Below are 122,289 nucleotides of genomic sequence, written 5' to 3'. Positions count from 1 at the left end.
AAGTGCAAGAAACTCTGTAGTGGGCAAATATGGGATAATCTGAATTATATCTCAATGTAACAGTTAAAAGTTGGGTTAAGTCTGTAGCTGTTTACTATTTTAACTCTGGGTATTTCTGCTATTTCCACTCAAATTTCACTTCTATCTTCAGACCTTTCTGGCTTCTTGGCATTGTCAATGCATTGTTGAAATGGGAAACACAAATTAACCAGGTACTATGTGTGAAGTGGATTTTGTCTCATTTGAATTTGCCTACTTATGGTTTCATTAACTGATGAGATGTTTTAAATGATGATAGAGGAAGGAAGGCATGAACTGATCCCAATTCTTAATACTAGTTGTGATTTTTTTAACACCTTTAGCTATCCTTTGCTATTTCTGTGGGGGTTTTGTTTGTTTATATTGGGTTATTTTCCCACACCAGATTTGAGGAAATACATCCCATTTGCTTCCTGAAGTAAACATTTTCCATTTTTAAATCAGTCCTTGGATGTTTTCCATACTTTTGCACAGCATCTTTTGAAATCTGGTAAGCAAACTTTGATATATTCTCATTAGAATTCTATATTGCTTTCCTTCCCACTATTTATTTGCTTCAACTTACTGACTTTGGATCAACAAATTATCTGTAACAATGACCAGGTTTGTCTTCAGTTGATTTAGTCAGTTAAGAACTTCTTAGTGAGGGGAAGCAGCTCAGTGTTTTTGCTCTTATCTTGTGGAGTTTCTTTATGAGCGTACAATTTCTCTTGCTATCACATTCCCCATTCACCCAGCTGAGGAGAAATTTCTGCATCCCCTCATAATCCTTTTTTAATTGGAATAAATAAATGGTGTTATTTGCAAGTTTTGCCGCCCCACACTTGTCTGCATTCCCTGATCATTTATGAACACATTAAGCACAAACCATATTACAGAACTTTCGTAACACCCCCACTGACTTGGTTTTGCCACAAGAAAGAAAACTTGCTCTTCATCTTTTCCCCCCATGATTTGATTCTTGGAGATATTTTGCTCCTTTATAGATACTCTATATATCCTCTTCAGTTCCTGTGTGACAGTTTTTCAGCAGTTTGCAAAATATGACCCTTGTGTTAATGTGTTAGAACTCGTTTTTTTCAGCTACAACAATAACTTACTTGAAACCTAATTTCTTTTCCATTATGTTTTCTATCATGAATCTTTCAATTATTATTTCTGTTGATGCCGTGGTTTACTAGGTTGTATTTTCTGAATCACTGTAAGATCCCCTATTTAAACTTGATAAAATGGCAGCCATTTCTAAAGCATTAAGCACAGTTTCTGTGATTAATTAGGAATACTGTGATTTTAGAGTGGCAAAATGATTTAACTTAATATTTCAACTTTAGCTTTCGACCCAAAAAAGTCTGAAAATTATTCATTTTGTCCACGTACACAGATGTAATCAGTGGAGCGGAACAAGCTTATAGATTGTGCATTATCAAAATTGGCATTTAAAATCAACGATGAATGGCTTATTAATTCAGCTTCATTTTGCTGTTATTCAAGTACAGTCTGAAATTAACCAGAAAGTCAGGAAGTCATCAGCAAAACTCATTCATCTTTCACCAGTCCAGTGTGGCCTGTGCGAAAGCAGAACGGAGACTGGCGTCTGACAGTCGACTTCCGAGCCCTGAATGAAGTAACACCGCCTATGAGTGCAGCAGTACCAGACATGATGGAACTCCAGTATGAGCTGGAATCCAAAGAGGCCAAATGGTATGCTACCATAGACATTGCTAATGCCTTCTTCTCTATTCCCATAGCAGAGGAATGCAGGCCTCAGTTTGCTTTCACCTGGAGAGGAATCCAGTACACTTTCAACAGACTGCCGATGGGCTGTATCCACAGCTCCAGCATCTGTCATGCAGTAATCCACGATGCTCTGGAGGAAGGTGGTGCTCCAGAACACATCCAGTTCATCGATGATATCATCGTCTGGGGTAAAACTGCTGAGGAAGTCTTCGAGAAAGGTAGCAAAGTCATTGACATTCTCCTGAACGCAGGTTTCACCATCAAGCGAGACAAAGTGAAAGGTCCTACCACAGAGATCCAGTTTCTGGGAGTGCAGTGGCAGGATGGACGCCGACACATTCCAGTGGATGTGGTAAACAGAGTCTCTACCATGGCAAATCCCACGAACAAGCAAGAAACTCTACGTTTCTTGGGGATAGTGGGATTTTGGAGACCACACATTCCTGGATACAGTCAGATTGTGAAACCTCTGTATGATGTGACTCGAAAGAGCAACAGTTTCCACTGGGGACCTGAACAAGAAGCAGCCTTTGACCAGATAAAGCAAGAGGCAGTCCAAGCAATGGGTCTGGGACCTGTCCGAGATGGTCCAGACATTAAGAACATTTTGTACACGGCTGCAGGTGACAATGGTCCAACCTGGTGCTTGTGGCCAAAAGCTCCAGGTGAGACACATGGACGACCTCTTGGTTTCTGGAGTTGAGGTTACAGAGGTTCAGAGGCAAATTATACTCCAACAGAGAGATTCTAGCTCCCTGTGAAGGAGTAAAAGCTGCTTCTGAAGTAATTGGAACTGAGTCACAACTTCTCTTAGCTCCCAGATTGCCAGTTTTGAATTGGATGTTTAAAGGCAAGGGTTCCACACCACATCATGCCACAGATTCCACCTGGTCCAAGTGGATGGCTCTGACAACACAGAGAGCTCGAATGGGAAATCTTGAAAGACCTGGTCTGGTGGAGGTGATCTCAAGTTGGCCTGAAGATGCCAACTGTGCTAAACCTCCAGAGGGGAGAGTAACTCATGCTGAGGAAGCTCCTCCTTACAATGACCTTTCTGATGATGAGAAGAAATATGCTTTGTTCCCAGACGGTTCCTGTCGTCTCGTTGGGAACAAGCGAAGGTGGAAGTCTGCAGTGTGGAGTCCAACACGCCGAGTTGCAGAGGCGAAGGATGGAGAAGGAGAATCCAGTCAGTTTGCAGAGGTAAAAGCTGTCCAGCTAGCTCTCGACGTAGCTGAACGTGAGAGATGGCCAAAGCTTTATCTCTACACCGACTCATGGATGGTAGCCAATGCTCTATGGGGTTGGCTAAAGAACTGGAAAAAGAATGGTTGGCAGAGGAAAGGAAAAACCATCTGGGCAGCCGACCTGTGGCAAGACATTGCCGATCGAATCAAGAGAATTCCAGTGAAGGTGAGACACATTGATGCTCACATTCCTAAGGGCAAAGCTACTGAGGAACAGCAACACAACCATCAGGCAGATTTAGCTGCAAGAGTTTCTCAAGCAGACAAGGACTCTGAACTTGATCTCGACTGGAAGAACCAAGGTGAGATATTCTTAGCTCGGTGGGCTCACGATGCATCAGGACATCAAGGCAGAGATGCAACATACCAGTGGGCTCGTGACATATCCATAGACATTTCCATGGATGCTATCACACAAGTCATCCATGACTGTGACATTTGTGCTGCTATTAAGGAGGCAAAGCGAATTAAGCCCTTGTGGTATGGTGGCAGATGGTCCAAGTACAGGTATGGTGAAGCTTGGCAGATTGACTACATCACTCTACCACGTTCTCGTTCTGGTAAGCAATACGTGCTTACTATGGTAGAGGCAAACACCGGATGGCTGGAAACTTATGCAGTTCCACACGCAACTGCACGCAACACCATTCTCGGTCTGGAGAGACAGATCCTGTGGAGACACGGAACTCCACAGAGGATTGAGGCAGACAACAGAACTCACTTCAGAAACAATCTTGTGAAGAACTGGGCCACAGAGCAGGCATGGAGTGGATATTCCACATCCCCTACTGTGCACCAGCTGCAGGGAAGATTGAACACTACAATGGTTTGCTGAAGACCACTCTTAAAGCCATGGGGGGTGGGTCTGTGAAAAACTGGGAGAGACACCTAGCTCAAGCAACCTGGCAGGTAAATAGTAGAGGTTCAGTGAATCGAGCTGGGCCTGCACACTCAGATCTGCTACAGAAAGTAGAAGGTGATAGAGTTCCTGTTGTTAGAGAAAAGAACCTGTTAGGTAAAACTGTTTGGGTATTTTCTCCCTCAGGAGAGGCTAAACCTTTCCGAGGGGTGGTCTCAGCTGAAGGTCCTGGTCACACTTATTGGGTAATGCAAGAGAATGGAGAAATTCAGTGTGTTCCACAAAGAAATCTAACTTTAGCTGAGAGAGTTTAATTTCAGAGTGTTGTACAGATACATTGCACTCAAAGGAAGAATCCCTGAGGAATCTACGGTGCACGAACCCTGAGAGCCCTGAGAGCCCTGAGTCAACTGAGAGTCCCTGATCCCTTTCTTCACTTCGTCTGCGAGGACAGAAACTGTTTTCTGTTTCCTTGTTTCCTGATTTTCTTGCACTTCTGAATCATCTACAGCTGAGGATAGCCAGGATGGACTGTGAACTTTACCTACAAACTGTAGATATTGTTCTAGATCGAATGGACGGTACGAACAGCCAATGACATTGGTTAGAAGGGGTGGATTGTGATCGGTTTAGGCTGTGCCTTTAACAAAAGGCACAGAATTCTCTAGCTGAATGTTTTGGTGCAAAAAGGAAAACAAAAGGAGATAATTCTAAACTAATTTCATTGGTACATCAGTAGAATGTAGCTTTAAGAACCTACAGTCTGTCTTCAGTCTTTCTTTCTGTTCTTGGCCAGTGAGCATGCAACTGACCCTGGGCTGGAACTGATAAGATAAGAAGCTAACTTCTCTAACTAAGGTTTGAACGAACAAATTCCCTTAATATCCTTTTCTTTCTTTTTCTCCTTTTTCACCTAATTAACTGCTAGGGGAAAGGGAGAGAGGTTTGGGAGGAGCCCAAGGGGGGATTCTCCTTGGGAGGATCTGCATTTGTGTTCTTTCCTGTAAATTCTTGTATAATATTGTAAATACTGTATATTTTGTATATATTCATTGCATTTCATTATTGCTTGTAAAATACAGCTTTCCATTCACTTCTCTGGCTAAGTTTAGCTGTGCTTTATGTGGGTGTGGGTGGATTGAACCATCACACCACTACACTAATGAATTTTTCAGACATTAACATCAAGGTTTTTTGTACTGTGGTGAGTGGATCCTGAAGTTTCATCTTCATTCTCAGCCTTCACAGGCAGTTCTCTTTATTCACTTTGGTTCCAAACCATCATCACTGCTGTATAGTTATTAGAGAAATGAGTGGCTTTCCTGGCCTTGTGCATGTCTGCTGTTTTCAGGGTGTGCCTGATAGGTTCCTATTGCACAAATGAATATTCAGAGCCTTAGAGAGCTCAGTGGATTTGATTTCAAATCTATTTCCAGAAAAACAAGATGAAGCTTTTATGAGAATTATTTCCTTATGTGGTTTTTTATAATAGTTTCTTTTTGTTACAAAATGTACTTATTCAGATTGGGAATACTTGTATGAAATGAAAAGTTTTAGTGCTGTGAAAATAATATAAAGCGTTATCAATGGCATGCTGGGGTGCATTAGAAGGGCTGTAAATTAGTAGTTTCTCCTCCCCCTCAACTCTGCCCTGGTGAGGCCACATCTGGAATATGGCATATAGTTCTGGGCCCCTGTGGTGAAGAGGGAGGTTATTGCTTTATTACTTATGACTTATGATTTATGAAAATTATTTTTTAATTATTATTATAAAATTGTCAATAACCGATGAATCACCAACTTATATACATGTTCTAGTGCACGTTCGTGAAATATATCCCATAACTGGCTTAGTATTATGATTAGAACTTATTTGAGCTAATTACAAGCTATTTCTAGATTTATATGCAAGAAGGGTGCAGTTCCGCCGCTTGGCCACTAGATGGCGACTCGACGGGACGTGCGCAACTTCTGGTCGAGCTCAGACGGAGCTTTGTCCTGTGTGCCGCCGGTTCGAAACTGGGGTCTCGCAGAGCTGGCGTGCACGAGAGGACGGGCTGGTAGGGCTGGTCCGGAGACGAGCTGGTCCTCAGAGTTGATCCGCACCACACGGCGGGACGGCGATCGCCGGCAGACTTGCCTGGGGGACGCGGCGGTACGCGGATCTGCAGGGGCGGCCCCGGGAACGAGGAATATCGGCGGGGCGGACCCGGCTCGGCAAGTTCTCTCAGGCAGCAGCTTCTCGTTTGCTGGGCTCAAAGCAACAGCAGGATACCCGGAGCGGTCCGGGGGGAGGAGTTCAGTGCAGTGTAGGCACGAATGCTGCTGAGTAATCCCTGGAGTTAACAGGGCTCGGAGCGGCACGTGGCGCTCTTCTCTCCACTATGGTGGGGTTAAGCAATTACGCGGGGACCTGGCACGGTCAAGTCCCTTCTCCCCGATAATTAGGCAGATCTTACCCTCGGGGGTTGATCCAGTCCACGCAGTAGCGACGGGGGGGTTCCTCTCCCGGTCGTGTGACTGGCTGTGACGCTAGCTTCTCAGCTCAGCGTGGTATCCTTCCTCTATGGAAATAATTCCTCCAGTCGCTTCTCACATGCAGATGCCTTGATGTGCGTGCATGTGTGTAACAGAAGCTAAACAATAAACTCAGTTGCAGAGGCAGCGGCTCGGACTTAACTCTCGAGCTAGCACAGAGACAGAAATGGAGGAGGAAGGCAGGAAGGCAGGAAAAGAGCACTTGTTTACTCACTGGGGTAATACTTATAGAAGATCTCGAGGCTGGGTTTGACCAATGGGCATTCTCATAAACAACTGGCTTCAGCCTAAGGGAAAGCATGAAGCTAGAATTCTTCCATATTTGGAGAATGCACGAGCACACCATGCACCAGCAGCGTGCTAGCCTGGCTTTTGTCTTCCTCCTGAGGGAGGGGGAGCTTGCCCACATGCTGGGGCAAGATTCAATGTCTCGGCACAATGTGCCTTCACCACAGCCCCTCAGTTCAAGAAGGACCTCAGGGAACTGATTGAAAGAGTATAGCACAGAGCCACAAAGCTGCTGCAGGCAGTGGAACATCTCCCTGTGAGGACAGCTGAGGGAGCTGGGGCTTGGAGCTTGAAGCACAGGAGCCTGAGGGCTACCCTCATTGCTGGGGATAAAGATAAAGATAAACATAATAATGATAATAATAATAATAATAAACCAGGTTGGAAGAGACCCTTCAAGATCATCGCGTCCAACCCCTCAACCAATCTAACCCACCTAATCAACTAACCCATGGCACCAAGCACCCCATCAAATCTCCTCCTGGAACACCTCCAATGATGATGACTACAGCCTCCCTTCAGGGAGTTGTAGAGAGCATTGCCCCTGAGTCTTCTCCTCTCCAGGCTAAGCAACCCCAGCTCCCTCTGCCTCTCCTCATACGGTTTGTATTCCAAGCCCCTCACCAACTTTGTTGCCCTTCTCTGGACACGCTCCAGCAAGTCAACCTCCTTCCTAAACTGAGGGGCCCAGAACTGGACACAGGACTCGAGGTGTGGCCTAACCAGTGCAGTGTACAGGGGCAGAATGACCTCCCTGCTCCTGCTGGCCACACTGTTCCTGATGCAGGCCAGGATGCCATTGGCCCTCTTGGCTGCCTGGGCACACTGCAGGCTCATGTTCAGCCTACCATCGACCAGCACCCCCAGGTCCCTCTCTGCCTGGCTGCTCTCAGCCACTCTGACCCCAGCCTGTAGCTCTGCATGGGGTTGCTGTGGCCAATGTGCAGAACCCGGCACTTGGATGTGTTCAATCTCCTGCCCTTGGACTCTGCCCATCTGTCCAGCCTGTCGAGGTCCCTCTGCAGAGTCTCTCTACCCTCCAGCAGATCAACTCCTGCCCCCAGCTTGGTGTCGTCAGCAAATTTACTGATGATGGACTCAATGCCCTTGTCCAGATCATCAATAAAGATGTTAAAGAGCATGGGGCCCAGCACTGATCCCTGGGGCACACCACTGGTGCCCGGCTGCCAGCTGGATGTGGCACCATTCACCACCACTCTCTGGGCTCAGCCTCCAGCCAGTTCTTGACCCAATGCAGTGTGCTCCCATCCAAGCCAGGGGCTGACAGCTTGGCCAGGAGTCTGCCATGGGGGACAGTGTCAAAGGCCTTGCTGAGGTCCAGGTAGACCACATCCACAGCCTGCCCCACATCCACCAGGCAGTCACCTGATCATAGAAGGAGATCAGGTTGGTCAGACAGGACCTGCCCTTCCTAAATCCATGCTGGCTGGGCCTGATCCCTTGGCCATACTCTAAGTTCTGTGTGACTGCACTCAAGATGACCTGTTCCATAATCTTGCCTGGCACTGAGGTCAGGCTGACAGGCCTGGAATTCCCTGGCTCATCCAACCGGCCCTTCTTGTGGATGGGCACCACGTTAGCCATCTTCCAGTCTTCTGGGACCTCTCCAGTGAGCCAGGACTGCTGGAAAATGATGGAGAGTGGCTTGGCAGCTCATCTGCCAGCTCTCTCAGCACCCTAGGATGGATCCCATCTGGTCCCATGGAGTTGTGGGGCTCCAAGCTGCTGAGGAGAGTTCCAATCACCTGCTCATGGAACACAGGGAAACTATGCAGCTCTCTGGCTCCTTCTGCCAGCTCTGCAGGCCAGCTGTCTGGAAGACATTCTGTCCTGCTAGTAAAAATTGAGGCAAAGAAGTTGTTAAGTACCTCTGCCTTTTCCTCATCCTTTGTTACAACGTTCCCCTCCATGTCCACCAAGGAGATGTGCAGGGCTGGAGCCAGGCTCTGCTCAGGGATGTCCAAGGACAGCACAAGGGGCACTGGGGGCAAGCAGGAGCAGCGGAGGTGCCATGATGTGGTGGTGAGAGAAAGTTCAGTTCTCCCATACACACAAAGAAACCAAGGCTAACTCAGTCAGAGAAGCAGAAATGATATAAGAGCAGGATGTAATGCAGTGAATATATACACAATATGCAGTATTTACAATATATACATAAATATACAGCAAAGAACGTAATACAGAACAAAACTCCCTCCTCCAGCCAGGTGGCTCCCCCCCCTGTACCCCCTCTCTCCCCCTACCTCCCTTTTTTCCCAAAAAGGGTTAAAGAGAGAGAAAAGGGAATTATTAAGGAGGAAATTCTGTTAGCTCAAAGCGTATGCAAGGATTAGTTTTCTTATCTGCCTCAACCTGTCACACAGGGCAAAACTAATTGCTTTATAAAGCTCATTATTTGAATACTTATCTAGTTCCAACCTCGATTTGAGGAAGTCCAGCTCTGTGTTTCCTATAATCCTGAATACTTCATAAATGTTAAGGCCCAAAAGGGCAATTAAATAATTTTAGCTGACTATCTGTATAACATAAGACACCAGGCTTAAGGTACCATATAGTCTTTTTGTAGAAGGAAATAGACAAGAATACCTTAAGCAACTTGGGACACTTGTAAAATATTCAGACATGTACAATAAGATTGCATATGGGAAGTAAATCACTGTGATCCAGCACTTAGAACACTCTCCTGTGGCCTGAGACTGGAATGAGTTTTGCCTTTGCCCCATCATCGCATTGCTGTGCAGTACATCTTGTATGCCATCCAAAATAATCTTGTACTTGCCCTGTCAAAGGCAAAAGCTGTGATTAAATGGCCTGATGCCACTTCCTCTGTTCTGTACCTTCCTCTTTTCCTTTGAGTTTCTTTTCAGCCCAGCTTCCAGTTCTGTAAGCAATGCAGATAATAGACTCTGATGAAAAGAGTTAAAACAGAGGTCCATGTGACCGATCCCTGAGAAAACCGGCTCTTCCTATCTCTGTCCTTGCTAAAAGGGTACTGGCCTGTTTCCTGGAATTCCACACCTTATCTTCACAGTGCAGCAGCTAGCAAGCTAGTATGTTCTAAAATAAATAGTGATGCCAAGTCTAATTTTCCTCCAGGAAACTGGAACCGCTGTGGACTTCCCCTCCATGGCCATAATGTTATTGTCTTCCTCTAAAAAATACACCTGTCTAATGTGGATATGTGTCAGCTGAGTGACTGCAAAAGCTACCAGAAATTCTCTAGCAGGTTGTCATTTGTAAGTTTGGTGCTGGAAGAATGTAGTTAAAAACTTTTAGGCAGAATAAGCTGATAATGAACTATTCTGAAACCAGGATAGCAAGAATGGAAAACCTTTAAGACTAAAGGACAGGAAGACTTCCAAGGTTAAAGTAACCAGACAAAAAGACACAGCAGGTAAAATCAGTATCTAAAGACAGTAAAACCTCTCTGGGCAGTCTGCTCCAGGGCTCCAGCACCCTCACATCAAAGAAGTTTTCCTTTATGTTTCAGTGAAACTTCCTAGGTTCCAGTTTGTGCCCATTGCTCCTTGTCCTATCACTGGGTACCACTGAAAAGTGCCCTGGCCCCATCCTCTTGGCCTCCACCCTTTAGCTGTTGGTCATCACTCAGGCTGCTCTTCTCCAGGCTGAAGAGCCCAGGTCTCTCAGCCTTTCCTCCTCACAGAGATGCTCCAGTCACTTCAGCATCTTTGTGGCTCTCCATTGAATTATCTCCAATAGTTCCCTGTCTCTCTTGGAACTGGGGAACCCAGAACTCAACACAATACTCCAGGTGTGTCCTCACTAAGGCAAAGCAGAGGGGGAGGAGAACCTCCCTGGACCTGCTGGCCACAGTCTTCTTAATACACCCCAGGAGACCATTGGCATTCGTGGACACAAAGTTACATTGCCAGCTCATGGGGAACTTGTTATAAGGTGCTGTTGTTTGAGCATATGGTGGGTTAGCTTTGTGGAACTACCCTCAGCACTCTTTCTTCTGTGCAGAACCAGGATAAATAACCTCCCTCTGCTCTGAGTATATTGGCTGTTCCACAGCAGGTAAATGACCCTGCTTGTGGGATAACAATTTGCTGCTCCTAAGTAGCTTCTCCTACCAGAAGACTATAGGGAAATGATTCACTGTGTATCATCACAATCTGAAACTGACCTTGGTATGGATAAACCCTTGCCATAATTTTAAAAATAAGTAATAAATCATCTCAACAAGCAAACAAATGAAACAGTTGCTTGGTCAGTCTTTAAAATGCAGGAGAGGAGTTGCCCTGGCAGTCAGCCAAACACATGCCTTTATCTCTTAGTGGTCTGCAAGGCAAGAGGGGTAGTGTGGTAGGTTGAGAGAGGGCTTAGCTCTCTCTCCTCCACAGAGTAAGAAACCACAGCTAACTCAGTCAAAAGAGCAAGCTATATATTTACAAGCATATATGGAAAGCAGGTTATATATAACACAATATATAGAGGTATTTACAATATATACACAGAAATACACAGCAGAGAGAAATAACACAACAAAAATCCCTCCCCGAGGGAGGGATCCCCTCCTTGGAACCCCCTCTCTCCCCCACTACCTCCCTTTTTCCCCAAACAGGGGTTAGAGAGAGAAAGAAAGGCAAGTTACTAAGGAAAAGAGTTGTTAGTAAGCTTCAAAAGCCCATGCAGGATTAGTGTTTGCTTATCTGAAGGCCAACTCCAGCAGTTCGCAGAGAAGCAGGCAGGGAGAACAGGCTGAAACTCCAATTCCCCCAACTCCCAAACGAAACTGAACTGAGGAAAAAAAAATTTCCAACTGCTTCACAATCTAAAGCTGCATTTTTGTTTATCAACCAATGAAATTCGTTTAGAATATCAGAATGTTTTGGTTCTAGTACCGAAAACATTTAGCCAGTGTCTCAGCACTGTTTGTCCTTAAAGGCACAGCCTCAAACGACCACAGGTAGTTAAGTTCTAAGTCTGCTGTCGGGTTAGATGAGCTCCTCTGTGAAATCAGTAGAGTCAGATGGCTGCAGAGACCAAGTCAGAATGAGGCCTGAACTAGAACAGATGAATAATCCCCCGGACATGCCTGGTTTTCAGGACCCAGTCTGGTGAAGTACAGTCCCCAGTTGTGTCTTCTCACTTCTTCCCTTTCCTGGGGTCTAATTGTGAGGTGAGTCAGATGAATGGCATGATCCACCAGGGAACTTCTGCCATGATGTATTGTTAGAATCATAGAATGGTTCAGGCCAGAAGGGACCTCCAAAGGTCCTGCACTCAGCAGGGACATCCTCCACTAGATCAGGTTGCCCAGAGCCCTGTTATGCCTCACCTTGAATATCTCCAGGGATGGCGCTTCAGCCACCTCCCTGAGCAACCTGTTCTAGTGGTTCCACCACCCTCATAGCAAAGAACTTGTTCCTCACATCCAATCTAAATCTGCTCTTGTGGTAGTTTTAGGCTGTACCTTCAAAATTTTCCACAGATCTTGAACAGAAAGTGGTAAAATGTAAATAAATCACCCTTGGGTGTAAAAAGGAAAATAATGGTAAGTTCTAAGCAAGCCATTGGAGAGATAAGGGACTTAAACTAGTTGTACAAAACCAATCTCTCTTTTAGCTTCTTCGGCTCTGGCTGATGCTGCTCCTGGCTTTACTGACCTTGACTGCACTGCTGTTGTATTAACAACAGTTAATTAACAACCTCTCTGCTCTGTCTCCTCTCCCTTTTGTGTACAGGGGGGTGAGGAGGGGAGCAGGGGAGGGAGAAGCTATTAGCTCCCCTGGTTTTGGCCAGGGGTATCCTGTGCTGTTTATCAATTGTAAATACCTGTAAATAGTGTAAATATTGTATATCTGTACACGTTCACTGCATTCCATTGTAGATTGTAGTTGTGCTTGTAATTACAGCTTCATTTGCTTCCAACTCAGCTGGGCTGGCAAATTTTATGTGGGAGAAATTTTCAACCCACCACAGCTCTGCTCCAGTTTGAAGCCTTTGTCCCTCATCCTGTCACTGCAGGCCTTTGTGAACAGTCTCTCTCCATCCTTCATGTAGCCCTCTTCAGGTACTGGAAGGCTGCTATTAGGTCTCCCTGGAGTCTTCTCTTCTTCAGGCTTAACACCCCCAGCTCCCTCAGTCTGAGATGCCCCAACCCCCTGATCATTTTTATGGCCTCCTCTGAACCCTCTCCATCAGCTTCATGTCCTTCCTTGTGTTGAGGGCTCCAGACTTGTGCACAGTTCTCCAGGTGAGGTCTCCCCAGAGCAACGTGGCAGAACCACTTCTCTGGATATGCTGGCAATGCATCTTTTGATGCAGCTCCAGCTGCCATTGGTCTTCTGGGCTGAAAGTTCACACTGTCTGCTCATGTCCAGCTTCTTGTCCCTTGCCACCCCCAAGTCCTTTTCTATGGGGCTGCATTTTGTCATCTCCTCTCCCAGTTTGTATTGATAGTGAAGATTGTTCTGGCACAGGTGCAGGACCCTTCAGCCTGTCCAGGTCCCTCTGGATGGCAATCCTGTCCCTCTGGTGTATTGACATCACCACACAGTTTGGTGCCATCTGCACACTGCTGATAGTGCCCTTGACCCTGCTGTCTATATCACTGATAAAAATATTAAACAGCACAGGTCCCAGTATAATGGGACAGAGATTGGAGTCAATACAGCTGACCAATATGATCAAGTATTGATCCTTTATTGTTCCAGTATTGTAGGACTATAGTGCGAGCATAGTGAGTACAGCATAGTAGTGTAAAGCAAAGAAGACGAGGGGATAGGAAAGGCTGAAGTGCCTAGCAAGGGAACTGCTACAACTTACATAAACTCAGAGAGCCTTGTTGGCATGGCCTCATTGGTTCCCTATGAGTGACCACACATCACATTATTATAGATTATTGGTCCAACTACTGCTGACACATGAGGTTTGTTGATGCAGGTGCATGTCCTGCTGTCCCAAGAGAACTTGCTGTGTTTATAGCTACTAGTGTCCTGCTTTAGTTACATGCTGCAGGCACAGCACTGTTTTGGTACACTGCTAGCTGGCTCTGCACTTACGCTGAGCATGGCCTACCACCATGTCAGGCTCTAGGCCTGCACTGCCAGATTGCTCACACTGCTCGTTGCTGGCATTGCCACACCAGTAGAGACCCCTGAAGGACACCACATGTCACTGCTCTTCAGCTGGACTTCAAGCCATTGAGCTCTACCCTCTGGATGTGACCATCCAGTCAATTCCTTATCCACTGAACAGTCCACCCATCAAATCCACATCTCTCCAACTTGGCCAGCAGGAAGTTGTGAGGGACAGTGTTAAAGGCCTTGCAGAAGTCCAGGTAGATCATATCCATAGATCGTCCCTTATCCTCTGCCATAGTCACTCTATCGTAGAAAGACACAAGGTTAGTCAGGCAGGACCTGTCCCTAGCAAAGCCCTGCTGGCTGTCTTGAATCACCTCCATGTCTTCTGTGTGCCTCAGCCTGGCATCTATTCAATGATTGGAGGGCCGAGCCCAGAGAGTGGTGGTGAATGGTGCCACATCCGGCTGGCGGCCAGTCACCAGTGGCGTCCCCCAGGGATCAGTGCTGGGCCCCATCCTCTTCAACATCTTCATTGATGATATGGATGAGGGGGTTGAGTCAGTCATCAGCAAGTTTGCAGATGACACCAAGTTGGGAACGGATGTTAGTCAGTTAGAAGGTAGAAAGGCTCTGCAGAGGGACCTTGACCGACTGGACAGATGGGCAGAGTCTAATGGCATGGCATTTAACAAGTCCAAGTGCCAGGTGCTGCACTTTGGCCACAGCAACCCCATGCAGAGCTAAAGGCTGGGGTCAGAGTGGCTGAGAGCAGCCAGGCAGAGAGGGACCTGGGGGTGCTGATTGACAGCCGCCTAAACATGAGCCAGCAGTGTGCCCAGGTGGCCAAGAGGGCCAATGGTATCCTGGCCTGTATTAGGAATAGTGTGGCCAGCAGGAGCAGGGAGGTCATTGTGCCCCTGGACTCTGCATTGGTTAGGCCACACCTTGAGTACTGTGTCCAGTTCTGGGCCCCTCAGTTTAGGAAGGACATCGAGACACTTGAACGTGTTCAGAGAAGGGCAACAAGGCTGGGGAGAGGCCTTGAGCACAAGCCCTATGAGGAGAGGCTGAGGGAGCTGGGATTGTTTAGCCTGGAGAAGAGAAGGATCAGGGGTGACCTCATTGCCCTCTACAACTACCTGAAAGGTGGTTGTAGACAGGAAGGGGTTGGTCTCTTCTCCCGGGGCAACCAGCACCAGAACAAGGGGACACAGTCTCAAGCTGTGCCAGGGGAGGTTTAGACTCGAGGTGAGGAAAAAGTTCTTCACTGAGCGAGTCATTCGTCATTGCAATGGGCTGCCCAGGGAGGTGGTGGAGTCGCCGTCCCTGGAGGTGTTCAAGGGGAGATTGGACGTGGCACTTGACCACAACGTGGTCTAGTTGTGGGGTCTGTTGGGACAGGTTGGACTTGATGATCCTTGGGGTCTCTTCCAACCTTGGTTATACTGTGATGATCTGCCCAGGCACAGAGGTGGGGCTGTGTAATGGGTTGGGGCAAACCCCCTCCCCACCACAGGCAGAAATAACGACTCAGACAAAGGGATTGCAAAAGTGATGGAAAGCTTAAATGGGAAAAAATAAAAAAACCACCAATGAAAGTTTTACAGAGAGCCAAAGGCACCGTGACAAAAGAGAGAGATATCTCAGAACATACCTAAGAATGTCCCATCCCCACCTGGGGGTACACCCAACCCCCCCCCAGGGCTCTTTCTCCCCCCCCCAGCCCAGCCTTGGGCCTGGGCAGGCCCAGGGGAGGCGGCTCATGCCATTGTACCTAGGCAGCAGCAGGGGACGAAGGAGGAAGTGAAGACTCCTTGTGGATGTTTTATAGGGGAGCAGAGGATTGTAGGTGAAATAACCTGGTTTGCTGTGACCACCCAGTGGGCTGGACCCTTTTGGGACCTCCCAGGTGTGGTCTGTGCAGTGGCATCTGGGCCAGCACCCAGCCTAAACCACCACAGGCTGACAGGTTGGTCCTCCTTTCTACCCTTTTCAACACTGTCTGTGATGCTTCCCTTCTTCCAGTCTCCAGGGGCTGCACCTGACTGTCAGGGCTATTCAAATGTCATGGAGAGTGGCTTGGCGACTCCATCAGCTAACTCTCTCAGGACTCTGGGATGCATTTCTCAGGTCCTATGGACTTGTCTATCTTCGGGTGTCTTCACGTACAATGGGAGGAACCAACTTGTGGCCCCTCAACATGAGAGCAATGAGGAGAGGGTTTGCCAGTGAAGACTGAGGCAAAAAAGTTGTTGGGAATCTCAGGCTTCTCCTTGTCTGTTGACACAAGTTCCCCACTGTTGCTCATCAGGGGGAATGGATGCTTTCTTTAACCTTCCTTTTCTAGTTGCTGCACCTGTAGAAGCCTTTCTTGGTTTTCTTTACATTCCTTGTTAAATTCAGTGCCAGCTGTGCCTTGGCCTTCCTGACCTCATTCCTACACAGCTGGGCAATGTCCCCATACTCTTCTCAGGATCCCTGTCCCTCCATTTTCTGTGTAGCTTCAACTTGTCCTTTGATCAGCAGGTGACAGCTCAACCATGGTGGTCTCTTGCCCTCCTTGTCCAATTTCTTACACGTGGGGATTGAGATCTTCTGTGCTCTATAGAGAGCATCCTTAAAGATCTGCCATCTCTGTTCTGCTCCCCTCTCCCTGAGGGCTGTTTCCCATGGGGTCCAATTTACTAACTCCTTGAAGAGCTGGAATTTTGCTTTCCTAAACTTCAGAGTCCTAACTGTCTCAAGATCGCCTGACATTGTCCTCATGGGCGACTTCAACCTGCCTGACATCTGCTGGGATCTCAACACAGCAGAGAGGAGACAGTCCAGGAGGTTCTTAGAGTGCATGGAGGAGAGATTCTTATCCCAGGTGCTGCATGACCCTACCAGGGGCAAGACTATGCTTGACCTCCTCTTCACCAAAAGGGCAGGGCTGGTGGGGATGTGGTAGTCGGAGGCTGTTCAGGGGCCAGCGACCAGGAGAGAATTGAATTCTCGGTATTCGGTCAAGCTAAGAGGGGCAGCAAGAAGACCTCCACTCTGGACTGCCGGAGGGCAGACTTCAGGTTACTCAGAAGGTTCCTTGGAAAACAGCCCTTAGAATAGAATAGAATAGAATAGAATAGAATAGAATAGAATAGAATAGACCAGGTTGGAAGAGACCTTCAAGATCATGGTGTCCAACTTATCATCCAACACCACCTAATCAACTAAACCATGCGACCAAGCATCCTGTCAGGCCTCACCCTGAACACCCCCAGCGACGGCGACCCCACCACCTCCCCGGGCAGCCCATCCCAATGGGCAATCACTCTCTCTGTGTAAAACTTCCTCCTAACCTCCAGCCTAAACCTCCCCTGACGAAGCCTGAGATTGTGTGCTCTTGTTCTGGTACTGGTTGCCTGGGAGAAGAGACCAACTTCTGCCTGACTACAGCCTCCCTTCAGGGAGTTGTAGAGAGCATTGCCCCTGAGTCTTCTCCTCTCCAGGCTAAGCAACCCCAGCTCCCTCTGCCTCTCCTCATACGGTTTGTATTCCAAGCCCCTCACCAACTTTGTTGCCCTTCTCTGGACACGCTCCAGCAAGTCAACCTCCTTCCTAAACTGAGGGGCCCAGAACTGGACACAGGACTCGAGGTGTGGCCTAACCAGTGCAGTGTACAGGGGCAGAATGACCTCCCTGCTCCTGCTGGCCACACTGTTCCTGATGCAGGCCAGGATGCCATTGGCCCTCTTGGCTGCCTGGGCACACTGCAGGCTCATGTTCAGCCTACCATCGACCAGCACCCCCAGGTCCCTCTCTGCCTGGCTGCTCTCAGCCACTCTGACCCCAGCCTGTAGCTCTGCATGGGGTTGCTGTGGCCAATGTGCAGAACCCGGCACTTGGATGTGTTCAATCTCCTGCCCTTGGACTCTGCCCATCTGTCCAGCCTGTCGAGGTCCCTCTGCAGAGTCTCTCTACCCTCCAGCAGATCAACTCCTGCCCCCAGCTTGGTGTCGTCAGCAAATTTACTGATGATGGACTCAATGCCCTTGTCCAGATCATCAATAAAGATGTTAAAGAGCATGGGGCCCAGCACTGATCCCTGGGGCACACCACTGGTGCCCGGCTGCCAGCTGGATGTGGCACCATTCACCACCACTCTATGGGCTCGGCCCTCCAGCCAGTTCCTGACCCAATGCAGTGTGCTCCCATCCAAGCCAGGGGCTGACAGCTTGGCCAGGAGTCTGCCATGGGGGACAGTGTCAAAGGCCTTGCTGAGGTCCAGGTAGACCACATCCACAGCCTGCCCCACATCCACCAGGCAGTCACCTGATCATAGAAGGAGATCAGGTTGGTCAGACAGGACCTGCCCTTCCTAAATCCATGCTGGCTGGGCCTGATCCCTTGGCCATACTCTAAGTTCTGTGTGACTGCACTCAAGATGACCTGTTCCATAATCTTGCCTGGCACTGAGGTCAGGCTGACAGGCCTGGAATTCCCTGGCTCATCCAACCGGCCCTTCTTGTGGATGGGCACCACGTTAGCCATCTTCCAGTCTTCTGGGACCTCTCCAGTGAGCCAGGACTGCTGGAAAATGATGGCGAGTGGCTTGGCAGCTCATCTGCCAGCTCTCTCAGCACCCTAGGATGGATCCCATCTGGTCCCATGGAGTTGTGGGGCTCCAAGCTGCTGAGGAGAGTTCCAATCACCTGCTCATGGAACACAGGGAAACTATGCAGCTCTCTGGCTCCTTCTGCCAGCTCTGCAGGCCAGCTGTCTGGAAGACATTCTGTCCTGCTAGTAAAAATTGAGGCAAAGAAGTTGTTAAGTACCTCTGCCTTTTCCTCATCCTTTGTTACAACGTTCCCCTCCATGTCCACCAAGGAGTGGAGGTTGTCCCTGCCCTTCCTCTTGCTATTAATGTATTTATAGAAGGACTTTTTGTTGTCCTTCACAGCAGAGGCCAGTCTAAGCTCCAAATGTGCTTTTGCCTCCCTAATTTTCTTCCTACAAGACCTAGCAACATCCTTAAACTTTTCATGGGTTGCTTCTCCTTTCTTCCAAAGATGATACACCCTCTGTTTTTCCCTTAGTTCTTTTAGAAGCTCATCACCCATCCAGGCTGGCCATCTGCCCCGGCGGCTCATCTTCCGGCGCATTGGGACAGCCTGTTCCTGTGCTTTCAAGAGTTCCTCCTTGAAGCGGGCCCAGCTCTCCTGGACCCCTTTGTTTCTAAGGGCTGTTTCCCAAGGAACCTTCTGAGTTAGTTCCTTGAGTAACCTGAAGTCTGCCCTCTGGCAGTCCGGAGTGGAGGTCTTCTTGCTGCCCCTCTTAGTTTGACCGAATACTGAGAATTCAATTCTCTCGTGGTCGCTGGCCCCTAAACAGCCTCCAACCACCACATCACCCACCAGCCCTGCCCTGCTGGTGAAGAGGAGGTCAAGCATAGTCTTGCCCCTGGTAGGCTCACGCAGCACCTGGGATAAGAATCTGTCCTCCATGCACTCTAAGAACCTCCTGCACTGTCTCCTCTCTGCTCACCCAGGGTGCTCCTCAGAAATATGCTCCCACATTAGGAGGGATACTCCTGACTGGACAGGATGGAAGTCCTCAAACTGTCTGTGAGTTTGCCAGTGATTTAAGGGAATATGAGGACAGCGTAAATCAGAAACCCCTGATCTCAGCCATAGAAACTATGGCTAAAGACATTGTCAAAGAGATCAAGACCTCCATGTCTGAACTGAAGAAGGGGAGCGATGCCTCCTTTGCCCCTTCTCCTTCAGAATGGGTCCAGGTTTTGGCAATCAGGAACAGGCGACGTTCCCCTAGGAGATCACCCCAAGCCAATCAGGGGATGTCAAGGGTGTCTCTGTGGAGGTTCCTCTATGACCATGGAGAGGACATGGACACCTGGCATGGCCAACCCACCTCTGCCCTCTGGAACAGAGTGTGGGAACTGCAAGGTGGGCACCACAGGGATAACTCACCCAGGAGAAGGGCTGCCCCAGGTTCCCGGAGTGGTCCGTCTCGCTCAAGAGACCCTTCCCCTAGCAACACAGGACCCTGTGACAAGTGTGGACATCGCCGCCAGCATTAGAGGTGCCCTACCTCCAGCCAGGTGGAGGCCAGGGACAACAGAGTATACTGGGATGTGTTTGTGAAATGGCCTGGCACTTCAGAAGTCCTGAAGTACCAAGCTCTGGTGGACACAGGGGCCCAATGATACTATCGAGGCCCATAAGAATTCAGGGAGTCACAGGGGGCTCACGAGACCTGACTATACTGCAAGCTGAGATAAGCCTGACCAGGAATGAATGGGGAAAGCACAACATAGTGACTGGTCCAGATGCACCTTGCATTCTTGGCATTGACTTTCTGCAGGAGGGATGCTTCAAGGACCCTAGGGGACACAAGTGGGCGTTTGGGGTGGCAGCTGTGGAGACTGCAGGCAAAGAACAGCTGTCTACCATGCCCGAGCTGTCGGATGAGCCCTCCGTAGTGGGCAGCCATAAGGTGCAGGATTTGAAGTCACCTCTTGCCTCTCACATAGTACATGGGAGGCAATACAGGACCAACAGAGACTCTCTGCACCCCATACACCAACTGATTCGACAACTGGAGAGCCAGAAGGTAATCAGCAAGGTTCACTCCCCCTTCAACAGCCCGATATGGCCAGTGCAGAAGGCAAATGGGGAATGGAGACTGACCGTGGACTACCGTGGCCTGAATGAAGTGACTCCTCCGATCAGTGCTGCCGTGCCAGACATGCTGGAGCTGCAGTATGAGCTGGAATCGAAGGCAGCCAAGTGGTATGCCACAAGTGACATTGCTAATGCCTTTTGCTCCATTCCCATTGCAGAAGAATGCACACCACAGTTTTCTTTCACCTGGAGGGGAGTACAGTACCAATGGAATTGGTTGCCTCAGGGCTGGGTCCATAGCTCAACCATCTGCCATGAAGTGATCCAGACTGCCTTAGAGAAAGGTGGAGCCCCTGAGCACCTGCAGTTCATCGATGACATCATTGTATGGGGTGAGACAGCAGAGGAAGTCTACCAGAAGGGTAAAAGGATAATCAATATCCTGCTGGAGGCTGGCTTTGCCATCAAGAGAAGTAAGGTAAAAGGGCCTGCCAGGGAGATCCAGTTCCTGGGTGTTCAGTGGCAGGATGGCTGTCGCCACATCCCTCAGGAGGTGGTGAGCAGGGTAGCCACTATGGTGCAGCCCACGAACAAGAGAGAGACACAGTCCTTTTTGGGGCTTGTGGGCTTCTGGAAAAGGCACATTCCCGGGTACAGCCAAATTGTGAAGCCTCTCTTCCATGTAACAAGGAAGAGAAATGATTTTGTGTGGGGACCTGAGCAGCAGGTGGCATTTGAGCAGATCAAACGAGAGGTGGTCCAGGCTATGGCTCTGGGACCTGTTCAGACTGCACCAGAGATCAAGAATGTGCTGTACACTGCGGCCGGTGAGAATGATCCTACGTGGAGCTTGTGGCAGAAGGCTCCTGGTGAAGCCAGGGGCAGGCCCCTAGGTTTCTGGAGTAAGGGGTACAAAGGCTCTGAGGCCAACTACACCGCGACAGAGAAGGAAATCCTAGCTGCCTGTGAGGGTGTCCGGGCTGCCTCTGAGGTAACTGGGACTGAGTCACCTCTATTTCTAGCTCCAAGGCTTCCAGTCCTGACCTGGATGTTCCAAGGGAGAGGCTCAACATGCCACAGATGCCACCTGGAGTAAGTGGATGGCCCTTATAACTCAGCGAGCTCGGATGGGGAGCTTCAAACACCCTGGCATAGTGGAAGTGATCACCAAGTGGCCAGAGGGTGCTGACTTGGGAATGCCACCAGAGCAGACAGTGACCCGTGCTGAGGAGGCTCCCCCATACAATGATCTCCCTGACAATGAGAAGGGCTATGCTCTATTTACAGATGGGTCCTGCCAGCTTGTAGGCAGCAAGCAGAGATGGAAGGCAGCTGTCTGGAGCCCGACAAGGCAAGTGGCAGAAGCAAGGGATGGAGAAGGTGAATCCAGTCAGTACGCAGAGGGAAAAGCTGTCCAGCTGGCCCTGGATATAGCAGAACGAGAGAACTGGCCAGGGCTGTACCTCCACACTGACTCCTGGATGGCAGCCAATGCCTTGTGGGGGTGGCTGAAGGAATGGAGGAGGAACGGGTGGCAGAGAAAAGGGGAAGCCTCTTTGGGCCACTGACCTGTGGCAAGACATCGCTGCCCGCCTGGACAGGCTGGCAACCAAGGTACAGCACATGGATGCACACACCCCCAAGAGCAGAGCCACAGAGGAGCACAAGCACAGCCACCAAGCAGATCTGGCTGCTAAGATCTCCCAAACACACTAGGGCTGGGAACACAAGGGTGAGCTGTTCTTAGCTTGCTGGGCCCAGGACACTTCTGGCCACCAAGGGAGAGATGCCACATACTGGTGGGCTCGGGACAGATCCATGGACATCTCTATGGAGGCCATCTCACAGGTCACCCATGAGTGTGACATCTGTGCTGCCAGCAAGCAGGCCAAGTGCATGAAGCCTCTGTGGGATGGGGGGAGATGGTCGAAATGTAAGTACAGAGAGGCCTGGCAGATCGACTCCATCACCCTGCCTCGGTCTCACAGTGGCAAACAGCACCTACTGACCATGGTGGAGGCAAGTACAGGGTGGCTGGAAACCTACCCAGTACCTCATGCCACTGCTCGCAACACCATCCTGGGCCTAGAGAGACATGTCCTGTGGAGACACGGCACCCCCGGGAGGATTGAATCAGACAAGGGAACCCACTTCAAGAGCCATCTCCTAAGGGACTGGGCAAAGGAACATGAGACTGAGTGGATTTACCACATCCCATACCATGCACCAGCTGTGGGGAAGGTCGAGCTCTACAATGGCTTGCTAAAGACCACCCTAAAAGCCATGGGGGGTGGGACCTTCAGGAACTGGGAAAGACACCCAGCTCAAGCCACTTGGTTAGTGACCAGCAGAGGAGCTGTGAACCAGTCTGGTCCTGCCCAGTCCAACCTGCTGCCAACAGGGGATGGAGATGGAGTTCCTGTGATTGCTGAGAAGAACCTGCTGGGGAAGGCGGTGTGGGTTTTTCCTGCTGCTGGTGGGGGCAAACCAACCCAAGGAGCAGTCTCGGCTGAGGGTCCTGGTCACACCTACTGGGTCATGCTAGAAACTGGGGACATTCAGTGCATCCCACAGCAGAACGTGACTCTGGCTGAGAGAGGATGAACTCGGAGGGGGCAACACACATCAATGTATTACAGTCACTGTGTGAATAGTTATAAGTTGTTCTAAGTTTCTCCCTCCTAGCTTGATACCAGCCTAGCATCCAGGACTCAACATACACATCGCACACCAACCCAGAGAGCTCCTGGGTCATCTCACCTGCACCTGTTCCTGCTTCCCTACAGCAACGGACTGTTCCTGATGTCCCTACAGCAATGGACTGTTTCTGATTGTTCTGCTTCCCTTTCAAAGACAGACTGATTCCTGATTTTTCTCCACATCCCTGCCCAGTTCAAGCACCACCTACACTGACCAGCACCAGAGAGAGACTGCCCTGAGAGAGAGCGAGCCAGGACAACGAGGGACTTGCATCGAGGATTTGAATACCAGGTGTCAAGATTGCACGACGAGGCTGTGGCAGGAGAGTGGAAGTGGAACAGAGGGGTGGATTGTGGTGGGTTAACACCCATCCTGAAAAAAAAACAGGGTGGAGGGCTTGTGAGTGCTTTGCCTTCCCTGCAGGGTGTTTTCCCCCCTGGGAAACTGAGTCTGTTCCACTCCCCCCTCCCTGCCCAGCTAGGGTATAAAAAGCAGGACATTGCAGCCATTAGCTCTTCTTTTGGCTCCTGCCTCTCCTAGATGAGAGCTACTGCAGCTGCCCTCCTGCTCCTCTGCCACATGGTCAGGCCTGATCCTTCTCCCTGCTGCCTCCGTGTCTCTTCAGAGAGACTGGGTTTGTATTCTTCTTCTTTGTCCCCCTCCCATCCATCCTTGTTGCTTGCCCTTGTAAACCTTACCTGTTATACAGGCCAACTCCAAATTATTGGTTGGTGGATTTGCTCCTTCCTTTTTTTTTTTCCCTCTCTGTTGGGAGGGAGGAGGGGGGAGCAGGGGAGGGATTCTCAGCCTTGCCCCCATCTGAGCTCTTAACTCCCAGTTAAGGCTTAAACCACAACAGCTCCTCTACAGTGTACCTGGTTTTAACTCCCTCCCCCTCTGAGCCTAGTTTAAAGCCCTGCCAATTCGTCTGCCAGGATCTTTTCACCCCTGTGAGACAGATATACTCCATCTGTTGCTAGCAGACCTGGTGCCATACAAAGTTCCCCAAAATCAAAAACCCCAAACTTCTGTTGGTGGCACCAGCCTCTGAGCCACTTGTTAATCATACCTGACTTCCTGTTCCTTTCAGTATCCTTCCTGCCACTGAGGCTATTGATGAAAAAATTACCTGTGACCCTGATCCCTCAACCAGTTTTCCCAGTCCCTTTTGATTGCTTTTGGACTTCTGTTTTTGACCTCATCACTTCCCACCTCCATAACTAGTAAGGGATAGTAATCAGAGGGCTCTTCCTCGCTAGGCAGCCTTCTAGTAATATCTCTGACCCAGGGAGACAGTAGATGTCCATGTGGGAAGGATCTGGCTGACATATGGGGCCCTCTGTTCCCCTTAGAAGGGAATCACCAATTACTATCACCCTTCTCTTTTTTTGAGGGTACAAGTCCTGATGCGAGGTAGGGACTGATTTGCTTTAGTCAAGCCCCCAGATGAGATGGGATGGTGTCTCTTCTGGCTTCAAATTTGCCTCACCTTCAACTTCCAGGGCCCCATACTTGTTGTGCAAGGGCAGCTGGGAAGATGAGGGGGCCCATGAGGGGTTTCCCTTGCCTCTCCTGACAAGGACCTGTAGCCATTCCCCCCTGCTTGGGTCACTTCCCTCTGGTAGGGGTGTCTGCAGAGCCTGGTACCACAAATCTACCTCCCTTTCACATTCCTTTATAGTCCTTAGTCTTATCACCTCTTCCTTCTGTTCAGCCACCAGGTTAAGCAGATCATTGACCTGCTCACACCTAAGACAGGTGTCATCTTCACCACCCTCTGTTTCAAGTGCCAGGCTCTGCAGCCAGTTGTCTGGACATCTGCATGTCTGTGTGCGGCCTCTGTTTGGGTACCCACAATTTTTCTAACAGCCTTTGGCTGAGTTGTAACCATGGCTGGATCTCTTTGAGCAACCAACTTTTTAGCCTAACTGCTGTCTATGTTTTATTCACCCTGCCACCTGGCCCCGCATGCTGCTCACACCTCACTCCCTCCAAGGCCTTGCTGCTGCTTACCACAAGGGCTAGCTGTGCTCCACGTCACAGTCGCGCTGGTTGCTGTTTCTCGGTGTTTGAAGCTCGGGCAGTTCCCGTGGCACCCCTGCCTCGCCTCACTCTCCCACACAAGCCTGTGAAGGAGCCTAGCCTGCTGTCCCCCGCAACGCGGAGTCTGGATCAAAATCCAAACCTTCTGTGAGAAATGTGGTGGCAGCACGTTGCTGTGGGTGCAGGGAGTGCAGTGCTGCTACATTCTCTGCCAGCTGTAGTCATCCTGAATTAGATGCAATTTGAACTAAATTCCTTACTTTTAGATATCTAACTTAGGCAGCAGAAGTCCTGTTTCAAATGCAGTGGGAAATAATACGAACACTCTGAACTACCTCCAGCAAAGGAAGCTTAACACACCTTTTTTAAACAGATTACTCATTACGGAGTAATGGGCCAGCCCAGATGGGGATGGAAGCAAATCACAGAATCACCAAGGTTGGAAGAGACCTCAAAGATCATCAAGTCCAACCTGTCACCACAGACTACATGACTAAACCATGGCACCAAGTGCCATGTCCAATCCCCTCTTAAACACCTCTAGGGGCGGTGACTCCACCACCTCCCTGGGCAGCACATCCCAATGACGAATGACTCTCTCAGTGAAGAACTTTCTCCTCACCTCCAGCCGAAACTTCCCCTGGCAAAGCTTGAGACTGTGTCCTCTTGTTCTGGTGCTGGTTGCCTGGGAGAAGAGACCAACCCCTTCCTGGCTACAACCTCCCTTCAGGGAGTTGGAGAGAGCAAGAAGGTCTCCCCTGAGCCTCCTCTTCTCCAGGCTAAGCAACCCCAGCTCCTTCAGCCTCTCCTCACAGGGCTGTGCTCCAGACCCCTCCCCAGCCTCGTTGCCCTTCTCTGGACATGTTCAAGTGTCTCAATGTCCTCCTTAGACTGAGGGGCCCAGAACTGGACACAGGACTCAAGGTGTGGCCTAACCAGTGCTGAGCACAGGGCACAATGACTTCCCTGCTCCTGCTGGCCACAATGTTCCTGATACAGGCCAGAATGCCATTGGCCTTCTTGGTCACCTGGGCACACTGCAGGCTCATGTTCAGCTGGCTGTCAAACAGTACCCCCATTTCCCATTCTGTTTGGCAGCTCTCAGCCACTCTGACCCCAGGCTGTAGCACTGCCTGGGGTTGCTGTGGCCAAAGTGCAGCACCCAGCACTTGGATTTGTTGAATGCCATCCTGTTGGCCTCTGCCCATCTGTCCAGTCAGTCGAGGTCCCTCTGCAGATCCCTTCTGCCCTCCAGCAGATCAACTCCTGCTCCCAACTTGGTGTCGTCTGCAAATTTGCTGATGACTGACTCAATCTCCTCATCCAGATCTGCTGGCTTATTTTAGTAAAATAAGGAAGTGCTTTGTGGAGTCTGCTTTTCTGGAGACTTTCAAAACTTGCTTGGATGTCTTCCTGTGTGGCCTGATCTAGGTGATCCTACTTTTGCAAGGGGGTTGGACTTGGTGATCCCCAGAGGTCCCTCCAAACCCCTAACATTTTGTGATTCTGTGACTCTAAATCCCTGTGGGAAGAGGCTTGGTGTGCAGTTCTCTGGTGTCAGAAGCCTGTCCGATGCAGGCAATTACATTCATTATTCATCCTGCTTAGTGCTATTGGATGCATCTGCTGTCTCTGCACAGCAGGAGCATCTTTTTCATTTCTTGTTTGGTCTTGTGAGGTGCCCACATTGCTCCTTTAGGTCTTTGTGACCTGTCTCATGCATGTGCTCTTTTGATTATTTTCTGCTTGTGATCCAGCAGGTTCAGAGGAATAACACAGCACTAGAAGTCTTTAGGAAAGTTATTCTAGTTGTATGTGACAGCAGGCAGGGGCAGAACGCATCACATCCTCTGAGTCGAATTGTTTTCATGGGATACACCGCAGCAATGCCAACAACGCCACCTGTACAAAGGGAAGCAGCAAGAGGCGATTGTGCAACCAGAGGTCACAGGACATGCAGCATCCTGCCAACAACCACTGAGCTCAGCAGGATCGAAACCACGCCATGCTGTGAGCCATTGCTGTGACCAGGCCAGCACTTCAGAAACAGCATGGTGGCACCAGCAACGGAAGACCAGGGGCAGCCCACTGCGTAGGGAAGCTCTGTGTGTTTTCTACAAGGAGCACACAGGTCTGGGCAGGGACCAGACCGACCTCCTAGAGAGGGGGGTATGGCAGGGCTCCGCAGCACCAAGTGTAACACCCACGCCAGCTCGGAGTGGACCTGAGGCGCTCGGCTGCCTGGCTGGGGGCACAGGGGCAGGTGAGAGACAAAGATGCTGAGCCCAGGGCGCCCACATGCTGGGCCCGGGCAGCCAAGTGCAAAGCCCGGGGCGCCAACCTGCTGCGCTTGGGGCGCCCTCCTGCCGTGCTTGGGGCACCCTCCTGCCGTGCTTGGGGCGCCCTCCTGCTGTGCTTGGGATGCCCTCCTGCCGTGCTTGGGGCGCTCACCTGCCGTGCTTGCGGCGTCCTCCTGCCGTGCTTGGGGCGCTCACCTGCCATGCTTGGGTTGCCCTCCCGCCGTGCTAGGGGCGCTCACCTACCGTGCCTGGGGTACCCTCCCGCCATGGTTGCGGCGCTCACCTGCCGCGCTTGGAGTGCCCTCCTGCCGTGCTTGGGGCGCCCTCCTGCCATGCTTGGGGCGAACTCCTGCCGTGATTGGGGCGCTCACGAGCTGTGCTAGTGGCGCCCACCTGCTGAGCTTGGGGTGCTCACCTGCTGTGTTTGGGGTGCCCTCCTGCCGTGCTTGTGGCGCTCTCCTGCAGTGCTTGTGGCGCCCAATGGCCGTGCTTGGGGCGCTCACCTGCCATGCTTGGGGCGCTCACCTGCCGTGCTTGGGGTGCCCACCTGCCGTGCTTGGGGCGCCCACCTGCCGTGCTTGGGGCGCCCTCCTGCAGTGCTTGGGGTGCCCTGCTGCCGTGCTTGGGGCGCCCTCCTGCCGTAGTTGCGGCGCTAACCGGCCGTGCTTTGGGCGCCCTCCTGCTGTGCTTTGGGCGCCCTCCTGCCGTGCTCGGGGCGCCCTCCTGCCGTGCTCGAGGCGCCCTCCTGCCGTGCTTGGGGAGCCCACCTGCCGTGCTTGGGGTGCTCACCTGCCGTGCTTGGGGCTCTCACCTGCTGTGCTTGGGGCGACCTGCTGTGCTTGGGGCGCCTTCCTGCCCTCCTGCAGTGCTTGGGGCAAGCTCCTGCCGTGCTTGGGGCGCCCACCTGCCGTGCTTGTGGCGCTCACCTGCCATGCTTGGGGTGCCCTCCTGCCATGCCTGGGGTGCCCTCCTGCCATGCCTGGGGTGCCCTCCTGCCGTGCTTGCGGCGCTCACCTACCGTGCTTGAGGTGCCCTCCTGCCGTGCTTGCGGCCTTCACCTGCCGTGCTTGGGGTGCCCTCCTGCCGTGCTTGGGGCGCCCTCCTGCCATGCTTGGGGCGCCCTCCTGCAGTGCTTGGGGTGCCCTCCTGCCGTGCTTGGGGCGCCCTCCTGCCTTGCTTGGGGTGCCCTCCTGCCGTGCTTGGGGCCCTCACCTGCTGTGCTTGCTGTGCCCTCCTGCCGTGCTTGGGGCGCTCACCTGCCGTGCTTGGGGCGCTCACCTGCCGTGCAAGAACGGCGCTCACGTGCCGTTCTTGGTGCGCCCTCATGCTGTGCTTGGGGCGCTCACCTGCCATGCTTGGGTTGCCCTCCTCCCGTGCTTGGGGCGCTCACATGCCGTGCTTGGGGTGCCCTCCTGCCGTGCTTGGGGCGCTCACCTGACATTCTTGGGGTGCCCTCCTGCTGTGCTTGTGGCGCCCAGTTGCCGTGCTGGGGGCACCCTCCTGCCATGCGTGTGGTGCTCCCCTGCCGTGCTTGCGGCGCCCAGTTGCCGTGCTGGGGGCACCCTCCTGCCGTGCTGGGGGCGCCCTCCTCCTGTGCTTGGGGCGCTCACCTGCCATGCTTGGGGTGCCCTTCTGCCGTGCTTGAGGCGCTCACCTGCCGTGCTTGGGGCTCTCACCTGCCGTGCTTGGTGCGCTCACCTGATGTTCTTGGGGTGCCCTCTTGCTCTGCTTGTGGCGCCCTCCTGCCGTGCTTGGGGCGCCCTTCTGCGGTGCTTGGGGCGCTCAGCTGCTGTGCTTGGGGCGCCCTCCTACCGTGATTGTGGCTGTCTCCTGCCGTGCTTGTGGCGCCCAACTGCCGTGTTTGCGGCGCAGAGCTGATGTTCTTGGGGTGCCCTCCTGCCGTGCTTGTGCCGCTCACCTGCCGTGCTTTCGGCGCCCACTTGCTGTGCTTGGGGCACCCTCCTGCCGTGCTTGGGGCTCACTCCTGCCGTGCTTGGTGCGCTCACCTGATGTTCTTGGGGTGCCCTCTTGCTATGCTTGTGGCGCCCTCCTGCCGTGCTTGCGGCGCCCAACTGCCGTGCTCGGGGCGCTAACCTGCTGTGCTTGCGGGGCTCACCGACCCTGCTAGGGGTGCCCTCCTGCTGTGCTTGGGGCGCCAACCTGCAGTGCTTGGGGTGCCCTCCTGCCGTGCTTGGGGCGCCAACCTGCCGTGCTTGGGGTGCCCTCCTGCCATGCTTTGGGCACCCTCCTGCCGTGCTTCGGGGGCCCTCCTGCCATGCTAGGTGCACTCACCTGCCGTGCTTGGGTTGCCCTCCTGCCGTGCTTGCAGCGCTCACCTGCCGTGCTTGTGGCGCCCTCCTGCCGTGCTTGGGGCGGTCACCTGCCATGTTTGGGTTGCCCTCCCCCCGTGCTAGTGGCGCTCACCTCCTGTGCTTGGGGTACCCTCCTGCCATGCTTGAGGCGCTCACCTGCCGTGCTTGGAGTGCCCTCCTGCCGTGCTTGGGGCGATCACCTGCTGTGCTTGGGGAGCCCTCCTGCCGTGCTTGGGGCACCCACCTGCCGTGCTTGGGGCACCCACCTGCCGTGCTTGGGGCGCTCACCTGCGGTGTTTGCGGTGCTCACCTGCCATGCTTGGGGCGCTCACCTGCCGTGCTTGCGGCGCTCACCTGCCGTGCTTGGGGCGCTCACCTGCCGTGCTGGGGGCGCCATTCTGCCGTACTTAGAGCGCCCTTCCGCCGTGCTTGGGGCACTCACCTGCTGCGCTTTGGGCGCTCACCTGCCGTGTTTGGGGTGCCCTCCAGCCGTGCTTGCAGCACTCTACTCCCGTGCTTGCAGCGCTCACCTGCCATGCGTGGGGTGCCCACCTGCCGTGCTTGGGGCTCTCACCAGCCATGCTTGGGGCGCCCTTCTGCCGTGCTTGGGGCGCTCACCTGCCGTGCATGCGGCGCTCACCTGCCGTGCTTGGGGTGCTCACCTGCCATGCTTGGGGCGCTCACCTGCCGTGCTTGGGGCGCTCACCTGCCATCTTTGGGTTGCCCTCCCGCCGTGCTAGTGGCACTCACCTCCTGTGCTTGGGTTACCCTCCTGCCATGCTTGTGGCGCTCACCTGCCATGCTTGGAGTGCCCTTCTGCCGTGCTTGTGGCTCTCTCCTGCTGTGCTTGGGGCGCCCACCTGCCGTGCTTGGGGCGCCATTCTGCCGTGCATGCGGCGACGTCCTGCCGTGCTTGGGGTGCCCTCCTGCCGTGGTTGGGGCGCTCACCTGCCGTGCTTGGGGCTCTCACCAGCCGTGCTTGGGGCGCCCTTCTGCCGTGCTTGGGGCGCTCACCTGCCGTGCTTGGGTTGCCCTCCTCCCGTGCTTGGGGCGCTCACCTGCCGTGCTTGGGGTGCCCTCCTGCCGTGCTTGCAGCGCTCACCTGCTGTGCTTGTGGTGCTCTCCTGCCGTGCTTGGGGCGGTCACCTGCCATGTTTGGGTTGCCCTCCCCCCGTGCTAGTGGCGCTCACCTCCTGTGCTTGGGGTACCCTCCTGCCATGCTTGAGGCGCTCACCTGCCGTGCTTGGAGTGCCCTCCTGCCGTGCTTGGGACGATCACCTGCTGTGCTTGGGGCACCGTCCTGCCGTGCTTGGGGCACCCACCTGCCGTGCTTGGGGCACCCTCCTGCCGTGCTGGGGGCGCCATTCTGCCGTACTTAGAGCGCCCTTCTGCCGTGCTTGGGGCACTCACCTGCGGTGTTTGCGGTGCTCACCTGCCATGCTTGGGGCGCTCACCTGCCGTGCTTGCGGCGCTCACCTGCCGTGCTTGGGGCGCTCACCTGCCGTGCTGGGGGCGCCATTCTGCCGTACTTAGAGCGCCCTTCTGCCGTGCTTGGGGCACTCACCTGCTGGCCTTTGGGCGCTCACCTGCCGTGTTTGGGGTGCCCTCCAGCCGTGCTTGCAGCACTCTACTCCCGTGCTTGCGGCGCTCACCTGCCGTGCTTAGGGCGCCCTCCTGCCGTGCTTGGGACGCTGACCTGCCGTGCGTGGGGTGCCCACCTGCCGTGCTTGGGGCTCTCACCAGCCGTGCTTGGGGCGCCCTTCTGCCGTGCTTGTGGCGCTCACCTGCCATGCTTGGGGTGCCCTCCTGCCGTGATTCCAGCGCTCACCTGCCGTGCTTGCGGCGCCCTCCTGCCGTGCCTGGGGTGCCCTCCTGCCATGCCTGGGGTGCCCTCCTGCCGTGCTTGCGGCGCTCACCTACCGTGCTTGAGGTGCCCTCCTGCAGTGCTTGCGGCCTTCACCTGCCGTGCTTGGGGTGCCCTCCTGCCGTGCTTGGGGCGCCCTCCTGCCGTGCTTGGGGTGCCCTCCTGCAGTGCTTGGGGTGCCCTCCTGCAGTGCTTGGGGCCCTCACTTGCTGTGCTTGCTGTGCCCTCCTGCCGTGCTTGGGGCGCTCTCCTGCCGTACTTGGGGTGTCCTCCTCCCGTGCTTGGGGCGCCCTCCTGCCTTGCTTGGGGTGCCCTCCTGCAGTGCTTGGGGTGCCCTCCTGCCGTACTTGGGGCCCTCACTTGCTGTGCTTGCTGTGCCCTCCTGCCGTGCTTGGGGCGCTCACCTGCCGTGCTTGGGTTGCCCTCCTCCCATGCTTGGGGCGCTCACATGCCGTGCTTGGGGTGCCCTCCTGCCGTGCTTGGGGCGCTCACCTGACGTTCTTGGGGTGCCCTCCTGCCGTGCTTGGGGCGCTCACCTGCCGTGCTTGCGGCGCTCACGTGCCGTTCTTGGTGCGCCCTCATGCTGTGCTTGGGGCGCTCACCTGCCGTGCTTGGGTTGCCCTCCTCCCATGCTTGGGGCGCTCACATGCCGTGCTTGGGGTGCCCTCCTGCCGTGCTTGTGGCGCTCACCTGCCATGCTTGGGGTGCCCTCCTGCCGTGATTCCAGCGCTCACCTGCCGTGCTTGGGGCGCCCTCCTGCCGTGCCTGGGGTGCCCTCCTGCCATGCCTGGGGTGCCCTCCTGCCGTGCTTGTGGCGCTCACCTACCGTGCTTGAGGTGCCCTCCTGCCGTGCTTGCGGCTTTCACCTGCCGTGCTTGGTTGCCCTCCTGCCGTGCTTGGGGCGCCCTCCTGCCTTGCTTGGGGTGCCCTCCTGCCGTGCTTGGGGTGCCCTCCTGCCGTGCTTGGGGCGCTCTCCTGCCGTACTTGGTGTGCCCTCCTGCCGTGCTTGGGGCGCTCACCTGCCGTGCTTGCGGTGCTCACGTGCCATTCTTGGTGCGCCCTCATGCTGTGCTTGGGGCGCTCACCTGCCGTGCTTGGGTTGCCCTCCTCCCGTGCTTGGGGCGCTCACATGCCGTGCTTGGGGTGCCCTCCTGCCGTGCTTGGGGCGCTCACCTGACGTTCTTGGGGTGCTCTCCTGCTGTGCTTGTGGCGCCCTCCTGCCATGCGTGTGGTGCTCTCCTGCCGTGCTTGCGGCGCCCAGTTGCCGTGCTGGGGGCACCCTCCTGCCGTGCTGGGGGCGCCCTCCTGCCGTGCTGGGGGTGCTCACCTGTGGTGCTTGCGGTGCTCACCTGCCGGGCTTGGGGCGCTCACCTGCCGTGCTTGGAGTGCCCTCCTGCCGTGCTTGGGGCGATCACCTGCTGTGCTTGGGGCGCCCTCCTGCCATGCTTGGGGCACCCACCTGCCGTGCTTGGGGCACCCACCAGCCGTGCTTGGGTCACCCACCAGCTGTGCTTGGGGCGCTCACCTGCGGTGTTTGCGGTGCTCACCTGCCATGCTTGGGGCGCTCACCTGCCTTGCTTGTGGCGCTCACCTGCCGTGCTTGTGGCGCTCACCTGCCGTGCTGGGGGCACCCTCCTGCCGTGCTGGGGGCGCCATTCTGCCGTACTTAGGGCGCCCTTCTGCCGTGCTTGGGGCACTCACCTGCCGTGCTTAGGGTGCCCTCCTGCCGTGCTTGGGACGCTGACCTGCCGTGCGTGGGGCGCCCACCTGCCGTGCTTGGGGCTATCACCAGCCGTGCTTGGGGCTCTCACCAGCCGTGCTTGGGGCGCCCTTCTGCCGTGCTTGGGGCGCTCACCTGCCGTGCTTCCGGTGCTTACCTGCCGTTCTTGGGGTGCCCTCCTGCTGTGCTTGGGGTGCTTACCTGCCGTGCATGGGGTGCCCTGCTGCTGTGCTTGGGGCGCTCACCTGCCGTGCTTGGGGCGCTCACCTGCCATGTTTGGGTTGCCCTCCCGCCGTGCTAGTGGCGCTCACCTCCTGTGCTTGGGTTACCCTCCAGCCATGCTTGCGGCGCTCACCTGCCGTGCTTGGAGTGCCCTCCTGCCGTGCTTGTGGCTCTCTCCTGCTGTGCTTGGGGCGCCCACCTGCCGTGCTTGGGGCGCCATTCTGCCGTGCATGCGGCGACGTCCTGCCGTGCTTGGGGTGCCCTCCTGCCATGGTTGGGGCGCTCACCTGCCGTGCTTGGGGCTCCATTCTGCCTTGCTTGGGGCGCCGTCCTGCCGTGCTTGGGGTGCCCTCCTGCCGTGCTTGGGGCCCTCACCTGCTGTGCTTGCTGTGCCCTCCTGCCGTGCTTGGGGCGCTCTCCTGCCATACTTGGTGCGCCCTCATGCTGTGCTTGGGGCGCTCACCTGCCGTGCTTGGGTTGCCATCCTCCCGTGCTTGGGGCTCTCACATGCCGTGCTTGGGGTGCCCTCCTGCCGTGCTTGGGGCGCTCACCTGATGTTCTTGGGGTGCTCTCCTGCTGTGCTTGTGGCGCCCTCCTGCCATGCGTGTGGTGCTCTCCTGCCGTGCTTGCGGCGCCCAGTTCCCGTGCTGGGGGCACCCTCCAGCCGTGCCTGGGGCTCTCACCAGCTGTGCTTGGGGCGCCCTTCTGCCATGCTTGGGTGCTCACCTGCCGTGCTTGGGGCGCTCACCTGCCGTGCTTCCGGTGCTTACCTGCCGTTCTTGGGGTGCCCTCCTGCTGTGCTTGGGGTGCTTACCTGCCGTGCATGGGGTGCCCTGCTGCTGTGCTTGGGGCGCTCACGTGCCGTGCTTGGGGCGCTCACCTGCCGTGCTTGGGGCGGTCACCTGCCATGTTTGGGTTGCCCTCCCGCCGTGCTAGTGGCGCTCACCTCCTGTGCTTGCGTTACCCTCCTGCCATGCTTGTGGCGCTCACCTGCCGTGCTTGGAGTGCCCTCCTGCCGTGCTTGTGGCTCTCTCCTGCTGTGCTTGGGGCGCCCACCTGCCGTGCTTGGGGCGCCCTCCTGCCATGCTTGGGGTGCCCTTCTGCCGTGCGTGTGGCGCTCACCTGACGTGCTTGGGGCGCCATTCTGCCGTGCATGGAGCGACATCCTGCCGTGCTTGGGGTGCCCTCCTGCTGTGGTTGGGGCACTCACCTGCCATGCTTGGGGCTCCATTCTGCCTTGCTTGGGGCGCCGTCCTGCCGTGCTTGGGGTGCCCTCCTGCCGTGCTTGGGGCCCTCACCTGCTGTGCTTGCTGTGCCCTCCTGACGTGCTTGGGGCGCTCTCCTGCTGTACTTGGGGTGCCCTCCTGCCGTGCTTGCTGCGTTCACCTGCCGTTCTTGGTGCGCCCTCATGCTGTGCTTGGAGCGCTCACCTGATGTTCTTGGGGTGCCCTCTTGCTCTGCTTGTGGCGCCCTCCTGCAGTGCTTGCGGCGCCCAACTGCTGTGCTCGGGGTGCTAACCTGCCGTGCTTGCAGGGCTAACCGGCCGTGCTAGGGGTGCCCTCCTGCTGTGCTTGAGGTGCCAACCTGCCGTGCTTGAGGTGCCCTCCTGCCGTGCTTTGGGCACACTCCTGCCATGCTTGAGGCGCCAACCTGCCGTGCTAGGGGTGCCCACCTGCCGTGCTAGGTGCGCCAACCTGCCGTGCTTGGGGTGCCCTCCTGCCGTGCTTGGGGCGCCAACCTGCCGTGCTTGGGGTGCCCTCCTGCCATGCTTTGGGCACCCTCCTGCCGTGCTTTGGGCACACTCCTGCCGTGCTTGAGGCGCCAACCTGCCGTGCTAGGGGTGCCCACCTGCCGTGCTAGGTGCGCCAACCTGCCGTGCTTGGGGTGCCCTCCTGCCGTGCTTGGGGCGCCAACCTGCCGTGCTTGAGGTGCCCTCCTGCCGTGCTTGGGGCACACTCCTGCCGTGCTTGAGGCGCCAACCTGCCGTGCTAGGGGTGCCCACCTGCCATGCTAGGTGCGCTCACCTGCCGTGCTTGGGGTGCCCTCCTGCCGTGCTTGCAGCGCTTACCTGCCGTGCTTGTGGCGCCCTCCTGCCGTGCTTGGGGCGGTCACCTGCCATGTTTGGGTTGCCCTCCCCCCGTGCTAGTGGCGCTCACCTCCTGTGCTTGGGGTACCCTCCTGCCATGCTTGAGGCGCTCACCTGCCGTGCTTGCGGCGCCCTCCTGCCGTGCTTGGGGCACCCACCAGCCGTGCTTGGGGCACCCACCAGCTGTGCTTGGGGCGCTCACCTGCGGTGTTTGCGGTGCTCACCTGCCATGCTTGGGGCGCTCACCTGCTGTGCTTGCGGCGCTCACCTGCCATGCTTGGGGCGCTCACCTGCCTTGCTTGTGGCGCTCACCTGCCGTGCTTGTGGCGCTCACCTGCCGTGCTGGGGGCACCCTCCTGCCGTGCTGGGGGCACCCTCCTGCCGTACTTAGGGCGCCCTTCTGCCGTGCTTGGGGCACTCACCTGCTGCGCTTTGGGCGCTCACCTGCCGTGCTTGGGGTGCCCTCCAGCTGTGCTTGCAGCACTCTACTCCCGTGCTTGCGGCGCTCACCTGCCGTGCTTAGGGTGCCCTCCTGCCGTGCTTGGGACGCTGACCTGCCGTGCTTGAGATGCCCTCCAGCCATGCTTGCGGCACTCTCCTGCCGTGCTTGCGGCGCTCACCGGCCGTGCTTGGGGCGCCATTCTGCCGTGCTTGCGTCTCCCACCTGTCGTGCTTGGGGTGCCCTCCTGCCGTGCTTGCGGCGCTCACCTGCCGTGCTTGGGATGCCCTCCTGCCGTGCTTGGGGCGCTCACCTGCCGTGCGTGGGGCGCCCACCTGCCGTCCTTGGGGCTCTCACTAGCCGTGCTCGGGGCGCCCTTCTGCCGTGCTTCGGGCGCTCACCTGCCGTGCTTCCGGTGCTCACCTGCCGTTCTTGGGGTGCCCTCCTGCCGTGCTTGTGGCGCTCTCCTGCCATGCTGGGGGCACCCTCCTGCCGTGCTTGGGGCGCCCACCTGCCGTGCTGGGGGCGCCCTTCTGATGTGCTTGGGGAGCTCACCTGATGTCCTTCGGGTGCCCTCCTGCTGTGCTTGCGGCGCTCACCTGACGTGCTTGGGGCACCCTCCCGCCATGCTTGGGGCGCTCACCTGCCATGCTTGGGGTGCCCTCCTGCCGTGCTTGTGGCGCCCTCCTGCTGTGCTGGGGGCGCCATTCTGCCGTACTTGGGGCGCCCTTCTGCCGTGCTTGGGGCACTCACCTGCTGCGCTTTGGGCGCTCACCTGCCGTGCTTGGGGTGCCCTCCAGCCGTGCTTGCGGCGCTCACCGGCCGTGCTTGGGGTGCCATTCTGCCGTGCTTGTGGCGTTCTCCTGCCGTGCTTGTGGCTCCCACCTGTCGTGCTTGGGGTGCCCTCCTGCCGTGCTTGCGACGCTCACCTGCCGGGCTTGGGGTGCCCTCCTGCCGTGCTTGCGGTGCTCACCTGCTGTGCTTGGGGTCCCCTCCTGCCATGCTTACTGCGCTCACCTGACGTGCTTGGGGCATCCTCCTGCCATGCTTGGGGAGCCCTCCTGCTTGCTTGGGGTGCCCTTCTGCCGTGCGTGTGGCGCTCACCTGACGTGCTTGGGGCTCCATTCTGCCGTGCATGGGGCGACGTCCTGCCGTGCTTGGGGTGCCCTCATGCTGTGCTTGGGGCGCTCACCTGCCATGCTTGGGTTGCCCTCCTCCCGTGTTTGGGGCGCTCACATGATGTGCTTGGGGTCCCCTCCTGCTGTGCTTACTGCGCTCACCTGACGTGCTTGGGGCACCCACCTGTCGTGCTTGGGGTGCCCTCCTGCTGTGCTTGGGGAGCCCTCCTGGTTGCTTGGGGTGCCCTTCTGCCGTGCTTGTGGCGCTCACCTGACGTGCTTGGGGCTCCATTCTGCCGTGCATGGTGCGACGTCCTGCCGTGCTTGGGATGCCCTCATGCTGTGCTTGGGGCGCTCACCTGCCATGCTTGGGTTGCCCTCCTCCCGTGCTTGGGGCGCTCACATGATGTGCTTGGGGTGCCCTCCTGACGTGCTTGTGGCGCCCTCCTGCCATGCGTGTGGTGCTCTCCTGCTGTGCTTGCAGCGCCCAGTTGCCGTGCTCGGGGTGCCCTCCTGCCGTGCTGGGGGCACCCTCCTGCCGTGCTGGGGGCGCTCACCTGCGGTGCTTGCTGCGCTCACCTGCCATGCTTGCGGCGCTCACCTGCCGTGTTTGGGGCGCTCACCTGCCGTGCTTGGGGCGCCCTGCTGCCGTGCTTGGGGCGCCCACCTGCTGTGCTTGGGGCGCCCACCTGCCGTGCTTGGGGCGCTCACCTGCTGTGCTTGGGTTGCCCTGCTGCTGTGCTTGCGGCGCTCACCTGGTGTGCTTGGGGTGCCCTCCTGCCGTGCTTGGGGCGCCCTTCTGCCGTGCTTGGGGCGCCCTTCTGCCGTGCTTGGGGCGCTCAGCTGCCGTGCTTGGGGCGCCCTCCTACCGTGATTGTGGGTCTCTCCTGCCGTGCTTGTGGTGCCCAACTGCCGTGCTTGCGGCGCTGACCTGACGTTCTTGGGGTGCCATCCTGCTGTACCTGTGGTGCCCTCCTGCCGTGCTTGTGCCGCTCTCCTGCCGTGCTTTCGGCGCCCACTTGCAGAGCTTGGGGCGCCCTCCTGCTGTGCTTGTGGCGCCCTCCTGCCATGCGTGTGGTGCTCTCCTGCCGTGCTTGCGGCGCCCAGCTCCCGTGCTGGGGGCACCCTCCTGCCATGCTGGGGGCGCCCTCCTGCCGTGCTTGGGGCGCTCACCTGCGGTGCTTGCGTCGCTCACCTGCCGTGCTTGCGGCGGTAACCAGCCGTGCTTGTGGCGCTCACCTGCCGTGTTTGGGGTGCTCACCTGCCGTGCTTGGGGCGCCCACCTGCTGTGCTTGGGGCGCCCACCTGCCGTGCTTGGGGCGCTCACCTGCGGTGTTTGCAGTGCTCACCTGCCGTGCTTGGGGTGCTCACCTGCCTTGCTTGGGGTGCCCTTCTGCCATGCTTGAGGCCCTCACCTGCCGTGCTTGGGCCGCCCTCCTGCCGTGCTTGGGGCTCTCACCTGCCGTGCTTGGTGTGCTCACCTGATGTTCTTGGGGTGCCCTCTTGCTCTGCTTGTGGCGCCCTCCTGCCGTGCTTGGGGCGCCCTTCTGCCGTGCTGGGGGCGCTCAGCTGCCGTGCTTGGGGCGCCCTCCTACCGTGATTGTGGCTGTCTCCTGCCGTGCTTGAGGCGCCAACCTGCCGTGCTTGGGGTGCCCTCCTGCCGTGCTTTGGGCACACTCCTGCTGTGCTTGAGGCGCCAACCTGCCATGCTAGGGGTGCCCTCCTGCCGTGCTAGGTGCGCCAACCTGCTGTTCTTGGTGTGCCCTCCTGACGTGCTTGCGGCGCTCACCTGCCATTCTTGGGGCGCCCTCCTGCCGTGCTTGGGGCGCTTACCTGCCGTGCTTGGGGCGCTCACCTGCCGTGCTTGGGGTGCCTTCCTGCCGTGCCTGCGGCGCTCACGTGCCGTGCTTGGAGTGCCCTACTGCGGTGCTTGGGGCGCTCACCTGCCGTGCTTGGGGCGCCCTCCTACCGTGATTGTGGGTCTCTCCGGCCGTGCTTGTGGTGCCCAACTGCCGTGCTTGCGGCGCTGACCTGATGTTCTTGGGGTGCCCTCCTGCTGTGCCTGTGGTGCCCTCCTGCCGTGCTTGTGCCGCTCTCCTGCCGTGCTTTCGGCGCCCACTTGCAGAGCTTGGGGCGCCCTCCTGCTGTGCTTGTGGCGCCCTCCTGCCATGCGTGTGGTGCTCTCCTGCCGTGCTTGCAGCGCCCAGTTCCCGTGCTGGGGGCACCCTCCTGCCATGCTGGGGGCGCCCTCCTGCCGTGCTGGGGGCGCTCAGCTGCCGTGCTTGGGGTGCCCTCCTGACGCGCTTGGGGTGCTTACCTGCCATGCTTGGGTTGCCCTGCTGCTGTGCTTGCGGCGCTCACCTGGTGTGCTTGGGGTGCCCTCCTGCCGTGCTTGGGGCGCTCTGCTGCCGTGCTTGTGGTGCCCTTCTGCTGTGATTGTGGCTCTGTCGTGCCGTGCTTCCGGCGCCCACCTGCCGTGCTTGCGGCGCTCACCTGACGTTCTTGGGATGCCCTCCTGCTGTGCTTGTGGCGCCACCTGCCGTGCTGCGGGCGCCCACCTGCCGTGCTTGGGGCGCCCTCCTGCCGTGCTGGGGGCTCCCTCCTGCCGTGCTTGGGGTGCCCTCCTGCCGTGCTTGCGGCGCTCACCTGCCGTGCTTGGGGTGCCCTCCTCCCATGCTTGGGGCGCCCTCCTGCCGTGCTTGGGGAGCCCTCCTGCCCTGCTTGCGGCGCCCTCATGCCGTGCTTGGGGCTCTCACCTGTCGTGCTTGGGGCGCTCACCTGCCGTGCTTGGGGTGACCTCCTGCCATGCTTGCAGCGCTCACCTGCCGTGCTTGGGATTCCCTCCTGCCGTGCTTGCAGCGCTCACCTGCCATGCTTGGGGTGCTCTCCTGCTGTGCTTGTGGCGCCCTCCTGCTGTGCTTGTGGCGCTCTCCTGCCCTACTTGCAGTGCTCACCTGCCGTGCTTTGGGTGCCCTCCTGCCGTGATTGGAGTGCCCTCCTGCCGTGCTTGATGCACTCACCTGCCGTGCTTCCAGTGGCAACCTGCCGTGCCTGCGGCACTCACCTGCCGTGCTTGTGGCGCTAATCTATTGTGCTTGGGGTACCCTCCTGCCGTGCTTGGGGCGCCTTCCTGCCGTGCTTGCGGCGCTCACCTGCTGTGCTTGGGGTGCCCTCCTCCGTTCTTGCGGCGCTCACCTGCTGTGCTTGGGGTGCCCTCCTCTGTTCTTGCGGCGCTCACATGCCGTGCTTGTGGCGCTAATCTATCGTGCTTGGGGTGCCCTCCTGCCGTGCTGGGGGCGCGGTCCTGCCGTGCTGGGGGCGCCCTCCTGCCTTGCTTGGGGTGCCCTCCTGCCGTGCTTGCGGCGCTCACCTGCTGTGCTTGGGGTGCCCTCCTCCGTTCTTGCGGCGCTCACATGCCGTGCTTGGTGTGCCCTGCTGCTGTGCTTGTGGCGCCCTCCTGCCATGGTGAGGCGCTCTCCTGCCGTGCTTGCGGTGCCCACCTGCCGTGCTTGGGGCGCCCACTTGCCATGCTTGGGGTGCCTTCCTGCCGTGCTTGGGGTGCCCTCCTGCCGTGCTTGGGGTGCCCTCCTGCCGTGCTTGGGGTGCCCTCCTGCTGTGCTTGGGGCGCTCTCCTGCTGTGCTTGGTGTGCCCTGCTGCTGTGCTTCTGGCGCCATCCTGCCGTGCTTGAGGCGCTCTCCTGCCGTGATTGGGGCACTCACCTGCCGTGATTGGGGCACTCACCTGCCGTGCTTGTGGCGCCCTCCTGCCTTGCTTGGGGCGCCCACCTGCCGTGCTTGGGGCGCTCACCTGACGTGCTTGGGTTGCCCTCCTGCCTTGCTTGGGGCGCTCAACTGACGTGCTTGTGGCGCCCACCTGCCGTGCTTGGGGTGCCCTCCTGCCGTGCTTGTGGCTCTCTCCTGCTGTGATTGGGGCGCCAGTCTGCTGTGCATGGGGCGACGTCCTGCCGTGCTCGGGGTGCCCTCCTGCCGTGCTTGGGGCGCTCACCTGCTGGGCTTGGTGTGCCCTCCTGACGTGCTTGGGGTGCCCTCCTGCCGTGCTAGGGGCGCTCACCTGACGTTGTTGGGGTGCTCTCCTGCTGTGCTTGTGTCGCCGTCCTGCTATGATTGGGGCGCCCTCCTGCCGTGCTTGATGCACTCACCTGCCGTGCTTGGGTCGCCCTCCTGCCGTGCTTGGGGCTCTCACCTGCTGTGCTTGGGGCACTCACCTGCTGTGCTTGGGGCGCTCACCTGCCGTGCTTGCGGTGCTCACCTGCCGTGCTTGGGGCGCCCTTCTGCCGTGCTTGTGGCGCCCACCTGCCGTGCTTGTGGCGCCCACCTGCCGTGCTGCGGGCGCCCACCTGCCGTGCTTGGGGTGCCCTCCTGCTGTGCTTGTGGCGCCCTCCTGCCGTGCTTGTGGCGCCCTCCTGCCGTGCTTGGGGCGCTCACCTGCCGTGCTTGGGGCGCCCTCCTGCCGTGCTTGGGGTGCCCTCCTGCCGTGCTTGGGGCGCCCTCCTGCCGTGCTTGGGGTGCCCACCTGCCGTGCTTGCGGCGCTCACCTGCCGTGCTTGCGGCGCTCACCTGCCGTGCTTGGGGTGCCCACCTGCCGTGCTTGCGGCGCTCACCTGCCGTGCTTGGGGTGCCCTCCTACCGTGCTTGCGGTGCTCACCGGCCGGCCGCGGCGCTCCCCGCGGGCCCTGCCTCGCGCTCCCGGCATGCCGCGCGGGGGGCTGGCTGCCGGCCTGGGAGGAGGCGGCGGAGGTACCCGGCCGGGCGGGAGGAGGAGCTGCTGCCCCTCGCCGCCGCCTGCTCGCTCCGCCGCCGCGCTGCCGGGAGGGGTGGCCGCGCCGCCCCCCCTGCCCCGCGATGCCGCTTTTCGCTACCAACCCCTTCGACCAGGATGTGGGTGAGTGGCTCCCGCAGCGGCCTGGCCGGGCCTGGTCCTCTGCCCCGGTCTTTCCCTGGGGTAACCCCGCGGCCGGCCCTCTCTCCGACCCCGCTCCCCCCGCTCACAGCCCCCGGCTGCTGGGGCCCGGCCGGCCTCGCGTGTCGGGGGCGGCCGCCGCGGGCAGGCGATGCCGGCCGCCGTGGTCTGGCGGGGAGCAGCCGGGCCGGGGGCGCCTCCCGGGGCTGTCGGCGGCTGCGGCCTGGTCGGTGACAGCGCGGAGCGGCGGGAGCTGCTGTAGGCCCTGGCTAGCAAAGCGGGGCTGTGAGAGGCGGTCTGGCCTGCGGCGTGGCAGAGCTTGTGCGGTCTGGAAGGATGGAAATAGAAAGCACCGTCTGCAGCTGCTTCATGAGAAAATTGTTAAAGCGTTTCGCGTTCGGTGCTTGAAAGGGAATTCCTGGGGGAGCTTACTTTCTCCCATCCAAGGGAAACTTGATGTCCTGTGACCATGTTTCGTCCCCACCTTGTAAGAACAAACTAGATGGAGAGGAAGCGTCAGTCTTTACTCGCCAAAAATTGTGCTTAATGCTGGTGTGTGCAAACTAAAGGTAAAATAACATGTAGGCGCTTCCAAATCGGCTTTGTGATTGTGTAATGTGATTTGTCACCTACCGGCTGATGATGTGCGTGAGTGATAAACACTTTGGGGAGTGGCATAAGACAGAAGGGAATTTCTTCTCTTATCTGTATAAGCCCCCCTGCCTCCCATCTCTGCCTTGTTTTCTTCCTGCGGCCGAGTGCTGTGTTTGTTTCTTGGAACAAATCTCTTCGGTAGCCTTACGCTCGCGGTAGCTTTCAGCTATAAATACGTTGTTTGTTTCTTGATATTTATCCAACTTTAGAAGTCAGGGCTGCAGTTTAGTCCTTCCAACTATTCAAAAACCCACTCGGACTGTTTGAGCCTGGGGAAGGGCTAATGCCTAAAGGAAGGACTGTGATGCAGATTGTGTATCTGTGCCGTCAGAAATTCTGAGTCTGTTCCATCTTACTACAGCACGGCTCACTTTTGTCCCCTTTTGAGCAGGTAACAGTATTTTTACTGCTGAAGACTACCATCAAGAAAACCATACATTGAAGAGCAAAGTTGACAATGACTCATTTTGAAAACCAGTAAATGATTTTCCCTAGTTGTCTTCTGGTGTAAATTGGTAGTTGAAAATGAGGAGGAGTTTGCACTACTTACCAATTTTCTGTGGAGCACTAGAGGATGGGAATATTGGCTGCTTTATCTGTGGAAGGATTTGAGCTAGTAAGATTAGAAAGCGCTAACAAACCTTCATTTTCTGACTTCCTAAGGCTACTTTTCTCTAGCAGTGAAGGTCTGATGGCTTGAGTGGGTTTCTCTTGAGCCAAATCTGATGGCTGTTCTCATCAGTGCTGTAAGTTTCAGAATGCACCCAACTCTTACTTGGGTGCCAACACCTTGCTGTGCTTACCTAGCACCATCACCAGGGAAACAGCCACTCAGTCCTGAATTGTTCCTGGGAGAGCTGGTAGCCTGCCTTGGGCTAATATTCACCAGAAACAGCCTCTCGTTGTTAGCCCTTTTGTGGTGTCCTGAGGGGAGACTGAAGGAGTGCAGGCTGCCTGCTTTCCTAATCCATCTCTTAACTGGACTGTGCCAGGAAGATGGGAGTGAAGTCTCCAGGAAAGTGTCCCTGGGCCCTTCTTCCCTGAGGCCCCTTGGGAGTGTGCTGTTATCTGGATGAAGTTCTCGGCAGGCTTCATAAGCCTGTGGTCAGCTGTGAAGGAGCTCTCCTCTTCTCGGGAAACTTCCAAAACTTGTGAAGCAGTAGTGTTAGTTTTCAGCTTTCTCAGAAAGAAAGTTGAGTGCTCTGCTTTTGTTCTGGCCCAGAAAGCAAGTTTTCTTTGGAAAACCGAGTTCCTGAAGCAGGAAGACAGTCAGAAGCTGTCCTTAAGAATGTGTAGTTGATGGCGTTGCTGTGACAGCTGGGAGCCTTCATCTGCTGGACAGCTATGCAGGTAGTTGGAAATTATTTTAGGATGATGAATTGCAGAGAACACATCTGGGCTGGAATTGTGTTCAGTTGTTTGGAGAAGGAGAGGTGTCTCTGACTTCAGAAGGAGATACCTCCCAGTTTACCTGCCAGTAGTCAGCATTTGGCTAGTCCTGGACCGTGCCTCTGCTGGGCAGCCTTGGCATCCATTTAGCAGCCACTTTGCAGAGATTTGAGGGTTGCATCTCTGCTTTAGGTGTGGCTGGCAAAAGAATACTGTTTATCATCACTGTTGAACTAAGAGAATGCTCTAAGCTGCCCAGCTAAGCCACTGAGGAGGTAAGCCATTGTTATCCTCAGAGTGTCCAAATCTCTGGATGAAGCCCAAAAACGTTTTGTTTTCAGAAGCCTCTTTTTCCCCCAGTTAGGGATTTTTCAATAGGAAGGTGACACAGGTGAGGCAAAGTGGTGTGGATTTTCATGATGAAGTTCCAAAACCTTTGACAGTATATGGGAGGAAGGAACAGAATGCTGGAATTTAACAAAAGACTGGGCTGCTGAGGTTAGTAATTAAGAGACTTTAGTCTCTGGAGGGCAATGTAGAGGAGAGGGACTTGTGGGTCCTGGTGGACAGAAGGATGCCCAGGAGCTAGCAATGTAGCCTTGTGGCCAAGAAGGCCAAGGGCATCCTGGGGTAGATTAGAAGGACTCTGATTAGTACATCAGAGAGGTTCTACTCTACTCTGCTGAGGCCAAATCTGGAATCTTGTGTCCAGTTCTGGGACACTCTGTTCAAGAGTCCTCAGGGAACTGCTTGGGAGAGCCCAGCACAGAGGCACAGAGCTGCTGCAGGCAGTGGAACATCTCCTTGTGAGGCCAGGCTGAGGGAGATGGGGCTTGGAACAGAGGAGCCTGAGGGCTGCCCTCATTGCTGGGGATAAAGATGTGCAGGGCTGGAGCCAGGCTCTGCTCAGGGAAGTTCAAGGATAGGCCAAGGGGCACTGGGTGCCATATGGAGCAGAGGAACTGCCGGGGGAACAGAAGGGAAAATTTTGTCCCTGTGAGGGTGCTGGAGGCCTGGCACAGGCTGCCCAGAGAGGTTGTGGAGTCTCCTGCTCTGGAGCCTTTCCAACCCCACCTGGATGTATTCCTGAGTGACCTGCCCTGGGTGATGCTGCTCTGGCAGGGGGGTTGGACTGTATGATCTCTGGAGGTGCCTTCCAACCCCTAACATTCTGTGTTTCTGTTTAAGGCCTTAGTTTGAAAGGAGGTCTGCTTCTGCCATGGTACACAGCAGTGATCACCTTCATTGTGAAACTTCTCCCAGAAAAGTGTTCTGAGAAGTGCAGGATTAACCAGAAGTTTGATGCAGCAAAATACAGTAGTATTCCAGGGCCTTAGCTGTGCTGGAGATGATTTGTAACAGAAAGAGGAGCAGTCACCTACAGATCCAGGTGAAGTCCAGTGCACACTACCCGTGTGGAGGAAGCTCCTACAAAGTGCACCACCGTGCAATGCCAACTCCTTGGCAGTAGTGTCTTGGAAAGATGGCCAGGGACATAAGTGGATGAACTGGCTAGCCAGCTCTGGCAATATGAGAGAAGTTTCTCTTCTTCTCTATGGGCCTGTGTATGGGCTGTGGAGGAGTTGTCCCAGGAGTCCCAGCCATTCAAAAAGGACATGTCCTACTCCACCTGTGTGGTCCTGTGTAGTCCTGTGTCTCAGCTGTTAGGAGCAGACACTCCCCTGCCAAGAGGGAGAATCTGGGAGGAAGGTGACTTCTGTGTCATTTTAAAAAGGAGTGAATGATACTGGTCATGATTAAAGGGGGTCTGCCTCCAGCCAAAGGGCAGTTGGGCTTACTGGACCATGTGGATCTGATGGCCTGGCACATCAGACCCAGAGGAGAATAGGGCTCTGGTAGATACTGATGCACTGTGCACCCTAGTGCCATTAAGATACAGAGGGCTCCAACCCATCTCTGTTTCTGCAGTGGCTGGGGGCTCCCCACAGCCAAGTACACTGGAAGCTGGAGCAAGTTGTAACTGGATCTGAGTAGCACAAACTCCCCAGTGTGACTGGCCCAGAGGCCTGGTTGCATAAGTGGCTGCGTGGGGCTGGGGCAGCTGAGCCTGGTGTGATGATGTGAGGCACCACAGCCTTACCGTTTGCAGCGATAAGAAATACAGCAGGTGGCTTGGTACTGTGGTAGAACTGTCAACCTGATGCCACTTGCTATGATTGTTCCTGTGTTTTATGAACTCCAGCAGTTATTGATCATTTAATGCTTGTGGCTGCTTAGATGTTGCATAATATCTGTGAGTTCCATGGGATCACACATTTGATCAGTGTATGGTTTGATCACAGGATGGCAGGGGTTGGAAGGGACCTCTACAAATCTTTGAGTCCACCCCTGCTGCCAGAGCAGGGCCATATAATCTATCACAGGTGGCACAGGAATACATCCAGACAGGCCTGGAAAGGCTCCAGAGAAGGAGATTCCACAACCTCTCTGGGCAGCCTGCTCCAGGCCTCTGGGACCCTCACAGTGAAGAAGTTCCTCCTCATGTTGAGGTGGAACCTCCTGTGCTGCAGTTTCCATCCATTGCCCCTTGTCCTATCCCAGGGCACAGTGAGCAGAGGCTGCCCCTGTCCCTTCCTTCCTGACCCCCAGCCCTCAGCTATTTATAAACATTTATTAGATCCCCTCTCAGCCTTCTCCTCTCCAGACTGAACAGCCCCAGGGCTCTCAGCCTCTCCTCCCCAGGCAGTGCTGCAGTCCCTGCAGCATCCTTGTAGCCTCCCTTGGACTCTCTCCAGCAGATCCCTGTCCCTTCTGAGCTGGGGAGTCCAGAGCTGGATGCAATATTCCAGGTGTGGCCTCACCAGGGCAGAGCAGAGGGGGAGGAGAACCTCCCTGCTCTGCTGGCCACACTCCTCTGAATGCAGCCCAGGACCCCATTGGCCTCTTGGCCCCCAGGGCACATTGCTGTCCCATGCAGAACTTGCTGCCCACCAGCACTCCCAGGTCCTTCTCCACAGGGCTGCTCTCCAGCATATCACCTCCTAACCTTTGCAGGTGCAGTTTATTGTTCCTTCCCAGGTGCAGGACTCTGCACATGTCCTTGTTGATGTTGTTAGAATAGAAGAAATACTTGGCCCAGGGTTCCCATGGTGCAATTCCTTGTCATAAAATACTCCTGCTGTTTAAACTCATTATTCTTGAGATTTAACCCCTTTCTTAACATGTTCAAAACCATCCAATTCCATGCCTTTCTGAGCTGGACTTCTCTCTGTTTAGTCCAGGTTGTCCAACAAGTTAAATCTGTCCCTTTAGCTGCTAAAAATAGCCCTGCATGTTTCATGTGAAAAGTTTAGTCTCTGGCTGATCTTCAGTCATCCTTCTCATGTATCTACTGCACTCACCTTGCTGCTCTGTTGGAACATCTCTGGCTGAAAGGTAGCTTGAGTGCCCTGCATCTGTTAGTGTTCACATCACATGTCTGAACATTGAAGTTATTTTTGCCTGGCTTCTCTTGCTGTTTCCATCTTCATTCTGCTCAGCTTACTGAGTGGAGTGACATTTTTCTTGGCTGGCCACTGGGTCCATCTCTGGGTGCTACAGGATAGGAAAGACATGGAGGTGCTGGAGGGTGTCCAGAGAAGAGCAGTGGGGCTGGTGAGGGGTTAGGAGGGTATCATACAAGGAGTAGTTGAGGGAGCTGGGGTTTAGTTTGGAGAAGAAAAGGCTGAGGGGAGACCACATTGCCTCCTCCTAGAGGTGTTGAAGGCCAGGTTGGATGAGGCCTTGAGCAGCCTGGGGGTGTGGGAGGTGTCCCTGCCCATGGCAGAGGGTTGGAACTAGACAACTTTTAAGGTCCCTTTCAACCCAATCATTAAATCTGTTTACTCTTGCAAAATTCTAATAAGGCAGTGAGGTGGTTTTGTTAAACTGCAGAAGTAAGGCAGAGAAATGAAGTGAGCAGAGCACAGCTGCACAGCAGCTCTGCAGCAGTATTGCTCTTTCTCTTAACAGCAGCTAACCAGGCAACCACTGAGTTTGGCAGTGGCTTTTTTCAGCATCTGCTGCATTTCTTCTGTCTAATCATAGTTCAGAAGTCTGATGATCAATTTCTTTTAGGATAATTATTATGAATTATTAGGAAATGATCACCTTTTATTCTGAGAAAAGCTTACTACTTTTGTCCTGAAATGCTCAACTGCAGTTGTGCTTTGTACTTAGTGCAAATCCAATCCAGTCACAGTGCAAATAGTTTTGCTTTGGTTATAATTTCTAAGTAATGCCCCAAGCCAGAGAAGGTAACAGAATCTTGCTGATGCTCCAAGCCTTCAGTTTGTTGTGTTGGGTCTCTGTCTGGGGGGGGTTGGTAGGTAGTGCTGTGGCTTCTGCAAGAAGCTCCAAGTTGGGCCCACAACAAATGGCTTAGGTTGGAAAGGACCTCAGAGATCATCTACTCCAACCTCCCTGCCTCTCAGCTAGAGTTCATTGCTCAAAGCCTCATCCAGCCTGGCCTTGAACACCTCTAGGGAGGTGAGGGCATCCACAATGTCTCTGGGAAACCTGTTCCAGAGTCTCACTACTCTCATATTGAAGAACTTCTTCCTAAGATCCAGTCCAACCTTGCTCTCCCTCAGCTTCAAAACATCCCCCCTTGTCCCTGCCTTAGACACCCTCAGGAAAAGTCCCTTTCCAGTTGGACAATTTTTAAATGCCCAAGGTAGGTGTGTTCCCTTGAGTGAAAAATGGGGTGGGCATGCCAGGAGTGAGCACAGCATGAGTACAGAGCCTCTGAAGGAAATCTCACGGAAGAAAGACACAGCTCATAGAAGAAGGGACTTGTCCTATGGGAAAACTATGGAGTAGTATGTAGGAAGGCAACAAGGAAGGCCAGACCCCTCCCCAGCTTTGTTGCTCTTCTCTGGACACCTTCCAGCAGCTCAACATCTTTCCTAAACTGAGGAGCCCAGAACTGGACACAGGACTCAAGGTGTGGCCTAGCCAGTGCTGAGCACAGGGCACAATGACTTCCCTGCTCCTGCTGGCCACACTGCTCCTGATGCAGGCCAGGATGCCCTTGGCCTTCTTGGCCACCTGGGCACACTGCAGGCTCATGTTCAGCTGCTGTCACCCACTCCCCCCAGGTCCCTCCCTGCCTGGCTGCTCTCAGCCACTCTGACCCCAGCCTGTAGCACTGCCTGGGGTTGTTGTGGCCAAAGTGCAGCCCCTGGCACTTGGGCTTTTTGAATGCCATCCTGTTGTACTCTGCCCACTGTCCAGCCTGGCAAGGTCCCTCTGCAGAGCTCTCCTACCCTCTAACAGATCAACTCCTTCCCCCAGCTTGGTGCCATCTGCAAACTTACTGCTGATGGACTCCATCCCCTCCTCCAGATCATCAATGAAGATATTGAACAGGCTGGGGCCCAGCACTGATCCCTGGGGCACACCACTGGTGCCTGGCTGCCAGCTGGCTGTCGCACCATTCACCACCACTCTCTGGGCTCAGCCTCCAGCCAGTTCCTAACCCAGCTCAGAGAGCTGCTGTCCCAGCCAGGGGCTGACAGCTTGGCCAGGAGGTGGCTGTGGGGGATGGTGTCAAAGGCCTTGCTGAAGTCCCGGCAGACCACATCCACAGCCTGCCCCACATCCACCAGACAGTCACCTGGGCATGGAAGGAGATCAGGTTGGAGAGGCAGGACCTGCCCTGCCTAAATCCATGTTGGCTGGGCCTGAGCCCTTGGCCATCCTTCAGGTGCAGTTATTGCCCCCAGGATAATCTGCTCCATCACTTTCCCTGGCACTGAGGTCAGGCTGCCAGGCCTGGAGTTTCCAGGTTCCTCCATCCGACCCTGCTTGTGGATGGGGACTACCTTGGCCAGTTTCAGTCACCTGGGACCTCTCCAGTGAGCCAGGGCTGGAGGACAATGATGGAGAGCGGCTTGGCAGCTCATCTGCCAGCTCTCTTAGCACCCTGGGATGGATCCCATCTGGTCCCATGGACTTGTGAGTGTTCAAGTGGCTCAGCAGGTCCCCAACTAATTCCTCATGGATTTCCAGGGCATTACACTGCTCCCTGACCCCATTCCCAGCTCAGGAGGCCACTGGTGCTGAGCTCCTGCCCTGCTGTTAAACATTGAGGCAGAGAAGGTGTTCAGGCCTCAGCCTTTTCCTCGTCTTCAGTCACAGAGTCCCCCTCCAGGCCCAACAAGGAGTGCAGGTTCCTCTTGCCCTATTTTAGTGTTAATGCATTTGTAACAATGCTTTTTGTTGTTTCTCACAGCAGTGTTCAGCTTCAGTTCCAGCTGGGCTTTTGCCTCTCTAATGCTCCTCCTCCATGTTTTAACAACTTCCTTAAACATACCTCGAGTTGCCTCCCCCCAGAGCCTTCCCCTCAGCTCACCTCTCTGCACCTGGGCACAGCCAGTTCCTGTGCCTTCCAGAGCTGCTGTTTGAAGCAGGTCCAACTGTCCTGGACCCTTTGGTTCTTGAGGGCTGCTGCCCATGGAACTTTCTGACTAAGCTGTTTGAACCAGCTGAAGTTTGCCCTCTGGCAGTCCAAAGTGAGGGTTCTGCTACTGTTCCTCCCTATCTCCCTGCATATTGAGAACTCCACTATCTCATGGTGGCTGCACCCTACACAGCCTCCTACCATCACATCTCCCACCAGCCCTTCTCTTTGGGAACAGCAGGTCAAGCAGAGCCTGACCCCTGGTAGGCTCACTTAACAGCTGCATCAGGAAGCTGTCCTCCAACTTCTTCATTGTGAGGGTGACAGAGCCCTGGAGCAGGCTGCCCAGAGAGGTTGTGGAGTCTTCTTCTCTGGAGACTTTCAAGACCCATCTGGATGTGCTCGTGTGTGACCTGTGCTGGATTCTGTAGTCCTGCTCTGGCAGGGGGGTTGGACTCGATCTTCGAAGGTCCCTTCCAACCCCTAATGTCCTGTGATCCCTTCAGCTATTGGAAGGCTGCTCCAGTCCCCCTGGATTCTTCTCTTTTCCAGGCTGAACACCCCCAACTTCCTCAGCCTGTCCTTGTAGCAGAGCTGCTCCAGCCCTTGGATCATCTTTGTGGCCTCCTCTGGACTCAACCCAGCAGCTCTGTGTCCTTCTCCTGCTGGGGACACCAGAAATGGAGGCAGCATGGGAGGTGGGGTCTCAACAGAGCAGAGCCAAGGGGCAGAATCCCCTCTCTTGCCCTGCTGCCCACACTGCTCTGGCTGCAGCTCAGCACACAGCTACCTGCTGGGCTGCCTGAGGGCTCCTGGGGAGCTTCTCACCAACCAACCAACACCCCCAAGGTTAGTGTTGGGGAGGAGCAACACCAGGCACCAGTAGAGCTTAGGGGTTGACCTCCTGGAAAGTAGCTACACAGAGAAGGACCTTTGAGTCCTGCTTGATCCATGGTACAGTGGTGTGCCCTGGTGGCCAAAAAGGCCAATGGTACACTTGAGTGCATTAAGAAAAGAGTGTCCAGTATGTCAAGGGAGGTTCTTCTCCCCCTCTACTCAGCTCTGATTAGACCACATCTGAAATATTATGTCCAGTTTTGGATTCCCCAGTTCAAGAAGGACTTGCAGCTACTGCAGAGAGTTTGACAGAGGCTACAGGGATGAGGAAGGGACAGCAGAATCTCTGATCTGAAGAAAGACTGAGACCCCTGGGGCTGTTTAGTCTGGAGAAGAGAAGGCTGAGAGGGGACCTGATCAGTGTCTACAAATACCTGAAGGGTGGATGTCAGGAGGATGGAGCCAGGCTCCTCAGCTGTACCCTGTGATAGGAGATGAGGCCATGGATGTAAACTCAGTCACCAGAAGTTCCATCTCGGCGTGAGAAAAAACTTCCTTACTGTGAGAGTGCTGGAAGTGTGGAGCAGGCTGCCCAGAGAGGTTGTGGAGTCTCCTTCTCTGCAGACTCTCAAAACCCACCTGGGTTTGTTCATTTGTGGCCTGCCCTTGGCAACTCTGCTCTGTCAGGGAAGTTGGACTGGATGATCACCACAGGTCCCTTCCAAACCGTAATGCTCTGTGATTCTGAGTCCAGAAGAAGTATGAAAGGAAAAGGCTGATGATCTTGCTCTGTGCTTTGCAAAGTGCTTTAAAAAAGGGCTGTACTGCTTCGGTGTCTTGGCTTTGTTGTGGGACTTACATAAACTGTTGGAAATGATCTAGAAAAGCATTCTGTATGTTGTGCAGAATCACTGCTGCTGGCCAAAGCAGAGAGTTGTAAGCATTCTTCTCCCCTGAAATGATTACTCTCACCAGCCTGTGTGTCTGTTTGCAGAATGAATGCTAAGAAATCATTTTAAATGCCTCCTAGAGAAATGGAGGTGTAAAGCAGAGAGCACTGGCTTGAGTGGGACAGATGTGTGTGTGAAAGCTGGGGCTGAATTCACCTGTGTGCCTGTGTGTCACATAGTCCATGTTTGGCAGACTCACAAATTGTATCAGGTCGTAAGGGACCCTCAAAAGTCATCTTGTCCAACCCCCTGCAGGCAGCAGGGACACCTCCCACTGGAGCAGGCTGCCCAGGAACACAGCAAGTCTGGTCTTGAATGTTTCCAGGGATGGGGCCTCAACCACAGCCCTGAGCAACCTGTTCCAGTATTTCAGCACTCCTGTTGTAAAGAACTTCCTCTGATGTCTAACCTAAACCTGCCCTCAGCCTATCCCCACAGCTCTTCTGAACAGTCCCTCCCCAGCCTTCCTCTGGGTCTCCTTCAGGTACAGAAATGCAGCTCTGAGGTCTCCTTGGAGCCTTCTCTTCTCCAGGCTGAATAACCCCAGCTCCCTCAGCCTGTCCTCGTATGGGAGGTTCCCCAGCCCTCTGATCATCTTGGTGGCCTTCTCTGGATCCTCTCCAGCAAGCCCATGTTTCTCTTGTGCTGGGGCTCCCACAACTGGATGCAGCCCTGCAGGTGAGGTCTCAGCAGAGCAGAGGGGCAGGATCCTCTCTCTCCAGCTCTGGCCAAGCTGCTTTGGATGCAGCCCAGGCTGCCCTTGGCCTCCTGTGCTGCCAGTGCCCACTGCTGGCTCCTGTCCAGCTTCTCCCCCACCAGCACCCCCAAGGCCTTCTCTGCAGGGCTGCTCTCAATCTCATCATCCCCCAGCCTGGATTGATATCAAGAGTTGCCATGACCTAGGTGCAGGGCCTTGCACTTTGGTTTATTGGACCTCTGGAGGTTTTCTTCAACCCTCAGCAGAGCATCAGTAAGTTTTCAGGAACTTTTGGTGAAGGAGGCAGCTGTCTTTAGAGGCTGTTTCAGTGAAGTCTGAAATGTGACCTGACTCTAATGTTGCATTCACAATGTTGGGCAAGGTTTTGAAGGACAGGGCCTGAAGTAAAGATCAGCTATGCTGTGGCAGAGGTCTCTCTGATCAGAGATAGATGAAGAGCAGTTGGAGTTGAAGTTCTCTTCTGTCTACTGTGCTAACCTACCCTAAGACTTCCCATACCAATGTCTGGCTCTCCCTCCCTAGCAGAGTCCTTGGTGATACTGAGAGACAGGCTGGCAGTGACGTCTCTGCTGTACCTGAAGGCTGGCACAGTGCCAGCTGTTAGGGCCAGCAAATGCTGGGTGTACATCAAGGGGGTTTTGGCTATGAACATATGCCTCCTGGTAGAACAGGGGATTTGAAGTGATAATAATGTAAGTAATTTAACTTCACGAGCTGTATGTCTTAATTTTGTCTGCAAAACCACAAATGCAATACAGGAATTCTGTGCCTTTTTGTGGCTCCTCTTCCTAGAGTGGTGAAAAGTTATAGTCACCTGTAATGCTGACTCCAGCACTACCCTGGGCAGAACATTCCAATGCCTGAGAACCCTTCCAGGCAAGAAAGATTTCCTAGCATCCAGCCTGAACCTCCCCTGGGGCACCTTGCCTTGCCACCAAGGAGCAGAGGCTGTCCCCTCGTCACTGCAGCCTCCCTGCAGGGAGCTGCAGAGATCAAGGAGGTCTCCCTCAGCCTCCTCTTCTCCAGCCTCAACACCCCCAGCTCCTTCAGCCCCTCCTCTAGCCCAGGGGCTCCAGGCCCTTCTCCAGCCTGCCTGCCCTTCTCTGCACAGGCTCCAGCCCCTCAGTGCCCTTCCTGCAGGGAGGGCCCAGAGCTGAACACAGCCCTCCAGGGGTGGCCTCCCCAGTGCTGAGCACAGGGGGATGATCCCCTCCCTGGCCCTGCTGCCCACCCTGCTTCTGACCCAGGCCAGGATGCCTTTGGCTTTCTTGGCCCCCTGGGCACTGCTGCCTCATGCTCAGTGACTGCCACCCAACAGTCCCAGGTCCCTCTCCCAGCTGCAGCTTTCCAGCCACACATCCCCAGGTCTGGAGCTCCCCATGGGGCTGTTGTGACTGTGGTGAAGAGGGAGGTTATTACTTTATTACTTATGACTTATGAAAATTATTTTTTTTATTATTATTGTTATAAAATTGTCAATAACCAATGAATCACCAACTTATATACATGTTCTAGTGCACGTTCGTGAAATATATCCCATAACTGGCTTAGTATTATGATTAGAACTTATTTGAGCTAATTACAAGCTATTTCTATATTTATATGCAAGAAGGGTGCAGTTCCGCCGCTTGCCCACTAGATGGCGACTCGACGGGACGTGCGCGGCTTCTGGTCGAGCTCAGACGGAGCTCTGTCCTGTGTGCCGCCGGTTCGAGACTGGGGTCTCGCAGAGCTGGCTTGCACGAGAGGACGGAATGGCAGGGCTGGTCCGGAGACGAGCTGGTCCTCAGAGTTGATCCGCACCACACGGCGGGACGGCGATCGCCGGCAGACTTGCCCGGGGGACGCGGCGGTACGCGAGTCTGCAGGGGCGGCCCCGGGAGTGAGGAATATCGGCGGGGCGGGCCCGACAGAGGTCGGCCCGGCTCAGCAGATTCTCGGCCAGCGGCTTCTCACCCGCTGGACTTAAAGCAACAGCAGGATACCCGGAGCGGTCCTGGGGGAGTTCAGTGCAGTGTAGGCACGAATGCTGCTGAGTAATCCCTGGAGTTAACAGGGCTCGGAGCGGCACGTGGCGCTCTTCTCTCCACTGTAGTGGGGTTAAGCAATTGCGCGGGGACCTGGCACGGTCAAGTCCCTTCTCCCCGATAATTAGGCATATCTTACCCTCGGGGGTTGATCCAGTCCACGCAGTAGCGACGGGGGGGTTCCTCTCCCGGTCAGTGGGACTGGCTGTGACGCTAGCTTCTCAGCTCAGCGTGGTATCCTTCCTCTATGGAAATAGTTCCTCCAGTCGCTTCTCACATGCAGATGCCTTGATGTGCGTGCATGTATGTAACAGAAGCTAAACAATAAACTCAGTTGCAGAGGCAGTGGCTCGGACTTAACTCTCGAGCTAGCACAGAGACAGAAATGGAGGAGGAAGGCAGGAAGGCAGGAAAAGCACTTGTTTACTCACTGGGGTAATACTTCTAGAATCCCTCGAGGCTGGGTTTGACCAATGGGCATTCTCATAAGCAACTGGCTTCAGCCTATGGGAAAGCATGAAGCTAGGATTCTTCCATATTTGGAGAATGCACGAGCACAGCATGCACCAGCAGCGTGCTAGCCTGGCTTTTGTCCTCCTCCTGAGGGAGGGGGAGCTTGCCCACATGCTGGGGCAAGATTCAATGTCTCGGCACAATGTGCCTTCACCACAGTGACCCAGGTGCAGGACCTGACCCTTGGCCTTGTTGAACTTCACACTATTATCCTTCATACAATTAGGTGGTGGCCTTTTGTGGGCAGTCAGGGTCACACAGTCTATTGCTGACATCCAGAGTATGCCCTTAGCTTTTGAGTGCCCTTCTTTGAGACCAGATGCAACCAAAACTCTGGAGGCAGATTTTTTTTATTCTCATGTCTTACAATTAATTTTATTATCTAGGGGAATTAATGGATGCTTGTTACTGCAGAAGAAAGAAATGATGCAGTGGGACTGCCTTCCAGGTTGCCATTCAGTTGGTAACTTTCTAGTGCTTGCTGGGGAGGGAAGTGCCCTGACTGAGCCGGGGGAGGGCATTGCAAGCACCTGACAGTTTTAGTACAGGACCAAGTTGGCCTTCCAAGAAAGAATGTAGCCACGGGGCAAACCTCCTGACTGTACCCAGGGAGAAATTTGTAAGATCACAGAAGGTTAGGGGTTGGAAGGGTCCTCCAAAGATCATCCAGTCCAGCTCCCCTGCAGAGCAGGAGCACCTAGAGCAGATCACACAGGAACACATCCAGGTGGGTTTAGGAAAGCTCCAGAGCAGGAGACTCCACAACCTCTCTGGGCAGCCTGCTCCAGGCTTCAGCACCCTCACAGGGACAAAGTTTTCCCTTTTCTTGCCATGGCAGCTCCTCTGCTCCAGCTTGCCCCCAGTGCCCCTTGTGCTGTCCTTGGCCATCCCTGAGCGGAACCTGGCTCTTCTTGGGCATTAAAGTAAAGGTTGTAAATCAGTGTGGTTAGTATGTGTTGGGGATTTCATCAGTCACCATCGTGCTTGTAGCTTGAGCCAAACTTGTGTTTAGATTAGCACAAACCACAGTTTGATGTTATCTCAAAACATTAAGCCTGCCTTGGGTTACCCTTTGGTTTGTAAAGGACAGCATCCACTACCATGCTCTTTCTCTCTGCTGGCATTGTGAGGAAAGAAGCATCAGGTGTTGCCAGAATTGCAGACAAGCGTTCTGTAGCATAATGGCAAAAGCCAAATTCCAGTGGCAGTGCTGCGCTCCTGCTGGGTTGAGGGTGTGCTGGCTGAGGGACAGCTTTGGGCAGGAGCGGCCGCTGCGGCTTTGTGAGGCTGCAGGTCAGCTCTGAGCCCGGCAGGAGCTGCAGGCTGTGGAGAGCGCCATGCAGACGTGCTTAGAGTGGAGCTGATCCGGCTCCGGCGGTGGTGGTGACCTGCGGTAGTGCAGTCCTGGTGTGGAAGTGCCTCCAAGCGTGTGGGTTTTGTGTCAGTGACCTGTGCTGGCCAGCTGGGTTCAGCTGTGGGGATGCAGTGCAGGTAGCTCTGGTCCTGGGTTTCAAAAAAGCAAGCTCTGGTGCTCAGGTTTGAGGCTGGCTTTGGTAGCAGTACAGCTCCTGTGCTCATGGACTATGGTTACAGAAGGCAATCCTGGTGTGTGATGGCTCTGTGCGAGTACAGGGCTCTTACCCCCATGGCACAAATGTTCTTTCTATGGATGGCTGAGAGCTGGCAATGTTAAAGCAGCAAGTAACCAGCAGCAGGAGTGTAATGCATGCTTCTGCCTTGGGTTTTGCCTTGCCATTTCCCCCCCCAGCCTCATTGGCTTATATTTATAAGGTGTCCCCAGCTAAGGGCCCTGAGTGATGCAGCTGCTCTGATTGACACGAGCAGGGTGCAGCCCCCATGCTCTTCTTCTCCTGTTTTGCCATTGGTACTGGGCATGCTGAGCAGATCCTGCTGTTGTGGTGTTCTCTCCATTTCTGCTCTGGAGTTGAGCTGTTGCTTTTGTCAACAGGATTAAAAAGTCTGGGATTTCTCTGGTTGTTAGTGCTGAGCATCATTTGGAACAAGAGCAGACTGAAGGAAGAATGAAGTGGTTGGTTGATAGCTGATTCCCCTCAGTGCTAGGTGTTGGTATGGAGCCTGCCCAGGGTTTCTTCACGCTGCTGTTGGTTGTGACAGGTGTTTTGTAATCAGATCAGTTTTCTGTTTCTCCATCAGTTTGCCATTGGCTAATTGGAGAGAACACAGAGAGCTGTCATTAGTGTCCTGCTCTGCTGTTCTCCGTGCACCAGGCAGTACCCCTGCTGGGTCATCATTCCAGGTGTGTGGCAGCACAGAGTTTTTCCTCAGGAGTCTTCTGGGAGTGCATAACTGTAGAGCTTTGCTTCTCTGTGGTTTTGCCCTGGATTAAGAAGACAGTTCACCTGCCTCAGCTTTAGGACAGAGAAGCTTGTTCCCGTGATGACAAGCCCTCAGCCTTGCAACCTTTGCAGATGAGATGTTTTGCTTTCCCTTCTCTGCAGCCTTGCAAGTGCTAATTGGGTAAGAATTCCTTCCTGGCAGGTAAGACTTTTTAGGCAATCTTTGCTTCCTTTCTTACAGCTAAGTAATCTGAGCATTCCCTGAGGGATGCTATTTATTGCTGAGGCATATTTTCCAGGTTGTAGATGAAAAGGTGAATATCATATGGAGCAGGGATAGGAAACAAAGTCTGTGTACTATTCTGTGGCCATTTTCCTTCTGTTTGGTGAATGATGGAAACTGCTCATTCATTCTCTTGAGCTCTCCAGCCCTGACCTGACCTCTAGGTGTTTAGATCATCTCCTGTTCAGCTGCAGCCTAGAGCTTTCTTTCCTTTAACACTTTTATTTATTGTTATTCTCTGTGCACCTAATTTTTCTATGGGAGAAATAAGGAGGGAGTCTCTTGTTTGTTTCTGAAGTGGAATCTCTTTTTTTCCACATGCCCTCGCTTCAGCAAGACTCTTCTTGTCCTATCTTATTTGGAAGAAAGAGCCCCGATGGCTTCTGTGAGATGAGCTTTGATTTACAGATTCCATTTCACAGATAGCACTGGTTTGGAAGGGACCTCAAAGGTCATCTTGTCCAATTCCCCTGCAGTCAGCAGGGACACCTCCAACTACAGCAGGCTGTCCAGAGCCTGCTCTAGTCTGATCTTGAATGTCTTCAGGGTTGGAGCCACAACCACATTCCTGGACAATCTGATCCAGTATTTCACCGCTCCTGTTGTAAAGAACTTCCTCCTGATGTCCAACCTACACCTGCCCTGCTCCAGTTTCAAACCATTGCCCCTTGACCTATTCCCCACAAGCCCTTCTAAACAGCCCCTCCCAGCCTTCCTGTAGCTCCCCTTCAGATATTGAAATGCAGCTTTGACTTAAACCATTACTGGATGCGGCCCTGCAGGTGAGGTCTCCCCAGAGCAGAGCAGAGGGGCAGAATCCTCTCTCTCCAGCTCTGGCCTCACTGCTTTGGATGCAGCCCAGGCTGCCCTTGGCCTCCTGTGCTGCCAGTGCCCTTTGCTGGCTCCTGTCCAGCTTCTCCACCACCAGCACCCCCAAGGCCTTCTCTGCAGGGCTGCTCTCAATCTCATCATCCCCCAGCCTACACTGATAAGGAGGATTATCCCAGCCCAGGGGCAGGACTTTGCACTTTGCCTTCTCCTCAGCCCACCTCTCCAGCTTGTCCAGCTCTTTCTGGATGGCACCCATCCTGTCCTTCTGCCTTATCAACTGCACCACTTAGCTTGGTATCATCTGCAGACTTGCTGAGGGTCCCTTAATCTCACTGTATCAAGATACTGAACAGCGCTGGTCCCAGTACAGACCCCTGAGGGACACCACTTGTCACCCATCTCCATCTGGACATTGAGTTGTTGACCCTTTGCATACCATCAGCCAACACATTCCTTCTTTATATTCCTTCTTTATTCCGTCTTTATATCTGAAAAGAGACAGTGAAGTGTATCAGCCAGTGCAGAGGTGGGAATGAGGAGAGTGTACCTTAGCCATGAGTAAGGAATTGTTGAGTCCTCCCTGATGGGCTGTAACACATTGACAGGAAATGCAGTGCAGTGTCTGTGGGCCTGCTCAATGCAGATGTACAAACAGTGAGCTGATACTTTGGGTTTTCATATCCTGCTGAACTTCACAGTTCCCAGTGGAGAAAAAACATACAAATTTGTAGGTAGCTCTATTGCTGTTGTCATTTTCTGGGTATGTCTTTAATACCCCTAAATATATTCCTTTCTTCTGGGTCTAAATTCCTGGCCACAAGGGAGCACTCCACAACGAGCAGGAGGGGGGTGTGCTGTTGCTCTCAGACGGGGGGCTGTGAATCCCAGGGGGTGCTCGTGCAGCCAGTGGTACACAGAGAGCTCACCCTGCAGCCTCTGTGGCAGTTATGTTACATCCTGTTACCTTTTTGCTTTGGAGTGTGGATTTTGATTTATGCATACTTTGTTTGTCAGAGAAAGCAACCAGTGAGATGAACACTGCAGAGGACTGGGGCCTCATCTTGGACATCTGTGACAAGGTTGGACAGTCACGCACAGGGTAAGTGACTATGGAAGCTGCCTTCCCGAACTGGTAACTTTTTATGGCAGTCTTGTATTGAAGCTTTTGTTCCCTTGGTACTCAGCTGCTGCATGAGTGTAACACAGTGCTGAGGGAAAGGTGTGGATTTTCTGCTCACCTGATTTGCAGTTCATCCTCTTGAGATCCTGGCTGATCTGTTCAAGTTGGGGCTGGTGTACAGCAGCTCTTCACCAGTGTGACAGAGTAAATAAACTGATCTGTTTCAGGAGGGTCACTGTAAGCCCAATAGACCTCCCTACAGAGTCATCTGAAGGGACCTCCAGAGGTCATCTGGTCCAACACGCCAGCTTGAAACAAGTCTAATTAGATCAGGTTGCTCAGGATTGTGTGGGGTCTTGAGTGCCTCCAAGGTCAGTTTCCACAGCCTCTGTGGGCAGCATGTTTCAGTCTGCAGCTGCCCTGGGAGCAATAAATAATCCCTCAATCAGTTTAGCATTTCCCTGTTGCATCTTCTCCTCTGGCTGTGCAGCTCTAAGCAAGGAGTCTGGCTGGGTGGAGGAAGCTACTCCCTGATTAATTAGTTGTAGAAAGCAGTAAGGTCCCTTTTTAGTCTGCTCTTCCCAAAACTGACAGCAGTTCTCCATCTCTTCTTGTGTGTGACTCTGACTGTCCATTGCACATGTTTCAGTGCATTGATGTCCTCCTTGCTCTGGGGAAACCCAAAATAGGCAGAGTACTGCGGATGCAGTCTTGCAAGTGCAAGATCAGAGGGAAAGAATCACTTCCTTACCCCAAGTGCCTGCACTCATTTGACCCAGGATGTGGTTGGCTGGTTGGCCGCCAGGCTGCGCTGCCGACAGCGGCCGCTCAGCAGGGCCTGCAGATCCTTTCTGGCCAAGTTCCTGCTCGGGTGGTCAGCTCGTGGCCTTTGCTGGTGCAGACCATCTGAAACGGAGCATCTTGCCCTTGCTCTTGTCCAACCTCATGAAGTTCCTGGCTACCCATTGCTCCATCCTGTGCAGGTCCCTCTGAGGAGCAGCCTTGCCCTCCAGTACATTGATTGCCCCCCGCCTGCAGTGTTGCCAGTGAAGTTCCTGCATGCATCGCCTCCCATTGTTCAGGTTGGGCCCAGCAGACATCCCTGAGGGACCCTGCTACTTATTTCCCCCTAGCTTCAATTTGGACTGCTGGTGATAACTCTTGGAGTTTGGGAGACCAGCCACTTTCCCACCCTCACCATCACTTGCTCCAGTCATGTTGAAGCAGCTGGGTGGTAAGGAGCTTCAACTGCATCGCAGAACGTGGCTAAACCCAAGGCAAAACGCTTCTGCTGCCCTTCCCTTGCCCTCACCAACAGACCACCAACAGCCAGGTTCTGTGTCTTCCCCTTGTTTTGAGAAGCTGTTCTCTGACTTGAGGGGTTTGATGCTGTATGTTTTGAAAATGTGATGCTGAATAAAGCAGAGCTCAGCCTGGGCTGCTAATGCAGCCGCTGCTGACTCCTTACCCAGCTGCTCTGGGCACTTCCTGTATGTGCTACTGGTTTGGGCACGAAAAGTTGAAGTATAATTTGAATTAGCAAATAAAAATGACAGTGTTAAACCACTGTTTCAGTGTATCTTCAGTGTATGTATTCAGAGCAGTGTTAAGCTTTAGAAGTGTTTTAAATTCCTCTTCTCCAAGCATGACTAATAACAATCCAGATAAGTAGTGCCCTCAGAGAGAGAGTTAGGCAAGTGCTGCTGTTTTGTGAAAGCCTTCTCTGCTGAGGAATTGGATTGCCTTGTAAAGCTTCAGGAAACAGAATGGGATGCCAGGTAGCAAATTCCTACCTAGGACTTTTTGTTGCAAAGGACAGGTTTGCAAATAGGCTTATTCCTAGTATTGGAGATGGGCTCCAGAAGAGTGCTTATAAATAGCCCAGCATATCAAGCTCCTGTGCTGCTCTGTGGAGCAGCAATAGAGCTGACAGCTGGCATGTTGCTGATAATGCTTTAGATTAGTCTGTGTGTAACACTGCAATTTGGTTCCTTTGTATCACAGAATTGTTTGGGTTGGAAGAGCCCAATGAAAGCAGTGGTTTGGTAATGGCTGTGTCATTGCAGAGAAGGGCAGCGAAGTTGGTGAGGGGTTTGGAACACAGCCCTATGAGGAGAGGCTGAGGGAGCTGGGGTTGCTTAGCCTGGAGAAGAGGAGGCTCAGGGGTGACCTTCTTGCTCTTTCCAACTCCCTGAAGGGAGGTTGTAGCCAGGTGGGGGTTGGTCTCTTCTCCCAGGCAACCAGCACCAGAACAAGAGGACACAGTCTCAAGCTGTGCCAGGGGAGGTTTAGGTTGGATGTGAGGAAGAAGTTCTACACAGAGAGAGTGATTGCACATTGGAATGGGCTGCCTGGGGAGGTGGTGGAGTCGCCATCATTGGGGGTGTTCAGGAGGAGACTTAATAGGGTGCTTGATGCCATGGGTTAGTTGATTAGGTGGTGTTGGACACGATGATCTTGAAGGTCTCTTCCAACCTGGTCTGGTCTATTCTATTCTATTCTATTAATTTACTCTGGTCCTGTCACTTGTTACTAGGGAGAAGAGACCAACCCTCACCTGGCTCCAGCCTCCTTTCAGGGAGTTGTGGAGAGCAAGGTGGTCTCCAGACTAACCAACCCTGCTGCACCAGTGGTTTTACCCTGGCTGAGACTTAAACCTCTGTAAGACTTCCCTGCTTACAGCAGACTGACAGCTGACTTGTTGCTCAAATTCAGATGCAGTTCAAACTTGCTGATAGGGAATTTTCTGTGTTTTGCTGGATTATGTCATAGGGAAGTGCTTGAGAGAGCCCAGCACAGAGGCACAGAGCTGCTGCAGGCAGTGGAACATCTCCCTGGGAGGCCAGGCTGAGGGAGCTGGGGCTTGGAGCTTGGAGCAGAGGAGCCTGAGGGCTGCCCTCCTGGCTGGGGATGAAGATGTGCAGGGCTGGAGCCAGGCTCTGCTCAGGGATGGCCAAGGACAGCACAAGGGGCACTGGGGGCAAGCTGGAGCAGAGGAGGTGCCAGGGGAACAGAAGGGAAAACTTTGTCCCTGTGAGGCTGCTGGAGCCTGGAGCAGGCTGCCCAGAGAGGTTGTGGAGTCTCCTGCTCTGGAGACTTTCCAACCCCACCTGGATGTGTTCCTGTGTGACCTGCCCTGGGTGCTCCTGCTCAGGCAGGGGGGCTGGGCTAGATGATCTCTAGAACTCCCTTCCAACCATTCTGTGATTCTGTGCCATAGCAAGGTAAAGAAAAAGCTCCTCAGGGACAAGTTTGAAACCAATATGCCACAATGTCTGAAGTTCTCCTGCAGTTTGAAGTTCTTGTGCTAGGTTTCTTAACTGGGATCTGCTTTCATCTCTTAACCAGTTCTGGTCCCAGACAAGCTGCCTGTTACTGTTTTAGGCAGAGGTTTGGAGTGGAAAATCTCTGGATTATAGGTTTTCTTTGCACCACTCTGTGAGCTCCACTGCAGGCCTGCAGCATTTTCGATGTAGATCCTCTTACCCCTGAAGCCAGGGTAGGCTGGGGCTGCTCTTCATTCAGCAGCAGGTTTTGCCTTAGTGTTACATGACACAGCCTCTCCTTTAGGTCTGCCAGCCACTTGTTTGCATCCAGAGTCCTTGTTTGAAGCTTCTCATGCTTCAAAGATGCTGCATTTTCTCTTCAGATAAATGGATTATGGTTCAGTAACAGAATCAGGAGCCATCCTCTTCAGCCTTTCTCTGTACCTGAAGTATTTCAGTGTATCTCCAATAGCTGAAAAGTCTCTTTCTTCACTTCAGCCAACCAACTAAATCAGGATTTACCAAGTTAGGATTTTACTGACTATTTTCTTTATGTGTTGTTATGCCTGCTCCAGGGCTCCAGCACCCTCACACCAGAGAAGTTTCTCCTCATGTTGAGCTCTGCTCCAGCTGGTACCCATTGTTTAACAGGATCTGGGAGGACTGTAGAGGAGGAGTCAGAGCTGTTTACCATGGATTTGATTTTCCTTATTAGCACCCTCAGGGGTGTCACCTTTCCTACTAAAATTGCTGTTAATCAGGCAGAGGTTGGCACCCTGGCTCTGGAAAGCTGCTTTGCAGTTGGGTGTTTGTGTTACCTCAGCTCCCCCAGTGGCAGCCAAGAGAGGGCTGTCTGATCTTCACAGGACTGCCTCCTTCGCCTCTTGGGCAGCAGTTTGCTGCATCTGCACTGGACACAAACACTGCTGATTGGCAAGGACCTTAGTCTGGAAGCTCCTAAGTCACCTTGCTTGCTTGTTTGCCTGCCCCATGGCCAGCTGGGCAGTCTGGGACGCCCCTGCTGATCTCTTATTGCCACTCACTGTGTTGCCTGTGAAAGTTTGTTAGTGGAATCATTGGAGCAGAACTGCAGCCCAGTATTTGTTCACTGTGGTCTGGAGAGATGTCTGATGAACAGCTAGTGCTCTCCTCTGGCAGGGTACCTGCCTTCCCTCCTGTTTCTGCACAGGACTTCTCACCATTTGCCAACTGAACTGCAGGCTGAAATGATCTGAAGTGAAAATAAGGCTTGTAGGTCTGTCTAGAATGGATTCCTAGGCTATGTGGCTGAAGACTGGTAAGCCTAGATGGGGAGTTTGGTGTAGATGAAATCAAAAGATTGTAACCCCCCCAACATTTGGCATGCTGAAACATTAACACTCAAGTTCTGGTAAACATAGAATCATAGAATCACAGAATCATTTTGGTTAGAAAAGACCTTCCAGACAGAGTCACAAGACCTCAAGCAGACCAAGAATCCCTCCCAGCTCAAAGAGATTCTTTTAAAGGTGTTTTTATGGACTCTTGAAGGGTTTCTGGGTGTGTTGGTGGCTGTTGGAGGCCTTGGGTTTAAAATTCTTTTCAAAATTGTACTTGACACATGGAAGATGTCCTCTGGACCCACTGTTGCAGAGATCTGGAGGAGGCCATGAAGATGATCAGAGGGGTGGAGAACCTCCCCTTTGGGAACAGGCTGGGAAAGTTGGGGGTGTTCAGCCTGGAAAAGAGAAGGCTCCAGGGAGACCTTAGAGCAGCCTGCCAGTACCTCAAGGGGCTACAGGAGAGCTGGGGAGGAACTTTTGGCAAGGGTTTGTACAGACAGGATGAGAAGCAGTGAGTTGAAGCTTGAGGGCAGATTGAGACCGGAGATAAGGAATAAATTTTCCAGTGAGGGTATTGAGACCCTGGCACAGGTTGCCCAGGGAGGCAGTGGATGCCCTCTCCCTGGAGGTGTTGAAGGCCAGGTTGGATGAGGCCTTGAGCAGCCTGGGGGAGTGGGAGGTGTCCCTGCCCATGGCAGGGGGTTGGAACTAGACAACCTTTAAGGTCCCTTCTGACCCAACCTGGTGTATGATTCTATGAAGATCATCTGTCTTGGAGGCTTTCTTGTTACTTTATTATTTTTAACTAAGCCTTTGGGTTCCATAATAAAAGAAATCTTAGGCTAGTGATGCTGTTCTTGAACTGCAAAGCTCTTGATCCTGCAGCCAGTTGTGACTTAACAGCTGATGGACATGCACCTTTTGGGTGTGTGCCCAGATCCCTGCAGAAATTGCTGGACAGGACAGCAGGGATTTCTGAGCCTTTTGGCATGGGTTCTTTCTCAGCTAATGTGAACAAAGGAGAAGTCCTGAATCAATAATAGATGAAAGGCAGAGCTTGCCTTGTGCCTTCAGTGGGAACAAGTGTTTCTAGGAGGGGTTGCCATGAGGGACAGGGAGTTTTGCTCTGTGAGAGCATTCTCTGTAATTGGCATGAGGTGGCCATTGCAATCACATGTAGACATAGCCAAGCAGGGGTACAGCTAGAGCTCATGTTAGTTCTTTTATATCAGGTCAGGAGAAAAAACATAATACTAAAAAGAAAAAGACTACTGTGAGTAGTCCAGAAATGCAGAAGATCTTTTAGTTTCATTTTGTGTTCTCTTTTCCTCTTTCCCTGCGTACCCTCTTTCAGGGACATCTTTTGAGGGATATTTGTGGAATCCAAGAATGCCTCAGGTTGGAAAGTACCTCAGAGCCCATCTCCTCCAACCTCTCCACCATGGGGCAGGGACACCTCTCAACTAGACTCAGCTGCTCAAGGCCTCATCCAGTCTGTCCTTGAACACCCACAGAGAGGAGGCATCCACAACCTCCTTGAGCAATCTGTTCCAGTGACTTACCACCTTCATACTGAAGGACTTGTTCCTAAGATCCCTGCTCTGCCTCAGCTACAAACCATTCCTTCTTGTCCTGTCTCTAGATACCCTCATGAAGAGTCATTCTGTAGCCTTCCTGTAAGATCCATTCAGCTATTGGAAGGCAGCTCTCTGGTCTCCCCAGAGTCTTCTCCAGGCTGAACACCCCCAGCTCCCTCAGCCTGTCCTCATAGCAGAGGTGCTTCAGCCCTTGGATCATCTTTGTGGTGTCCTCTCTACTCTCTTCCAACAGCTCTGTGTCCTTCCTATGCTGGGGACACCAGAACTAGAGACAGCATTAGGAGTGGGGTCTCTGCATAGCAGAATGAAGGGGCAGAATCCCCTCCCTTGCCCTGCTGGCCACACTCCTCTGGATGCAGAGGATAATGTTTGTAAGCCATGGTAATTCCTACCTCCAGCTCACTCAGCCTTCCAGCACCTTTAAAGAGAGAACAAAACCACAGGAATCCACAGAGATGTTGGACACTGAGCTGTCTGAACCTCCTGATTCCCTTTTCACATTATTTCTGTTGACCACAACAGAGCTAGCACTTGAATTCTGTCTTTGGTTGTTTCAAAGCTTGGAAGTATCCTGGCTAACAAATTCTGTAGCACTTGCTGGTTCATTGCATGATGAATTCTTTTATGTCACAATTAGATATGATTCAAAAGATAAATAGAAGAGCATACTCTGGGTGTTATTGGTATGGAAGCAGATATTCTATGTATGTCTGTGAAGGGCAAGAGGAGTAGCTGCGTGGACTGCAGAGAATCCCAGTTCTCTAACTGAAGGGATTCTGTGCATTTTTAGGCTGTTTACACGAGGTCAGAGAACCTGCTCTGAGGTTTTGCTGACTAAGGAAGCTCACAGCCCTGGCCACAACTCTTAAGTAAACACAGAATCACAGTACGTCAGGGACTGCAAGGGACCTCTACAGATCAGCTAGTGGAGCTCCCCTGCCAAAACAGGATCACACAGAGGAAATCACTCAGGAGTACTTCCAGGTGGGTTTTGAATACCTCTGGAGGTGGAGACTCCACAAGCTCTCTGTAGCAGTGCTCTGCCAGCCTCAAAGTGAAGATTTTTATTACTTAATTGTGTTGGTTTATTTTGTTTAATGTTATATTCAAATGGCTAAATACTTCCCTGATGATGTTTGGGAGAACATGCTGTCACTTGCCATGCAGTTGAAACTGTTCACTTCATTGTGTTTTTTTCTCCCTCTGCTGTGTTTTTTAGGCCTAAGGACTGCCTTCGTTCTGTCATGAAGAGAGTGAACCACAAAGATCCTCATGTTGCTATGCAGGCATTAACAGTAAGCTCTTTTGAACCTTCTGCTTCTCCTTCTGCAGAGCTCTGCTGCAAAAAGTTTGCTCTGAGTTGGAATCTTTCTTTCTTCAGCTTCTAGGAGCCTGTGTATCAAACTGTGGGAAGATCTTCCATTTAGAAGTCTGTTCAAGAGATTTTGCCAGTGAAGTAAGCAATGTGTTGAATAAGGTAAGGTATCTGCAGCTCACGGGAGAGCTAAGTCAGACACAACTTGGGCTGGGCTGGAAGTGGAGCAGAGTCTGCCTTCAGGAGGCTGGAATTTGGTGGCAGAGGGGAAGGGCACAGAATGACTGGGAAGACTGTGGCAAAGGTTTCCTTGAATGCCACATCCTACTGCATTTACTCATGTGTTCTCTTTGGGGGAGGTGGGATCTTACTTTATAAATCTAGCAATTGATTTTCACCTTGAATAGTAGCAATGAAACTCTGGAGACAAGTGTGGTGAGCTGGAGAGACCACACGGCTTCCCTGTAACCTTACTTTACTTGATTTTGGGTCCAGTGCTTATCCCAAAACACAAGGCTGGGGCACTGTGCTCCCTTTCTAATAAAGGTATCCCTTAGGAGTACAATAGGCTTCACCCTAACGTGCCAGGAACATGAAATGATTTGTAGCAGAAAGGGCGAAGCAAATTCCCACATTATTTAACCACTTTCTGCTGTTCTTGCAGGGTCATCCAAAGGTTTGTGAAAAGCTGAAGGCCCTCATGGTGGAATGGACTGATGAATTCAAGAATGACCCACAGCTTAGCTTAATATCTGCTATGATTAAAAACCTGAAGGAGCAAGGGGTCACTTTCCCAGCGGTTGGTTCCCAGGTATGCTCACTGCTGGCCTGTTCTTAGAAGGTATCACAATTATTGGTTGATTTTTCTGTCATCCTCAGTTCTGTTGGAGTCTTGAGTTCTAGAATGTGTTTAGCAAACAAAATTCTCTCTCTCTTGTCTCAATGAAACTTTCCTTTGACAGCTGAATTGCAAAAGCAATTTGGTTTTAAAGCCCTTTAAGATCATTGACTGTCTAGTGGAATGTGTGCTGCCATGGTGGGGGTGGGGGGTGATACTGCATGAGCTATGATTCCCTGAACCATTCTCTAACTCTCCCGAGGCTGCTGCTATTCCATGTCCTTCAGCACCACAGCTCTCCCTCTTTGAAACACCTCTAGAGATGGGGAATCAAACACCTTCCTGGGGAGCGTGTTCCAGTGTTGAGAACCCTTTCAGGAAAGAAGTTTCCTCTAAGCTCCAGCCTAAACCTCCTCAGATCTGGGCCCCTCAGTTCAGGAAGGAGGTTGACTTGCTGGAAGGTGTCCAGAGAAGGGCAACAAAGCTGGGGAGGGGTCTGGAGCACAGCCCTGTGAGGAGAGGCTGAGGGAGCTGGGGTTGCTTAGCCTGGAGAAGAGGAGGCTCAGGGGAGACCTTCTTGCTCTCTCCAACTCCCTGAAGGGAGGTTGTAGCCAGGTGGGGGTTGGTCTCTTCTCCCAGGCAGCCAGCACCAGAACAAGAGGACACAGTCTCAAGCTGTGCCAGGAGAGGTTTAGGTTGGATGTGAGGAAGAAGTTCTACACAGAGAGAGTGACTTCCCATGGGGATGGGCTGCCTGGGGAGGTGGTGGAGTCACCATCATTGGGGGTGTTCAGGAGGAGACTTAATAGGGTGCTTGATGCCATGGGTTAGTTGATTAGGTGGTGTTGGACACGATGATCTTGAAGGTCTCTTCCAACCTGGTCTGGTCTATTCTATTCTATTCTATTAATTTACTCTGGTCCTGTCACTTGTTACTAGGGAGAAGAGACCAACCCTCACCTGGCTCCAGCCTCCTTTCAGGGAGTTGTGGAGAGCAAGGTGGTCTCCAGACTAACCAACCCTGCTGCTCCTCAACCCTTCACCAGCTTTGCTGCCCTTCTCCGCACCTGCTCCAGCACCTCAATGCCTTTCTTGGAGCAAGGGCCCTAAAACTGAACCCAGAATTCAAGGTGTGGCCTCCCAAGTGCTGAGTCCAGGGAGACAGTCACTTCCCTGATCCTGCTGGTCAGACAATTGCTGATCCAGGCCAGGATGATGTGATGCAGGATGCTCTCTGATGTGCTTTGGATGTTTATGTTGCAGATGAATACGGATCCAGACAGTGAACTTCATGCACTGCCAGTTTGTTGCTGAATTCATTTTTACATCTTTCACTTTTGCCTAGGCTGCAGAACAGGCAAAAGCAAGTCCAGCCCTGGTTGCCAAAGATCCTGGTACAGTGGCCAACAAAAAGGAAGAGGAGGATTTAGCTAAAGGTGAGTGCATTTACTTGCTGACCTGAGTAGCACATTGGCCAATAGCAAATAAAGCAGGAGAACAAAGCTTCCTTTCCTTTCTCCACATGCCTGCCGTGTTTGTGGAGTGTAGTAATCATTTCTGTTCTTTCTTCTTGTGCACTTCCTGGAGGGTTGGAGGTTAAAACTATACACAGGTGAAAAAACAGAAAGAACCCCACATTTTTTCCCTTTAGTTTCTCTTTGCCAAAGTGAAACAACGCAGTTAAAAACTGTTCCCCTGTCAAGGACGCTCTGGATGCGTTTGATCAGAGTTCTGCACTTGGGCTTTCCCTTTCCTTGCAGCAAGTGAAGCACATGCACTGCAAAGCCAACATTTATGAAAGGAGAGAAGCAAGTTTTATGCAAAGGTTTTGGGTATTCTACTTGAAAATTATATTCCTTTAAATGCTGCTTGGTATCTTTTAAGGGTATATTGTAAGGGTAAGTGGCTGTTAAGTGTCTCCCTGCAGGCCCAGTGAAGAAAACAAAGAGGGTTTCTTTTGATTTACTGTTGTACTGAAGTACATTTAAAGGTCAGGTTTGGTCTGGATACTGGTTATTGACCTCAACCTTCAGCAACATAAAAGACATCAAGCCTTAGCCCTTTTAAATACTGAGTTCTCCTCAGGACAGCAATGTGCCCTGGTGGCCAAGAGAGCCAGTGGCATCCTGGAGTGCAGCAAGACAAGTGTGGCCAGCAGGGCTGGGGAGGTTCTGCTGCCCCTCTGCTCTGCACTGCTGAGACCACACCTGGCATGCTGTGTCCAGTTCTGGGCTCCCCAGTTCCAGAGAGACAGAGACCTGCTGGAGAGAGTCCAAGGGAGAGCCACAAGGATGCTTAGGGGACTTGAGCATCTCCCCTGTGAAGAGAGACTGAGAGCCCTGGGGCTGATTAGTCTGGAAGGCTGAGAGGGATCTGATCAATGTCTATCAATATCTTAGGGGTGGGTGTCAAGAAGAAGGGGCCAGGCTCTGCTCAGGGGTGCTCAGTGACAAGTGACAGTGCTCCATGCTCTGGCAGGGGGATTGGACTTGGATGATCTCTGGAGGTCCCTTCTATCCACTACCATTCTATGACTCTGAGAATTTATTTTCCTTCCAGTGTTTTCTCTAAAATTTCAGGCATCACCTGTAATCATTTAGCCTTTGGATTTCACAACACATAAAGAAAATAGTCAGTAAAATCCTAACTTGGTAAATCCTGATTTAGTTGGTTGGCTGAAGTGAAGAAAGAGACTTTTCAGCTATTGGAGATACACTGAAATACTTCAGGTACAGAGAAAGGCTGAAGAGGATGGCTCCTGATTCTGTTACTGAACCATAATCCATTTATCTGAAGAGAAAATGCAGCATCTTTGAAGCATGAGAAGCTTCAAACAAGGACTCTGGATGCAAACAAGTGGCTGGCAGACCTAAAGGAGAGGCTGTGTCATGTAACACTAAGGCAAAACCTGCTGCTGAATGAAGAGCAGCCCCAGCCTACCCTGGCTTCAGGGGTAAGAGGATCTACATCGAAAATGCTGCAGGCCTGCAGTGGAGCTCACAGAGTGGTGCAAAGAAAACCTATAATCCAGAGATTTTCCACTCCAAACCTCTGCCTAAAACAGTAACAGGCAGCTTGTCTGGGACCAGAACTGGTTAAGAGATGAAAGCAGATCCCAGTTAAGAAACCTAGCACAAGAACTTCAAACTGCAGGAGAACTTCAGACATTGTGGCATATTGGTTTCAAACTTGTCCCTGAGGAGCTTTTTCTTTACCTTGCTATGGCACAGAATCACAGAATGGTTGGAAGGGAGTTCTAGAGATCATCTAGCCCAGCCCCCCTGCCTGAGCAGGAGCACCCAGGGCAGGTCACACAGGAACACATCCAGGTGGGGTTGGAAAGTCTCCAGAGCAGGAGACTCCACAACCTCTCTGGGCAGCCTGCTCCAGGCTCCAGCAGCCTCACAGGGACAAAGTTTTCCCTTCTGTTCCCCTGGCACCTCCTCTGCTCCAGCTTGCCCCCAGTGCCCCTTGTGCTGTCCTTGGCCATCCCTGAGCAGAGCCTGGCTCCAGCCCTGCACATCTTCATCCCCAGCCAGGAGGGCAGCCCTCAGGCTCCTCTGCTCCAAGCTCCAAGCCCCAGCTCCCTCAGCCTGGCCTCCCAGGGAGATGTTCCACTGCCTGCAGCAGCTCTGTGCCTCTGTGCTGGGCTCTCTCAAGCACTTCCCTATGACATAATCCAGCAAAACACAGAAAATTCCCTATCAGCAAGTTTGAACTGCATCTGAATTTGAGCAACAAGTCAGCTGTCAGTCTGCTGTAAGCAGGGAAGTCTTACAGAGGTTTAAGTCTCAGCCAGGGTAAAACCACTGGTTTAGTTGTTTTAAAAAGCCCCCAGACAAACCCCCCTGGATGTGTTCCTGTGAGACCTGCCCTAGGTGATGCTGCTCTGGCTTTGTGATTCCATGACACCATGGCTTGGGGCTTAAAGCTGTGACGATGCCTGCTGACAGTGTGAGGGACGTTCTTGCACTGGCAGTGGTGGATGTTTACAGTTCCTCTCTCTGGCACAATCTGTTGTTGGGCAGCTCTTACCTAATGCAACCTAGTAACTGTTATTTAATGACACACCAGCAGCCCCTCTGACACACCAGGAGCCCCTCTGTACATCTTACTAAGAGTTTCTTCACCAGCTGACCCACCAAAATCTGGTTTTAAAAGGGTAGGTTCTCTAATACCTGTTCTCTGGAGTGAGTGCCCCAAAACTGAACACAGCATTCAAGGTGTGGCCTCCCAGTGGGTTTTTGTCCCTTCTAAAATGTAACCATGTTTTCATAAACTAGGAGGAGTTTAATATGAGTGAAGCCTTTCTTCTCTGTCAAGTTTGTTGAGAATCACCAAGAGATGTAAAATTATTCAAGGAATTATGGGGAGAGAGAAATGGACAAAATTTGGCTTGGCTAAGCAAAAATCTTTTTCTTAATTATGAATTAATGAGGCAGTTTTTTACTGTGAGTGTGTTTGAGCTACAGCACAGGTTGTCCAGGCACAGGTTGTTCAGGCTGGTGACTGAGCTCCAGCACAGGCTGTCCAGGCAGGTGACTGAGCTCCAGCACAGGCTGTCCAGGCAGGTGCTGAGCTCCAGCACAGGCTGTCCAGGCTGGTGACTGAGCTCCAGCACAGGCTGTCCAGGCTGGTGATTGAGCTCCAGCACAGGCTGTCCAGGCAGGTGACTGAGCTCCAGCACAGGCTGTCCAGGCTGGTGACTGAGCTCCAGCACAGGCTGTCCAGGCTGGTGACTGAGCTCCAGCACAGGCTGTCCAGGCTGGTGACTGAGCTCCAGCACAGGCTGTCCAGGCAGGTGACTAAGCTCCAGCACAGGCTGTCCAGGCTGGTGACTGAGCTCCAGCACAGGCTGTCCAGGCAGGTGACTGAGCTCCAGCACAGGCTGTCCAGGCAGGTGACTGAGCTCCAGCACAGGCTGTCCAGGCAGGTGACTGAGCTCCAGCACAGGCTGTCCAGGCAGGTGACTGAGCTCCAGCACAGGCTGTCCAGGCAGGTGACTGAGCTCCAGCACAGGCTGTCCAGGCTGGTGACTGAGCTCCAGCACAGGCTGTCCAGGCAGGTGACTGAGCTCCAGCACAGGTTGTCCAGGCAGGTGACTGAGCTCCAGCACTGGGTGTCCAGGCTGGTGACTGAGCTCCAGCACAGGCTGTCCAGGCTGGTGACTGAGCTCCAGCACAGGCTGTCCAGGCAGGTGACTGAGCTCCAGCACTGGGTGTCCAGGCTGGTGACTGAGCTCCAGCACTGGGTGTCCAGGCAGGTGACTGAGCTCCAGCACAGGCTGTCCAGGCAGGTGACTGAGCTCCAGCACAGGCTGTCCAGGCTGGTGACTGAGTTCCAGCACAGGCTGTCCAGGCTGGTGACTGAGCTCCAGCACTGGGTGTCCAGGCAGGTGACTGAGCTCCAGCACTGGGTGTCCAGGCAGGTGACTAAGCTCCAGCACAGGCTGTCCAGGCTGGTGACTGAGCTCCAGCACAGGCTGTCCAGGCTGGTGACTGAGTTCCAGCACAGGCTGTCCAGGCTGGTGACTGAGCTCCAGCACAGGCTGTCCAGGCTGGTGACTGAGCTCCAGCACAGGCTGTCCAGGCAGGTGACTGAGCTCCAGCACAGGCTGTCCAGGCTGGTGACTGAGCTCCAGCACAGGCTGTCCAGGCTGGTGACTGAGCTCCAGCACAGGCTGTCCAGGCTGGTGACTGAGCTCCAGCACAGGCTGTCCAGGCTGGTGACTGAGCTCCAGCACAGGCTGTCCAGGCAGGTGACTGAGCTCCAGCACAGGTTGTCCAGGCAGGTGACTGAGCTCCAGCACTGGGTGTCCAGGCTGGTGACTGAGCTCCAGCACAGGCTGTCCAGGCTGGTGACTGAGCTCCAGCACAGGCTGTCCAGGCAGGTGACTGAGCTCCAGCACTGGGTGTCCAGGCTGGTGACTGAGCTCCAGCACTGGGTGTCCAGGCAGGTGACTGAGCTCCAGCACAGGCTGTCCAGGCAGGTGACTGAGCTCCAGCACAGGCTGTCCAGGCTGGTGACTGAGTTCCAGCACAGGCTGTCCAGGCTGGTGACTGAGCTCCAGCACTGGGTGTCCAGGCAGGTGACTGAGCTCCAGCACTGGGTGTCCAGGCAGGTGACTAAGCTCCAGCACAGGCTGTCCAGGCTGGTGACTGAGCTCCAGCACAGGCTGTCCAGGCTGGTGACTGAGTTCCAGCACAGGCTGTCCAGGCTGGTGACTGAGCTCCAGCACAGGCTGTCCAGGCTGGTGACTGAGCTCCAGCACAGGCTGTCCAGGCAGGTGACTGAGCTCCAGCACAGGCTGTCCAGGCTGGTGACTGAGCTCCAGCACAGGCTGTCCAGGCTGGTGACTGAGCTCCAGCACAGGCAGTCCAGGCAGGTGACTGAGCTCCAGCACAGGCTGTCCAGGCAGGTGACTGAGCTCCAGCACAGGCTGTCCAGGCAGGTGACTGAGCTCCAGCACAGGCTGTCCAGGCAGGTGACTGAGCTCCAGCACAGGCAGTCCAGGCTGGTGACTGAGCTCCAGCACAGGCTGTCCAGGCAGGTGACTGAGCTCCAGCACAGGCTGTCCAGGCAGGTGACTGAGCTCCAGCACAGGCTGTCAAGGCAGGTGACTGAGCTCCAGCACAGGCTGTCCAGTCTGGTGACTGAGCTCCAGCACAGGCTGTCCAGGCAGGTGACTGAGCTCCAGCACAGGCTGTCCAGGCAGGTGACTGAGCTCCAGCACAGGCTGTCAAGGCAGGTGACTGAGCTCCAGCACAGGCTGTCCAGGCAGGTGACTGAGCTCCAGCACAGGCTGTCCAGTCTGGTGACTGAGCTCCAGCACAGGCTGTCCAGGCTGGTGACTGAGCTCCAGCACAGGCTGTCCAGGCAGGTGACTGAGCTCCAGCACTGGGTGTCCAGGCTGGTGACTGAGCTCCAGCACAGGCTGTCCAGGCTGGTGACTGAGCTCCAGCACAGGCTGTCCAGGCTGGTGACTGAGCTCCAGCACTGGGTGTCCAGGCTGGTGACTGAGCTCCAGCACAGGCTGTCCAGGCAGGTGACTGAGCTCCAGCACAGGCTGTCCAGGCAGGTGACTGAGCTCCAGCACAGGCTGTCCAGGCAGGTGACTGAGCTCCAGCACAGGCTGTCCAGGCAGGTGACTGAGCTCCAGCACAGGCTGTCCAGGCAGGTGACTGAGCTCCAGCACTGGGTGTCCAGGCTGGTGACTGAGCTCCAGCGCAGGCTGTCCAGGCAGGTGACTGAGCTCCAGCACAGGCTGTCCAGGCTGGTGACTGAGCTCCAGCACAGGCTGTCCAGGCTGGTGACTGAGCTCCAGCACAGGCTGTCCAGGCTGGTGACTGAGCTCCAGCACAGGCTGTCCAGGCAGGTGACTGAGCTCCAGCGCAGGCTGTCCAGGCAGGTGCTGAGCTCCAGCACAGGCTGTCCAGGCTGGTGACTGAGCTCCAGCACAGGCTGTCCAGGCAGGTGACTGAGCTCCAGCACAGGCTGTCCAGGCTGGTGACTGAGCTCCAGCACAGGCTGTCCAGGCTGGTGACTGAGCTCCAGCACAGGTTGTCCAGGCTGGTGACTGAGCTCCAGCACAGGCTGTCCAGGCTGGTGACTGAGCTCCAGCACAGGCTGTCCAGGCAGGTGACTGAGCTCCAGCACAGGCTGTCCAGGCTGGTGACTGAGCTCCAGCACAGGCTGTCCAGGCTGGTGACTGAGCTCCAGCACAGGCTGTCCAGGCAGGTGACTGAGCTCCAGCACAGGCTGTCCAGGCAGGTGACTGAGCTCCAGCACAGGCTGTCCAGGCAGGTGACTGAGCTCCAGCACAGGCTGTCCAGGCTGGTGACTGAGCTCCAGCACAGGCTGTCCAGGCAGGTGACTGAGCTCCAGCACAGGCTGTCCAGGCTGGTGACTGAGCTCCAGCACAGGCTGTCCAGGCAGGTGACTGAGCTCCAGCACAGGCTGTCCAGGCTGGTGACTGAGCTCCAGCACAGGCTGTCCAGGCTGGTGACTGAGCTCCAGCACAGGCTGTCCAGGCAGGTGACTGAGCTCCAGCACAGGCTGTCCAGGCAGGTGACTGAGCTCCAGCACAGGCTGTCCAGGCTGGTGACTGAGCTCCAGCACAGGCTGTCCAGGCAGGTGACTGAGCTCCAGCACATGCTGTCCAGGCAGGTGACTGAGCTCCAGCACAGGCTGTCCAGGCTGGTGACTGAGCTCCAGCACAGGCTGTCCAGGCTGGTGACTGAGCTCCAGCACAGGCTGTCCAGGCAGGTTGCGGAGTCTCCATTTTTGGAGATACTTAAAAGCCTTCTGGACACAGTCCTGGACAGTCAGCTCTAGGTGATGCAGCTTGAGCAGGGGTTTGGAGAAGATGACCACCAGAGGTTTCTGCCAGCCTCAGTCTGTGACTGTGTGAGGTAACAGAGAAGCTGTCTCCCTGAGCAGCTGGCTCTCTTTAAGCTTCGAAGCAATCTACCAAAGTTCAGTGGGACTGTAGCTTGAGCAGCTCAGGGTAATAATCACAGAACAATGAATGGCTGGCTGCAGTGTGGTATCCCATCAGGTTGCGTGTGTTGCTTAGCTCTCCTGCTCATGCTGAAAGCTGCAGTAAACCTCTGGGCAGAGCCCTGCTCTCTAGCTGTCAAACATCTCTTTGTTTCCTGATGTTGTTTTGAGGTTAAAGGCAGAAGTTTCTGCTGCTGCAGTTCAATTGTCCTGTGGTTCATCCCCTTTCCCTAGGAAGTGCTCATGTGAGTAACTCTTCTTTTGCAGCTATTGAGCTGTCATTGAAGGAGCAAAGGCAGCAGCAAACAGCTCTTTCCAGTCTGTACCCAAGCACCTCCAGCCTGCTCACCAATCACAAGCACGAGGGCCGGAAGGTTCGCGCCATCTATGACTTTGAGGCTGCCGAAGACAACGAGCTGACCTTTAAAGCTGGAGAGCTCATAACTATCCTTGATGACAGGTAAGTTTTAGGAGATTGTCTGCTAAAGTCCTCTTAGACTGCAGAAATCAGTGGAGAAAAATCATGTAGAAAGATAGGATAATTGTCATGTCTGAAGAAAGAGCCTTGGGGGTGTTGGTTGGTTGGTGAGAAGCTCCCCAGGAGCCCTCAGGCAGCCCAGCAGGTAGCTGTGTGCTGAGCTGCAGCCAGAGCAGTGTGGGCAGCAGGGCAAGAGAGGGGATTCTGCCCCTTGGCTCTGCTCTGTTGAGACCCCACCTCCCATGCTGCCTCCATTTCTGGTGTCCCCAGCAGGAGAAGGACACAGAGCTGCTGGGTTGAGTCCAGAGGAGGCCACAAAGATGATCCAAGGGCTGGAGCAGCTCTGCTACAAGGACAGGCTGAGGAAGTTGGAGGTGTTCAGCCTGGAGAAAAGAAGGCTCCAGGGGGACTGAAGCAGCCTTCCAATAGCTAAAGGGATCCTGCAGGCAGGCTGGAAAGGGACTTTTCCAGAGGGTGTCTAGAGACAGGACAAGGGGGAATGGTTTGGAGCTGAGGGAGAGCAGGGTTAGACTGGAGCTGAGGAAGTTCCTCAGTACAAGAGTGCTGAGACTCTGGAACAGATTTCCCAGAATGGTTGTGGATGCCTCCTCACTGGAGGTGTTCAAGGCCTGAGCAACCTGGTCTTGTGGAAGGTGTCCCTGATGGTCTCTGAGGTCCCTTCCAATTCAGGCTGTTGTGTGATATCTTCCTTGCACAAGCAGACAGTAAAATCTATTTACACATTAAATACTTGATTCAGTGATCTCCTAGGTTTTTTTACATACAGAGGGTTTTTTACCTGCTTACAGATTATTGTGAAGCTCTGTGTGTCTGTACAAGTTGTATTTATGTACAAGGAATATAAATTCCTGTCCTGTGCAGTTCGTAGGAGAATTCCATTGGACTGTGAGGGTTTTTAATGTGTAAAGGTCTTAATTTGGTTTTCTTTTATCTTTAGTGATCCAAATTGGTGGAAAGGTGAAACTCATCAGGGTGTAGGATTGTTTCCATCAAATTTTGTAACAGCTGACCTCTCTGCTGAGCCAGAAATGAGTAAGTAACATCATATTTGTGTGTGCTTTGAGCTTGCACTAGCCCAAGGGATATTTCTGTAGTGATTTATTTTCCCTCTTTCATTTTCCTGATGGTAGAGTTCAGTTGCAAGTTAATACTCAAAAGTCAGAAGCCCTTGATGTTAATACAATTAAATCAACCAGCATTCTCTGGAAAGAAAACAAACAAACCAGCAGTTCCAGAACAAATTTGAGGCCTTGGTACTTCCTTTAAAAATGCTCTTTTAGCTTCAGTGCTCGTTTGCTGCTACCCTCACCTGCAGCTGTACCGAAATGGAACGTTCAGTGCACATTCTAGGTGTTGATGTCTGCATCTCATCATTTGTAATCTCTCAGAGAAAGTAGAAGCACCTACACATAGTGCTGTGCCAGAAAGTGGCTTCTTGGCCAGCAGTGTCACTCTGGCATGCAGGGACCTGGTTCATTCCAAAGTGGTCACAGTTGTTGACTCTTGACAAGAAGCTTTATGTTTGATTGTGGTGTGTCTTGTGGTCCATGTGGAGATCAAGTTTGAATGTTAAATGGTTTTCCTGACACTTTGGAGGTACTATTGCTCTTCATGGGTTTTTTAGGTCGAAAATCTCTTTATGTGTCACGCCAAGGTTGCCCAAGCTGGCACCTGTTGGAAGATACGATGCTGCCTACTGGTGGCTTGGGCAGTAGCTTCCTTGAGCCTCATTTAACAGCTCCACCCACACCTAGATGCATGCAGGCAGCAGCAGTTTTCCCAAACTGCCTTTTTCCTAATCAAGGAAAACAGAAGGCCCCTGGGCAGATAGGAGTGGGAGGCAGATTGCCACTCTTCAGATAATGCCAGAGACCTTCTGGGAATGTGTGACATAATGGCAGGAGGGGTGCTTCCTGCCTGCTGGATATCTTCTTGCACCTCTTTATATCAGCCTAGCCCACTCTAAATACATTGCAGAAAGGCTGATGAGACAGGGCTTGAAGGTCCTGAAACCCATATGGGTTTCTAAGACCAATGTCTTGTGATTTCAGTAGGAGTGGGCCAAAGGGATAAGCAGGATTCCATCTGTAGTAGTCACCTACTCTCTGTTCAGACTAAGTGGTGAGAGAGGTGTGTTGAGAGTAGCATTGGGCAGTGTGGTTGGTGCTGCTTTGTGACTGAGGAGTGAGACGCTTTTGCAGGCGTTACTTGTGCGTGGGGAGGGTTAGGATGGAGATTAGCAACAATTTCTTTGCTGCACTAGTGGTGAGGGCTTGGGACAGGCTGCCCAAGGAGGTGCTGGAGTCACCATCCCTGGAGGTGTTCCAGAAGCTGTAGATGTGGTGCTTCCAGGATGTAGTGTAGTGGTCACAGTAGTTGGGTTGTGGTTGGACTCAATGATCTTAAAGTTCTTTTCCAACCTTGGTGGTTCTGTGATTCTAGGATGAAGAACGAGTAGTAAAATCGGAGAACTGTAGGTTTTGTACTTTCCTCTGCAGAAAAGAGAGCTCCAGATTGTCAGAGCTGCTGCCACTGGCTTTCTCTTAAACCTGTCTCAGTAACCCCATTGCTTCCAGTCCCTTTCCCTCCTCCTGTTGTCCTGGTTTATTAACAAGTGTGCTGTGTGCAGGGACACCATGATCAAGACATTTAATTTGCTTGCTAAAATCAGTTTCATTGGCCCTGTGTGAACTGATCCCTCTTGTGATGCACTTTACAGATTGTTTAAGGAAATTGTTTCCCTTTGTGCAGAGGCCTTCACCTGCCACCAAATCAGAGTTTCTTTTAATTACTTTCTTGGGGGTGGGGTTTCACAGTAGATGTGTCAGGTGCAAAGCACTGAGGCAGCATGCTGGCTGTGTCACATCTATCTCCTTGTTTCGTTTGGTTTTATTGGATAAAATAAAACCTGCCCCTTTATCTTACAGTGAAAGCTGAGAAGAAAACCGTGCAGTTCAGTGATGAAATTCAAGTGGAGACAATAGAGCCTGAGCCTGAGCCAGTTTATATTGATGAAGTAAGCCTGATGAACATACTGATTCCAGCTGCTGGTACATTTGCATTATGTGGAGTTTAACCCATTCACCTCTACTTCAAAACCAATTTGAAATATCAGGAGAACATAATCAAAGGGAAATGGGAAGCAAAAGTGGACTTGACCCAAAAAAATAAGCTGCAGTGTTCTCATTTTTTCCTGTATCTTGAAATTCTTAAGAATCAAGAAGACTCCAGCAGGGTACCTCAGAGCTGCCTTCCAATACCTGAAGGGATCCTACAAGCAAGCTGAAGAGGGACTTTTCATGAGGGTGTTTGGAGGCAGGACAAAGGGGAATGATTTGAAACTGAGGCAGAGCAGGGTTAGACTGGAGCTGAGGAAGAAGTTCCTCAGTATGAAGGTCACGAGACTCTGGAACATGCTGCCCAGAGAGTCTGTGGATGCCCCCTCCTGGAGGTGTTCAAGGCCAGGTTGGATGAGGCCTTGAGCAACTAAGTCCAGTTGAGAGATGTCCCTGCCCATGATCAGAAGGTTGGAGTAGATCATTCTCTGAAGTCCCTTCCAACCTGAGCCATTCTGTGAGTCTGGGATTTCTGAAACTGAATTTGGAAACTGCCTTCCACTGAGGGCCTTACTCCAGGCTTCTGCAGCTGCTCACCTCCACGCTGCAAGCTCCTGGGGCAGGGACACATTTGTTTTCAGGTTTTGCTCTAAGTGCTTCAGGATGCCTCAGAGGTACCCATCTTGAATGCTGTCTTAGATTTAGTTCCAGTACACCTCCCACTGCCTCATCCTGGGCTGAAAGCTGTCTTTCCTCCTCTGAGCTTTGTGTTGCTCTGTAAGGAAGAGCCACACAGTATAACTGCAGTGATTCTGCAGGGTTCCCAGGAACTCTCAGCCCATTTTTTCTCTTCCTGTTTGTCATTGTATTTTTGTCCTCTCCTTCCCAGGGGACTTAGAATTGTTTTCTTCGTAATTTTTCCCTTTTTCTTTCTCATCTAGGGTTCTGCAACTGTTCTTTGAAATAAAGAACAGCTCCCTTTGCTGTTTTTATAGATGGGTTGCACTTAAACTGGTATTAATCAAGGCAGCCATGCAACCCCTCCAAACATCATCTGAAAAACCCTCATTTTATAAGTGTCAGTAATGCCCTTGCTCAGGTGCTGATAGGCCTCATGGGCTTATAAAAATCCAGCATTGTTTTTTAGTGAATTGGTTCCCATTTCTTAGTTTTCATTTCCCCAGTTCAAGAGAGACAGAGACCTGCTGGAGAGAGTCCAAAGGAGGCTACGAGGATGATGAAGAGACTGAAACATCCCTGCTGTGAAGAAAGACTGAGCGATCTGGGGCTGTTTAGTTAGGGAAAGAGAAGGCTGAGAGGAGACCTGATCAATGTCTATCAATATCTGAGGAGTGATTGTCAAGAGGAAGGTGCCAGGCTCCTTTTGGTGGTGCCCAGTGATAGAACAAGGAACAAGAGGTACAAGCTGGCACCCAGGAGATTCCACCTCAACATGAGGAGAAACATCTTTGGTGTGAGGGTGCTGGAGGCCTGGAGCAGGCTGCCCAGAGAGGTTGTGGAGTCTCTTTCTCTGGAGACATTGCAAACCCACCTGAATGTGTTCCTGTGAGACCTGCCCTGGGTGATGCTGCTCTGGCAAGAGGTTAGACTGGATGATCTCCAGAAGTACCTTCCAGCCCCTAATATTCTGTGATTCTTTTCAAAGCCCTCTCTGTATTCTGTCACAACAGTGCCACTAAACCCACCAGGTGGTGTATTGCTTGTGCCATAACTGGAGTGGGGAAGAAGAAGCTGCTCAGAAGACCTTGTAGAAGGATGTCTGGGAATGACAGAGTATTCTATGCATTCCACTTGTTACTGCTGATAGTTTTATGTCATTTGGCTTTCCTTGTTCAAGCATCTTTATTGCTGTAGGGTAGCATGTATTTTAGATGTACATATTGTTAGTCTAGGTGCTTTCCAGGTCCCAGGGGATTCAAATGGCTCTTGTAAATAGCTGCTTTCATTTTCTGTCCTTGAAAGGTTAATTCTCACCCCCACACATGCCCTGATTGCAGGATTTGTGTTCTAGGATAAAATGGACCAACTCTTGCAGATGTTACAAAGTGCAGATCCATCTGATGACCAGCCAGATATCCCAGAACTTCTTCATCTTGAGGGTAAGACAATCTCATGAGGTTTTTGTGGTTGTTTTTTTTTTTTTTTGTTGTTGTTGTTGTTGTTTTCCTCTCTAGTAATTACTTCTATCAAAACAAATTGGCACTGGGCTGAAACTGCTTGAGCTTTATGTGTACATCACCAGCATGCATGAGGAAAGGGCCTGAGCTGTAATTTTCTTCTCACTTTCTTTTTCCCACATCTAACAGACCAAAATTTTAGCTTAAAACAAGCAAAGTTCTGTCTCAAGAGAAGTATATTCCACATTCTTTCCTTTTTCAAGAGCCAGGAATACCTAATTCAATCATATTCATCCTTTTTTCCCCTCTTCCTAGAGTAGCATAGAATGAGTTGCAATAGGAGTGTAAGGAAGATTCTGTGAGAGGAAGCAGAAATGCTGCTGAGGCTCAGAACAGACCTGTGGGTGTCCCACATGCTTTCACTTCCACCTCACTTCAATATTTACAAATACCTTCTAGTGTGCTGCACATCAGAGTAGTCCTGCAGGCTCCAGTTCTTCAGAACACCTCTGCAAAGAGGCTTTACAGACTGTTCTAGACACAACTGCTGGAGCAGGTCCAGAGCAGGCCACTAAGATAATCAGAGGGCTGGAGCACCTCTGCGATGGGGACAGGCTGAGAGAGTTGGGGCTGTTCAGCCTGGAGGAGAGAAGGCTTTGGCTGACCTTCGAGCAGCCTTCCAGTACCTAAAAGGGCTACAAGAGAGCTGGGGAGGGACTTTTGACAAAGGCATGGAGTGACAGGCTGAGGGGTGATGGCTTCAAACTGGAAGATGCTGGATTGAGATGAGATGTTAGGAGGAAAATTTCCCCATGAGGGTGGTGAGGCACTGGAACATGTTGCCCAGAGAACTTGTGGAGGCTGCAAAGCTGGCAGTGTTGAAAGCCAGGCTGGATGCGGCCTCGAGCAACCTGGGCTAGTGAGAGGTCCCCCTGCTTATGGCAGGGAGGTTGGGACCTTTAAGGTTGGAATCTTTAAGGTTCCTTCCAACCCAAACCATTCTGTGATTCTGCTTGGGTTGATGGATGCACTGAAATTCTTGGAAGGGATTTCTGGAAAAGGAATAAAAGAAACTTCTTGGTTAGCTGGTTGGTGAGACAGAAGATGGCCTGAAGTTGGCAGTTCAGCCAGAACCAGACCTTAAGAACTCGGCAGACGTCTGAGCTCTACAGAGCTTAGTCAGGAGAGTTGCGTAAGGTTGTAAGATTTTGGGTGTCTGGCATCTTTCCACACTTACCTGGTTCATCACACCTTACATGAATCCTGTTTTAGGAACTGCATGTCTGTGACACATCCACACCTGCTCCAGTTGACTAAAGCAAGGAAAAAGAAACAGGAATGGTTTTGTTCTTCCAAGTCCCAACCAAAGCTATAGAGGCTGTTGCCCAAGAAGCAGAGTGCCTGCACCTGGTGGAAGACAGAGGCAAAAGAAGTTGAAGATATGGTTGTCAAACAACCTCCAGATGTGGCTTACCTTACAATCTCCTTTCTAAACACCTTGAGAGGTTATTGGAACAAGGCTGAACTTGACATTGCACTGCTGGGACTGCTCCTAGTCTGGAAGCTGTGGAGCGGTCAGATGCTCCCTCCACAGCCACCTACAACAGCTCTTGCTGCAGATATTTCTTCAGTGCCAGATGCAAGACCTCTATGTGGTCTAGGCTCAAGCAGGCCTTGGGGAGCTGCTGTTCTCAGCATAGGCCTGGGAATTTTGTTCTAGAGGTGTGTGCAATCTCGGGTTCCTACCCGTGGTGGCGGGTGCAGATCAACAGTTGAGACAAAGACATTTCAGATTCTTCTGCCATCCAGGTGTCCAGCCACAAAGATCTTTAAAGTGGAGAGCTCATCCCAGCACTCCAGGAGCCTGGGGTTTGTGGCTGGCAGTAGTGCAGTCATCCTGTTGCATCCATACATTCCATCAGTCCTTGTTGTGCCTTTTACCAGACTTGATGTTATACATACAACTGGCAGGACTTCCAGCAGGTTTAGATCTTTCCACAGCTTTTCTGCCACTGTTTTGCTGATCTCAGATTCACAGAAGCAGCTGGGGACCTTTCATATGACTCTCCCCTGGAGATGCCACCAAGGAACACATCACTGATGACCTTTCACCCGTCATGGCCCCTAGGCTTTCAGGGCCTTCTCCATCTCCAGTTGGGAAATGTGGGAGATGACAGTGTTCCAGAGCTGCTTACAATGCATTCAGATCATCTCTGTTGCCTCAATCTTTGTTTTTCAGCTCTCTGAATGTTGAGTGGCTCTTGAGATAAATGTATCTCTTGGTTAGTAAAGAGCTCCTTGCTTGGCTGAGCAGCACATTCTAGATTCTGGTGTAGGGTTGGACTGCAGTATCCCCTTGCAGCTGCCTTGTCTTTCCATGTTACATTTGACACAGTCTCTGTTAGTTAACTGTGGTTTGCTTGGCAGCTCCATGAGCTGGAAGCTGACAGAGGGTGCATTTTGTTTATTGGAATGCTTGTCCAGTTTACTTCTGCTAAGCTTTGCAGGTAGTGTTTGTATGAGTTAGAGGTTTGCAAAGCCTCTTGCTCCAAAGGAGGACTGCAGTGAGGAGCAGTAACTCTTTGTGCCTCTGACCTGCATGGGATTTGAATCCTTTCAGCCTCTTTTCCCTTGTCTTACTCTCACAGTCTTTTTGTAGTCACCTTAGCTGAGCATGTGATGGAGGTGGCACATTCCCTTCCTGGCAGAAGAGGTCACCTTTCAGATGGACCTGAACATCTGTACACAAAATAGTGCCAGCTCTACACTCTGCACCTGAAATGTGGTTTGGTTTGCTGCATTTTGATTTTCTGTTGATCTCTTCAGTTTGCCATGACACCACCTCTGTCACTAGAACCCTTTTTTGGCACACAGATGACAAATTCTTTTCAAACACTTTGGGCCATCATTTACAAATCTCTATCTGATCATTTGTTTCTTTAAAGCTGCTTTCTGACTGTGCAGTGTGAAAATCTTTGTTACTCTGATCTGTTTTAATGTCTTTCTGTTCTAGCAATGTGCCACCAGATGGGACCTCTCATAGATGAGAAGTTGGAAGATATAGACAGGTAAAGTGTCCTGTGCATTGAAATAGCAGTGTTGGTGCTTAGTGATTTCTGAATTGTCTCTCTGAATACTGGCAAAGAAAACTGGAGGATGCATTGGGAGCTTCTCTCGTGAGAGCCCACCTGCAGCACTGCATCCAGCTCTGGGCCCCCCCAGCATAAGACATGGAGCTGCTAGAGCAGGCCCAGAGGAGGCCACAAAGATGATCAGAGGGCTGGAGAATCTCCCCTATGGGGATGGGTGGAGAGAGTTTGGGCTGTTCAGCCTGGAGAAGAGAAGGCTCCAAGGAGACCTTAAAGCAGCCTTCCAGTACCTGAAGGGAGCTACAGGAGAGCTGGGGAGGGACTTTGGACAAGGGCTTGGAGTGGTAGGATGAGGAGCAATGTACTGAAGCTTGAGGAGGGCAGATTTAGACTGGAGATGAGGAAGAAATTCTTTCCAGTGGGGTTGGTGAGACACTGGAACAGGTTGCTCAGGGAGGTCTTCCTGGAGGTGTTCAAGACCAGACTGGATGAGGCCTTGAGCAACCTGAGCTAGTGGGAGGTGTCCCTGCCCATGGCAGGGGCTTGGAACTGCATGACCTTTAAAGTCCCTTCCAACCCAACCCATTCTGTGAATCTGTGAGACCCAAAGGTTGTGGTTTTGCCTAGTCATGTAATATTTGATGGTTTTGCACCACTTGACACCCTGGCCTCACTTCCCAGGCAGTAAGAGTTTGTTGCTTATCACGTGGAAATGCCCTGTGTTTTCTGTTGGGTACTGAAGATGGAGAAACTGCAGAATGTAAGCTGTAAATTCTCTTTTCTAGGAAACATTCAGAACTTTCAGAGCTCAATGTTAAAGCAATGGAGGCTCTTTCTTTGTACAACAAATTGATGAATGAAGACCCAATGTGCTCCATGTATGCAAAGCTACAGAACCAACAGTACTACCTGCAGCCGCCTGGGGTTTCTGGCTCTCAGGTCTGTATGGGAGCCCCAGAAGCCATGGGTGTTGTCACACATGGCAAGCTGGGGTTGGTTTCTTGGGAATGACTAATGAGAAGCACTTTTCCCCATGAGCTCAAACACTTTTTCACAGTACCCAGAAATACAGACTGATATATAAAGTGTGATGGAGCACCTTGATTGCAGGTCATCATTTGGTTCTTATTTCTGCCCTTCTGTCCCCACCCCTGAGATGGAAACATCTTTTTATGACCTTTGTTACCTCGATGCTATGTTAAAATCAACTTCCTCAGGGCAAGAGAGGATATTCTGTCCCTTTACTGTGCTCTGCTGAGACTCCACCTCAAATATTGCCTGCAGTTCTGGAGGCCCCAGCATAAGGACACAGAGCTGTTGGAGTGAGTCCAGAGGAGGCCACAAAGATGCTCCAAGGGCTGGAGCAGCTCTGTTGTGAGCACAGGCTGAGGGAGCTGGGGGTGTTCAGCCTGGAGAAGAGAAGGCTCCAGGGGGACCTCAGAGCTACCTTTCAGTAGCTGAAGGGATCCTGCAGGAAGGCTGCAGAGAGACTTTTGCTGAGGGGGTCTGGAGACAGGACAAGGGGGAATGGTTTGAAGCTGAGGCAGAACAGGGTTAGACTGGAGCTGAGGAAGAAGTTCTTCGGTATGAAGGTGCTGACACTCTGGCACAGGCTGCCCAGGCAGGTTGTGGATGTCCCCTCCCTGGAGGTGTTCAGGGCCAGGTTGGATGAGGCCTTGAGCAACTGAGTCTAGTAGTTGAGAGGTGTCCCTGCCCATGGTGGGGAAGCTGAAGCAGATGATCTCTGAAGTCCCTTCCACCTTTAGCCACTCCATGATTCTGTGCTGCTCAGCTGTCATCTCAGCTGAAGGAGCAAGGTTTCATCTCATGACTGTGTCAAAACAAAGTTTGTTTACCTTGGAGAGTCTCCTTTTGCAGGTTCTCACACTTTTGGTTCTTTTCTGTTCAGTTGGTTTTAATCAAGGAATAAACCCACTCTGTGCTTTGAGTTGCACAGAAAATTACAGCTGCCACCCTTGAAGCCACTGGCTATGCATAGTGGGACAAAGAAAGCAAAAAACCCAGGGATTACAATTCCTGTTCAACATGATGCCCTTCCCACCCTACAATCAGCCTCTCCTTTCACTTTCCTTTTGGTGCGTTTATCTTTTTTTGGTGACATATCAGTAAAGAAGATCTAGCACTGCACTGGCTGAAGTTAAAAAGCAGAATTCTTTCATGGCAGCATCACTCTGTTGCTCTGAGGAGTTCTGGTTTATCTGTGTGCCGTGGTATTTCAAAAGGCCTTGTAAGCATCCACCTGTTAATTCCACAGTGCAGTGGACACTTCCTCGTGGCCTTGCTGTGTTCTTTTTCCTTTGATTGGAACAAAGAACATTGCCAACTGGAGTTTCAATGATCATTTGAAGCCAACATACTAGTGCCTGTGCAGTGCTATAGAAACATTGAAGCAGATGCAGGTCTTTCAGCTTCCTACAAATGTGCACTCTCCTTTCAGTGTCTCTGCAGGAGAGGCTGGCTGGCTCTTGTGTCCTTGAGACACTGCAGGTGGTGTCCCATAAGCAGCCAGGTGGTGACCCTCTCAGGTGGTTTAAATGTTTTATAAATGGGCATCTCATGGGGGATTCTGAAATAAGACAACTGGGTTTTGGGGGGAAAATGAGTCAGGACAAAGTTCTGAAGCTAGAAGGTCTGCTGCATTTGCTACCTTCTAAAATACTGCTGCCATAGCAGTAAGCCTACTCTGTATATGTCACCTGAGATGCAGGGGTCTCAGGACAGAAGAACTGTGTATTGCCAACTTGATGTGAATTCAGTTGTGTATGGACCTGATCATTGCTTCTAGTTATTTGTGTTGAACCTAGTAATTCATCAGTAAACCAAAGCAGAGTCTTGATTGAGCATACAGTTGGCACAGCAAGTTCTCCATGGGCCAGCATTGTGCCCTAGTGGCCAAGGGGTCAGTGGCAGCCTGGGGTGCATCAAGAAAAGTGTCACCAGCAGGGCTAGGGAAGTTCTCCTCCTTCTCTGCTATGCCCTGCTGAGACCACACCTGCAATACAGTGTCCAGTTCTGGGCTCCCCAGTTCAAGAGAAACAGAGACCTGCTGGACAGAGTCCAACAGAGGCTTCAAGGATGATAAAGGGACTAGAGCATCTCTGTGCTGAAAAAAAGACTGAAGCTTTTTAATCTGGAGAAGAGAAGGCGGAGAGGGAATCTGATCAATGTCTATCAATATCTGAGGGCTGGGGATCAGTATGAAGGTGCCAGGCTCTGCTCAGTGGTGCCTAGTGACAGGACAAGGAACAATGGATACAAGCTGGAACCCAGGAGGTTCCACCTCAACATGAGGAGAAACTTCTTTGGTGCGAGGGTGCTGGAGGCCTGGAGCAGGCTGCCCAGAGAGGTTGTGGAGACTCCTGCTCTGGAGACTTTCCAAACCCACCTGGATGTGTTCCTGTGTGACCTGCCCTAGGTGGTGCTGCTCTGCAGGGGGTTGGACTGGATGCTGCAGAGGTCCATTCCAACCCCTAACACTCTCCAATTCTGTAATCTCCTGGCAAGCTTTTCCCCTAGCTGGTTGTAAAGCGGGACATTATTTTCAGCTGCCATTTTCTTAGGAGCTCTTTTTCTCTCCTGGCCTGCTTTGACAGTTCACCAGTTGCAGTCCCAGCAGCTCCATGCAGTGGTCAGGTAGCTCTGAGACACAGGCACCGGTTCTTGGCTTTGCAGTTCAGCCCTTCTGGTTGGTGACAGCTGGGCCTCACAAAGTGTTCTGCTCTGGGCTGCCCTTTGTTACGTGATTCAAAGCTCTCTGTATATTCTGGCAGAAGGTCTTCATGAGCATGAGTGAGAGTCACTAAGCTAAACTTTGGAATGCAAAGTTCCCAGTGGATTCTTTGATCTTTTTGAGGCTGAAGCCTGAGGGTAGAACGTGATCAGTGTCCTTTGAGCCTGTGGTGATGTTTTCTGCTGCAGCACTTAACAGAAGACAGTCTGTTGGGGGCAGTCCTTAAGTTCTCGAGTTGGATCCTAAACACCAAGCTGGTTTGTATTTTGTTTTTAATATTCCTTTCTTTACCTTCCCAGGTTTATGCAGGACAACCTCCAAGCAGTGCCTACTTGGTGGCAGGGAGTGCACAGCTGGGCCACGTTCCAGGCTACAACCTTCCTTCTGAACAGCTCTCTTCTCACAGCCAAGGCACAGGGACTCCATCTGCCAGCTCAGTGCTGCCTGCTCAGCCTGCACAGACCTCTTACACAAAGTAATTTTAAATGCTTTGCTTTTCAGGTGTCTGAATCAGTCAAGTTTCTCCTCCACCTCAATATGAGGACAAACTTCTTTGGTGTGAGGGTGCTGGAGGCCTAGAACAGGCTGCCCAGAGAAGTTGTGGAATCTCCTCTGGAGACTTTTGAGACCCACCTGGATGTGTTCCTGTGTGACCTGCCCTGGGTGACCCTGTTCTGGCAGCGGGGTTGGACCGGATGATCTCTGGAGGTCCCTTCCAACCTCTGCCATTCTGTGATTCCCTGAGTGAAAGGACTGCAGAAAACATTAAACACAGAAGTTAACATTTTAACCATAATGAAAAGAGCTCCAGTGCTATTATTTAAACTCTGCTTTTTGTTGGTGCCATGTATATGGTAAACACTCCTGACAAACCTCAGGCTTCTCTAATTCTCTCTAGTTGATAATTTTGCCCAGAAGAAGTATGTCAACTCTAGAGATTCCTTTTCTAGAAAACTACAGCAAACAAAGCTTGAGTTTGCTTTCTAAATTATTTTTCTTTAGCTAACTTTCTATATCCATTTATGATGAAAATGATCTGCTGCTCCAGCTGCTTTTGCATGATTCCTGAGTTGGTGTCCATTGTGTTATCCTTTACCCAAATACCTCACTGTGGATCGTGGGGAGAATTCTGCTCAGTTTTGGAACCAAGTAAATGGGCTTTAAACACTCACCACAGCTTCCCCAGGCAGAGGAGCTCCAGTCACTTTTCTAGTCTGAGTAGATGCTCAGAGGTGCAGAGCTGCAGCTGAAGCACCTATACTGTGAAAAAGATTGGAACAGACCTCAGGGCAAGGTTCTGGTTTGGGCTTTTTACTCTCTGTACAAAGTGATTTTATCTTTGAAAGTTTGGATAGACAGAGAATTCCACTAGACCAGGCTGCTGAAGGCCTGGCTTTCAATCCTTTCAGTGATGGGGCATCCACAACATCCCTGGGCAGCCTGTTCCAGTGTCTCACCACCTTTGGGGAAGAATTTCCTCCAGCTTCTTTCAGTCTGAAGCCATTGCTCCTCTTCCTGTCACTCCAGGCCCTTGGCAAAAGTCCCTCCCCAACTCTCCTGTATTCCCCTGCAGGTACTGGAAGGCTTCTCTAAGGTCTCCCTGGAGCTTTTTCTTCTCCAGGCTGAAGAGCCCAAATTTTCTCAGCCTGTCCCCATAGCAGAGGTGCTTCATCCCCCTGATCATCTCTGTCATCTCCTCCGTACCTGCTTTAACAGTTCCATGGTCTCCTTGTGTTGGGGACTCCAGAGCTGGACAAAGGAATCCAGGTGGGGTCTTATCAGAGCAGAGCAGAGTGGCAGAATCCTCTTCCTGCAGCCGAGGACAGGATTGGTTTCTGGGCTGTGTGCACATTGCCAGCTCATGTTGAGCTCCTCACCCAGCACCCCCAAGTCCTTCTCCTCAGCACTGCTCTCCAGCCATTATCTGTCCAGCCTGGATTTGTGCTTGGGACTCCCCCAACCCAGGTTCAGGGCCTTGCCCGTGGCCTTGTTGAACTTCATAAAACTGTCATGGATCCACCTCTCCAGCCTGTCCAAGTCCCTCTGGATGCTTCCCTCCAGCCTGTCAATACACCACACAGCTTGGTGTCGTTGGCAAACTTGCTGAGGGTGCTTCAACCCCACTGCCCATGTCACTGGCAGAGATGTCAAACTCCACTGGTCCCAGCACTGACCCCTGAGGAGCACCACTTGTCACTGGTCTCCACTTCAACACTGAGCTAGTGACCAACAGTCTTTGAGTGCAATCTTCAAGCCAATTCCTTGTCAACCAATTGGTCCAGCATCCATCCTGAGCTACCAAAGTATTTGTGAGTTTCTGTCCCCCAGAGCTGATGATCTGGGGAGACACAACATGGAGTGAAGTGAGTTTCTGTATGCTGCATCTGACTCATTCTGCTGTCTCAGGGGGTTGGGGATTGCTGTTTTGCTGGAGTGCAAGGGACAATAGATAGGATCCCACAGAATCAGTGAGGCTGGGAAAGACCTTTGAGATCATCTGGTCCAACCATAACCCAGCTGCAGTACAGACTGTGCACTTCAACTCCCTGGGAGGGTGTCAGGTACCTTTGAATCTAATTTGGAATTTTGACTGGAATGCTCATTGGATGCAGTTTTAAATCTGGATGGTGTCCAGAGGCAAGAGCTGTTTGTGTGTATCTACAGATGGGCTGAAGACAGAACAGGGTGTTGCTGCTCTAGCGGTAATTGTTGGTTAACTCAAGTGTCCTTTTGTTCTGTTCCAGTGCCATGGGTGGCTCCGTTGCTGGACACACTTACTCTAACCAGGCCTCGGTGTACAGTCCCCCGCCTGCTGCTGTTGATGTTGCTGCTTATCAGAATGCTGGAACTAATCTGTCCCAGGTGCCAAACTATAGCTTAGTGTCTACAGCTCTGCCACAGCCAGCAGGCAGCCAGCAAGCACCTCCACAACAGCCACAGCCTCTGCCACCTCAACAGCCGCAGCAGAGTTACTCACAGAAGGCTCTGCTATAGGATCCAGGACTTCCCATTCCTCATCTTCCCTAACCTCTGCTAAAGGCAGTTGGCAGTTGTATGAGTTTCCTCCTTCAATCCCTTCAACTTCCTTTATCCTCAGCTTACTAAGAATCTATCCTGGTGAACAAGTTCAATTTGCACTGACTTTTTAGGGGGTTGGTTGGTTTGTTTTTTAATGTTGCAGAGGAACAGATCTATTTGGGACATCTGATTCCTTTGAAAAAGCCTAAAAAAGGGTACAAGATTATTTATGTCAGGTAAGATTGGCTGCTCTGTGGGAATTCCACACATGCAAACTGTTGTGGCATTTGTGTTATGTCCATAGGGCATGTGCCTGCCATTGCGGCCATTTCCTAGAGCTGTGGTGATCATGGGAATGTATTTAACACAAGGTTTCAAAAGAATTGACTGTTTTTATTTGAATCAGGATCTGACAGCCACATTTCAGAGTTTTGTGACAGTTATGATGTCTTTTTCCAGGGCAGGAGGAGCAGTAATTCTGCATATCATGGTTACACTCACAAGCTAAAGGTCTGTCTATGGATTTGCAAACTGGTTGGATTCCTTCGTGCATTGCTCACAAATATCTCCTGACCATTAGATGGCTTCTCTACCAAAGGACTAGGTGACTAGGAAGTGATCTGGGGGGATAACAGCAAACTGTGATTCTTAAAACTGCTATTCAGAGGCTGCTAAACATATTGTGGGACCCTGCAACAGATCACGGTCTTGCATTTCATCATGAGAAGCAGGGAATTTATTCTTTCCAAACTACTTTGTGCAAGGAGCACCAGAACTGTGCTCTCTGTGTGTTGGTAGAGGTTACACCAAGGACAGAGGAACTGAGGTGGGAGAGAACTGACGGAGTTTGGAAGTGGAACACACACCATGAGTAACACTGCTTCAGTCAAGCTCTCTTCATTAGAGCAGGGAGAGTTCTGGACACTCAGATCACTTTGTTGAACAAACCTTCAGGGCTTTCTTTTCTCTCTTGTGGCCTTGCTTAGCAATTTGTTCTGTTTACTCTTCTTACACAAACATTTCTGCCTTGAGCATCTGTTCCAGCTTCCATTGGTACTGTCTGAGTTGTTCAGCCCTTCCATAGTCTGAATAGCTTACAAGGCATCTTCCTTGCATTCTCACCCAGGTTACTTTGAATTCTCTCCTGAAGCATGGTAGCCTTTTCCAAAGCCTTGCATGCTGCAGGGATGTAATCAGATGGCTCTTTAAGGAGTGGGATTTTCCCTCTGTGGCTGAGGTGCTGTAAAGGGAAGATGGTAAGGGAAGGCAGCTTGAGTAGAGTTTCTTGTGCAAAGGCTGCTGTTGCTTTGCATTTGCACTCACTCTGTTGATGCTTCCTGCTTTCCTCTGATCTTCACCAGCCACTCTGCTTCCTCTCAAAGCAATCCTAGATGGCTTCACCATCAGGTCTGTGTTTGCAGCCTTGTTGGGGCCTATATCAGAGATTGTTTGCTTTTGTGTAGTGCATTGCAGTGTGGTGATTTTGGAATGAACTCTTGCATCTGTACCCTGAATAAGCACTCCTGTGTCTGGTCACAGCTACCTGCCGTGCCTTTGTCTCACAGGTGTTTGTTTGCCTGGTGGTGCTTTCAGATGACTGCTTCACGTCACTTCTGACTAGGCTGGTGACAAAATGTGCCCACAGCTGATGTGTTCCAGTCAGGGATGTGCCAGCCAGCTGGTGCTTGGATAGGAGCTTTAATAGTGGGTTCTCACGTGTTGCTTTGCTCGTAACTCTTCAGCACCCCCACAAACTGTCGTTCCTGCAGCACTTGCTGTCATCACAAAATTCTGTGCAGTTGGAGAGGAAATACTGAAAATAAATAATAAAAACCCCCAAGATCTTGTGTCAGGTCATTGTCAGCAGATTGAAGAGGTGATTTTGTTCGCCAAGGGCATGTTGCAGCATTTGGATAGCACTCTCTGTGGCCTTTAGGTACCGTACTCCAAAATCACAGAGGCAAGGTGTGGCACTGCTAAGGATGTGGCATTGTCACCACGGTGAGGAGAACTTTTTACTTAGGCCCTGATTCAAGGAGGAGCTTGGAGCATCACAACAGGCCACCTGACACTGATTGGGTTTGTTCTTAGGTTTTCACATGTCCCCAGTAATGGCCTGTGGAACCCCTACCACTCAGCAAACCCACTTTTTGTCACTCATTTGTGTCTTTGGTTTTAAAATGTGTGCAGTTGTCTTTCCTTAAGGCACAGAAATGCTTGTTCCTGGTTTCTGCTCTGAATACTTACCTGCAACTGACCTTTCTCTGCTTTCCAAGTGATGCATTTATCCATCTCTGAGAAAATGAAAATCACCTTTCATTTGTGTTTATCAGGACTAAACTCCACTTGCTAAAATGCAGCGGCACCCTAAATCCAATACAATAAAAACAGGGCAAAAAAGGGTGGACAGCTTTTCTTTTCCTTCGTGCCTGCTCTGAGTTACCTCCTGTAGCAAATGGTCAGGTTTAGTGCACTTGGAATCAGTTTTTATTGTCTACAGCTGGTGCAGTCAGTCCTAGCTTTCCTCTTGTATCCAGTGATTTCCCTTTCAGCTGCACTGTTCAGATGAAATGGAGTTTGGAGATGGATTTGTTTTTCTTTTACCAGAAAAGATATTTTGTCTTCTCACTTGATTGTGTCTCATATGCCAACTACTCTATAAAGTGATGCCTTCTCCTACCTTGTCAGAGCTGTCACTGCACTGATCCCTTCACTCCTCCCCTTTGCCCTCTGTATGGTTATGAGCAATTGCATTTCAGTTCAGTTCCTCTCTGCTGGCTTGCTGTCATTAACCTGGAGATGCTGTTGCTGGGGCTTCTCTGCTGTGATTTATTCTTAGCTTCCTTCTTGTGATTTGTTTTGACCCAGTTCATGTAAGCTCTGTCCTACTGTGATAGTGAGCGCTGACACACTGGGGAGAGAGGAGTATGGAAAAGCCTTTCAGCAGCTAAGCTATCAGCAAGCAAACCTGTTGGAAAGTTCAGAATCCCTATGGGTGCTTGGTTGTTTATGTTCCAGCAGAAGGCCTAATGATGAATGTCTTCTTTCTTTCCCTGTAAATTGTCAATGGAATGATACAGTGATATACAATGATAATCCTTTGTATAACTCCCTGTTATTTAACCCTCTTATTGTGGGATACAGAAATGGTGATGAATGTCAGAAGGGGTATTCTATTGGCTTGGTTATCATGAGCTGGAGCAAACTCTGGAAGGTGCTTTTTGTGCACGCATGTGGATTGTCTCAGTGTCTGTAGGCATACCAGAGATGTTCCTGTACAACATCCCAGGGAAGCCAGTGAAGGGCACTAGGATTTGCCAGCCTGCTGTTGTGGCACAGTGCAGGAGCAGCGGCAGCAGATGGACCAACCTCTGCTTAGCACCTGGTGCCCGTGGAGCTGCTTGCTTCCTGTTACTGGCCAAGGACAGCTGGCTAGCAGAAAGGAGCAACCTAGAACTGCTGAGCAACTGTGGAGCAGCCCATGGCCCTCACGGGACAGTTGCCATTCCTGAATTTGGAGGCAGGGGGAACTGGAATGAATCTGAGTAACAGAACTTCAGAGACTTCTGGCAAATTGCAGGTGCTGTGGTATGACACAGGAGATAAATTTGTGTTGGAAAGCATGGCCCTGTGATGATGATCAGACCTGAGCTGCTGTTCCAGTTCTCTGCAGCTAGATGTGAGGACAGCAGATTCACAGTGGAGACCTGCTTCATACCTCTCCAATGTTGGTAGTATCTTCTCTAACATCACTTACTGACTTTCTTGCACTTCAAAGACAGCGCAGTCTTAATCTGTCAAGGGCTTACTTTATTCCTTGGCTACTGGGTTTCACAGCCAGAATGAAAAGGAGCATCTGTAATTCCAGCAGCTGCCATGGCACTCAGGCCCTCAGAAGTGCAGCTTCCTTTGGAGAAGATGGGTGTATCTGTTGGAAGAGCAAAGGAGCTCAATTTTTCCAGTTACAGACCAGGGGGAGATCTTTGGGAAGAAAAAAAGTAAAATTTACAAACTCTCCATTGCTAACAGCAGAATCATTTTGCACTCTGTTATTGAATCTTGGAGCAGCTGACCAGCCACACACTGCAGCTGGACCTTATTCATTGCAGCTGGCAATGCAGATTAACCTTCCTGCACCTGGTACCCAACAGCACAGTGAGGCACAGGAAGGCCTGGACAGCAGAAGGTTTGCTTCCCTCTGTAAAGGACCTTTCTGCAGCCTGCCCTCTGAAATGGGTTGTTTTAAAATATTCCATTTGCTGCTGTGTAAAATTGCAAGTCTAAAGTTCCCTGCTCAGGCTGATCAGGTTTGATCTTCAGCCCTGCATGTGCTGACGGAAGTCCAACCCTTTTTCGTCTCTGTCACTAAAACCCAGCAGCTTTGGCTTGAATGTGCGGAGGGGCAGGGTGCACAGCTGGGGTGCTGCACGGTGATGCTGCCAGTCTGTGGCAATCTTAGCTGGTCTGCACAGGCATGGGATAGAGAGTGGCCCTGAGTGAAAACCCTGCACTCTTTGGGGATGAAGGAAAAGATTGAAGGTGGAGCATTTAGATCAGTGTGTGGCGAAGCCAATTCATCCATTGCATCAAGTTCATGGGTTGGGCCAGCAGTGTGCCCTTGTGGTCAGTAAGGCCAGTGGCACCAGGGGGGGCATCATGAAAAGTATGGCCAGCAGGGCTAGGGAGGTTCTCCCACTCTGCCCTGCTGAGACCACAGCTGCAATACCATGTCTAGTTTTGGTCTCCCCAGTTCAAGAGAGAAAGGGAATGACTGCAGAGAGTCCAACAGAGAGCTATGAGGATGATCAAGGGACTGGAACATCTCTGCCCATTCATCTTGTGCATCCACAAGAGCTGCTGATATTGTTGCTGAGTGCCTCTCCATCATTTTTTTAAAGTCAGGAGAGGTGCCTGGGGACTGGAAGGAAGCAAATGTCACTCCAGTCTTCAAAAAAGGCAAGGAGGAGGAGCCAGGCAACTACAGACCAGTGAGTCTCACCTTCATCACTGGAAAGATGGTGGAGCAACTTACCCTGGAGGTCATCTCTAATCACATGGAAGACAAGAATGTTATCAGGAGTAGCCAACATGGATTTACCAAGGGGAGATCCTGCCTTCTGATAGCCTTCTATGAACCCATGACCAGATGGGTAGATGAGGGAAGAGTAGTGGATGTCATCTACCTTGACTTCAGTAAGACTTGTGATACTGTCTCCATAACATCCTCATGGAACAGCTCAGGAAATGTGGCACAGACAATTGGTCTGTGAGGTGGATTGCAAAGCGGCTCCACAGCAGAGTTCAGAGGGTTGTGATCAGTGGCACAGAGTCAACTTAGAGGCTCTCTACAGCTCCCTGAAGGGAGGTTGGAATGAGGAGGGGACAGCCTCTTCTCCTTGATGACAAGGGACAGGAGCAGAGGCAGTGGTTCCAGGCTGCACCAGCAGAGGTTCAGGCTGAACATTAGGAAACATTTCTTCACTGCAAGAGTGAAATGTTCTGCCCAGGGCAGTGCTGGAGTCCCCATCCCTGGAGGAGTTCAAACAGTGTGTGGAGCTGGTGCTTAGGGACATGGTTTGGTGTTGAGCCTGCAGTGCTGGGTGGAGAGTTGGACTGGGTGAGCTTGGAGGTCTCTTCCAAGCAGGTATTTTCTGTGTGATTCTGTGTGTGACCTCTTGCACAGCCCCATATGGTGCAGAGGTCTCATTTCTGGGGTTGCCAGTGAAGGTGATCTCTGGGCTTAAGTGCAAGTAGCACTGGCAGCTACCTGTCAGTGTGGTTTATCTGCATCCAAAGCAGTGTGACCAGCAGGACAGGGAGACGACTCTCCCCTCTGCTCTGCTGAGACTGCACCTGCAGTACTGCATCCAGTTCTGGTGCCCCCAGTATAAGAAGGACATGGAACTGCTGGAGAGGGTCCAGAAGAGGGCCATAAAGATAAAGCACCTCTCTTATGGGGACAGAGAGTGAGTTGGGGCTATTCAGCCTGGAGATAAGAAGGCTCTGGAAAGACCTTAGAGCAGCCTTCCTATACCTGAAGGCACCTGCAGGAGGGCTATAAAGAGACTTTTGACAAGGGCTTAGAGTTATGATGAGGGGCAACACATTGAAGCTTGAGGACAGCAGATTTAGACTGGAGATTAGGAAGAAATTCTTTAGAGTGATGTTGGAGAGACACTGGAACAGGTTACCCAGGGAGGCTGAGGGTCCTCCCTTCCTGGAGGTATTGAAGGCCAGGTTGGATGAGGCCTTGAGCAACCTAGGGTGCTGGGAGGAGACCCTGCCCATGGCAGGGGGTTGGAACTGCATGGGCTTCAAGGTTTTTCCAACCCAGCCCCTCCTGTGAATCTAAGGACTCACCTTCTCTTTCTTTTCTATTCTTGTCATTTCTTGCTCAGGAACAGCTAAGAGAAAACAATTTGAAAATATTTCTTCTCTTCCTCCTCTCTTTCATTTCTCTCCTTGGCCCTTTCTGGTTTAAGAAAGGCCAAAAAGCAAATAAAAAATAATTTAAAAATTGGAAACATTTGCTCTCCTCTTCCTTTCCTTGCTTGGCATTTCAAGGCAGGCCAAGAAGACAAACGACATTTGAAAATATTTCTTCACCTCCTCTCTTGCTTTTCTCTCCTTAGCCATTCTTGAAGAAGAAAGGCCAAGATGAGATAAGGAATTGGAAGACGTTTCTTCACCTGCTCCTCTCTTTTCTCTACTTGTGTTCCTTGTCCAAGAAAGGTCAAGAAACAATCAATTAAAAAGACATTTCTTCTTCTCCTTTTCTCTTTCTTTACTTGTCATTGCTTATTGAATCAAGGCCAAGAAGAGGAAAGAAATTTCAAGACATTTCTTCTCATTCTCTTTTCCCACCCACCCTCCACTTGTACTTTCTTCAAGAAAGGCCTTCAAGAGAGGTCAAGAAAAGACAAGACAGTGAAAGAAAAAACCCCACAGTTTCTTCACCACATCCTCTTTCTTTTCTCTGCTTGGCATTTCTGGAGTAAATCCTGTAGTTTTTCACTTTATGTAATTCTGGAGGTGAATTCTCCACACGGTGTTTTGGGCCTCTGCAGGGGAAAGCACTGCCACTGTATGGGATGGGACCAGGAAGTTGTTGCTGTTTTCCAAAAAACAACTTACCAAGGAGCTTCCTCTCTCTGCAACGGCAGGAAAAAAGCCATGTAAAACCCAGATGCATGCTCCCTTTCTAGCTCTGCTTCTCAAGCCTGCATCCTCCCTCTCCCCACAACTGGATTTATAGTTTTCAGTGCCTTGAAATTCCTGGATACAAAGCAGTGGCCAGTTTGAGCATCACAATATTCTTCTGGATTGCTAAAACTGATCCCTCAGACATACTCCTGAAGATCTTGGCACTCTTGCCAGTTAAAGAGATGATGCTTGGTAGAACTGGAAGCTCTTACCTTAGTTCAATTATCAAGGAAGCCTCAGGGATGAAGAGCATCAACACATCCTCCACTTTATGCTGCTGAGTAGGCAAGGGTTAGGCAGAGGATGAGGAAGGGGCAGAGAGAAGCATCAGGGCACTGAAGGTCTCCTGCCTGTGGTGAGTCCTATGTTCTGTCACACATGCCCTGGTTAAGTCTAAATAGTTCCCCATGATGTGGCCAACAGAATGGACATGGGTGCAATTGCAGCCATTAGCATTGCCAGTAAGAGGCACTGTCCCAATTGATCACTTTGCAAACATGAAACCTAAAGTGGAGAAAAAGAACAATTGCTGCTGCTTCTCTGGCAGCCTTTATACCTTATGCTGGTACCCCCAGGGGATTATGAGAAGGGCCATGAGTGGGGTGGGGGTATAGGAGCCACAGCCTCTGCTTAGAGAGCTTAGTCTGCTCCCACCATTTGCTGGTAAGGAGGTGAGGCAATGGGGTGCCAAGACAAGGCAAGAAGCTGGTTGGGAGGTAGGCAGCCAGTGAGGGACTTCTCAAGGGAGTTCAGCCATGGGAGTGCATGCCAAGGCCAGGCAAGGCAGAGGGTGCCCAAGTCTGCCTGGTTGGGAGGTTGGCATGATAGCAGCAAAGCTGTAGGAAAAGAGCAGAAACATGGGAAAGGCTGTGAAGGATGTGTTTGCATAGAGAAATCCTTGTGAGTGTGTGTGGCCCTTGAAACGTGGGGAAGCCACATCAGAGCGTGTCACTTGAGACATTAAGCTGAGGAGGCCTCTTGTGTTAGGTAAAGCTCTGGAGTAGTCTATGGACTACCAGGGGCTGGCTGGAGCAAAACATGGGAACACCACCAGGGTCTAGCTGGGAAGGGCAGGGGGGACAGTGATGAAAGATGCTGGGGCCAGGCTCCTGCTGGAACAAAGAGGTCATGAAGGCATGACAGCAGCAGGGAGCCTGGCAGCAGGGGGACAGAGCCAGTGGATGCAGGAGCATGCTACATGTGCGGCTGAGTAGGCGGTGAGCATCCTGAGGGACGCAGAACAGGGCTGGTGGTTCTCGGTTTGGAGCTAAATGGGCTGTAAGCACCCTGAGGGTCATGGACAAGGGCTGGTAGGTTTTGGCTTGTTGCTGAGCAGGTTGTGAGCACCCTAAGGTACACAACAGGTCCCAGCAGACATGGCGCCATGGCCTGAGTCCCTCCCACTGGCTCTCATCACCTCTCTCCCTGCCCTGGATTTGTCAGGTGCTGTCCAAGAGGGCTCTGAACCATCAGAAGATACTGGCCCCACGGCTCTGCCAGGTGGGTCAGAATGCAGCCTTGAGGCAGCAATGGGAGCCTCCCTGAGGCAGACCTCAGGTTGTGACAGGGAAGCTGAAGCATCTAAAAACAGAGAGAGAATGTTCCTGATTAAAATATGAGGCACTTTATAAGTTAGAAAACATAGAATGAACATTTTTGAGTGAAAAGAGACCACATTTGAGGTTATAATCTAAAGAAAAGAGCCTAGCCCCCAGTTCCTCTGTTCTGTGGGTGAGCTGCAAAGGAACTGTGAGAGTGGAACAGAGAATTTGGGGCTACCATTTTTTTTCTGCAGGAGCTGGAACAAGACACTACGCTTTTGAACATCCAAAATCCTTCCTATTCTAATTAAAAAAGGGTCTTCTGTTGCTGTGAAAACACCTCCTGCCCGTCCCCAGAACACTTGATGGGCTCTGACAAAACATCAGACTCAAACAGGCCTTTCAGGACTTCATCCTTTTTTTCTCCACAGTATTTAAAACTGGCAGAGAAAGAATGCTCCAGGTGACTTTCTTTGGTTAAGGTCAGCTAATTAAACCATGGTACTGTGAAAGTGCCTATGACTTTCAGATCAGATCAGGGAATTTTAAGGACTTGCAAGATAAAATGATTGAAAATCTTGTAAGTTTAGGACCCGAGTCCTGCTGACAAGAAACATGTCTCCAGCTTCTAAGTCATGTAGCTATTTTCACAATGCCAACCTGAGTGCAAAGTCACAATTGGCAGCCACTAGAAGACAGGAAAGCTCAAAAGATGTTCTAAGAGCAAGTATTTCCCACCCCATGTCTAAACCTACTCTCCCTCAGCTTAGAACTATTGCCCCTTGTCCTAGTGCTGGACATCCATATGAAAAGTCCCTCTGCAGCCTTCCTGTAGGATCCCTTCAAGTCCTGGCAGGCAGCTCTGAGGTCACCCTGGAGTCTTGTCCAGCTCCACTGAAGGTAATGGAACTGGCCTGATTTGCTCCAGCAGAGAAGCTAGCCCAGAATCTGACTGGTTTGATACCAAACAGATTTCATGTGGGCTCAAATTTCAACACACTGCCTCTCCTCTCAGGCACTCATTTGATATCTTCGTGGCTAATTTGTGCTACACAGAACAGGCCTGTTTGCCCTTGACGGTCTTCAAACGTCCAATCCCTCCATGCAGGCTGATGCCAGGCTCCCCCTGCACTCCAGAGTCGTAAGAAAATGCTACAACAAGCACACCTGTGCACTGGGAATGCACCTGACAGCTCACACATTTGCTTACCAAGGCTTTATTTGCAGACATTGATGTGTTTGCTTCCCATGCAACTGCACAACAATTAAATCCATTTACATGCCTACAAATTCTGAATTCCAGCACATTCCTATTTCAACAAGAACTCAAGTCCCACCTCAGCAAGGCAGTAAAACTTCTTGCCTGAGGTTCACAGTATCACAGTAACTAAGGTTGGAAGAGACCCCAAGGATCATCAAGTCCAACCTGTTCCAACAGACCTCACAACTAGACCATGGCACCAATCTCCCCTTGAACACCTCCAGGGACGGCGACTCCACCACCTCCCTGGGCAGCCCATTCCAATGACGAACGACTCGCTCAGTGAAGAACTTTTTCCTCACCTCGAGTCTAAACCTCCCCTGGCACAGCTTGAGACTGTGTCCCCTTGTTCTGGTGCTGGTTGCCTGGGAGAAGAGACCAACCCCCTCCTGTCTACAACCACCTTTCAGGTAGTTGTAGAGGGCAATGAGGTCACCTCTGATCCTTTTCTTCTCCAGGCTAAACAATCCCAGCTCCCTCAGCCTCTCCTCACAGGGCTGTGCTCAAGGCCTCTCCCCAGCCTTGTTGCCCTTCTCTGGACACATTCAAGTGTCTCAATGTCCTTCCTAAACTGAGGTTGTTTTGTTTGTTTCCCCTGAGGAAAACTGGAAGCAAACTAAAATCAAAGCTCTTGTGTTACACCTTCCTTTGCCATCATACAGTCACCATTTAAGGTCTCCAGGGCAAAAACTCCACAGGACAGAATTTGGATTACCACCCCCCAACCACCAGATAGGTAGTGGAAGTAAGGGGTAAACAAATGGGCTTGGAAGCTAAGAAAGGGGTAAACAATGGGCTTGGAAGCTAAGTAATCAGATAATAAAAGGTATTAAAGGAAAACAGACATACAGATACACACAAAACCTGATCTCAGATGGCAGTGGATTTCCCCACATGTGGATGTAGGCTTGACCATGCCAGGGTTTTCAGCAGCCAGCAACAGCTCCCCACCAGATAGGAAGCAAAAAAGGAAGAGAGAGTTCAAAGGAACTTCCTGTCCCCTTAAATAGAGGATAGGCAGGAAAGGGGAAAGAATAACATGACCTGGTGACCCCACCAGGGTCCTAGGGCACAGCTGTTAATCCTTAAACCACAACACATACCAAATCTAGAAAGAGGAAACTGCAAGAGAGCTGACTGAGAGGGGATCTTTTCCATGTTTACAAGTATCTGAAGGGTGGGCTTCAAGAGGAAGGTGCCAGTCTCTTTTCAGTGGTGTCCTGTGATAGGACAAGAGGCAGTGGAGACAAACTCTAAACACAGGAGGTTCCACTTCAACATGAGAAGACACTTCTTTGGCGTGAGGGTGCTGGAGCTCTGGAGCAGGCTGCCCAGAGAGGCTGTGGAGTCTCCTGCTCTGGAGACATTCAAAACCTGCCTGGATATATTCCTGTGTCATCTGCCCTATGTGACCCTGCTTTGCCAAGAGGGTTGGGTTTGATCTCCAGAGGTCCCTGTAATGGGTTGGGGCAGATCCCCTCCCCACCACAGGCAGAAATAACGACTCAGGCAAACAGATTGCAAAAAGTGATGGAAAGTTTGAATAGGAAACCAATAAAAAACACCAATGAAAGTTTTGCAGAGAGCCACAGGCACTGTGACAGAGAGATCCCAGAATACACCCACGACGTCCCATCCCCACCTGGGAGCACACCCAAACCCCTCCCCCCCCAACCCAGCCTTGGGCCTGGGCAGGCCCAAGGGAGGCAGCTCACACCATTGTACCTAGGCAGCAGCAGGGGACGAAAGAGGAAGTGAAGACCCCACATGGACATTCTATAGGGGAGCAGGGCATTATGGGAATGGAATACCTGGTCCCTGTGACCACCCCCTGGGCTGGGCCACCCCTTGGGACCTCCCAGGTGTAGCCTGTGCAGTGGCATCTGGGCCAGCACCCAGCCTAAACCACCACAGTCCCTTTCAACCCCTACCATTCCATGATACCAGCAGCACCTCTTAAGCTCTGGGAATTACATTTCTGTTGAGTCAGAAATAAATTCAAATGAAACTCCAAACAAATGGCTGAAGATCTTAGAAGTCTTCTCCAACCAGAATGATTCTAAGAAACAGCCCAGTGCCCAGGCAGCACTGGCACTTCGCTGTCTGCTGGCTCATCTGGCTGTTACAAGGCAAAGGCAAGCATCCTGCCCCTCCATTTACAACTTGCTGGTTTGGTTACACTACATTAAAAGCTACCAGAATGACGGCACTATGATATCTGAAACTAAATGCACTGCTGCACCTGGTCTGTGCAGGCAAGAGAAGAGAATTCAAGCTTTTAGTTGAGGAAAATTATTATTTCTGCACCAACTTTGTTTCCTTGCTAATTCCCTCCTGTAATGGAGGCACCCACAAAACAGACAGCAACAGCCACCCCAAATGGGAAGTTATAGTAAGCAGAATGACTCCACACTCCTTCAACATGATTAAATTCCAAACTGGGATGCCTGTTGGGTACATGTTCCTGCACAACCAAGCAAGCTTAAACCTTGAGCTTTAAGGAATATCACTTCTAGAAAGATGAACCACAAATGTGCACCACTCACTGCAAAGGGAAACCCCCCCACTCAAGGGTACCCAAAACTTGTGGGGAAGGCAAGTGTTATGGTTTAACCTTTCCCAGAGTCCAAAAGCCCAAATGGAACAGATGTAGATTGCCTACCCTCTCCCTTTTTCCTGGTAGGGCAAAGCAAATCAGGCAGGAGAAAAGAGAGGTAAAATTGCAGTGAAGGCACATCATGCCCAGATATCGAATCTTGTCCCAGCATATGGATAAGTTCCTCCTCTTTCATGAGGGGAAACAAAGGCCAAGGCATTAGCCCGGCCGGCACAGACCACTACACGCACCCCTCGCATGGGATACTCATGCTAGAGCATCTCTACTCTATGTCTCTACCGAGTAGAGACATAATTCCAGCTTCATGCTTCCTATAGGCGGAAGCCAGTTGTTTACAAGAGTGCCCAGTGGCCAAATCTAGCCTCGAGGAACCTGTAAGTATTACTCCAGTTGGTAAACTCATTGCCCCCTCTTTCACTTTGCTCGAGAGGACGAAGCACGTGCCATAGCCTCTGCCATTGAGCTCATTGCTATTAAGTCTTCTCTCTCATATACACAAGCAACGTAGTAGCCTCTGCACGACGACAAGAAGCTGCATCCAGGCAGGCCTGCTGAGTCTTGGCCCTGAGAATTGTCTCCAGAGGAGGGACCTTCACTGAGCCCGAGAAGCTCCAGCGTCGTACTGCCAGTCTCACCAGCTGGAAAGCCCACCGTGCCTCCAGAGGCCTGGACCCCCGCGGGCAAGATCTGCCCAGCTGCCGGGGAAAAGGGACTTAGCCAAGTTGGGCAGTCCACACGTCTGCGTTAGCTCTAAGCAGCAGACTGAGGAGTGAACACAAACCTGTGTGTCAGATCAGAAAGCAGGATCGCATCCCTGTGTAACCCTGCCATCGCAGGAGAGGAGTCGATACTTCTGCCACTCCATGCCCTGTAAACCTCAGGGAAATCCAGAGCACTGTGCGTGCCTGTGCTCCAGAGTGGTCCACTCTGAGAGAGTCCCGCCACTCCTTCCAGCCAACTAAAGGGGAAGCCGCCGCTCCACGCAGCCGCGCTCCTTCCCCGGGGCCGTCCATGTCAGCCCCGAAGCCCGGTGCCGCAGGGCTGACCCCACAGGATCCAGCCCCGCCTGCTACCGTGCCAGATCAGAAACATTGGAGCCCACCTACCGGGAACCGTCTCCCCGCCCTGCCGTGCGAGCCGACTGTGTGAGGGCCAACCCCGTCCCGGGAGCAGCCCTACCGGCCAAGCCGGGCCGATCTCGCAGGACCGCTCCCTGTTGTCTGCAGGGACCATTCGGAGTCCTGCGAATAGGACCAATAGGAAGTGATTCAGTAAATGTTCCAATTGAGTTCTAATTAGAAATACGAAAGCACTGACAGGATGTATTTCACAACTGTGCACTAGCACATGTATATAAAACAGTGATCCATTGGTTATTAATTTTTATAATTAATGAAAATAATATTTATCTAATCCATATTCCATATTCATCACAAAAATCACAAAACAAACTGCACCCCCTCTGCCCAGAATCAAAGCACAGGATTTCCAGACTCAATCTGTCAATTTCCAGCTGAAACATGTACATTTTCATGAGGAACCAGCAGGTTCAAGCTCAAACAAGCAGATTTCTTGCCTAAATCGTCACATTACCTGCAGAAACCAACATTTCCACCTCTATCGAGTAGAGTTCAGAATCAAAGCACAAGATTTCCAGACCCAATCTGACGATTTCCATCTGAAACATGTTGATTGTCATGGGGAACCAGCAGCGTTCAACCTCAGACAAGCAGATATCTTGCCTAAATTGTCAGAGATCCAGCAGAAACCAAGTTTTCCACCACAAGCCAGCAGAGTTCAGAATCAAAGCACACGATTTCCAAACTCAATCTGCCAAATTCCAGCTGAAACTTGGTGATTTTCAGTGGAAACCAGCAGTTTCAAGAACAAACAAGCAGATTACTTGCCTAAATAGTCACATAACCAGCAGAAACCAAATATTCCACCACAAACCATAAGAGTTCAGAATCAAAGCACAAGATTTCCAGAGCAAATCTGTCGATTTCCAGCTGAAACGTGTTGATTGTCATGGGAAGCCAGCTGTTTCAACATCAAACAAGCAGGTTTCATTCCCAAATTCTGACCTAACCAGAAGAATCCGTTTCCACCACAATCGTAGAGTTCCGTATCAAAGCACAGGATTTCCAGACTCAATCTGTCGATTTGCAGATGAAACTTACTGATTTTCATAAGGAATCAGTAGTTTCAACACCAAGCAAGGAGATTTCTTACCTAAATCCTCACATAACCAGCAGAAACTGTTTCCACCAGAATCCAGAAGAGTTCACAATTAAAGCACAAGATTTCCTGACTCATTCTGTTGAGTTCCAGATGAAACCTGTTGATTTTCATGAGGAAACAGCAGTTTCAACATAGAACAGGGAGATTTCTTCCCTAAATCCTCACATAACCAGCAGATACCAAGCACAAGATTTCCAGACTCAATCTGTCAATTTCCAGCTGAAACTTGTTGATTTTCATAAGGAACCAACAGATTCAACATCGAACAAGAACATTTCTTACCTAAATCATCACATAACCTGCAGAAACCAAATATTACACCACAAACCATAGGCCTTCAGACTCAAAGCACAAGATTTCCAGACTCAATCTGCCGATTTCCATCTAAAACTTGTTGATTTTCATAAGGAACCATCAGTTTCAACATTGAACAAGGAGATTTCTTACCTACATCCACAAATAACAAGCAGAATCCAAGTTTCCCACCACAATCCAGTAGATTTCAGAATCAAAGCACAGGATTTCCAGACTCAATCTGTCGATTTCCAGATGAAACCTGTTGATTTTCATGAGGAACCAGCAGTTTCAACATCGAACAAGGAGATTTCTTTCCTAAATCCTCACATAACTAGCAGAATCCATTTCCACCACAAGCCAGTAGAGTTCACAATTAAAGCACAGGATTTCCAGACTCCATCTGCCGATTTCCAGCTGAAACGTGTTGATTTTCAGGGGAAACCAGCATTTTCAACAAGAAACAAGCAGATTTCTTGCCTAAAAAGTCACATAACCAGCAGAAACCAAATATTCCACCAAAACCCATTAGAGTTCAGAGTCAAAGCACAAGATTTCCAGACCAAATCTGTTGATTTGCAGCTGAAACTTGATGATTTTCAGGGGAAACCACCAGTAACAATAATAAACAAGCAGATTTCTGGCCTCAATGGTCACATAGTCAGCAGAAACCAAGTTTTCCACCACAATCCAGTAGAGTTCAGAATCAAAGCACAGGATTTCCAGACTCAATCTGTCCATTCCAAGCTGAGACTTGTTGATTATCATAGGAATACACCTGTTTCAACATAAAACAAGCAGATTTCTGGCCTAAATTGCCAAAAACCGAGCAGAAACCAAGATTTCCCCCACAATCCAGTAGAGTTCAGAATCAAAGCACAGGATTTCCAGACTCAATCTGTCCATTTCCAGATGAAACCTGTTGATTTTCATGAGGAATCAGCAGTTTCAACATCGAACAAGGAGATTTCTTTCCTCAGTCCTCACATAGCTAGCAGAATCCGTTTCCACCACAAGCCAGTAGAGTTCAGAATCAAAGCACAAGATTTCCAGACTCAATCTGTCCATTTCCAGCTGAAACGATGATTTTCAGGGGAAACCACCAGTAACAATACTAAACAAGCAGATTTCTGGCCTCAATGGTCACATAGTCAGCAGAAACCAACTTTTCCACCACAATCCCGTAGAGTTCAGAATCAAAGCACAGGATTTCCAGACTCAATCTGTCCATTTCCAGATGAAACCTGTTGATTTTCATGAGGAACCAGCATTTACAAAATCAAGCAAGCAGATTTCTTACCTAAATTGACACATAACCAAAAGAACCCAACTTTTCCTCCACAATCCAGTAGAGTTCAGAATCAAAGCACAAAATTTCCAGACCAAATGTCTCAATTTCCAGCTGAAACTTGGTGATTTTCAGGGGAAACCACCAGTAACAATAATAAACAAGCAGATTTCTGGCCTACATGGTCACAGAATCAGCAGAAACCAAGTTTTCCACCACAATCCAGTAGAGTTCAGAATCAAAGCACAGGATTTCCAGACACAATCTGTCCTTTCCCATCAAAAACTTATTGATTTTCATAAGGAATCAGTAGTTTCAACACCAAACCAGGAGATTTCTTACCTAAATCCTCACGTAACCAGCAGAAACTGTTTCCACTAGAATCCATTAGAGTTCAGAATCAAAGCACAAGATTTCCAGATTCATTCTGTCGATTTCCAGATGAAACCTTTTGATTTTCGTGAGGAACCACCAGTTTCAACATAGAACAGGGAGATTTCTTCCCTAAATCCTCACATAACCAGCAGATACCAAGCACAAGATTTCCAGACTCAATCTGCCAATTTCCAGCTGAAACTTGTTGATTTTCATAAGACACCAACAGATTCAACATCGAACAAGCAAATTTCTTACCTAAATCATCACATAACCTGCACAAACCAAATATTCCACCACAACCCATAAGAGTTCAGAATCAAAGCACAAGATTTCCAGACCCTATCTGTCGGTTTTCATCTGAAAATTGTTGATTTTCATGGGGAACAAGCACTTACAAAATCTAACAAGGAGATTTCTGACCTAAATCCTCACATAACCAGCAGAAACTCTTTCCACCACGCTCCAGGAGAATTCAGAATCAAAGCACAGGATTTCCAGACCCAATCTGTCGATTTCCTGCTCAACGCCTTGATTTTTATCAGGAACCAGCCGGTTCAAGCTCAAACAAGTAGATTTCTTGCCTAAATCGTCACATCACAAGCAGAAACCAAGTTTTCCACCACAGTCCAGTAGCCCCCCCAAAACCCTGACACCCCAGACAAAGCCCTCCCAAATGCTAGAGCCCCTTCCAGACATCCTCAAACCCTTTGGACCGAGACTGGACCCCCAAATCCCCCCCAAGGCCCCCCAAATCATTGCCCCCCGCCCCACCCAGAACCCAGCTCGTCCTTTTTACCCTGCAACGATCTCATTCAGGCCCCTCCAGTAGCCCCCCCAAAACACTGACACCCCCAGACAAAGCCCTCCCAAATGCTAGGGACCCTTCTGCACAACCTAAAGCCATTTGTAGCCTGCCTGCAACCCCCCCAGAGGCCCCCAGCCCCCGAAATCCATGCTCCCCCCCCACCTGCCCTGTTCCCAGCTCATCCTTTCAGGCCAGCTATGATCAATTTCAGGACCCCCCCATTGCCCCCCCAAAACCCTGACACAACTACATGAACCTCTACAGAATTCTCAGGAGCTTTCTTCACACCCTCAAACCCTTTTTAGGCTACCTGGATCCCCCAAATCGTCCCCCACAGCCCCCCAAATCATTGCCCCCCACCCAACCCAGAACCCAGCTCGTCCCTTTTACCCTGCAATAATCCCATTCAGGTCCCTCCAGTAGCCCCCCCAAAACCCTGACAACCCGAGACAAAGCCCTCCCAAATGCTAGGGACTCTTCTGCACAACTTAAAGCCGTTTGTAGCCTGCCTGGAACCCCCAGAGCCCCCAGCCCCCGAAATCCATGCTCCCCCACTGCCTTCGTCCAGTTCCCAGCTCGTCCTTTCTGGTCTAGCTATGGTCAACTTCAGGACCCCCCCATCGCCCCCCCCAAAACCCTGACACCCCCAGGACGATCCCCTATGGAATTCTCAGGACCGTTCTGCACACCCTCAAACCCTTTTCAGCCTGCCTGGATCCCCCACATCCCCCCCAAGAGCCCCCCAAATCATTGCCCCCGCCCAACCCACAACCCAGCTCGTCCTTTTTACCCTGCAATCACCCCATTCAGACCCCTCCAGTAGCCCCCCCCCGAAAACCCTGACACGCCCAGACAAAGCCCTCCCAAGTGCTAGGGACCCTTCCAGACATCTTCAAACCCTTTGGACCCAGACTGGACCCCTGAATCCACGCCCGCAGCCCCCCAAACAATACCTTCCCCTCCTGCCCACTTTCCACCTCCTTCTTTTTACCCTGCAACGATCCCATTCAGACTCCTCCCCAGAGATCCCCCCAAACCCCTGACACCCCCAAACAAAGCACTCCCAAATCATAGGGCCCCTTCCACACATACTCAAACCCTTTGGACCCAGACTGCACCCCCCAAACACCCCCCAGAGTCCCCCAAATCAGTGACCACCACCCAACCCACAACCCAGCTCGTCCTTTCTATCCTGCAACAATCCCATTCAGGCCCCTCCAGTTGCCCCCTGAAACCCTGACACCCCCAGACAAAGTCCTACCAAATGCTAGGGACCTTCTGCACAACCTAAAGACGTTTGTAGCCTACATGGACCCCCCCAGAAGCCCCCAGCCCCCGAAATCCATGCTCCCCCTCTGCCTTCGTCAGTTCCCAGCTCATCGTTTCAGGCCCGCTATGGTCCACTTCAGGACTCCCTACCCCCCCTCCCCCAAAACACTGACACCCCCAGACGATCCCCTATCGAATTCTCAGGACCGTTCTGCACACTCTCAAACCCTTTTCAGCCTGCCTGGATCCCCCAAATGCCCCCCAAGAGCCCCCAAATCATTGCCCCCCCACCGAAGCCAGAGCCCAGCTCGTCCTTTTTACCCTGCAATGATCCTATTCAGACCCCTCCAGTATCCCCCCAAAACCCTGACATGCCCAGACAAAGCCCTCCCAAATGCTAGGGACCCTTCCAGACATCTTCAAACCCTTTGGACCCAGACTGGACCCCCAAATCCACCCCCACAGAACGCCAAACCACACCTTCCCCTCCTGCCCACTTCCCACCTTCTCCTCTTTACCCTGCAACGATCCCATTCAGACCCCTCCCCACAGATCCCCCCAAAACCCAGACACCCCCAAACAAAGCCCTCCCAAATGCCAATGCCCCTTCCAGACATCCTCAAACCCTTTGGACGCATACTGCCACCCCCAGAACCCCCAAACCATTACCCCCCACCCAACACAGAACCCAGCTCGTCCTTTTTACCCTGCGATGATCCCATTCATTCCCCTCCAGTAGCCCGCCCAAAACCCTGACACCCCCAGACAAAACCCACCCAAATGCTAGGGACCCTTCCAGACATCTTCAAACCCTTTGGACCCAGACTGGACGCCCAAATCCACCCCCACACCCCCCCCAAACAATACCTCCCCCTCCTGCCCACTTTCCACCTCCTTTTTACCCTGCAACGATCCCATTCAGACCCCTCCCCAGAGATCCCCCCAAACCCCTGACACCCCCAGACAAACCCCTACAGAATTGGAGGGATTCTTCTGCACGCCCTGAAAACCTTTGGCTCTGGCATGCACTCTCAAATCGCCCCCCCAGTGCCCCCCAAATCCATGCTCCACGACTTTGACCACTTCCCACCTTGTCTCTTTTGTCACACTACCACTCTCTTCAACACCCCTCATGTACCCCCCAAAACCCTGACACTCCCAGACGACCCCCTCCCAACTCGTAGGGACCCTTCCTGACATCTTCAAACCCATTTCAACCTGCCTGGACTGCCCAATCATCCCTCAGAGCCCCCCAAATCATTGCCCTCCGCCCAACCCAGAACCCAGCTCGTCCTTTTTACCCTGCAACGATCCCATTCAGGCCCTTCCAGTAGCCCCCCCCAAAACACTGACACCCCCAGACAAAGCTCTCCCAAATGATGGGGACCCTTCTGCAAGATCTAAAGCCATTTGTAGCCTACCTGGACCCCCCGAGAAGCCCCCAGCCCCTGAAATCCATGCTCCACCCCCACTGCGCCCACTTCCCTGCTCATCCTTTCAGGCCAGCTATGATCCACTTCAGGACCCCCCATCACCCCCCCAAACCCTGACACCCCTAAAACGAACCCCTAGGGTATACCAAGGACCCTTCTGCCCACCCTCAAACCCTTTGAACTCTCCCTGGTACCCCCAATCATGATCCAGAGCCCCCCAAATCATTGCCCCCCGCCCAACCCAGAACCCAGCTCGTCCTTTTTACCCTTCAACGATCCCATTCAGACCCCTCCAGTAGCCCACCAAAACATTGACACCCCCAGACAAAGCTCTCCCAAATGCTAGGGACTCTTCTGCACAACCTACAGCCGTTTGTAGCCTGCCTGGAACCCCCAGGGACCTCAGCCCATTGAAATCCATGCTCCCACCCCGCCTTCGACCAGTTCCCAGCTCATCGTTTCAGGCCAGCTATGATCCACTTCAGGACCCCCCCCATCGCCCCACGAAACCCTGACACCCCCAGACGAAACCCTAGGGTATACCAAGGAGCCTTTGGCCCACTCTCACACCCTTTGGACTATGCCTGGACCCCCCCAATCATGCTCCAGAGCCCCCCAAATCATTGCACCCCCGCCCAACCCAGGACCCAGCTCGTCCTTTTTACCCTGCAATGATCCCATTCAGGCCCCTCCAGTAGCCCCCCAAAAACCCTGACACACCCAGACAAAAACCCACCGAAATGCTAGGGACCCTTCTAGACATCCTCAAACCCTTTGGACCCAGACTGGACCCCCAAATCCACCCCCAGAGCCCCCCAAACCATACCTTCCCCTCCTGCCCACTTTCCACCTCCTTTTTACCCTGCAACGATCCCATTCAGACCCCTCCCCACAGATCCCCCAAACCCCTGACACCCCTAGACAAACTCCTACAGAACTGGAGGGACTCTTCTGCACGCCCTGAAAACCTTTGGCTCTGGCATGCACCCTCAAATCCCCCCCCACAGTGCCCCCCAAATCCATGCTCCACGACTTTGACCACTTCCCACCTTGTCTCTTTTGTCACACTACCACTCTCTTCAACACCCCTCATGTACCCCCAAAACCCTGACACTCCCAGACGACCCCCTCCCAACTCGTAGGGACCCTTCCTGACATCTTCAAAACCATTTCAACCTGCCTGGACTGCCCAATCATCCCTCAGAGCCCCCCAAATCATTGCCCCCCGCCCAACCCAGAACCCAGCTCGTCCTTTTTACCCTGCAACGATCCCATTCAGACCCCTCCAGAAGCCCCCCCAAAACACTGACACCCCCAGACAAAGCTCTCCCAAATGATGGGGACCCTTCTGCAAGATCTAAAGCCATTTGTAGCCTACCTGGACCCCCCCAGAAGCCCCCAGCCCCTGAAATCCATGCTCCACCCCCACTGCAGCCCACTTCCCTGCTCATCCTTTCAGGACAGCTATGATCCACTTCAGGACCCCCCATCACCCCCCCAAACCCTGACATCCGCCAAAACGAACCCCTAGGGTATACCAAGGAGCCCTTCTGCCCACCCTCAAACCCTTTGAACTCTCCCTGGTACCCCCAATCATGCTCCAGAGCCCCCCAAATCATTGCCCCCCGCCCAACCCAGAACCCAGCTCGTCCTTTTTACCCTGCAACGATCCCATTCAGGCCCCTTCCAGTAGCCCCCGCCAAAACACTTGACACCCCCAGACAAAGCTCTCCCAAATGCTAGGGACTCTTCTGCACAACCTACAGCCGTTTGTAGCCTGCCTGGAACCCCCAGGGATCTCAGCCCATTGAAATCCATGCTCCCACCCCGCCTTCGACCAGTTCCCAGCTCATCGTTTCAGGCCAGCTATGATCCACTTCAGGACCCCCCCATCGCCCCACGAAACCCCGACACCCCCAGACGAAACCCTAGGGTATACCAAGGAGCCTTTGGCCCACTCTCACACCCTTTGGACTATGCCTGGATGCCCCCCAATCATGCTCCAGAGCCCCCCAAATCATTGCACCCCCGCCCAACCCAGGACCCAGCTCGTCCTTGTTACCCTGCAATGATCCCTTTCAGGCCCCTCCAGTAGCCCCCCCAAAACCCTGACACACCCAGACAAAGTCCTCACAAATGCTAAGGACCCTTCTAGACATCCTCAAACCCTTTGGACCCAGACTGGACCCCCAAATCCACCACCACAGCCCTCCAAACCATACCTTCCCCGCCTGACCACTTTCCACCTCCTCCTTTTTATCCTGCAACGATCCCATTCAGACCCCTCCCCAGAGATCCCCACAAAACCCAGACACCCCCAGATGATCCCCTGTGGAATTCTCAGGACCTTTCTGCAGACCCTCAAACCCTTTTCAGCCTGCCTGGATCCCCCAAATCCCCCCCAAGAGCCCCCCAAATCATTGCCCCCCGCCCAAGCCAGAGCCCAGCTCATCCTTTTTACCCTGCAACGATCCCATTCAGACCCCTCCAGTATCCCCCCAAAACCCTGACACGCCCAGACAAAGCCCTCCCAAATGCTAGGGACCCTTCCAGATATCTTCAAACCCTTTGGACCCAGACTGGACCCCCAAATCCACCCCCACAGCCCCCCAAAACATACCTTCCCCTCCTGCCCACTTCCCACCTTCTCCTTTTTACCCTGCAACGATCCCATTCAGACCCCTCCCCAAAGATCCCCCCCAAAACCAGACACCCCCACACAAAGCCCTCCCAAATGCCAATGCCCCTTCCAGACATCCTCAAACCCTTTGGACGCATACTGCACCCCCCAGAGCCCCCCAAATCATTACCCCCCACCCAAACCAGAACCCAGCTCGTCCTTTTTACCCTGCGATGATCCCATTCATTCCCCTCCAGTAGCCCCCCCAATACCCTGACACCCCCAGACCAAGTTCTCTCAAATGCTAGGGACCCTTCCAGACATCCTCAAACCCTTTGGACCCAGACTGGACCGCCCAATCACCCCCCAGAGCCCCACTAGTCATTGCCCCCCATCCAACCTAGAGCCCAACCTGTCCTTTGCACCCTGCAACGATCCCATTCAGATCCCTCCAGAAGCCCCCCAAAATACGGACACCCCCATACGAAACCCTAGGGTATACCAAGGACCCTTATGCACATCCTCAAACCCTTTAGACTCTGCCTGGACCCCCCAATCATGCTCCAGAGACCCCCTAATCATTGCCCCTCCACCAAAGCACAACCCAGCTCGTCCTTTTTACCCTGCAATGATCCTATTCAGACCCCTCCAGTAGTCCCCCCAAAACCCTGACACCCCCAGACAAAGCCCTCCGAAATGCTAGGGACCCTTCCAGACATCCTCAAACCCTTTGGACCCAGACTGGACCCCCAAATCCACCCCCACAGCCCCCCAAACCATACCTTCCCCTCCTGACCACTTTCCACCTCCTTTTTACCCTGCAACAATCCCATTCAGACCCCTCCCCAGAGATCCCCCCAAACCCCTGACACCCCCAGACACACCCCTACAGAATTGGAGGGAATCTTCTGCACGCCCTGAAAACCTTTGGCTCTGGCATGCAACCTCAAATCCCCCCCCCAGTGCCCCCCAAATCCATGCTCCACGACTTTGACCACTTCCCACCTTGTCTCTTTTGTCACACTACCACTCTCTTCAACACCCCTCATGTACCCCCCCAAAACCCTGACACTCCCAGACGACCCCCTCCCAACTCGTAGGGACCCTTCCTGACATCTTCAAACCCATTTCAACCTGCCTGGACTGCCCAATCATCCCTCAGAGCCCCCCAAAACATTGCCCCCCGGCCAACCCACAACCCAGCTCGTCCTTTTTACCCTGCAACGATCCCATTCAGGCCCTTCCAGTAGCCCCCCCCAAAACACTGACACCCCCAGACAAAGCTCTCCCAAATGATGGGGACCCTTCTGCAAGATCTAAAGCCATTTGTAGCCTACCTGGACCCCCCCAGAAGCCCCCAGCCCCTGAAATCCATGCTCCACCCCCCACTGCACCCACTTCCCTGCTCATCCTTTCAGGCCAGCTATGATCCACTTCAGGACCCCCCATCACCCCCCCAAACCCTGACACCCCCAAAATGAACCCCTAGGGTATACCAAGGACCCTTCTGCCCACCCTCAAACCCTTTGAACTCTCCCTGGTACCCCCAATCATGCTCCAGAGCCCCCCAAATCATTGCCCCCGCCCAACCCAGAACCCAGCTCGTCCTTTTTACCCTGCAACGATCCCATTCAGACCCCTCCAGTAGCCCCGCCAAAACATTGACACCCCCAGACAAAGCTCTCCCAAATGCTAGGGACTCTTCTGCACAACCTACAGCCGTTTGTAGCCTGCCTGGAACCCCCAGGGACCTCAGCCCATTGAAATCCATGCTCCCACCCAGCCTTCGACCAGTTCCCAGCTCATCGTTTCAGGCCAGCTATGATCCACTTCAGGACCCCCCCTTCGCCCCACGAAACCCTGACACCCCCAGACGAAACCCTAGGGTATACCAAGGAGCCTTTGGCCCACTCTCACACCCTTTGGACTATGCCTGGACCCCCCCAATCATGCTCCAGAGCCCCCCAAATCATGGCACCCCCGCCCAACCCAGGACCCAGCTCGTCCTTTTTACCCTGCAACGATCCCATTCAGGCCCCTCCAGTAGCCCCCCCAAAACCCTGACACACCCAGACAAAGTCCTCACAAATTCTAGGGACCCTTCCAGACATCCTCAAACCCTCTGGACCCAGACTGGACCCCCAAATCGCCCCTCAGAGCCTCCCTAATCATTGCCCCCCGCCCAACCCAGTACCCATCTCCTCCTTTTTACCCTGCAACGATCCCATTCAGACCCCTCCAGTAGCCCCCACAAAACCCTGACACCCCCAGACAAAAGCACTCCCAAATGCTACGGACCCTTCCAGACATCTTCAAACCCTTTGGACCCAGACTGGACCCCCAAATCCACCCCCACAGCCCCCCAAACCATACCTTCCCCTCCTGCCCAATTTCCACCTCCTCCTTTTTATCCTGCAACCATCCCATTCAGACCCCGCCCCAGAGATCCCCACAATACCCTGACACCCCCAGACGATTCCCTATGGAATTCTAAGGACCTTTCGGCACACCCTCAAACCCTTTTCAGCCTGCCTTGATCCCCCAAATCATCCCCCAGAGTCCCCCTAATCATTGCCTCCCTCCCAACCCAGAACCCACCTCCTCCTTTTTACCCTGCAATGATCCCATTCAGACCCCTCTCGTAGCCTCACCTAAACCCTGACACCCCCATACAAACCCCTAGGATATACCAAGGACCCTTCTGCACACCCTCAAACCCTTTGGACTCTGCCTGGACCTCCCAATCATGCTCCAGAGCCCCCCAAATCATTGCCCCCCGCCCAACCCTCAACCCAGCTCGTCCTTTTTACCCTGCAACGATCCCATTCACACCCATCCAGTAGCCCCCCCAAAACCCTGACAACCCGAGACAAAGCCCTCCCAAATGCTAGGGACTCTTCTGCACAACTTAAAGCCGTTTGTAGCCTGCCTGGAACCCCCAGAGCCCCCCAGCCCCCCGAAATCCATGCTCCCCCACTGCCTTCGTCCAGTTCCCAGCTCGTCCTTTCTGGCCTAGCTATGGTCAAATTCAGGACCCCCCATCGCCGCCCCCAAAACCCTGACACCCCCAGACGATCCCCTATGGAATTCTCAGGACCGTTCTGCACACCCTCAAACCCTTTTCAGCCTGCCTGGATCCCCCGCATCCCCCCCAAGAGCCCCCCAAATCATTGCCCCCCGCCCAAGCCAGAGCCCAGCTCGTCCTTTTTACCCTGCAATGACCCCATTCAGACCCCTCCAGTAGCCCCCCCCGAAAACCGTGACACGCCCAGACAAAGCCCTCCCAAATGCTAGGGACCCTTCCAGACATCTTCAAACCCTTTGGACCCAGACTGGACCCCCAAATCCACCCCCACAGCCCCCCAAAACATACCTTCCCCTCCTGCCCACTTCCCACCTTCTCCTTTTTATCCTGCAACGATCCCATTCAGACCCCTCCCAAGAGATCCCCCCAAAACCCAGACACCCCCAAACAAAGCCCTCCCAAATTCCAATGCCCCTTCCAGACATCCTCAAAACCTTTGGACGCATACTGCACCCCCCAGAGGCCCCCAAATCATTACCCCCCACCCAAACCACAACCCACCTCGTCCTTTTTACCCTGCGATGATCCCATTCATTCCCCTCCAGTAGCCCTCCCAAAACCCTGACACCCCCAGACCAAGTTCTCTCAAATGCTAGGGACCCTTCCAGACATCCTCAAACCCTTTGGACCCAGACTGGACGGCCCAATCACCCCCCAGAGCCCCACTAGTCATTGCCCCCCATCCAACCTAGAAACCAGCCGGTCCTTTGCACCCTGCGACGATCCCATTCAGATCCCTCCAGAAGCCCCCCCAAAATACTGACACCCCCAGACGAACCCCTAGGGTATACCAAGGACCCTTATGCACATCCTCAAACCCTTTAGACTCTGCCTGAACCCCCCAATCATGCTCCAGAGACCCCCAAATCATAGCCCCCAACCCCCAAAGCACAACCCAGCCCGTCCTTTTTACCCTGCAATGATCCTATTCAGACCCATCCAGTAGCCCCCCCAAAACTCTGACAACCTGAGACAAAGCCCTCCCAAATGCTAGGGACTCTTCTGCACAACTTAAAGCCGTTTGTAGCCTGCCTGGACCCCCCAGAGCCCCCCAGCCCCCCAAAATCCATGCTCCCCCACTGCCTTCGTCCAGTTCCCAGCTCGTCCTTTCTGGCCTAGCTATGGTCAACTTCAGGACCCCCCATCGCCCCCCCTAAAACCCTGACACCCCCAGACGATCCCCTATGGAATTCTCAGGACCGTTCTGCACACCCTCAAACCCTTTTCAGCCTGCCTGGATCCCCCAAATCTCTCCCAAGAGCCCCCCAAATCATTGCCCCCCGCCCAACCCACAACCCAGCTCGTCCTTTTTACCCTGCAATGACCCCATTCAGACCCCTCCAGTAGCCCCCCCCGAAAACCCTGACACGCCCAGACAAAGCCCTCCCAAGTGCTAGGGACCCTTCCAGACATCTTCAAACCCTTTGGACCCAGACTGGACCCCTGAATCCACCCCCACAGCCCCCCAAACCATACCTCCCCCTCCTGCCCACTTTCCACCTCCTTTTTACCCTGCAACGATCCCATTCAGACCCCTCCTCAGAGATCCCCCCAAACCCCTGACACCCCTAGACAAACCCCTACAGAATTGGAGGGACTCTTCTGCACGCCCTGAAAACCTTTGGCTCTGGCATGCACCCTCAAATCGCCCCCCCCAGTGCCCCCCAAATCCATGCTCCACGACTTTGACCACTTCCCACCTTGTCTCTTTTGTCACACTACCACTCTCTTCAACACCCCTCATGTACCCCCCAAAACCCTGACACTCCCAGACGACCCCCTCCCAACTCGTAGGGACCCTTCCTGACATCTTCAAACCCATTTCAACCTGCCTGGACTGCCCAATCATCCCTCAGAGCCCCCCAAATCATTGCCCTCCGCCCAACCCAGAACCCAGCTCGTCCTTTTTACCCTGCAACGATCCCATTCAGGCCCTTCCAGTAGCCCCCCCCAAAACACTGACACCCCCAGACAAAGCTCTCCCAAATGATGGGGACCCTTCTGCAAGATCTAAAGCCATTTGTAGCCTACCTGGACCCCCCGAGAAGCCCCCAGCCCCTGAAATCCATGCTCCACCCCCACTGCGCCCACTTCCCTGCTCATCCTTTCAGGCCAGCTATGATCCACTTCAGGACCCCCCATCACCCCCCCAAACCCTGACACCCCTAAAACGAACCCCTAGGGTATACCAAGGACCCTTCTGCCCACCCTCAAACCCTTTGAACTCTCCCTGGTACCCCAATCATGATCCAGAGCCCCCCAAATCATTGCCCCCCGCCCAACCCAGAACCCAGCTCGTCCTTTTTACCCTTCAACGATCCCATTCAGACCCCTCCAGTAGCCCCACCAAAACATTGACACCCCCAGACAAAGCTCTCCCAAATGCTAGGGACTCTTCTGCACAACCAACAGCCGTTTGTAGCCTGCCTGGAACCCCCAGGGACCTCAGCCCATTGAAATCCATGCTCCCACCCCGCCTTCGACCAGTTCCCAGCTCATCGTTTCAGGCCAGCTATGATCCACTTCAGGACCCCCCCATCGCCCCACGAAACCCTGACACCCCCAGACGAAACCCTAGGGTATACCAAGGAGCCTTTGGCCCAATCTCACACCCTTTGGACTATGCCTGGACCCCCCCAATCATGCTCCAGAGCCCCCCAAATCATGGCACCCCCGCCCAACCCAGGACCCAGCTCGTCCTTTTTACCCTGCAATGATCCCATTCAGGCCCCTCCAGTAGCCCCCCAAAAACCCTGACACACCCAGACAAAACCCACCGAAATGCTAGGGACCCTTCTAGACATCCTCAAACCCTTTGGACCCAGACTGGACCCCCAAATCCACCCCAGAGCCCCCCAAACCAGACCTTCCCCTCCTGCCCACTTTCCACCTCCTTTTTACCCTGCAACGATCCCATTCAGACCCCTCCCCACAGATCCCCCCAAACCCCTGACACCCCTAGACAAACTCCTACAGAACTGGAGGGACTCTTCTGCACGCCCTGAAAACCTTTGGCTCTGGCATGCACCCTCAAATCCCCCCCCACAGTGCCCCCCAAATCCATGCTCCACGACTTTGACCACTTCCCACCTTGTCTCTTTTGTCACACTACCACTCTCTTCAACACCCCTCATGTACCCCCCAAAACCCTGACACTCCCAGACGACCCCCTCCCAACTCGTAGGGACCCTTCCTGACATCTTCAAAACCATTTCAACCTGCCTGGACTGCCCAATCATCCCTCAGAGCCCCCCCAAATCATTGCCCCCCGCCCAACCCAGAACCCAGCTCGTCCTTTTTACCCTGCAACGATCCCATTCAGGCCCTTCCAGTAGCCCCCCCCAAAACACTGACACCCCCAGACAAAGCTCTCCCAAATGATGGGGACCCTTCTGCAAGATCTAAAGCCATTTGTAGCCTACCTGGACCCCCCCAGAAGCCCCCAGCCCCTGAAATCCATGCTCCACCCCCACTGCGCCCACTTCCCTGCTCATCCTTTCAGGACAGCTATGATCCACTTCAGGACCCCCCATCACCCCCCCAAACCCTGACACCCCCAAAAACGAACCCCTAGGGTATACCAAGGACCCTTCTGCCCACCCTCAAACCCTTTGAACTCTCCCTGGTACCCCCAATCATGCTCCAGAGCCCCCCAAATCATTGCCCCCCGCCCAACCCAGAACCCAGCTCGTC

General features: G+C 52.6%; 1 protein-coding gene across 1 annotated transcript; it reads left to right on the top strand.

Annotated features, from left to right (window-relative positions):
* The first annotated feature begins 41,938 nt into the window (after nucleotides 1-41,938).
* STAM (signal transducing adaptor molecule) lies at nucleotides 41,939-95,070 on the top strand. Its single transcript, XM_054171241.1, has 14 exons — nucleotides 41,939-42,111; nucleotides 60,067-60,151; nucleotides 67,578-67,653; nucleotides 67,740-67,835; nucleotides 68,338-68,484; nucleotides 69,857-69,947; nucleotides 77,278-77,470; nucleotides 78,447-78,541; nucleotides 80,437-80,525; nucleotides 82,598-82,685; nucleotides 85,717-85,771; nucleotides 86,578-86,731; nucleotides 89,843-90,018; nucleotides 92,288-95,070. Exons 1-14 carry the CDS (start codon nucleotides 42,072-42,074, stop codon nucleotides 92,535-92,537), a joined length of 1,635 nt encoding a protein of 544 aa, XP_054027216.1. The 5' UTR covers nucleotides 41,939-42,071; the 3' UTR covers nucleotides 92,538-95,070.
* The last annotated feature ends 27,219 nt before the right edge of the window (nucleotides 95,071-122,289 follow it).

This window comes from Dryobates pubescens, chromosome 21 (genome assembly GCF_014839835.1).
Source record: "Dryobates pubescens isolate bDryPub1 chromosome 21, bDryPub1.pri, whole genome shotgun sequence".
NCBI classification, from domain to species: domain Eukaryota; kingdom Metazoa; phylum Chordata; class Aves; order Piciformes; family Picidae; genus Dryobates; species Dryobates pubescens.
The sequence above is the reverse complement of the archived record's forward strand: the minus strand, read 5'-3'. Positions and strand labels throughout refer to the sequence as shown.

What these genes read in the sequence shown, in the direction of transcription:
- STAM (XM_054171241.1), top strand. Translation starts at nt 42,072, where the DNA reads ATGCCGCTTTTCGCTACCAACCCCTTCGACCAGGATGTGG. An exon ending in ATAACTATCCTTGATGACAG is followed by an intron (nt 77,471 to 78,446) that starts GTAAGTTTTAGG and finishes TTTTATCTTTAG; the next exon opens with TGATCCAAATTGGTGGAAAG. An exon ending in CTGGGGTTTCTGGCTCTCAG is followed by an intron (nt 86,732 to 89,842) that starts GTCTGTATGGGA and finishes TTACCTTCCCAG; the next exon opens with GTTTATGCAGGACAACCTCC.